The sequence below is a fragment of the Dysidea avara genome, chromosome 10, assembly GCF_963678975.1.
Source record: "Dysidea avara chromosome 10, odDysAvar1.4, whole genome shotgun sequence".
Classification (NCBI taxonomy): Eukaryota; Metazoa; Porifera; class Demospongiae; order Dictyoceratida; family Dysideidae; genus Dysidea; species Dysidea avara.
This window is the reverse complement of record NC_089281.1, coordinates 22113946-22249174: the sequence shown is the minus strand read 5'-3', so window position 1 is coordinate 22249174 and position 135229 is coordinate 22113946. Positions and strand designations below refer to the sequence as shown.

The window sequence follows — 135229 nt, the reverse complement described above, 5'->3', positions numbered from 1 at the left end:
ATGCCTTAACAACCCTCTTGGCAATTACAAATGTATTTCAGAGATGTATCTTTATAGTAGCTGCATTTTTTGCATGATGTGTGGGTATTAGGACATAAATGATAACATCATTCACTTTTCATTGCAACAGCATTCAAATTATAGTGTGCATGAACTGTGGCCATCCAGTTATAAAAGTTTCCCTGGTTGGATTTAACATATGATCAAAAACATTTTGAATACTAGTATATATCTATCTGGCCATACAGAGGTCTCCCTTTAGTCCATCAACGTTGAAATTGTCTGCATTAGAAATAAATCATGGCAAATAAAATTACAAATGGTGGGAAACTCTGACCAATAGCAATGAAACTTAGCCTTCCGGTAGTTTCAGCACCACCGTGTTTGGAAATTATAGATAGCCTCTGGAGGATGTTAGCACTTGGTCAAACGATTGGGCGGTGGTTTGGTAGGTGTAGTACCTAAAGTAAAAAACTAGGAGAAATTAATACTAAAATCATTTCTGCACTTCCTCATGAATTGCCCTAGGACAACTGATATCCATAAAGCTTGGTCAGCTGGAAGCTGTTTACCATAACTGAAATTACTAAGCTTGCCTTGTACTTAAGTGTGCCTTATCTTATGCCACTACAAAAGAAGCACGTACTGTGGTTTGTAAAAATATCATTAAATGTGAACATTCGCTTATAGGTAGCTAGCCCATATAGTTGTATATTCAAATTATAGAACTGAGTGTGTGCTTAGTCATGCACATTTGTGCATGAGAAGTGTTTTGTATATTATATATGTATATCTCCATTTAGCACTGATTGCAATTGTTTTCATAATAGATCTCGTGTAATACCTGTGGTTGTGTAAAGCAATAAAACTGGAAGGGATTCGCTGTACATTTATGGTTAAGCCAGAGCATAGTGGGTTTCATAAGGTTGTTCCCCTTTTGTCCAGGTGCATGTATGTAGTTACATACTGAAACTGCTTTGCTCAGTTCATTGCATTCTGTTGTTGATCATCCTTTGTGTTTCCAGATGCCGTTTGCCTCCCATAGTTAGGAATCCATGAAATCACATGAAAAGTTTTTTCTCTTTTTTCAGTTTGTAAACATGATAGCTGGGCTGTACACACATCTGCTATAGAGAAATGCAAACATGCATGCTTCATTAAGTGAGAGTCTATTGTCCATTTCTTTCTCTCTCTCTCTCTTTTTTTTTGAAAATCTACATATATTCTTCTGCATGCAGATTTTTGTCTTATTCTAATTGTATAGCTAGAGTTCCCCAATACTTTGAAATATATGATGGACCAGAATCGCATATAGGGATGTTCACATGTACAGTACACACATGAATGAGCACATTGAATCACACTTGGGTCGTACTGTCGTAGTGATGGAAATTTAAGAATGGAATGAACTATATGTATTCGGTATGAAGGATAACAATTAAGGTGTAAAGGAGAAAAAAAAGGAACTTAAAAATATTTAGATCTGCACATAGCACACGGATACATTTAATGTAGGCACAGTGGAATGAGATGGAGATATTCCAGCTGCAGCATAAATGTGAGAAGTGAAAAAGAACTACTTTAACTACCCAAATTTCTTCCATTGCAAGTTTGTGGGTTTTAGGTGTATACTAGATCATAATCACTTTTGAAACATCTAGCAAAGCAAGCGAACTTCTTCTGTAGTGAAAGACTTCTGATACTACACTGTAACTATTGTCCTATTCACAATGTATGCACTAAAGTGCTGGATGGACTCAACACTGCTGGTTTGAGGCATACAAGGATCATTGTCTAACAAAGGACTGAATACCAGGATATATTGCACATGTTTGTTAAAATGATGATGACTAAAATTATGTAATTATAAAAATGCTGACACATAATTTCACTTTACTAAATAGATAACAAGAAGCAGTATTAAGTGTTAGCTTAATACCATCACTGCATGTGACTAGCATGTGGTTGACATTCTTGGATAGGCTGCTAAAATGAATATGCACCCAAAAATATCTACACAGTAAATTAAATCATTTTACAGAGATGGCTGCCTATGTATCAGCAAGCAGATCAGACATTTGAAAAAATAACCTTAACAACAAGTGACACTAAAGACTTGATTATTGCATTTACTCTTGTTTGGTAATTTTCTTTGTTAGATTTCTTTAACTTGAAATGTCCAGATTCCTTGGTGGTAGATTTTGCTATTAAATAATCATTGAAATTAGAACTAGAGTTATGATGACAAACTTATTTGAGCCCTAGCATACAACTATTGCATATACAGCATTTGTCTGACATGTATAAAACTGAAACTATAGTATCACATGTGCATTTTTATGCATATGGGTGCATTGTTGCTTAGGTTATATATATAATATAGTTTAATTTAATTGCAAAATACTGTGTATAGCTAGTTAGATAGCTTCTTCCTTCTTCATATATATGAGTCAGACAATTAAGTTAGTAGAACCTTAGGTGATATGTTAAGTCCCTAGTACTGAATGCAGTGGTGCCATTGGAGTTACAGTGGAATACAACGGAATGCTGTAACTACCTAAAGTTAAAATATATTATTTTTACCTGGGCGTATTATACTATTATATAATTACAGTGTAATCCATAAATGTGCAGAGAATTTCTACAAATGATAATACTACTAAGTATACATGAAATTGCCAAGGAGAAAACATCCTGACCACCTGGCAGACTCCTGTAAGTGTTCGAGCGTTAATCGGATGGTTGCAGGTTCGAGGCTGCCTAGGTCCAATCATGGATTTTTTCTCCTTTCTCCACCTTTTCAAACACAGTTTCTGTAACAACGTTAAACAGGCTGTAGGACCAGGTGTCCTACAGACCTTCAGCACTTGTGCTGTAGAACCTTAATAAATAAATAAATAAATATGTCACTACAGGTGTGACAAAACAAATGATTCCCAGTTATGCAACAAAAGTGAACACTTGCATATCACTTATATAATCATATACAGTGCGATAGTACTGTATAGTAGGGACAGTGAAGGTTCACACTTCAGTTCCCATGAAAAGAATTGACCAAAAACCAGCCTCATGATACCTTTATGGCTCCTTGCCAGTATTTTTAGACATGATCAAACCCTAATTAGGTGATACAAAACACTTTCAGTAAGTTGTTATGAAATCTTAATTTTTTTATTGATAACTGACTTATGCCTTCAGACAAGCATAACACAATAAGGGTTAAGGTTGTGGGCTTGATTGCTTCAGGTGCTTTTTGGTACACTGCAGTATGTGTACAATGCACACACTACAGATACATTCTCTTCCTTTGTGACCCATTTCATTTTGCTTGCAGAGCGAAGATGTGATAGTCAATGGCTTTGTGTGTTGTCTATCCCATAAGAATAAATGGAAACTGTCCATAATTTGCACACCAAAGTTGAAGTTTTCAACACATATTGTACTTTGTGTCTAGGACAGTGTCTGACTGAATATAAATGAAACATCTACACTGTTGATTTGGAATTAGTATGAAGAGCATGCATGTTTTGTTCGCTGATATAGTCTTGTAGGTCTGGCACCATTGTTTCCTTTGATGCAGTGTTTAATAATGAATTATGTTATAAAAATGTAAGGAAAAAAGAAATCTTACAAACTAGTCCAGTGTGAACACAAAATAGCCCGCACAACTCAAGGCCTCTGCTACAATTTTCTCAGCACCCTAGTTCAGCTTTGTGACTACTGAATACACACATCAAACATCAGCTGATTGGCCCAGTGGTATACTACTGGTGGAGCAGTAGATGTCTGGGCTGGGCCAGTTTGGATCAGAGCTGAAATACTCATTAAAAACAATACATAATGTATTTTTTGAGGCTATGAATTGTTACAAAAAAAGCTAGTTATGATAACATGCACCTATTCTTTCCCTTGATGTACATATCACCTATTCTTTCCCACTATGAAGGCTTTAAGTAACAGTTGTATCATGGGCTTGAGTGATTTGCCTGATATGTACACCCAAGCTCGAGGGTTGTCAGGCCCGACAGCATGGGTTTACGTATCAGGCAAATCACAAGGGCACGTGATACAACTGATATGTGACATGCCAATTGCAGGCTAAGAGCTCTCGGGTGATTAATCACCCAAACCAATATGGGACCGACCACTGAATTTCCATCTAACAAAGCAAACCCTTTCTTCAGCTTCTGTTACAATACTATCACTGTTCTCTGTATTTCTCTGTTCACATTGTATGCTGGCACTGCACAGCTGGTCCATACTGAACAGTATACTTGTTTGTGGTATTGATTGCACAAGGATCATGGTCTTAACCTTGGAATTGATATACTACAACATGTTATACAATTGAAGAGTTACACTAGAAAGGACTAATTATAATAAGCCTTTGTAGTTATTGATAACTCTTCCAGTGTACCATTAAATACAGTCAGAACAAACCTTTTGATAAATTACAAGTGCATTTCAGATGCTTGGGCCAAATAGATGTATCTATATATAGTAGCTGCATTTCATGTGTGGTGTGCGGGTATGAGAACCTAAATGATAACATCATTCACTTTCCATTGCAACACCATCCAAATTACAGTGTGAGCTGTGACAATATAGTTATAATAGTTAATTTTACATGATATAAGAAATGGTAGGTAGAACCACCTGTACACCTACCAAACTGCTGCCCAACCATTTGACCAAGTACAAACATCCTCCAGAGACTACCTAATGTCCAAACACAGTGGTGCTGGAAAGCAAAAAAAAAAGGAGAAATTAATGTTAACAATTCATTTCTGCATTTTCTCCTTTGACAATTGAAGCTTAGTCAGCTGGAACAAATATATAACAAAATCAATTTGTTTACCATAACTAAAATCCTTGTACTTAAGTGTGCTGCCATTGTATACCATTACAAAGGAAGAAAATTCTATGATTTGTAAATATCACTATATGCAGGTGAACAGTCACCTAGAGCTAGCCCGTAACTGTATAATCAAATTATAAAACTGAATTCTATAAAGTGTGCTTAGTCATGTACAAATGTGCATGATAAGCGTATTTTATACTTTTGTATGTATATTACATGTGTATATTTCTCCATTTGGTACTGTTTTCATAATAGATCTTGTGTAATATTTGTGGTCGTGTACAGCAATAAAACTTGAAGGGATTCACTGTACATTTATGGTTAAGCCAGAGCACAGTGAGTTTCAAAAGGTTGTCCCCCTTTTCCCCAGATGCATGCATGTAGTTACATACTGAAACTGCTTTGCTCAGTTCATTGCATTCTGTGTTGACCATACTTTGTGTTAGCAGATGCCATTTACCTCCCGTAATATTATTTAGAATCACACGAAAAGTTTTTTTACAGTTTGTTAACATGATATGGCTGGGCCATACATGTATCTACTAGAGAAATCCAAGCATGTTTTTAACATGCTTCATCAAGTGTGAGTTCACTGATTTTGCATTTTCTTTTTAAAAAATCTATAAATTCTTCTGCAGATCTTTTGTCTTATTGTATAGCTAGAGTTCGATGTTTTCCACCAAATATTTTGTAATATATGAGAGAATTGCGTATAGGGATGTACACAGTACACACATGAATGAGTGCAATAAAGAGGGTTAGCTATCCTGACAAGCCACATGTAGCACATATCTTCAAGTGTCTCACAGTGCAATTAAAATAATATGACAGTGCATGCATGATGCAAGCAAGAAACTCTTATATTATTGTTGAGGTGTGCCACACAAAGTGCAATAGCCCCTTTATATTTATTTACCATTCCTGCATGGCTAGCACATTTTTTTTGTAATAACAATGCCACACACTGAATCATCACCAAGATCTACAAATAGTTTCAATTTCATAAACCTTACATGTTCTTGCACAACAAGTGTGATTAATTACAATGTCTAATACAAATAATGTTGATTCAGATGATAAACAGTGTACTACCATAATGATCAATACATAATTATAATCATGCTTACACCATTTTATTGTTCAAACTCAACGTACAAAGTGGGCCATGTATTAAAGCAATGATACAATATTGGACGGGAAAATGCATGTATTCTAAGGGAGCCAACTGTATTCATCTTAAATATTTCACTTTCCAATCCACTTCAAATAGCTTCAGATATTGAACATAGTCTAGTGTCAATTTGTCAAACACAACTTTTATGTAGATATTGTCCAAGCTTAGACTGGATTACAAACCTAGATAACAACAGAAATGATGTACTGCTGAAATTACTTATGAGGTAGCTATACAGTTACTTCTATTCTACACACTAATGCATTCCAGTGCATATAGTAAATGTGATGAGACAATATTCACAATTTGTATTGCAATTAGCCATATGATGGTTTGGGCACATGTGACTGATTGCTACTGATACAAATTTTTTTTCTGTGCATCAACTGTAATAGCCATTGAGCAGCAAATTAGCAAAAACAACAATTAATGTACAGTGAATTAGTGTTTCAGTGATTCTTTTACAAATTTGAATACTTCACATAAACAACCATGACAATGCCTCCAATTAAACTGCCAGAATGCTAATTTATTGATTAAAATCAATAAGAGTTTATTATTAATTTTGGCAAAAAATATTAAACTTTTAGTCTTCCACCTAAACACAATGCACATGTGCAATATTGTTTAAGGGAATTTTATGCAGACTTAGCTATACTATTGTTGCACATATTAGAGCACCCTAATAACACCAGAAGTGTATTTATAAGGTAATGCATATACCTGCAATGAGTGCACATGACCACTATACTATATTATGTATATTTATGAAATCTTGAGCTGTAACAGCTATCCTGTCATTCATCTGGTAAACACATGCTGGCAGTCAAAAAATGAACAGATCATTAACTATTCTTTTAAATAGGTCTTGTATTCCATTGAATGTGTGCTTTTCAAGGTAGCATTAGCCTGTTCTCTAGATATATTAGCTATGTAATATACTTGCTGTCTATACAATTAGTTCAAAGTAACATAATTACAAATCTGCTGCATGTGATATTACAAGTGAGAATATGTGCACTATGCTGTCAGCAAATTTTAAAATATATGCACATAACTTTGTATACCTATGCGTAATCTCAGAAAAATGTCTAATTTAATTACTTGGTGCCACAAATCTGTTTTGTTAGCAAATCTGTTGTGTTTTCATCGAGTTACAACGAATCTTAAAAACTTTGTCTGCATGCAGTAATGTAATCAGGTAGTAGCTATATATGTATGGCTCAGACACGTATGTATGGTCCAGACACATATGTATGGCTCAGACACATATGTATGGCTCAGACACATATGTATGGTTCAGACACATATGTATGGCTCAGACACAATTAGTTAGCTAGTGCCCTTATATAGGGATATAAAAGAACACCTTTATATAGCCAAGCATGTGACAGGCATATTGTGTGGCATGTAACTATATATATATATATATATATATATATATATATATATATATATATATATATATATTATTGTTTATAAATACAGTATAAGAACATGTGTATATACACTAAGCATACAGCATTGCCATACAGTTGCGCTTTTGAAATTTGGTGATGTACATATTTACTATAATTATAATTATCTCTATGGTAGATTTTATAATAGAATTGTGCTGACTAGACTTGACTAGCATATTATATAGTTGTGCTTGATTTGGTCAATCATTTGGTAGTGACAGTGTTGCTGGTTTTTTGATGTAGCTTAGCATTTCATTTATGGACTTTTAGTGGTACTCTTTTGGGTCCCAATCAAGTTTGCTTTTGTCTTTTCATCCCTTTCATCCATGGCTAAGGACTTAGAGCCATTCAAACCTTTCATCCTTCTAATGGCTTTACATGTTGTACATTAAATACTTGAGCTATAAGTGCAGACTAATTAACATTAATTTTTATAAACCCATTCATCAAATCTGTATAAATAACACGTGATATGTAGTACTATACAAACATCACCAATATTGGAGAGAGCAGTTTGAGGTGAAAATGCTTTGCTTTGCTTTGTGCATAGTTGCTATTACTTCTACTCAAGTCTGGGTAAACAAGATTCTGCCTGTCTGTGCAATAGTGAAATTTATTTATGTTGGTTTAATATTAGGGAGCACCTAGTCAAGAGCTGAGTACTAATTCAACAGCAAGTACCATAGATAGAGAAGCATTTCAGCAAAAGTATTCACTTGGTATGTAAGTTACTGTTGGTATAAATAAGTAAAATCATGCATCTCTTCAGATGATGAAGATGTGATCAGATATTTGACAGAGATTGAAAATGCAAACAAATCTGGTGCTGGTGTGACACAAGTTGGTGATTCATTTGTGCCAATTGGCTTCAAAAACTGTGAAGATGGTCCTGTGCCATCAATACATCAACAGCATGTCAGCATGCTCCACTGGCCTCCCTTTCATAAATATACTTGTAAAGGATTATCCTGCAATGATCCATGGTGTCTGGCAGTTAAAACAGCAACAATATGTGCATGGGCTCTACATTACACCATTGACTATTATGAAGATGGTGAGCCATACGCCAAGTTGCATGGAATTTGGCAGGTATGCTATGAGACACATCTTCAATGTGATTGCAGGAAATGTGAACACATCACAAGTTCCTCTGAATGTGTTCAAACTGAACCATGTCCAAATGGTGTTGTCCCAAATACAGGCTTTTGTTATTGGAGACAGCCATCTGTCATAAGTAGCGATCCATCTGATGTGATAGCTGCTGCTAATGGCAATGGACTAACAGGAGTAACAGGAGCTTGCAATTGCTGCCACCCAAAATCCTGTATCGAGCCACTGGAGTTTAATCCTGATACCTGTCAATGTGCATGCAAGCAGCTGTATTGTGAAATTTCACAAGTATTTAATGAAGCTACTTGCATGTGTGAATGTGACAACATCCAGCTTTGTGACAGTCTACACATTTGGAATCCCGATACATGTGAATGTGATTGCAAGTCAACATGCCTGCCACCCAAAACAGCACAAGATCTGGTCACATGCAAATGTGAATGTCCACCAATTGTTTGCACTGATCCTCCTCGTACAGTGCTAAATGATAATACATGTGAGTGTGAATGCCCACCAACACACTGTATAGATCCTTTAATATTAAATCCAACTACTTGTGAGTGTGAATGTCCTGACTGCCCCCCTGGTAGTACCCTAGACAGTGATACATGTGACTGTATTGGTGTCTGTAACCAGCAGCAGTACCATGGCTCTGATTATTGTGAAATGGTACACTGTATAGAAGACCCATCCAGAATGTGTGCCCTGACTGCTGGTGCAATATGTGAATGTCCTCCAGGTGAAAGCTCTAGATCTTGCAGAGAAATAACAGATCCTGGTGAATGTAACAACACTGCATGCCCAGACAACAACTCATTAAGATGCAAGTAAGTAGTATAAACGACTTATTATTATACCATAAGATTCTGTTAGGTTTTATCATTATCATAACCCATCTACTGGACAAGAAGGGTGTCAGTGTGATGATATCGATACTGCTACCAATACTGATGAAGATTGCTGCATTGAAAAACCATCTGCCCCATTAGGAGTGGACTGTAGTATCTATAATGCCCATGGATCTGATGACTGCAATAGTGTCTCAAATGGGGAGGCTTGTGAGTGGAAGTGTGATTGCTCTGAAATTGATGACCACGAAGCATGCATCAGAAGCACTTGTAAAGATTTCCCCACTGTTAGTTGTGAATATAGTCAAGTAACTGGCTGCTCTTGTCCAAGATGTTGTAGAGATCACCCAAACAAATCTGCTGTCTTTGATTGTTCTACACTTGACTCATTTGGCTCAGAAAGATGCAATCAAGTGTTAGGAGGGAATACCTGTCAGTGGACATGTCCTTGCAATGAGATAAACAGCCAAGATGCTTGTGACATGAGTACATGCATTGATGACCCAAACAGAAGGTGTCAATTTGATACTGCTGCAGGTGCATGTTTCTGCACATAAATCATTATTGTAAGCACCGAAACTGACTAAGCACATATATAATATTGCACACAAGCATTTTTATTCATGCCAGACTACTGTTTCACACTCGAAATAGTTTATATACACAACGATACACATATATTATTGATTGTGTATGGCATTAGGCCACTCCAAATAAATTCTCTGTTTCCCGTCCACCGCCCGCATCTGGTTACTGCCAGCTCTAAATATTCCATTATTCCGTATTCTTCCATTATTTCCCGGTTATTCTTGCATACTGATAGGCTCAATAAAAGCTATCTTGAAACAGTGTCAGCTCACGTGTCAGTAGTGCTATCAAGTCAGTGCAAACTCCATGTTTGTGTTATTTTTGCAACTTACAAAGGAAGGAACAAACTTAAGCATGCTATTATGCAACCTTTTTGGCAGTTCCAGGCAAATAATGGCTTGAAAAGCTAACCAATCTTATAATGAAATAATGGAAATGGACCACCCGCATACAAATATGCTTGAGTCCAGGATGGGAAACAGAGAATTTATTTGGAGTGGCCTTATATGAGCCATGGAAAATAGAAAGGGACCTTAGGGTGAAAAGTGGGAATTTACTACATCCCTAAAATATCTGAATAAGTGTAAAACTTTCACTGTTACAAAATACGTCATTACTCATGTTCTGTCCATTATATTCAAAAAATTTTTCAGTATATTGCTAATACATCAATGTATTTTTTAAAATTACAGGAGTGGATAGTTACATATTTTAAATAATTGTGGCATTCTAATTAATGCGCATTGTTTAAATGCTACATCCAACTTAAATAGTGCTGTTCATAGCTAGGGCTGCACCGATTCCACTTTTTACTGATATTTCAAATACCAAGTACTCAGCTGGGAAGTATCTGCCAGTACAAGTACCGATACCAAGTATCTTAAAGCAGCTACTTCTTAGTGTATGCATTTATTATATAGTGCATTTCATGGTATTCTTGTATACGTTTTCAGTATGGTTCATGTTTATAATGAAGTAGCCAATCAAGATTCACAAAGAAAAAAGTCACTGAAATGCATACCAGTGGATATTCCAGTATTCTTCTGGAGAAGTGTAGATAATATCATAATGGTGCTTACAAAAACATAAAATTAATATTCTAATACTGAAACAGTCACTTCTACCTGATTGCTCTATTAGAGTTATTGACTGTTCTATTAGAGTATATCGATCTTTTTCTCAGTAAAGCGTTTTCACACGAAGGTTTCAGCATAGACCAGTAATTTTGCTGGTAGTTAGCTATTAGTGTTATACTTGATGCTTTTAGGCATCCACTGTGATAGTAAAATAAGCAAGTACAAACGAACGTTATTTTATTCTCGCACGTGATAAGAATCGGTATCTGCAATGGCCGATTCCGATACTCCATGAAAATCGGCCCGATATCGATACTAGAATCGGTGCAGCCCTATTCATAGCCTTTACACATGACATAAATATCAAAACTATAATAATTAGATAGAGCGTCCATCGTAGTATTTAGCTAGCTAATTACTGAATAATTGAATTTTTTTGGAAGTCACCTTAAGGACCCTTTCTATTTTTCCATGGCTCATATGTATAAAATGGTGTAGTAACATATGCTACAAGTAAAACTTCAAGATGTGAGGATGCTGCATGCAACTGCACATGTATACACCAATACTTGTATGTCTACAATTATTATTATCATAAAACAAAAAAGATTATTTTGATGGCTGCAATTTTCAGGGCTGAATGGAATAGTATTACAAGAATGTAAATCACAGTTTTAACTCAGACAACATAGACATTGAAACTTATACCTAGCCTATACAGTAACTTAATAACAATGACCTTCTAACAATAGCTTTTGCTTTCAATTCTTTGATACATATCAGTATATTATAGCCCTGTCTCTCACTGCATGGAACCCTACACAACTTACCAAACAGCCATCATCATTAGATTGTGGTTTTCATCATGTGCATGGCAAATGGTAATTGTGTTATTATAATTGAGCATGACAACCAATCAAAAAATCACACCCAACAATTAAGATACTAAATTTGAAAGCTTTAGCATCTATATATGGTAACTAACATAAAGATGATTAATTTTATTAGTAAAATCCTCAGCCTAACCTCAGATACTGTACATTGTAATTCGTAACATATTAACACCTCAATAGGTTGTTTATAACTTTAATGTCTTAAGGAAAATAGTGAGTGTGAATTGGTTGTCAGTAGCAAGCTGCATATTTTTTTAGTTCAACTTTTAACAGTGTTCCAGTGTGTACAGCTGCAGGATGTTAGTTAGTTGTCTAAGCTGCAAATTCTGGCTTCCCTAATTGCAGGAGACTTAAAGGACCAATAGTAGCTGGGGGTTCTCAGAAGGTTACTCTGAAGTCACAAATATTTATATGGCCTACTTAGTTACCATGCAATAAAGAGGTCTTACAGTCCAATTTTCCCAGTAGCTACTTTCTGAACTCAAGATTAACTTGAGGTAGTTATATATATATATATATATCACTTTTATTTGTGCAAAGTAAGGCTTCCTCTTTATGTTGTAGTAGCAGGGACACCCAGAGAAATTAAGGGGCTCAGGGAAAAGAGTTAAAGTGGGGCCCAGGGGGAAGGAGGGTTCCACTCCGAATCATAACTTCAGCCTAGCTGTAAGTCAAAGACTGAAAAAAAAGGTCATTACTTCCTGACAATGACAATAGCTGCCCCTCACCAACTATATCTCCTTATTTATAAGCTTGCTACATTGCTCCTCTGAAGAATACTGTGATTGCTCTATTAGAGTATCTAGATCTTGACTGCTTTATTACAGTATATTGATCTTTAAACAGGTATTCAAAGGGCCCCAAAATGCCCCCCCCCCCCCCCCCCCCATGGGTAGCCCTGCGTAGTAGAGAGTTCACATGCATCCCTGGTTGTTACAAATGTGATATGCCACAGTGATCAGATATGTACACATATGTAATTAATTACAAGGTGCTGAAATGAAAAGGTACAGGCTGATCTCTTCTAGAATAATCATGAGAGGTGGTAGAAATAATATCTCAGGAGTGAGGCTGCTAAAAATGAAATACTCTAACAGAACACCCAAAACAATTTTATTACAGAAAAAAAATGAGGACTTCTTATTGACCCATGTATTGCTATCTTACTACCATCAAACATCCTGCTATTGGGGTTCACCTAAGCCCTTGTTTCTTGTTAACAACTCTTGCTTTGATACAAGCAATTATGAGGCTTTAGAAATATCACATACAATTTTAGCGTGGATGATTCAGGAGCACAAACATGTTTACAACATGCTGTTCCAGTATAAAACCATTGGGAGCGAGTATATGTCCACTTCTTTGATATTACTGTCTTTGGCGCAGGGGGTCAGGTAAAACATGAACCAACTACAACTACAACTACTCATGAGGGGCATTACACTGTAACAGGGTAAACGTAAAGTACAACACCAGTACTTCTTCCATGACAACAAAACCTCAAACCATTTCACAATTGAATCTCCAGTTGTTAACTACATATAAAATGTCACTTGTCTGCAGAATATAAATGATTCCCTCAGGGAGAGGCTGTACCTGTAGGATAGCATAGACCAGCCAAGTGCCACATCTGTAGAAGCCAACCTTGCACAACAGTTTCAATACTAAGTAAGGCCACTGATTCTGTCTAAAGTTTGTAAAAAGTAAAAAAAAATGCACACATAAATGAATCTATATACACACTATTGTAATACAAAAATAATTCACTATACTTGTTCTGCCCTCTATATAATATCTACAAGCAAAATAAACTAAACTACATACTAATCACTACTCTTTTTTGGTACTACCTAAAGGATAGTTTGCATAAGTGTCCCAGTTCCCTTTTAGCTTGGCTTTACCATAGTCTCCTGTTAGAAGACATTCTTTTGTTGATGGTGGAGCATCATTGCGTAGATCATCACCAAAGATCAGACAGGAAGTTGCTTTCCTGTAGCGAAGATATCTGGCACGCAACCTAAAAAATTCAATCTGGGCATCTGTAGATTGTTCCATAAATTTTTTGGAATCCATAGGAGGTTTTATTCCTGGAGTATTAGGATTGCTAAGTGAGGAAAATATTCAATTTTATACTGGACTAAGCAATTGTACCATCACACAGCACAACTAGTACATCATTACACCTTACCTTGATGGTACCTTGCAATCAGGATTTGGTGATGTTTCTGTTTTTGTACTTGAATGTCTTCTGATTGCTAACTGTAACCCTGAAGCATTAATGTTTATGGAAGTATCATCAAGGTGGATTTCTGTAAAATCACCTAAAGATTTACGTTGGCCAGAATTTGATTGACATCTTGATTTGCTTAAATGGCTTGTTGCTGTTGCAGTGGTCGTGCTTAGTTTGCTTAAATGGCTTGCTGCTGTTCCAGTAATACCATGTTTAGGGCTTGCACTGAGTAGGCTAGAAGTTGATTGGCATCTAGTTGGCTTGGTTGATTGGCTTGTTGCTATTGCATTGGTATTGTTACTGGTTTCTAGATGTGATCCAGCATTTTGTATATGGCTTGCACTGAGCAGGGCGGGTTCACCAGCTTCTAGGCATTTGGGACCACTTTGTTTTGCCTTTCTATTTGTCTGCTTTCCACCAGCCTTTTCTCTTTGCAATTTACTCAGCTAAGACAATAACATTACAATGAAGAATTAAAACTAGTTAGCAGTTGGCTTACTGTTAGTCTGTTTTTTCTAGCCATCTCCTAAAAGAATGGAAGAATTACATCAACACTGAGCTTACAACGAAACAGCACATACTGTATAATGAACTTACAATGAAACAGCACATACTGTATAATGAGCTTACAACGAAACAGCACATACTGTATAAATCCTTTTAGTCTCACTGCTTAGTTGTCTTTGCCATGTGTATGATATTACAGCAGCTCTTGAAGTCCATTCTAGAAACACCAAATACAATATTAATTTTATACTACGCTATACACTATATCACACCTGGGTATTTCTCCTTCAGATTGGTGAGACAGATGTTAGCATATAATACAGGACCCAGGGTAGCCTGAGCTCCTCGTTTCTCATCAATTTCCCACTTGTTGTTTCTACAGACTATCCTCTCACTATTACTAATTGGTCGGGGTTTATTCAATTTTGGCTCCTTAATATGCATGCCTGGATCGACTTGCAGTAGCGATTCTAATGCTAAAATGCTTGCTTGAATTTCTGTGTTCTCAGCAACATTGGGCTGGACTATTGCTTCCTGTTTCACTTCAACAGAACTGTCTTTGCAATGCTCTTCTTTGTTTGATTTCTCAGTTCCATTGAGGGTAGTTGAGTTCAGACTTGTTTGTTTCATTTGATCATTTTGATTTACAGAGAAGGATTTAGAACTAAGTAAACTAGCAGTCTGTGTCAGAGTTAATTCTTGTGATTTTGTAGAAACAGTGGTAACATTACAGCAGGGTTTAGTTTCATCCTTAGGAACCAGTGGTTGATCATGCCTTGATGACAAATCATCAGCACTTTCGTTGACTAACATGCTAACAGATTTCATTCCATCAGACTGCGAACTAAAGTGATTTAACAAAGAAAACCACAAAAATAAGTACTATTTTGTGTAATAATTGATTACTATATTATTGCAAACTTGCAAAACTTTTTTGTGGTCTATAAATTGAATTACCAGCTCCCTTATGTAACTAGGTAACTCGCTGAAATCATTTCACATTGTGGTTTCCACAGATAACACATTCCTTTCAAACAAAATCCTAGTTAAGTATAGTACATCTGAATGATTCAAATAAAAAGAGATTGATTCATTAGTGTTGGAAATGAATTGTGTGTACATATGTGGTAACATCACATTTCCGGTTGGTATAGCTAAAGAGTACTCCAAACTACATTTTAATAGCTGCATTAGGAAGAAGACAAGATATTTGTATGTGTCAGTAATGAATGAATGTGCTAAGGCAGAAAATCTGTGAACTGTGTAGCTGATTAGCTATTAAAATATCGACTGTGAAACCCTGAACAAAAACAACCATCTTGGTAGAGAGCAAATATTTATAAGCTTTTGTGAACATACAAATGCGGAAATATATACATCCTAACACACAATTAAAAAATGAACTAGGCAACACCCTTCAGTCTTTGCTGGTTTATAAAAAGGAATTAAGAAGTTCTTAGTTACATATTAGAATGTAGACTATGATATGGTCACAGACCTATAAAATTCTTTGTGATCCTTGAATAGTGAGGTCAACACTCAGCTTTTACCTAGGGTACTTTAAGGCACGTAAGCTATAAAGCAACTGAAGATAATTTTCTACATGTATTGTTTTTATTTATTATTACTTATTGGTTATTAAGGCTTTACAGCACAAGCGCTGAAGGTCTGTATGACACCTGGTCCTACAGCCTGTTTAGAGTTGTTTATAACATATTGGCTGAGTTCTATAGCAACCAATATAAACAAACAAATTGGTAACCAAGCAGTAATTAATTGGTAATGGGACTGAATTAAACTTCTGACTATTATTTAAATTGAAAGTTTCGACTGTTACTATAACAGCACCAGACAATGTGTCATCCACGTTCCCACCAAATCTTTCAATTTTATTCATCTCTTTCAGTTTTATTAATTCCCTAGAAAGAACAAGCCATACAGATTCATTCATCAAAATGTTTCCTACATTAACTCTTTGGAGTTACAGGAACAACAAAAGTCCATTGGCACTGCAACTACTGTATTTTACCCTTCTGTTCATTCAATACACCACGTTGAAGGCCAGGTCAGTATCATATCTAGATAGGTTTTTAAGGTTTCAGTTGAAATACTTTTTTTAAATTGACCTCAGCAGCAATGTTATTGCTGTGTTGGCAAATTTACATAGCAAACAAACCTATTTACCACTCATTTTGGTAGTATTAATGCATTTCATTATTTCATTATTTCAATAAAACAATCAAGATACTCTAATATAGCAGTCAAGTAACTACTCTAATAGGGCAATCAAAGATACCAGTTTAGGCTGGCTTTTGCCCTAATTCAAAGTTTGAAGCACTGGATTTACTGTATAAACTAAAAGTAGTCAATCTCAGTGTTTCTAAAACCTCATAGTCTTCTGGGAGTATGCTCCCATAGACCCCTCATATTTTTATTCCTTAGCTATAATACGTTCTATATGTGACCATCTCAGCGAAAACCCGTCTAGTTCACACAAGAATGTGTACTGAGAAAATTGTAATTTAAAAATAATTCGTAAAATTACACATGCTACAAGAAAAATATGCAAGTTTTTATCGGGCCAGTACTCGAAGAAGGAAGACTCAAATCAATTAAAACTATATACCATCTTATTTGCCTACTCATGGGGAGTTCGAAAATCTTTGTTTCGTTTTTGTAGCTTCAACAGTATGGGTGTCACGTGTGTTTGTTTACGATGCGGTAAACGTAAACAAGATCGTCATTGTTTCTTCTACCAAACCGCCTTCATACGCCTATGCGCAAGTGACTGCAAGGCTAATAAAACTATATCTTGGTTGATCTGCCAATCCGCGGTGAACATTGTAAGCCAAATTCCAACTTCACAGACTAATCCAAACGGAAGTTATGGCTGCGAATGCAAGCACCTGTAGTTTATTTTTAGTATAGTCACTGTACAAATCGATTTCATTGTTCTTCCTACTTTCTAGCACTGTAATTTCAAAACTACACACCACAGAAGGCTGAAATTTTGGTGATCCATTCTTTGGACACTGTAGATAATGGTGAGTGAATTAAAAAAAAATTAATTGTGCAAACAAGTCGGGTTTTTGCTGAGACGGTCACATATTTTACCATTAAATTTTCAGAAACTCCATCCTAGATCTGCACTGCAGGTGTAAAGAAAACTTGAGCTACATTCCAATGGAAACCACACACAAAGTGTTCAACTGGTAGAGCTCTTGTGTTTGAATACAGCTGGTAGTAAATTAACAGAATGGTATATTGAGCAGCCACCACCAAAGTCGTTTCTCTGTGGTTTAGACAGGTATGTAGCTCAACTATTCAGTGAGTCTTCCCTACACCAGTGCTTTCAATAAACAAACAGTTGATTTAAAGCAGGGGTTGATTTAAAGCAGGAGTTGATTTACAGCAATACTCAAGTTGCCAGATAATGAGCATTTAATACTGCTAAAATCTTATGTTGATACGTGGTTTGAATGACAAGTAACTATGAGTTAATAGTTGTAGCTCATAAAATAGCTGGACTAGTAGCTGCATCAAAACTATGAATTATTGCCATAAGAGCCACCCTGGGACAAAGAGCCAAGGCTTGCATTTGAATATGCTGATGGAAAGTGCTGATGAGGTATGTTTGAAACAGAAAACATGCAAAGGAGGTTGTTTTAAACCAGTTTCCTTCTTGAAAGTGTTTTTGAGAACCAAGAGGATATAAGTATTGAAGGATGGTAAACAAGGTCAGTCATTGATATCTGCATAAACAACCATGGTGGATTTCCACTCATGACACTCTACATTACAGAATTTAGTCAATAATACACTGTAATAACTAAAAAGACACATCAACTATTATATTATAACCTTGAGAAAGTATTATGCTATACCACAATCAGAAACTTACAATATTCGATACCTGTATACTAGCAAGAGTTTGTAGGGAAAGTATCGAACTTCACTATACCAAATGAAAAATGAGTCCATAAAGTAGCCCGCATACCTTTGTGTCCTAAATCTGACCGCTGTTGATTACCCAGATTTAACACCTTCTTAGTTTGTTTGGGTGGTCTGCATTGAATCCCTGTGGCTAAAACCCCATCTAAATGTGTCACTTTCACTATCAGTTTTGAGAATGGTGACCATGATGAAATCTTGTATTAAGACGTCATGCGTGAAGTTGATATTTACAGCTTTCCAGGATAGTTGGCTGTGTCTTTCTCTTTGTACTAAATTCTTCAGTGCATTGTGCCATACTTTTCTCAAGTACACTGTTCTTTCACTCTGTAGCTTCAGTCTCTCAATGTACATTCACGCGTCCACTGTACTTATAACTAGTCACCAATCAACACAAATCACCGAGTATGTCATAGGGCTTTACGGGCTCATTTTTCACAGGGTATAGTGTAGTTTGACACTCTCCCTACACCATTATAAACTCTTGATCTATAGAGTTATAAGCTCCTAATGCAGTTAATTCACACGGTACAGAAACTTGTAGAGTGATAACTTTTGCATGATACTGAGCTTTAAGCAGAGGTGGATATCAAAAAGCCATTAAAAGAGAAGCTTAAGTAGGTATACTTACTCAGTACTGACTGTTTAGTTGATGTACAAAGAACTATCCATTGTCATAGAGCATGGGATACACATTTTATTAATAACATTCATCTTCATATTTTGTCCAAGACTCACTATACATAGCTATACTTGTTGGAATGTACATTTATGTAGAATTTTGCATAATTAAAGCATAAGGCAGCTAATGGAGATATAAGAACTATATTTGCTGTTTTATTTGTCATATATAGTAGTAGGTGTACATCATTATGGTGGTTGGCGATTTGCAGCATCAGCATGTGATATCATACACACTTGTAAGGTTTTGGGGGCTATTTCTAGCCTATAAAAGCATTTCTGCACTGTTACTAGATACATACGACAAGATTTACAAAGAGCAAAAAGATGACTATCTTGACTTGTGGAATCTTGTGGTGGAGTACACTTATACTAGCAGTGGTAAGAGTAATCTTATGCTAGCTGTAAAGCATCAATACTTTTCACAGTATGGACAACTGCAAGAAGCTACCCTTCAACCAGTATGCAGGGACACAGGTTTGGGTAAGTCACCGAATCTTGCATATGCGTTCATAGTCTATTAAATGTACTGTTCTCATTGGTAAATTTAAAGATGTCTTGCATTTGCTTTAAGGCTTATCTATATAATGCATGCATAATAATATACATTGCAAGTGACAAATTGTATAGAATAAAAAGGTATTGTTCTGTTGTTTATGAAAATTTTAAACATGTATATGAATCTTCCTTACCATGAACGTGATAATTTTAGATTTGGATGATGATGCCATTTCTTCTCTCAGTCAACAAGTAGAGAGCACAATCAGCAGTGGACAAGATGTTCAGTCCATTGATGAATCAACACAAACAGTTACTGCAGCTGTTTATCGACCCACGGCATGCCATGATGGGCCAAGGAAAGTATACCACTATATTCCAAATGTCTATTACTATCCGCCCATATGGAAATTATCCTGTACTGGGCTAAGGTGCAACCAACCAGAATGTATCGCAACTAGAACCGAAATAAAACAAACATTTGCTATTGTTTACCGATACATTGGGGGAACATGGGTACCAAGATGTGAAAGAGTGGTGTATGAGAACCACCTCGATTGCGACTGTAAACAATGTAAACATATTCGAAGTCACACAGAATGTGTCAACACTACTACATGCCCAAACTGCCCCATCAGGAAGAGTCGCTCAAACTGTTACTGGAAGCCGATTTTGCAAGCAGAAGGAGAAAGTTCTGTTAGCCTTAGCTCCCAAATTCCTATTCCACTTGGCAGCTGTGATTGCTGCAACCACACCGGAAGATGTCCAAACCCAAGGCATGTCTTTCTTCCACACAGATGTGACTGTGAGTGTAGGGAATTTGTCAGTTGCCAACGTGGCTTTACATTTGACCCTGACTGCTGTACATGTAGGCCATTGAGATGTCCCGGAAACCAACAATGGGATAAATTACTTTGTAAGTGTAAATGCCCAATAGTACACAGATGTCCTCCTAACTATGTTTGGGATAACATACAGTGCAGGTGTGTTTGCAATGCGAGATGTCCTCCCTATTCTTACCTTGACAAACGTGCATGTAAATGCTTAGCATGTTGCCCTGAGGTGACTAGTCCTCGAACATGTCAAAGTGTATACTGCGCAACACAACCAAATGAGCTTTGTGAGTATGATGACAAGAGAGGAGGTTGCCATTGTCCAGATTGCTGTGTCGATCATCCTAAACAAGGAATAAATTATGATTGTTCCACTCTCAACCCGTTTGGACCTGACAGATGCAACCAAGTACGGGGAGGCAACACTTGCCAATGGAACTGCTAATAATCTACTCATCAGTCAGTTGTGAACTAAACTATTAACTTGTAGTTAACATATACATACACCTTTGTAGCAATTTATCAAACACCTTACTGTTGTACATGTGATATACATTTGTATAACTGCCCTATGTGCAGAAACATGTTACATGCTTTCATTGTCCACATAATTTTGTCTTGAGGTTAATGGCAGAATGTTGAATGCTTCATTTTGAGCTCGCAAAGGACTGATGACAATAGTTATGTTTAAAAGGTGTATACAACAACAAAAAAAAAGGCTATGCTAAGTTTGGGACTTGGATACACAACACTGCATGCAAGTCAGCTGTGAGCATTTCATGAATTGCATTGTTATGCACTAAGACTGAGAGAATTAGCAGTAATTAATTTTCAGCTTTATGCAAACAAATACCAACAGAAAAATCAGTGGTAAATGGGAAATCTTAATATTGTTATACAAAGAGAAAGCAATGGAAATTGTTGAGCCAGATTAAGTAAGAAGACACTGACCTTGAACTGACCTTTAAACTGAACTACAAACTGCACAGTCAGCATAACAGGTGGTATCTGAGATCAGTTAGAACAGCTTATTGATCAGTCACACTGAGAATGTCATTCACAGCAGTGAATGGAAGGAATGAAGCTGACAAGCTATAGTGGTTCAAGGTTCTATTAATCAGCAGAACTCCTCAGACAATTGCCAGAGACTCACTTGCTACTTTGACCTTGACCAGATTGTTGATTCACAGGTAGTGAAGCAAAGAAGGTTGTACTGCTTTAGACAGTGTTGTAGTTGCAGCCCTAGAGTTGGAGTACAATCAACTCAACGTATCCCAGAAACAATATGATGTACTCATCCTCCAAGACAGATACCATTGATGTTAACGGACCTATACAAAGACAATACTACACTGTGGAGCTACTGAAAGTTCTATTACAAGGCTGGATTGCAAATTCATAGTAGTACCCATACAATATATATATATATATATATGTAGCTCTGCTAGATTACCGGTTGTCACATTATACACCACTTTAGCATGGGCGTTCAAATGCACCACTCAGGGTTTAACTCGCATATTGCATCATGGGAAAGTGGTTTGCCAATGACTTTGATGTCCAGCCAGTTCAAAGAAATGATAATATTATGCTTTGACTCATTTTTGTAGTGGTTGCTAAACTGAGTATATTTGCAAAGATAGACTAGTTGGTTGTTAGTAAAGGATAATAAAGGCACAAAATAATTGTTTGGACCATCGTGGATGCATATTTCTACCCAACCTTTGAACAGACCATGGAACGGCAAAACTACTACTGCTATGCTGAAATAGGTTAGTAACTTAAAGTCCTAAGCACTTAACTTACTTACTGTCCCAATAGCGAAGTTAGCTGGCTTAGTACAAAAATGATAACAATATAAACTCCATCCCACAATCACCAGTTTTCTAACATTATGTGCTGAAGCATAGTAATGTATTAATGACGTTTTAACATATGGATAATGTGCTGTTTGGCTACTTGGTATTTGCTGATATATACACCCACAACCCTCGTGTTTTGGGTGTATATATCAGCTAGAGATGCAACAATATATCGATATATCGCATATTGCATTGTTATAAGACAATATTGCTGTATCAATACAAAGTCAAACCGTATTGATATATCAAGTATCGTGATATATCGAATAAAATATACCACTTAAGCGTGGGCGTTCAAAGGTGCCGCTCGGTGTTTAACTTGCATATTTCCCGGGGAATATCATGGGAAAGCGGTTTGCCAATGACTTCGATGCCCAGCCAGTTCAAAGAAACGATATGCTTTGACTCGTTATATTATAGAGTTTTGCATTGTGGGACTCGATTTTGTAGTGGTTGCTAAACTGAGTATATTCTCTAAGATGGACTAGTTGGTTGTTAGTAAAGGATAATGAAGACACAAAATAATTGTTTGGGCGATCGTGGATGCGTAATTCTACCCACCGCGTATCAGCCTTTGAACAGACCACAGAACGGAAAAACTACTACTGCTACGCTGAAATTTTGGTTAGTAACTTATAGTCCTAAGTACTTAACTTAATATAATAACTTACTTACTGTCCCAATAGCGAAGTTAATTGGCTTAATTTAGTACAAAAATGATAACAATATAAACTCAATCCCACAATCGCAAGTTTTCTAACATAGCGTGTTGAAGCATAGTAATGTATTAATGACATTTTAACATATGGACAATGTTTTGATGATTATTAGCCCACGCTTTTAAAACCATGATCGATTTTCAGATGCTATTGTATAAAACAAATGGAAAGAGTTCTCGTTAGTTCTTTCACCTATTAGGTGAATGCGCCCCAAGTGATATATATCACTTATACCACGGCTGCTTGGGATTTTGCTGACATATACACCCACAGCCCTCGGGCTTTGGGTGTATATATTAGCAAAATCCCTTGCAGCCGTGGTATAACTATTAATTGTGGCTTGTTAACATGGCTGACAATCAAATTATTGTACATTGGGGTTAAACTGAATAGTATTTAATGCTTCTCAAAGAAAAATAGCTCACTTATTTCCCTTAAAAACGACATAGACCATTGTTTAGACTCCACTTTGTATCATGCAATACATTGCTGTATCGTGATATACCAGAGGCAATATATCGATACATCTAAACACTGTATCATTGCAACTCTAATATCAGCAAATCCTTCACAGCTGTGGTATAACTATTACACACACTAACAGAGCACATATTGCCTAACAACCACAGCCTGCACTATCAACCCTACTAATAGAGGATTCATAGTACAAATAGTATAGCGGCGTAGCCCTCAAAATTGGCAATATTGTGCACTTTTTCATAAAACCATGAATTTTTCCACATAAATAGTACTCCTCATGACATGTAATTTTAGATATAGTGCCATCACTGAGTTGACTCTTGGTGACTTTTACGGCCATTTTTGTACAGAAAATTGATCGTTTTTGTCTTTAACTCCCTGAGGTAGTAATTAACTTTTTAAAACATGGTACCAAAATAACGCTCTTGCTGATAGAAACAACTTGGTTTTCATTTGAAGTGAATAGGTGATTTCAGTACAAAGTTATGATCATTTTTACTAGCTGCAAAATTTGATAAATTTACCTGCCCTTGAGGTGTGAATTACCTGTGGGCAGATAATTATGCATAAATTTATAAAAAATTAATTTATTAAAATTTTGCAGCTAATAAAAATACTCATAACTTAAGAATGAAATTACCTATTGACTTCAAATAAAAACCAAGTTGTTTCTATCAGCAAGATCGTTTGTTTGGTACCATGTTTTAACAAGTTAATTACTGCCTCAGGGAGTTAAAGACAAAAACGATCAATATTTTGTGCAAAAAATGGCAGTAAAGGTCACCAAAGGTCAAATCAGCGATGGCACTATATCTGAAAATACATGTATTGAGGACTACTATTTGTGTGGAAAGTTTCATGGCTAATGAAAAAGTGCACAATTTTTTGGTTGTGCCACTATACTAAAAAAGACTAAAATATACAAGCTATCATAGCAGCTTTAATCACTCACTGAACATGCAAAGACACTACACACCCACTTCTACACCTCCATCACCCACACATGGGCATGTAAGACAACAAACAATGGCAAGCTATGCAATCCATAGGAAGACATTTCAAACCACACATGGTGATGACACATCTGAGGGGGTAGCCACACACCAACAAAGGCTAATTGTTGGTGTCCTGCTACCCCCTCCTCTGATTAAATATTGAGGTATTGTTGTCCCACAACGAACGAAGTCATAATTGTGGCTAATGGGTTTACTACATATAGAAAGAGACAAAAAACTGGACTTCTAAAAACTTAGAAACCTTTTATAACACACTAGTGTATGTAATTTGCACTTTCTTGACTGCATCTCAATACTTGCAAAACATTCATAAATAGAAAGGGCCTATATACTAGGAACTAATGTCTTTAAGGTTACTATATAAAGTAAAGTACACTGGACTATAAGTTTCTGACCTGTTTTAAATGTAGCAATTTTGTTCTGTGGTCTGTTCAATCGCTAACATGTGATGCATAGAAATATGTATCCACAACACATTGCTCAAATGATATTTTAGTGATCATTCATCATAAAATAATATAGTTTAAAACCCACTCACCACCACAAATGCCATATGGCAGAATTGATTATAAATTCCTGCAGCATAACTTTCTATGTGTTCTGTAAGTTCTGTCAAACGTTTCAGTAGTTTCTACACTTATCCTGTAATGGTCATGCCCTTAAGTGAATGGCAATGGGGATAACTGGTTCCTTGCACACTATTGCATGTAAGATGACATTATCGCACACATTTTGGTGGTCGATAATAAGCACTGTAAATGATTCTTCACAGTGACAATGGCACTACTAATGAAGTGAAACAGTAAGGAGATGGATTATATAGGTTAGAATGGAGTGTTGCTATGCCTCCAATCAGTGGCCTTGTGTGTATGTGCCTATGTGCATTTGCTCAAACATCTGAAAACCAGACTTAAAGATAATTGCTTCAACTGTCAACCGGTTAGCAATATATTACAAACAGTACTACACTGTTTAGTAGTGATAATTGAATTCCTTGTTCTATATATATAGCTAGTAATTTATATATAGTTATATATATATATTATATTGTATGGTTTATAAGTTATAGAAGCAGCAGATTGGAGCCTTTACAAATTTGGTGGTAAGAGGGATAAATTATTAATACAACCAACCAACTGTATACATATGTTTACTAAATTTGTGTACTTGAGGCTTGTTTATTGTCACATCAATGTATTGAACCGAACTGGTAAACTGTACTGTGTTACTTCTACTATGACACATAATATCATGTAACACTTTTACACCTCAGATCAAAGGAGCTGCCCGGGCTACATTTCGTATGTAGCCCAGATAGCCAGGCTACACAGGCAATCAGACTGATACAGATGGGAAGTGCTACTTAACTGCAACATGGGCCATTTGGGCTTTGCCTGAAATATATGCCCTCCACCCTCAGACCTGTGGCCCTTGGGCAGTCAGGCATACATTTCAGGAAAAGCCCTCATGCTATTACATACACACTTCCATAACTGTTCCATTGCAACACATGCTTACAAATTCCACAAAGTAAAATGACGAGAACCTTAGCATGTGGTATCATTGGGTGGAGCACTTTAATGCTAGTAGTGGTGAGTGTAATAATAGCTGTAAAACATATATTATATTCTCTTGCAGTATGGGTAACAAAAAGAAGTCAGCTTACAAACAGTGTGCAACAGAGGTTTAGATAAACCACTAGAGAGTTCAATCCATGCACATACAATGTATATATGACAATACTTTTGCACACATATAGTGAACATTATAACAATTTAGATTTGGATGATGACACAGTTTCTTCTCTCAGTTGACAAGTAGGCCATACAATTAGCAGTAGACAAGATATCCACTCAAAAACAGGAGCTGTTACTGTAACTACTTATAAACTGCATGAATGCAGCAGGGGACCAAGGACATTATATTCCAAAAATCTATTACTATCCGCCCATATGAAATTGTCTTGCAATGGACTAAAGTGTAACCACTATATAGAATGTATAGCAACAAAGATGGAAAAGAGAGCAAGTAGTACATGTTCATGTTTATCAATACATTGGAGGAACATGAATATCGAGATGTGAAATAGTGGAATATAAAAATCAACTTGAATGCAAAGACATTTAAACCTACAAAGATCGTGTCAATACTACCCCATGTCCAAATTTCCCATATAATAAAACTCAGTCAAACTGCTATTGGAAGATAGAACGAGTGAAGGCACCAGGTCCCGAAAGCATTATTGAGTGAAGTGTATACCCAGCAGCCAGAGGGAGGTGTGATTGCTGTAACCACAATGGAGTGTGTGCCAACCTAAGACAAGCCATTGAAGTGTCCTGGGAATCAAGTTTGGGGCATACACTTTTCTTAGTGTAAATGTCCAACAGTTTATGAGTGTCCTGTTAAAGGTAGTGCAGGTGTGTTTGCAATACAAAATATCTTCTGTATTATTACCTTGACTAATGTGCATGTACATAAATGCTTAGCATGTTGCCCTGAGGTGAATAGTCCTCAAACATGTTAAAGTGTGTATTGTGCAACACAACCAAATGAGCTTAGTGAATATGATGACAAGAGAGGTTGTTATTGTCCAGATTGCTGTGGTGATTATCCTGAAAAAGTAATAAATTACAATTGCTCTACCCTCAACTCTAGATTCCACTTCTTTCTTTCCATAATTTCAAGCCCCAAAACCAGCCTATGGCTTCCTTTTAGATTAATTTTTTTTCTTTACTACAGGAATTGTCAAAGAGTCTGCTATTTGTGTGAATGTATGTATGCATTGTAAATTCGAAACTGAATAAAATGATTATCATGTAGCTATTAGGGTGACTTTTCACACAACTGAACTCTGTACAGGGTGTTATGCATGGTAAATTGATTGGAAAGGAATTAGAAGAAGATTAAAAAAGAAATATACAAAGTAAATTAGATGAACTTTGAAGGCTGTATCTCAGTGATGGCTGGGCAGATTTGACTCAAATTTGGATTGGGAGGTGCCCTACCCTGAGGAAGCTTTTCACAGCAAATATGGTTAAATACTGTTTAGGCACTATCAAGCTATATATGTGAAAACAGCATTTTCTTGGTTCTGTAAAAAATACACATTTGTCTGTCATGCACCTACACTGGCTGTACTTGAGCCGTACAACACACTACTGCATGTATGTCTTGATATAGCCTATTTTAATACTTTTGTGGTACTCTAACAGAGCACATATTTTTCTGAGCACTTCTAGTACAATGCACATAGAATGTTCTAGAAAACTTTTCTCCTTTCAGCAACTTTTCAAACACACCTTATGTAGCTGAAGTCTTTGAGCAGGCTGTAGGACCAGGTGTCCTACAGACCTTCAGCACTTGTGCTGTAAAGCGTTACAGTGGAACCTCCCTTAACGGTCACCTGAGCTGGGCGGTCACCTCAACATACGTAACAGCCACGTGACTACGGTCCCGACCGATTCCCAATCAGTTTGTACAGAAATAGTTTGCATTAAGTGGTCACCTCTATAACACGTATAACAGCCAGCTTTAGCAGTCCAAAACAGCACTTCACTACACAAAAGGCCTCTCACAAAACAGCCAGCTATAGCCATTACGGTCAGTAAACTAGCTGCACTACTTCATACTTCTGTAATACGGAAAAGTTATAAACTCACAGTATAGAAAAGCTTGTGGCCACTCCATGGCTTTGTCTCTTCGTGTGATTCTAATTAAAGCTCACCTCACAATCTTGATTCCTGGATTTGTAATTGTGTAGTTAACATTAACAGTTCACCGTCTTTAAGGAAGTCCCTGTTTTTACTTCACAGTCTTTGTAGCTAGGAATCATAATCAGCTCAATTGCTGTCTCCAAACTCAGTGTAGCTTCCGCAGGCTCTTTTTTGCTAATTTGTCTGCTATGTAAGTAGGCGGTGTACTGGAGTGTAGCCAAATGCATTTTTATGTAACTAAACCTGAGTTTTATAAGTCCCTGGAACCTTTGTATAAAGGCCAAACCTCAGTTTATGGCCTATGGCTGCTTTATGGAGGATATTGAGTTAGGCAGCCACCTCTCTATAAAGGCCAAATATTTCTGGCCCGAAGGTGACCACTTTAGACAGGTTCCACTGTAATAAATAAAAATAAAATGTTCAAGTTATTCCATCAAGCAGATTACCAGTTGGCATGACAACAAATTGCTTTTGCAATTTTCAAAATCACTCAAAACTCCTTTGTTCTTAAGTACAAAAACTGTACTGAAATGTGCTTCATTATGCTCTTACTTCCCTCCAAATTTGAAGTATATCAACTAAAGCATGCATGAGTTGTTGCAAAGTGTGCAGAAAGAAAAAGAATATGTAAGAAGATTAAGAAAAACAAAGAAAATTAGATGAACTTTGAGGGTGCATATCTCAGTGATTAAATTAAAATTAAAAATAGGAGGTGCCCTATATACCCAAGAAAGTTTCCATAACAAAACTGGTTAATTTTCGTTCAGGCACTATTGAGGTATGGATGTGTGAAAACGGCATTTTCTTGGTTCCTGTAAAATATGCACTTGTCTGTCATGTGTCTGTACCAGCAGTACTTGTCTGCATAACACACTGTTGTGTGTCCTAACCTTCATATCATAATTGAGATGTATCTTTGTAAGAAATACTGGTTTAAATTTTATTTATTTTTATTTTTCTTTATTAAGGCTTTACAGCACAAGTGCTGAAGATCTGTAGAACACCTGGTCCTACAGTCTGTTTAAAGTTGATACATAAAGTGTGTTTGAAAAGGTGGAGAAAGGAGAAAAAATTCATGACTGGACCTGGGCAGCCTCAAACCTGCAGCCATCCGATTAACGTTCAAATGCTTACAGGAGTCCGCCAGGCAGTCAGGATGTTCTCTTCTTGTCACTTTCAAGTATATATATCCATAGCAACTCCAGAGAGTGGCTTATTATCTCAAAGTATCCCTTGTGGAACCAAATGGACATTAGTTTATTTAATAAGGCTTTTCAGCACAAGTGCTGAAGGGTAGAATGGTTCTGACATAGTAAAGAGCAGTATAACCTTTCACGCAAGTTATACTATGAAACATATGCTCACAAGCATGTACATATACATACACTAATTCTTAAAAACAGCAAACTAGCATGGTGCACAGAGTACATAATCAAATCACACGGTTATATATTTATAACTGCAGCACTTTTTAAATGACTTACTATACTCTAATAGAACACACAGAGAGTTAGACAACGAATGTTTTGGTTACCTGAATTATGCACTATCAACTTTTACTACATAAGAAGGGTTCTGCTTAGAAATTCCTGAGTGGTGGCCTAAAGTTAACATGAACTGATATGCTGTGTGTTATGTTACGGTATATTGCACATGTATCAGTGATATATGTAAGAGTTGTACTGGTCGGATTTAAGAGGGTACTGGTCACTTTGAACCACTGCCAACCAGTGTGGGCAGAACCCTGCATAAGGTGGGTGGAAGTGACATATACGTGATATGATGTAACTAATATTTTGTGTTTACAAATTCTATTGGGTATTTGCTGGCCCACTTTGTGATAAAATCATCAAACAAACTCCAATAGTTTGTATATTTGCTTGTACAGTAAAAGCACACCTGTAGCCATTACTGTTGATTGGAATATTTGCTATATGTAAATTTACAGGCTATTATTATACCTCGACACACTAACACAGAAAATTGTAAGTCATAAAACAGTATGATTAGAAATGTTGCTTGTTGTCAGTCTAACCACAAATTTGATTTAATGATCCTTATATAGTCATGGTTTAGTACTTGTGATAATTAACTCATCAGCATAGCTGTGACAAAAAACCTATAAAATTAGAGTTACTCAAACAAGATAAGCTACTATATGGCAATGAACTAGGTGAACACTTGAGTCATCTGTGGCAAATTTGTAGACTTGTGCTAGAACTACATTGACACAATTTTAAAATTTCCAAAGCTTTATGAAAGTTATTCCATCTCAGTTTTTTAAAAAAAAAACATACACATCTAGGCTTCCAGTTGGCAAGAAATTCAAGTGACGTAACTATTCTAACACACATACTACAAGATTAGACAACACTCCTTTACAGCCAGTACCAACATCATCTCCTACATGATCACCCATGTGTCTAGATAGGACCAATGGGTACACTAATTGATGATTACACAAAATATTCATGAGGTATATATCACTTGGAGACCCTTAACCATAGGTCCTCACTTCATGACCACCTTGTATATAGTGATCATGTAACAAACAAAGCTGACGTGAACTGCGTGACATTATGGACGCTACTTTCTATACTTTTCCCAAACTAAAATCTGCCAAATAGTTTGTCCAATACAAATGTATTAGCTACTAACCAAACTTTTCTTGCCAAAGTCCTATCACGGCAAATTCGCCAAAGTTCCCTACCACCAAACTTTCTGGCTATACGGCATGTAGAGATTGCCAGGTTATGCACTCAATGTAACACATACTAAAGCATCTAGCACTGCAAGATTTCACTACTGAATCAGATCAACTGTGAAGATATTGTGAGTTTTACAACACAGTTATTAATGTTTAAGACATGTCAAAAAGCACTGTAAGACTTGGACATAATCAACTTCAACAATTAAACTCTGTAGGATGGCTTGAAGCAATAGATTGAATGTCAATTGATAGTAACAAATTGCCAATTTAACACATATAAATTAATGGTTAAGTATTAAGCATGAATATATTAACCATTAAACATATCAGTATGTGTTAAGTACAACCCAATACCCAAACAGTCAAAACAGTTGTACCACAATTTAGTCTATGCATTCCCAACAAGTGAACTTGTGCAATTAAACATCACTGGACAAGCATAATATTGTACTCAGTTATCTACTAACATAATCTTGAAACTATTGACTATATATGCTTCTAACAAAACCTACAGTAAAAGATGCTCATGTATACACTTTAACAGAAGAAAACACTGTATTCTTGGTCTAATACATACACATGCACACCTGGTGCAAAAAGCTTTGTTTTGCCTAAGTTTATTGATTTCAGATCCTTGCTTATTGATCCATGACGTTTTTAAGCACTGAAATTAATGTGGAGTCTAGAGAAAATTAAAGCGGTCTGAGTTTGCATTACCACTCACATATCGTAGAGGTGAAATTTTTTGAAGAACAGAATATTCATGAATTTTGCAAGTGATGACAGCTTTGTGAAAACAATGATCATTTTCTGGGATTTTGAAGAAAAAAGTACTTTTTTACACATTTATGTTAAAATTCTATCTATATGATGTATCGATTGGCAGACTGCTATATAATTTGCTAGCCTTAGAGTAATTTTGTGGGAGAATTTTTAAAATGCCTTTTGCATATTTCCTGTCTGACAGACGTACAACACAACTACACCCTAACAGTAATACAGTGAGGTCCACTGACTGATTAGTGTATGGTGGTTGGTAAACAACAGTCTGGCATTTACAGGATTTATGTCCAACAAAAAGAGACAGCATATAAGTCATACTTTAAAGTTACACTATGTTTGGTTGAGAAGTGGTTTGGAAAAGGCTCTCAAGTGATATCATGATTACTCTTTATAGTACTGAGAAAACTTGTATGGAACGTTAGTATGTACAAATGCTTTAGTATAACATACTGGATGGAGAGGAGTAAATGCATTTTGTCACTAGAAAGTACGTTGTTCAATGTTGTATTTTGAAAATTCTATAATTTCCCAAACATTAGCAAAAGCTCTAGTGATATGGTACCAACATTTTGACGGATGCAGTTTTGACAAAGTTTTAGTGGATTCAGTTTCATTTCAAGCAGATAGCCCTAGCACATAATAAATACTGCAAAACGTGAAGGAATATTTTTCTGACAGCCAAGCGATTTAGAACTTTAACATGCTAAGTTTGTGTTGCATAATTGCATGTTTAGGTAATATTAAAACAATTAATTATAATCCATTTACTACCACAAAAGGAAGCAATGGATATGGAAAACAACTTTAGGGTGGGACAAGCTGGAGTCATTTATTTATGTTTATATCCTTTTAAAAATTTGTAATAGACTTTAGTCTCCATACAGTAGACTTTAGTCTCCATACAGTACACAGTCCACATATCATTTTCACTTCAAATACAAGTACTAGTAAAGGTTGTGAAATCCATACGATACAAGAAAACTGACAACGTTAAACTGTATTTGTAATGCAGAGTTAGTATAATATATTGAGGCAAAGATGCATCCCAAAAAAAGTTCAGATGTACTAAAGATATACACAGAATGGTCTACAACCTCTATAATGGATAATTATGACAGAGAATCAGTAGTGCATGTATAGCAGTGTAAGTTGTGTTAATGAGAAAATGTTCTATTAACCGTGACAACTACCATCATGTATCATGAAGAGTCAGTTGTCTTACTTTGTCACCAGTGTCTTGGCTAGCAATATTTTCACCACCTTGTTTATTCCCATGGATCCTACAATCATTTCTTTTTAGACCTCCTATTTTTTTTGCACAAACTTTTGAGATACCATATCTTCCAAGTGACAAAGGTTAGCTTATACATTAGCCTTCCCTTGGTAACTCATAACTTCCCCTGCCTTTAATTAATCTAATTGAAACTTTACCACATTACTGTTGCTATGCAACGGCTTTAAGTTGATCATGTTTCAAGGTGGTACCTTATTTACAAGTTATAGTTGTCAAGTTGTGCTAAGTGGACTAGTTATCAGACTGGCTCACATATATACAGGAAATCAATAATGGCATGAAGAACCATACAACACCCTGGTGGTATGAATGTACGAAAATCACTTATGTATAGTTTGTGTACAAGTCGTGTGGCAGTGCTCCTGGTATCATGTAATCGAACCACTATCCTTCACCTTTACATAGCTATGTCTACTGTATGTTTACATTAGCGTATATCCTTAAATGTATAAAAAAAAACTTACTAACTACACATTATTACAAGAGATGGAGTGCTTTCAGTGGGTGTGGATAGGCCAGCACAAACACGTGCACATAGTCAAAACTCACCCAACTTGGACCCACCTATACTGTTGTTTGTATAATGTGGGATTATAGGATTATGCAATATACACAATATGCGTACAAAACACAATGTATATAGCAACAAAGACATTCACACACACATATACAAATTATGCATTGACAAAAAATTTTTAATGGTACTTAAAATTTTATTTGCTAAAATATGATTAAATTTTGCAACATTCCAACTGAAGTGAAATGACCACAGCAATGTGTGCACATATCAGTACTGTGTGTATCAAACACTGGTGTGGGTCCAGTGGTCACCCATGCAATCATACACAAATTATAACCTAATTGACCTGTAATAGAAACCTCACTAACAATCTAATAGCTATAATTATTTTCACTGTCACTGTTACCACACCCAATAGCATCATACCACTCCCTGTAAGCCACAGTAACTAGGAGTGAGATAAACATTAGCTTTATTGAATCACCAGGCAGTACTGAATATTATGGCATGTGGTGTATATCTTACCTGATTTCTTGCTCATTAGAATCAGATACATCTTGAGATGGCTTTGCATTTCTTTTTCTAGAGTAACGTACACAACAAGTGTAATTACCAATGGCAACAAACAGCAGTGATTGAAACAATTATGTACATAAATATTTATGTATTGACTTTCCGAATATTTTGTCATTAAGACAATACTGTAGTAACAATGGTAAATAAAGTATTCTAAGCAAAAACAAATCACTTAGAGTAGTATATATAGTTGCCACTATGATGTTCCTCTAAAGTATGATGTGCCTAGCAAAGATGAGAGCAACGTTGCTTGGAGTTCTCCTGATTTTCTTGTACATTATAGTGAGTATGTGTGTGTGAGAGTGTATGTGTGTGTGTACATGCATGTATATTATTACTTTTTTTATACATGCATAGAAAATGTAACAAAAAACGTTAATACTGAGGAATACACTATCCCAAGCACTTTGTGAACAAATACGCATATTACATACACATGTGCAGCAAATACAGTTCAAACGTATATGAAACACGTCTTTTTAGCTTGCATTGCATGCTTAACTATAGGACTTTGTAAGTTTAAGGCAACAGTTAACATCACATTGCTATCAGGTACAGTGATAAAACACCTTATGACAGTCAGTGTTCACTCAACAAGTAGGTATCATGTTAGTACAACTGTATAGGCATGAAACAATGGTGTTCTATTGTTTGCCATTACAAAACCAATTCAAGGGAGCATGCTAGTAGATGTAATGCTTTGTATTGTTTGTCGACAAATAACAGTTGAAAATTAGAAACCCTAAAAACTGCATCTCTGAACTGCAATTGAGCAATAACTAAAAAACAATGCTGACTTTTGACTTTCTAATATCACCTACAGTTTCCTGACACACAGTACATCAGAAATGTTCTGTGGTATGAAACACAGACAACGTTATGTCCAGGTGTGGTAAATGGTATAGACAAAAACTACACTTGTTTCTAATGATCTAATTGTAGTCTAAGAACAATGAGACTACAGTCTCAATGTTGAACATAGGGAAGCCTCACTTGATAACCATAGTATAACAATCATTGCTTTTATTCCAAGTCTGTCTTTTCTGCTACAGGTAACAGATGGCAAGATAGCAGGTGAAGCCGGACGTTGCTACTACAGAACATGCAGGGCACCACTTCGATTTGACCGCTGGAAATGCAAATGTGTATGTCCTTACTTACCATGCAGGGATGGAAAGGTGTTGGATGAAACACAGTGCAAGTGTGTCTGCCCAAAGAAGACATGCCCTAATAACTACTGGTATGACCCATGGAAATGTAACTGCCAATGCAAAACACAAGAATGCAGTCCTCCTAAGGTATTTGACAAAACTACATGTTCCTGCAGATGTCCAAACCGTGTGTGTCCAGAGGGAAGAAAACTAAACCCTTGGAACTGCAACTGTGAATGTGTACATAACAAATGTGTTCGACCAAAAGTGCTGGATGAAAAACAGTGTAAATGTGTCTGCCCAAAGAAAACATGTCACGATAACTACTGGCTTGATCCATGGACATGTGATTGTCAGTGCAAAACACAGAAATGCAGTCCTCATAAGATATTTGACAAAGGCACTTGTTCCTGCAGATGTCCAAACAGTGCATGCCCTCAGGGAAAAAAGCAAAACCCATGGAACTGCAAATGTGAATGTGTTAACAATAAATGTGCTGCACCTAAAGTCTTCAATCCAATTACCTGCTCCTGTAATTGTCCCTACATTTCTTGTCCACCAGGGAAAGTTCTTAACCAACAAACTTGTCACTGTGAATGTCCCAAGCACCTTAGATGTCCAGCTAACAAGATAGTTGATGATGACACATGTAAATGTGTGTGTCCACCAAAGGTGTGCCTTCCTAACAAAATACTTAATGAAAACTCTTGCAATTGTGAGTGTTCTGAAATCAAGAAATGTATTTATCCGTTTTCATTCAACCCTAATACATGTCAGTGCACTTGCTCCCATAGTGGGAAATGTAAGGAGCCTTACAAGTTTGATCCTCTCTCTTGTTCCTGCAAATGCCCAAGTAACAAGAGATGCCCTGAAGTACAATGGTTTAATCCAAACACGTGCAAGTGTGAATGTCGAGACAAGCCAGCCTGCCGTTATGGCCAGAAGTACAACGACTACTCCTGCAAATGTGAGTGTCCATACGTGTACTGTAGTCCAGCTCAGGTACTGAATCCTTACAACTGTCAATGTGACTGTCCACAAACCAAGAAGTGTCCACCATTCCAACGCTTGAATAAAGATAATTGCAACTGTGAATGTATTGATAAGCCAAAATGTAATCAACTACAGACCTTTAATCTGAAGACTTGCAAATGCGAATGCATCAAAAAGCCTACTTGCAGCAGAGCTCAGTATTACGATGAAAGTACGTGCAATTGTGCATGCCCACATCCACTACAGTGTTCACATCCTCAAGTGTTCAACAAGGCAACTTGCAAATGTGAATGCCCACATCAGCTGAAATGTTTGCAGCCTCAAGTGTTCAATGCAGATACTTGCAAATGTGAATGTCCATACATCCCAAAATGTCTTTATCCACAAAAATTTAATGAAAAGACTTGCAAATGTGAATGTCTGCACAAAGACAAGTGCTCCACTGATCAAACGTATAACGAAAAGACCTGTTATTGTGAGTGTAATAAAAAGTTGACCTGCACTCCAGCTCAAGTTTGGAATTCCAAAACATGCCGATGTGAGTGTCGTGCTGCACCTAAATGTAAAGTGGCTCAAGGATTCAACAAAGACACATGTAAGTGTGTGTGCCCATATCCTCTTAGATGTTCTCCAGGACAGAAATTTGATGAAGAAACCTGTCAGTGCAGATGTTTACACCAACCAAGATGTAGAAATGATCAGAAATTCAATCCACAGACTTGTAAATGTGAATGCATCAACAAGCCAAGATGTAGCTACTCTAAATACTTTAATGAAGGAAACTGCAAATGTGAGTGTCCGTACACAGCCAAATGTCAGTATCCACAGGTTGTGAATGGAGAGAGTTGTAAGTGTGAGTGTCCACACTCAATTAAATGTCCTGTTAACCGTATACTTAATGAGAAGACTTGCACTTGTGAATGTCCTACTAAACCATACTGCAGCTCAGAGCAGAAATACAATGAAAACACTTGTGCATGTGAATGCTCCGTCTCAGATGGCTACTGTAGATATCCTAAAGTATTCAACAAAGAGAAGTGTAGTTGTCAGTGTCCCACCACATACTCAGAATGTTCCACTAGACAGTACTACAATGCTGATAAATGCAAATGTGAATGCTCTAAAGAGTCGATACGGTGTCATTTGCCACAAAGAGTTAATCTAAAAACTTGCCAGTGTGAATGTCCAAATCTGCACTTGGTCAAATGTGGTCCTCATCAAATATTTGATCCTAAAATTTGCCGGTGTGTTTGCAAACCCATTGCTTGTAAATCACCTTATATATTTAACTCAGAAAAATGCCAGTGTGAATGTCCCCATACCAGCTGCAGAACATCTCAAGTTTTCAATCTTGATACCTGCCAATGTGAGTGTCCAACAACACTGGAATGCTCTGGGAACAGAGTATTTAATAAAAGAACCTGTCGGTGTGAATGTCCTGTAATTAAACAGTGTCCATATGGCAAAGTGTTTGATGATAACAACTGTGAATGTGGGTGTCCACCAGTGTGGTGTACTGACAAGCAAGTATTCAACCCGACTTCATGTCAATGCGAATGCCCTAACCAAAAAGAGTGTAAAGGCTCTCAATACTTCAATTCTGCATTGTGTGAATGTCAGTGTCCTAAAAGATTAATATGTGCAGACAAGAAGGTCTTCAATCCAGACACTTGCTCTTGTGAATGTCCACGACAGCCAATTTGCAGATATCCTTATGTTTTCAGCGAGACAGAATGTGACTGTGTATGCAGCATTGTTAAATGTCCAACCAGAAAGGTCTTAGACAAAGATTCTTGCTCATGTGTCTGTGATCATGTGAAAACTTGCGAACCAAATCAGTTTTTCAATGAGTCTACATGTCAGTGTGAATGCCCACGTAAAGTGTGTACATCAGCCCAAGAAATAAACAAGTGGACATGCAATTGCGACTGCAAGTACGTCAAACGTTGCACACAACCACAAGTACTAAACCCTGACAAGTGTGTCTGCGAATGTCCTAGCACCACGTCTTGTTCTGCCAACAAAGTACAAGACCCTTGGAAGTGTACTTGCAAATGTAAAGAAACTAAACAATGTAAGTCAGATGAGACTTTTGACAATGATAAATGCCAGTGTGTTTGCCGCACACAAAAATGTCCAGATGGTAAAATCTTAGATCGGGACAAGTGTGAATGCCGCTGTCCAAATGTGATTGACTGCCCTGCACCGAAAATGTTTGACCACAAGACTTGTGCATGTAAATGTCCCAAGAAATTATGGTGCCCAGCAAATCAGTTCTTTGACAAAGACACTACTTGCACTTGTAAATGCTTAAAGACAGAGCAGTGCACTGAACCTTACACTTTTAGTACAACTAATTGTGAATGCCAATGTCCACACACCAAGTACTGTCCACAGCCACAATATTTTGATGCAAACACTTGTCAATGCAAATGCAGCAGCAGAAGAAATTGTGAACCAGGACATGTATATAATCAAAACTCTTGCGAATGTGAATGCCCTAACAAGAAAGCATGTAAGGAAGGACAAGAATTCAATCCATGGAAATGCCAATGTGAATGTGTGCACAAGAAAACATGTTCAGGGAAACAGACATTTAATAAAGACACTTGCAAATGTGAATGCCCACATGGTAGCCAATGTTCATCAAATAAATTCTTCAATGATCGTACCTGCCAGTGTGAATGTAACCATATTCCTTGGTGTGATCATCCACTTGTATTTAATGAAGACACTTGCAGCTGTGAGTGTTTGTTCGATGTTAGCTGTCCAGGAAATCAAAAATTTAATGCCTACAAGTGTCAATGTGAGTGTCCAAATGAGCAAGAATGTTCAGAGATACATGTGTTTGATGACGAATTATGTGCTTGCAAATGCCCACGTGCTCTTGCATGCCCAGCATCTCAAGAATTTAATCCAGATACTTGCAAATGTGAATGTCCACGCCTAAGATGTCCTCCAAACCAGGTACTCAACAAATATAGATGTTTATGTGAATGTCCAAAACGTCAACTGTGCTATGATGCACAAAGATTTAACGAATTAACTTGTGCTTGCGAGTGTCCCAGACACTTGAAGTGTCCAGCAGGACAATTTTTCAACAATGATACATGCCAATGTGAATGTCTAAAAAAGCCTCACTGTTACAAACCACAAGTTTTCAATGAAGATACTTGCGAGTGTCAGTGTCCACCAACATCTTGTCCACAGAACTCCGAGTTTGATCCACACACTTGTACATGTAAGTGTATTGGGGAATTATACTGCTCTCCCAATTATGTATTTGACTACAAAACTTGTTCATGTGAATGTGCTGTACTACCTCAACACTGCGTACTGCCTCAAGTTTACAATTCTAAGTTGTGTAATTGTGAATGTCCTTACACTTTGAAATGTACTTACCCTCATGAATTTGATCAAAAGATATGCAAGTGTTCTTGTCCTGAAAAGAAACAATGCAATGGGTACAATGAATACTTCAATCAAGATACTTGTCAGTGTGAGTGCGGTACCAGGTTCCAATGTCAAGGAGCTCAGAGATTTGATGAAGATTCATGCACATGTAAATGTCAAGGAATATCCACTTGTCCACCTGGAAAATATTTAAATGAACACACGTGCAAGTGTGAGTGCCTGTACAAAACTGCTTGTGAGCCTGGTCAGATCTTTGATGAAGAAAATTGCAAATGTGACTGCCCGTCAGATATAACATGCAAAGATAATCAAGTCTTAGATCCATGGAGTTGTCAGTGCAATTGTAAAGATAAGCCTCATTGTGATGGACCACAAATATTTGACAAAGACTCCTGCTCATGCAATTGCCCTCACATACCATCTTGTTCAGATAACCAATACTTTAATCCTACAACATGTCAGTGTGAGTGCAAGTACAAACCTGACTGTACAGCATATCAAATATTTGACCAAAACTCTTGTAGCTGCAAGTGTCCAGATATTAAGTGTTCATCTGGAAAGCTGGTTAATCCTTACACTTGCAAGTGTGAGTGTTACGATTACAAATATTGCATTCCTCCACAAGTTTTCAACAACGACACTTGTGAGTGTGGATGTCCTACTGTTAGTGTTTGTGGAACATCAAAAATATGGAACAACGATCAATGCCAGTGTGTCTGTAACACAGGCCCTAATTCATGTGAGTATCCACTTTACTTGGACAGTGACACATGTCGATGTAAATGTGGCTTGGAATGTCCAGCTGGTTATGATCTGGATCCATTTACTTGTACTTGCAAAGGATTTTTGTGTGAACGAATACTGAATAAACAACAGTGTCGTTCATCACGTTGTAGAGAAAATCCCGAAATATACTGCAGGTGAGTATGTAAATAATACAATGGCCAGTATTGAATGCTTGTGGTTAGATATAATGGACTAAATAGAGTGAAGACATAAAACAAAAATATTTTGTGATGCCCTGAGTTGCCTTTAAAACAATTACATGTGCATTTATCTTGTTCCACAGCTATTCTGCAAACTTGGGATGCTTTTGTCCATGCTGTGAAGTAAAAGGACATGTTTCACACATCACAGATGCTGAGAAATGCTGGAACTATTCATCTGGTGGTAAAGACTTGTGTATTGATTCATATTTTGGCGGAGGTGATGACTGCTACTACCGATGTTAGAACAAGACTTATTACCACTTAACACTTGTACACATGTATTTATTAATTATTTTATCTTTTAAGTACATACATACATGTAGTGATGGTATAACTATTTATGAGAACAGTGTTGGTATTTTACCATAATGTGATTATTTGTGACTTTGTGCTTTCTTTGTGCTGGGGGTGGTGTCCATCAAACCTGGAAAATTTTTAAAATCTTGTTAAACTAATTGGTGCACCAGGAAAAAACGGTTTCCTCGACTAAAATTTATACCACTGGTATTCCAAAATTCCTAATCGTTTTCTATGCTTACGCGTTATAGTGTGTTGAACCCAAGATGAAAAAATGCAGTACTGATGGAATTGTTTACAATACATCTTAATAAACAACAGATCCACCCTAAAAACATTGTATAGCTAATATCAACAGTACTACTACCGTGATGTCTACCACAAAGATTGTAATGAGAGAGTCTTCTTCGGTTTTCCTTAGCAATGTATGAATAATTTGAAATGCTACACTTGAAATACCGTCGATCGGGAAATATTCGACAAAACACTTGAGGAATGAGTACGCTGTTGGAGAAGAAAGACTAATGGCCTAGTAAGTTAGCATACCACTGTAGCTGCAAATTAGCTGTTCTAAAGAGAAACTGGTCAAACACCATTGATGTGAGAGGCTAAAACTTCTGAAATACTATTCATAAATGGTTCAGACCACAATGGGGTTGCATGCTATTTTAGAATTGTATGCAGAAGGTGAAGTGTCTAGTGGTCAAGGCTGCCCTATAGCATAGATTCTACAGACTTGTAATGCCTATAGCTCTGTCACAGCCAGGCATCCATCATAATTGCATGTTCATTGTACAACAGGTATCTGTATATCAACTTTATAGTACCTTGTATGTTCATTTCTGGTGCATAAAACATGTAGCAACAACTACAGTGCTAGCTTCTAAACTTGACAGTGTGCCAACCTCAACTACAGCAACGAGGTGAATAGCTCCATGATTATTTGCTGTACAGTAAAATTCTTGGGCTGTCCGTGAAAATATAACACATCAAATTTATTTTATAAGTAAATTTTTTTTTTTTTAATGAAAATTTCCTGATTTACAGTAGAACATGTTGCACAGTAGAGATTTCATACAGTTCACAAATGAGGTATTTGTATACACTTTCAATGTGTCTCTATGAAAAGTTCGCAATGTAACTCTGCTTGTATACTGTAATCTGAAATTTGTTGAGTGCCATCTATCCTCTTCAATCACACATAAGACTTCACTCTGTATACAAGCAACTATTCTGTACCCAGCAATGTATATGTAAGTTTGTAAAGAAAGTTTTGGAGTATTGCATGATTACTGTCTCGATGAATTTGTTGATTATAAACTTCACCATCTACAATAACAACAAGTATCTCTCAGAATAATAATTCACCACTGTACAGGACTACAAAGTGTTTGCCATGGCATGGAACTTATATGTTTGTAAAATTTTTGTGCATCATATTCACATGGAAATAATTATTAGTGTTGAGGATTCCATCTCTTTTTTCAGTGTACAGATCTACTTTTTGGTGTTGGCTCAATTTTAGTGCTAAGATTGAGATATTCTTCAAGATAGGGAAAAAACAATATTTTATGTTAGTTGGCAAATAATACAACTTTGATACACTCATCCAAAATGAGTAAAGATGTTCGAAAAGGTCATCACAGGGTGGTATGTTACCCTTGTAATTCCTACCATTACTGTTAGTGTTGAACTTACTACTGGTGATAGGTGGAACTGAGGTTGCTGTATAGCTACACCAAGTTGCAAATTATCTGTACATGGTAGCTTTACTAACTGTGAAAACTGTAAAAATTAGGCACTGCAAAAATTTTCGTAATAGGTTTATTGTCACTGGCAAACCAAAATCAGTTGTGCTCACTTGTTCTGAAGAATTGACAGTAACATCTCACACACGGTTAAGCCACAGAACTACCCAAATGAACCTTGTTTGTATAGCTACTATACAAAGAAGGTGTAGCTGTATTTACTATTTAGAAGGTGTGACTCAAATAAAACACTCATTTAATATAGCCACATTACAGTCTGTTTAAGTAAACACTGTGGCTTGAGTTTAAACACATACTAAGTGGACAAGTGGGAAAGATAATCCAGGTAGTTACAGTAGTGAGTTTAGATTGCAGTTGAGAGGAACCAAGTAGAAGAAAAAGAAGCCACTCAAGAATCCTCTTTTACTGTGGACGCCATATTGTTAGGGATTATAAGCTGTGTATTCTAGCTACTGGAATATACCAATTCAGCACCATTCTGGACTTCTGGTATTTGTTTGTAAAAGTCATGTCCTTTTCACTGAATTTCAGCTAATCTGTACACAGGTACTTTGGTCATTGCTGCAGCACCTATTACAGAATTTCTGCTGTAATTGTGTCCTGTGTTTCAGAACAAGAAATTTTTGTAGTCAACAAAATGCCACACAGATTCTGCTTCCACCAGACACTGACCAACAAATTAAAAATAATTCTAGCAGATAACAGACTAATGTTGAGGGTGAATATCAAGACATAGTAAGAATGCAAAACACTGCAGTTAAATCACACATCATGTTCCACTACAAGACAGGCAATGACCAACTTGGTTGCCATGTTTGTGTCATTTTAAGTTACACTTAGCCTAATGCCTAATGCATGACAATAGTTGTAGTTGATTGGAGGATATTGATTTTTGCATTGCGGACCCTACCATAGGTCTATTTCTCTGTGTACTCCTAGTCACTGCATACCTTTAGCTATCTTTGTAAGACTCTTCAAATGTCATAAGACATGCACTTTAAAGATGCTTGTCTCCAACATATCCCTATAATGTTTTACTGCAGAAGTGAACCGTGCCTTATTGCCAAATATGGATAAATCACAGTTCAATCCACAAATACTTCCTTATAAGTTCTTGTTTACTATTGTAATACATCTGCAAATCTGGACACTAAGAATTCATTGTGTGCCACCTGCAGCTGGTACAATTGCCTTTGCTACATAATTAAGCCAGCAAAAACATTAAAACAAAATAATAAACAAGTTACACAGTTGTGCCTCACCACACCTAAACTGAAAGTCACAACTACAATGAACTATAGTAAACTACCAACAGTAAAGGTTAGCCCACAACATCTATGATTGTTGCTAAACAGAGGCGACTATTTCTGCAGTACTATGTCTACATCACACAGGATACAGTAAAAACTAGGCAAGTTAATTGATTAAGATGATTGATTAATTAACAGCCAATTTTGTGCAAATAATAGAAACCATTTAAAGTTGTTAAACAGACAGTGCAATATAACTTGAAGTTGTAACAGTGCTAACACATAGCACACTCAAATTTCCATGATGGGAGGTACATCTATGCAACTGGCATTTATAGCCACATCTACATTGCTGATGATTCTTGTTACAGTAAGCTAACTATATTAGCAAGATTGTTTGTGTAATTAATGATCAAATAGTACATGTAAATTAGTAGAACATACTAAACTTCTTACTAACTAGGTTAGCAATGCAAAAGATTTGGAAGAAATCAAAAGATGCTACAGTATACAACAGTCTTGCCACTTCCCAAAATTCTTCACCCCCAAAACTTGCAAGTGTACATGCCTTCCTCGCTACTGCCCACCCCAATGGGTACAAGATCCTGCTACTTGCAGGTGCAATTGCAAGAAAACCTGTCCAAATGGATACACCCTTGAGCCAAAAAAGTGTCAATGTGATTGCTCTAGAAAATGTCCAAGTGGATTTTCTCTAGATAAGAAAAAGTGTCAATGTACTTGCTCCAGAAAATGTCCATATGGATATTCACTTGATGGGAAAACATGCCAATGTGTGTGCTCTAGAAAGTGTCCAGATGGTTACTCCTTGTATTCTAAAAGATGTCGTTGTTTCTGTTCTCGAAAGTGCCCGGATGGATTTTCTTTAAATTCTAAAAAGTGCCAGTGTTTCTGCTCTCGAAAGTGCCCGAATGGATTTTCTTTAAATTCTAAAAAGTGCCAGTGTTTCTGCTCTCGAAAGTGCCCGGATGGATATTCTTTAAATTCTAAAAAGTGCCAGTGTTTCTGCTCTCGAAAGTGCCCGGATGGATATTCTTTGGATTCTAAAAAATGCCAGTGTTTCTGCTCTCGAAAGTGCCCAGGTGGATATTCTTTGGATTCTAAAAAGTGCCAGTGTTTCTGCTCTCGAAAGTGCCCGGATGGATATTCTTTGGATTCTAAAAAGTGCCAGTGTTTCTGCTCTCGAAAGTGCCCGGATGGATATTCTTTGGATTCTAAAAAGTGCCAGTGTTTCTGCTCTCGAAAGTGCCCGGATGGATATTCTCTGGATTCTAAAAAGTGCCAGTGTTTCTGCTCTCGAAAGTGCCCGGATGGATATTCTTTGGATTCCAAAAAGTGCCAGTGTTTCTGCTCTCGAAAGTGCCCAGATGGATATTCTCTGGATTCTAAAAAGTGCCAGTGTTTCTGCTCTCGAAAGTGCCCGGATGGATATTCTTTGGATTCTAAAAAGTGCCAGTGTTTCTGCTCTCGAAAGTGTCCATATGGATATTCTTTGGATTCTAAAAAGTGCCAGTGTTTCTGCTCTCGAAAGTGTCCATATGGATATTATTTGGATTCTAAAAAGTGCCAGTGTTTCTGCTCTCGAAAGTGCCCAGATGGATATTCTCTGGATTCTAAAAAGTGTCAATGTTTCTGTTCCAGAACATGCCCAGAGGGCTATTCCCTGGATCATAAATCATGTCAGTGCTTTTGCTCTAGAAAGTGTCCAAACGGATATTCCCTTGATGCTAACAAATGTCAGTGTTTCTGCTCTAGAAAATGTCTATATGGATATACTCTCAATTCAAAACTGTGTCAATGCTTCTGCTCAAAAAAATGCTCCAATGGATATTCCCTTAATCGCAAAACATGCCAATGTGTTTGCTATGAAAAGTGTTCAGATGGCTACTCCTTAGATTATAGAACATGTCAATGCTTCTGCTCTAGAAAGTGCCCAGATGGGTATTCTCTGGATACTAAGAAATGCCAGTGTACTTGCTCCAGAAAATGTCCAGACGGATATTCACTAGACCCTAAAAACTGTCAATGCTTCTGTTCCAGAACATGCCCAGAGGGGTATTCCCTGGATCGTAAATCATGTCAGTGCTTTTGCTCCAGAAAGTGTCCAGATGGGTACTCTATCAACTACAAAACATGTCAGTGTGTTTGTTCAAGAAAATGTGCATACGGATATTCTCTGGATAGCACAAGATGTCAGTGTAGCTGTTCTAAAAAATGTCAACAGGGTTACACCTTAGATCTGAATCGGTGTGACTGTTATTGTCTAAGATCATGTCCACCTGGATATAAACTTGACACCCATCATTGTACATGTGTTAGTGCAACTGGCACATGTGGAGAAACTTTATCTTATGAGAAGTGTCTACAAACATCATGTACCAGAACACAAATCAAATGTTGGTACGTAAGATGAACCAGTTAATGTATGATTAAATGTTTTAACAATGTCGTTTACAGGTGGGATAATGTGAGAGGCTGCCAGTGTCCTTGTTGTATACCATATAATTCTATTACAAGTGATGCTTCGTGTGGCGGTTACATGAATCCTTATCAGTGTGAAACAGATGGATGCTACTGGGACTGTTAAAACTTTCATTTGACATGTACACATGTTTGCTGTATATTTATTTAAGTCACACTATTTATTCCCAAATACAAGAAATATGTATGAATCTATGTGTGTACTTCACATAAAGATTTTATACGAAACACTACACGAATATCAGCAATTAAGATAGCGTGCTCCCTAACACAGATATAGATGCATTGACATTTATGGTCATGCAAGCACTTATATGGCATAAAGGCATAACAAATAAAGGAAATTGCATTACCTATGGTTATGTATCAAAGCACATAACAAACTGGGAGTGATACAGTATATGATAGCCAGTATCAACCTATCATACAGTACTTTAAATATTGAAAATCTTCTACAGTGAAAAATCTCTGTGCTGTTTTACCTTCACATGCATGCAAATGCTTTCACGGATTTCTTTAAATAAAAAATGCTTTCACGGATTTCTTTAAATAAAAGCATGACCATGCATTGTAAATTTTCATATCACGGGCATATAATCGTAACACCTATCAATACAAAATGCAAACATGACAAATTTGTATCTATCTTCAGTATAAAACGTGGACTATTGACTACAAATGATACTACTCAGTGAGTGAGAATTTGTATAAAGACAAGCTTACAACTGCTAAGCCATTCTAGACAGATAGCAATTTTATTACTAGCATTGTAATGTACATGTAGTAGTGAACTAGATAACGACCACCAATACCAAGTATGTACGTAAGTATTTTATCATCACTGAATTCTAAAAGTTGGAAGCATACGAAGCACAGCAGGGTAGATAATCATTACAACATTATTTACTTTCACTGGTTACAGTAGCATTGTCAAAGTACCTTTAAAGCCAAATAATTAGTACCCAAAACAACACTATCGTGCAAACCCACATGTTATCTTGACAACAGACAGGAGGTGACAAAGTGATCATGTGAAAAGTGTGATGGTTTAGTGAACAAGTGTGGGTGTTAGCAACTATACAGCACAATTCTCTGTATGAATAGCTAAATTTCATTAAGGTTAGCAGTATCAACTGAGGATACAAATAGGTAAGTGACTAAGTGTAAACCAATTAGTTGAGCATCACTGCTTAACTAATATTTAACAAAGACAAATAACAAACCCTTTGTTCATCGTATCTGGTAAGCAACAATAAAATATCATGCAGCACAAATCGAATACTGAGTAATTACGCCTAAATTCCATTATGTGGGTGCAAATTAGGGTTGGGTGGTACACTGGGTGTGATGGTAATAATATAATATACAATACTGCCTTGTTTTAAAAAAAGTTGCTACTTTTAATACTTTCAACAGTTTTCTTAACATTGCAGTTGCATGCACACTTGTCAAAAACAATATATTATTTTGTTTTAGCCTCCTTGTACTAGCAAACAAAACTCTCCCTGCTACAACGCTAAAATGCCACACTAATTTATTAGAATGGAGGTGATACAGTTTAGCAACCAATGGATGAACTATTGTAGTGTGGTCTTGAATTGAAGTACTAGCAAACTTATAAACTGTTGGTCATTCCGGGATGGTTTACACAGGCACAAATCTTCCTTTGCATTCTAATAGCTACCTTGGTCGTATATAGGTTAGGTTTCTCAATTTTTGGACTCCTTGAACTGGTTTACATTCACATTTACAAATGTGTTTCAATTATAAAATGAAGCTGTTTATCATTGCTGTGTGTGTGCAATATTTATTTACTACAATATCTACATATATAAAGCTGAAAAGCCGTCCGTCCGTCCATCTGTTCATCCGTCTGTCTACATTCCTTTGACGTCCAACAATTTTCTTGCCAGGTGATGCATGTATCGAAGCATTTTAAATGCCAAACAAAGCGCTCATTATCTAAGAATTGCCTCGCTTTAAATGAAGCTTCTAACTGTCATCAATTGTCATTTACAGCACAATTAGTGCAAGGGTGTAGACAAAATTTGCTTAAATCCTTTCTGTAAACTGCAAGTAAATACCAATATCAGTCAACATATACATGTCTTGCAAGGGAAAACTTTATTCTTTGATGCCATGCCACCATATGGCGGCAGTGGCCATTTTACAGTTAAGTAAAAATAAAAAAAAGCCTACAAGCAACATCAGCCAGTGCTCTACACAAAACATATTGTCATTTCTACCAAGTGAAAGACTGGGTACCTTCACTCTTATCACCTCCCTATAAATAGTGGATTTCTATGGACAAGAAATTCAAAATATCTCCCCACAATGACATCATGGCATCAGCATTTTTGCCTTCTGGTATAAGATTGAAGTTTTCAACCATGTTAAAGCCCAGGGATGGGTATGTGATTAGAACATTAAGGTGTAGAGCTTCAACAGTCTCAAAGGGATAGCTATAGTCTCCAACATTACAGTACAATGGGATATTGATTTAATAAACATGCCTCATATACAAAACAGTTACCAAGTTATGAACGTGCAACTAGTTTATGTGATGATTCATTATCGGTTGTTATGTGTCTATACAGTGTTGGTAAAATCTTATTTACAACCAGGTGTGGCTGTTTACACAGACTATTATCTACAGATGTTGTGTCTGTGTGATCCTTTTCGTGTTATATAAAAGGCCACTGCTTTGTAAAAATGCAAACATCGTCAATCTGCAACATGACAAGCGCACTACAAGCTACAGTGATTCTTTTCATTGTCTTGTGCTGCATCTGGGTGAGCTACTGCACTCCTTTTAGTGTGTATAATGAATCTACATATTTTAGCAGGTTTCAGAAGGCAGTAAATGTGCTTACAAGCATTGTAAGCATCCTTACCGTTATGATTGGGACCATTGCAAATGTGTATGTGCTCGCAAATGTCCATATGGATACTACCTGGATTACAACAACTGCTATTGTGTACCACAAAGGAAGTCTTGTGACTGTGTAGGAAAACACAAAATCTTCAACTGGAAGTGTGGCCTCTTAAGCAAGAAGAGGTATCTTTGTAGGAAACTGAGCCTCCTATGCTATTGGAAATGCTACTAAAGGAAACTGTGAACTGAACGGAACGGAACTGGTATATTTCTTGTTTGCATCACTACACAATACATATACACTGTATGTATACTATTGGGAGTGTAATGAGCACAATTTCATAAATGTGTAATTTGTATAGTTGAATAGACGTGTGAAATTGGGAGATCAACATTGCTACTAACAGTGAATGTCTTTGCGACTACACGGCTTTTAAGATTACATTATTTATTAATTTATTAATTTATCACCAAATCATGATAGAAAAAGATACGTAATATTAGTCCAATGCATATCCAGCTCTGACTTGAAGTCATTCAATGAGCGTGCCTCAATAATATGCTGCGGTAAACTGTTCCAAGAATTCACTACATGATGAGAAAAAAAGTTACCTCGTAGCAAACAAGAAGAATGGCACTTGTAAATTTTTATATGATGTCCTCTGGTAATTCCTGTGACTGCGTGAAAAAATCATGTATATTGATATCCACTACATTATTAAATATCTGATATAGAAGTATCATGTCACCACACTGACAACGATAATTAAGTGAAGGCAACCTTAATTCTGTGAGTCTTGTGCCATAGTCACTATCATGCAAATTGTTTATCGATTTTGTTGCTCTTCATTGAATTGTTTCAACTTTCTTTTGGTCTAATAGGTAGTGGGGTCCCCATATTACATTACCACACTCTAGTATAGGATGTACCATAGATCTGTAAAGACGAACCAACATGTCGGAGTCTAAATAGGAAAAATTTCTTTTAATCAACCCAAGTATGTGATTTGTTTTGTTGGTTACAAGTGAAGTGTGCTCATGAAACTTAAGATCTTGATCAATCATAACCCTGAGGTCCCTGACAGATTGTGCCGGTTGGATGGCAGTGCCGCAAAGGAAATAGGTGTAGTTTTCTTTAGTGCCAAGATGTAAGATATTACACTTGCTAACACTGAATTTTAGTTTCCACTTAAATGACCATTCAGAGAGGCAATTCAAATCTGATTGGAGCCGGATATAATCTTCGTGTGACTTAATGCATCTAAAGATCTTGATGTCATCAGCAAACAGAAGAATTGGACTATCAACAATATCAGGTATGTCATTCACATATATGTTGAAAAGTAAGGGCCATACTCAGTCAACCTCAGTGTGTATATAGAATGTATTGAATGTTGTGAATGGTAACTACTCTATAGAAAGCCTGGGGGAATGCCAACAGGAAAAAAATCACAGTTAGAAATACTATCTGGAGGAAACTTTGGGGTCTAATGTTTACAGTTACTGACCGACAGCTAGTGTTTGATGTTAAAGAGAAACTATGACACTTCTGTGTTACTCCTCAACTTTTAAACTTTACCATTTGAGTTCATTCATTAATAGAATATAAAGTGAAAGGAATTTTTATGAAGTAGCTATACTAAGCCAAATTGACTATAACAACAACTTTTTCAGAAGGATGAAAGTTAAGAGAGGTACCTAGTTAATTGCTTTGCTCTACTGATTGTTGTTACAAAACAAACGCTAAGTGTTTACTGCACATTCTCACTAAAGTAGTTTGTTTCAACAAATTTAGAAGGTTTATTTTGATTTTTAAAATTTAAGCCACAAGTGGTGAGTCTCTCACCACACCTACTTTGATTAGCTTGTTTTAATAGTCATCACACAGTCTTCATTTCTCACAAACTAGCTGATCACAAGATGGTAGCACACAAAGAGTATGTATCAGTGGCAAGTAGAGAATAGAAGATAGGAAATTGTGTAGCTCCATTTTCTGTCTATAAATGTACACGCATCAAATACTAGTTATACATTTTGTCATAAAAATTCTTGCTTTGCTCACAATTTACACCACATCTTTGATCTCAATAAGAACAGCATGTGGTTTCAACATGTACATAAAACAGAATTGCAACTACAACTAAGTGTGGCTTCAGTATACTGAGAATATTCTTACTTCCAAGAGTCACCCGTGAGTTCTATGAGCAATCTATATATATAAAGCTGAAAAACTGTCTGTCTATCTGACCATCCGTCTGTCATGCCACTTACTTACCAAACTCAGTGTGAACTGACACAATCAGTGCTGACAATGAAGTACTCATCATCCGACTGCTCTATGATTATTATCACAAGTTCACACATGCTTCCTCTCTACAGCACGTAGAAGGCCAAGGTGTAGAGAAAACTTGAGTTACATTCCTTTGAAAACCACAGCACAAACTGTTCAAGTGTTAGAATACCTGACTAGGTGTAGGAGGTTTGTGGGTTTGAATCCAAGTGTTGGCACATTTTTTCCTTCTAAACAGTACCTTTTTGTGCACACCTTTTAAAACTCTACTTTTAGCTCATAGTATCCTGGTGTATTGACATGGGATTTTAGCGAAATTAAATGTCCATTGTCTGGCAACTCAAGTGTTGTTGTAGCAAATCAACACATGCTTTTGTTTGTTCTTTATAGAGCAATGAAGGTACTGGGTATAGGAAGGGTTGAGCTACATTCTTGTAAAAACCACAGACAAACAACTGGGGAAATTTGCACACCTCCTTTAACCCGAAGTGATTACAACTAACCTGGGTTCGATCCCCGCCTAGGTCACAACCTTGTTTTCACTTTTGGGACCTTTTTGATGCACCTTTTGTTCTATCTGTTTCATGCAAACCTGAAATTGTGATGACTCTAAATTACTCATTTCTCTTTGTTGACAATAAGCTAAACTGTCATGTAGAAACTGAAACTGCTATGTGTACACCACCTGTCATGTAGGTATATATATACAATTGCCTTAGTTTGCACTAACCCTGCATGTTCATTATTTCACTATACATACAAAAAAGATGGCATAGGGATCATGCGTTTTAAAGCAGTATAAACATGCATGCTACACAGCAATATAGGATACTAATAGTATTTATGCTTGGTTCCCAATGTAATATTATGTCACATTAGTTGCCCTGCATGTATAGCAGCTAGGTATACCATTGCTTTTGTTTGTTTTTACAGCATGCTGAAGGCACTGGTAGGGAAGACTCACTGAAGCCACATTCATGTCAAAATCAAAGACAAACAATTATGGTGTTCTGCATCATTAAGTATACTTGCAAGATGACATAAGGAAACATCAATCACCATGCATGCTACATGGGTGATGTTGGTGTTTAATGCTTGGTCTCTGTTCCCGACAATTGAAACGCATAATGTGGAGATGGTCCTGCATGTTAGACAGGTACCAATGCTAGTACACTGTAAACTAGACAGATGTTAAAAGCATTGTGGGGCGAGCCTGATCTTGCTATTTAATGCAATCAACTGCATGAACACATAATGACAGTTAAAACTATTAAATGAAACATACTATGGTTGGCGGAAGCTGTATAAATTGAGGCGTGATGATCCACTGTGGAGCATATTCTTGTAGACGTGGCAGTTCTTGATTACTGGTAGAGTGCTGTACGAAGTTATCTTAAGCCACTGTTGTACGATAGCTATGCTGTGGGTGCAAAACGCCATCTTCCTCACCTTCTTCTGTCTCGCCAATCTGCCATAATTGTAATGGGAAAATTCAAAGCACTAGGTATTTGTATGTGCTTACAAACCTTGCTTGTCTTTCTTCATTAGTTTCCCGTTCTCTTCTACGTCTGTCACGCTGAGAAATATTGTAGTATCCATTATCATGATAATCTGCTTTATTATCGCAATAATGGTTTACCCATTATTGCACAAGCCCACATGTAGCACTTTAATTGTACCATGCATGCACAATACATGTTTAAATTTCTATAGTTTTTCACAGGTGCAGCCAAACTGAGCAAAGGTGCTATTTTTGTATTTCATTTTTTCATATTGAAACATATTGTACACAATACACTTCACAGTGATACACTCAACTGTACTATGTACACAATGTACAAAGCTTTAATATACAGCTTTATTAGGGTGAGCCTGAGCAAACCCCACACTGGCGGTAGTCGATTCGACTGTGGACCGTCACATAACATAAAGTTTACACAAAGAACACGGAAATCATCAAATGTGACATACGCAAAAGTGTGCATCGCACATTCTCATGCATGTGACACGTAGGCTGTCAGTACTTACTTTTAAGTCTCAAATTCATTATACATGTATAATTGTCACGTAGATGTGCTGATAGCCAAAAGTTTTCACCTTTCAAGATGAATAGTGGCTAAACCATACAGAACTGGGGCTTGGCCTTTTTCGTTCACTAAGGAAAGAGTTATTGAGCTGTGTATGCATGTGGAAAGCATGATGGGGAAATTGCAGGGATGCATTTTGACCATAACTTGCAGTATCCTTAGTCAAAAGAAAAAAAGCCAATTTTTTTAATACCATGGAACGTATCAATACCAGCTAGTTGCAACTATCTTGCAAAAAGTATTACTTTAAGAGCAAAAGAAACCACTTAACTTCCTGCCAGACAACTTGTATATAGAGTTGTTTCAGCACGTGATCCTGGTTATGTAATTCTTGTAAAAATCCACGCATCTGCCACATACGTAAGTGAATCAATAGAATCAGTACATTTGAAAGACATGTAGAAGCATGACATATAAGTACGCTGAAGGCTTGGAGAAGGATCTACAGAGAATCTTGCTGATAAACTGAAGGAATTGACCCGTTTTCCCAGCAAAGCTAAATATAATTCCTCTTGCAAGAGGGTCTATAAATACACAGCGCTTGATACACTGTTTATGTTTAAAAACTACATGCTGTTTTTATTGAGTGTTCGAGATCATTAATAGAAAGGAATAGTGTATACACCTGACATGATTTACTGTAATTACTTATCCCGTTATCATTTGTACTGAGACCATTGACCAACCCACTCCCATGGTAGTTTCCATGCCTGCATAGTCACTTTCATTTAGAACTGCTAGCCCCCTTTCACTGGCATGGCTTAACTATACTTCTACTGTTTGTACCAGGCAGGCACCTGGATGTGAAGAAGTAGAACAGCATCTTTCTATGCCTATGTGTTCTTTCATCTTTGTTCTTCTCTCACTATGTACACCCCTTTCAAGCAATCTTTGTTAGTGAATTTTACATCACATAATAGCAGCAAAGATAGCAATAGATAAACAGGGTAGGAAAGTACATTGATACCTATTAACCAATTCAATCAGTTTCAACACACATTAGGTCCAAGCATGTAGGGAAACACCAGTGTTATTAATTAAACAATAATTTTTAAAACACAAGTACACACAAAATAAGTGTTTTCTCAACTATTTTAAATGTTACAGTATCTAATCTTATGTGAATTCTTTAGCTGATTCCATTTCTGTAAGAAGCATTTTTTGCCACCAGTGATGGATGCCCACTGTTCCAAGTCTTCTTGTGAAGCTAACAGCAAGACTTTGCACTCTTAAAACACTCATACAGAACTTCCATTCAAAATTTTCAGCGACAGGTCTCACCCCTTCAAGAAATACAAGGAAAACAGCCTTCGTGGGAACTTAATACAGTTAGTCAATAGCCTTTATTCTACGAATAAAGACTTGTTTTTTTTTTGTCATGGGATTATGGCCAAACAGACACATTCAGTGGTATCAGCATAGAGTAGATATTAATACAACACACCCACATCTACTGTTGTTCCAACAAGCAAACTAAACAATAAAACAAAGCTCAAGCAGTTATAGCCATAACACATAAGACAGTACAAATACTTAAAGTAAAAACACAACTGTACTATGGCATTGTTCCTTGACAAAGACTGAAAAGCTGCAAAGATGCACAAAGTTGCATTCCTGATGTTTACTCTTTTTTGTATCAAGACTGTTATAGTAAGTATTCTCGTAAAACTTGTAAATTGTGTTTTCATTGTAATATCTAGATAAGTCTTAATATGGAAACTTTTAAAATAGATTAGTAATAATATAATATAACTTTAATGTAGTGTTTTGCTTAAAATAACCATATATCTATGTACGTATGTTTTAGGCACAAGGATCTGGTGAATGCAAAATCTGGTGTCCGCCATCAACTGAACTCAACGAAGAAACGTGTTCTTGTGAATGCACAACCAAAGACCAATGTTTGCCCCCAAGAATCTTCAAACCAAATCTTTGTGACTGTACATGCCCAAATAAGAAAACTTGTTATTTCCCTAAGTTTTTCAACAAGACCACCTGTGATTGTGATTGTTGGTTCAAGTTCTGCAGAAAGCCACAAGTTAAGAATCTTGAAACTTGTATGTGTGAATGTCCAGTCAAAGCAACATGCCCAGACCATCAGTTTCTTGATAAAGAGTGCGTCTGTAAATGTTCTAATTCTGGAAAGTGTTCACTTAAACAGTATTTCAACCACAACACTTGCCAGTGTCAGTGCAGAAGGATTGAGAACTGTGAGAGTAATCAATATTTCAATGAAACCAGCTGTGAATGTAAATGTAAAAGCATTCTACCTTGTCCAGATGGTAGAGTGTACAGTCCTGATACATGCAAATGTGAATGTGCAAATAAATGTGATCCAAAATTTAAACACAAAGAAGGCACATGTGAATGTATTCCCGATTCAAATTCTAGTTGCCAATCACTACGTAACCAAAAAGAATGCGAAAGATCTACATGTAATGCAGGAAACTGCCAGTAAGTATACGTGATTCTTCATGTGTCTTTCAACAGTGTCTTACAGGTGGCACCATTACAAGGGATGCTACTGTCCTTGCTGTACAGCAAAATCTACAGACTACATTCCATACTGCAACTACTATGGCTTAGCTGGGGGGATTAACAACTGTAAAAGGCATGGATGCATATGGAATTCTGAATGTACATAGAAGCACTAGATTCGCAGGAAACATTTGTAACATAAACAGTATGTTAAAGCAAAATACATACATTATTTATGAGCACACCCATGTACCTGTACGTTATGTCACGAACACTGAATTAGAAACACCTTGATTGATCACTTCTAAATAAACATATTTGTACACATGTTCACTGTAACGGCTAATTGTGCATATCTGGTACTGTTTGAATAGTAGTAAACATATTGAAGATTATGGCTCAGAATGAAACATTCACGTATCAAGATGTAGAAACTGAAGCTTGCAGAATGTGTGCAGCCAAAAATTCTGTGAAATGTAATAGTGGTGCTTACGTTTACAAGTGACAGCTGTACTACCATGTGATTCAGAATTTTTCATAGTACCGAGATCTCTAGATATATCACAAAAGATTATTACCTATATGGTGTTAAATTTCATGTTTACTATTAACTCTGTTATAAGACTGCACCTAACACAATTTACATTAGTATTAGAAACCCACATGTTAATTCTGTTAATTAACAAGAGGGTCTTTTCTGCAAATAAAATACAGCAAAAACATGCGTATTCTGTAGCTATATATCATGCTCTCCTCCTATGATAATTCTGTTAGACTGAATCTTACAATGCTATACACACCGAGCTAGTGAATATATACACACGTACACATACTGCATATACTTTGCCTTTAGAACAAATAGCACATATATGCCAGTATACTACCATTGTCATTTCTTTGTAGTAGTTGTCACAGAAACAGTTAGAACACCAAAGTGAATATATACAATATAAAAATCATGTCCAGGAACTATGATCAATAGATCAATATACAAAATGGCTTACACAACCACAGCTCAATATCAGGTAGTTACAGAATGGCACGTGAGTCAACCTGGACAATGTAGAACAAGTGGGCAACAAGACAGTCCACAGCCAGAAAAAGGTGCTATTGGATAAGCGCAACAAAGAATCTATTAAAATGAGACTACTTGGTAAGTTTCAAATTGTTTTGTATATGTTGTTATCCTTGAACTATTACATAAGGTGTAACATTCAACTTACAGTAATTAATTAACTTATGGGTGTATTCATTACATTGAATTAAGTCTGAACCAAAATATTTACCTGGTAGTAATACAGTATCATTAAATATGATTACTAATATCAATATAAACCACAATTATACCTATCACCATGCTTCTACCGTACTGATTGAAGCAAGAAATAGTTTGGGTGTGACAGAGCTTACATAAACTGTGTGCGAAATTGGTACTAATGCATTTACCAGAATTACTACTGTTAATATACATCAACCACAATTGAAAACAAAATACAAACACAGAACATGGATAACATCATAATTAGTGTACTAATGCAATTGCACAAATGAAGATCAATAATTGATTATGCTAAACTGAATAAGTCATACAGTGAGTATAATTCCAATACCATATACACCCCTGTAGATAGATAAGAGGATTTCATTCATAGGAACAAGTAGTTACATATATACAAAATCAGCTAAAATGTAACACTTGCAACCATGAGCTTCTCAAATATGCAAGAAAATAAAGCCTCCATGAAATAAAGAGAATTACAAACTTTTAGTTGAATATAATGCAAAGAAGATTTTTGTTGGGCATGATGTTTGCTAATTGAACTGAAAAATACTTGAAACATTTTTTCAAAGTAATTATACCGTATCGAATAGTATTGTATACATGCGTGCCAGGATATAGTATATCCTTATCATTAGCTAGAGCAGTACCACCATCTTGACTTGTCGCTGTAAAAACTATAATCAGCATAAGCTTTGATACAAGTTAGTAAAAGAACAGCAATGCCAGAAACTGACGTCATAGTACTCCATCAAGATAGTCGTGATCACATGACCAACTACCACATTATCTTACATTGCCACACCGTCATGTGAATTGAAGCTTTCTTGCAGTCAGGGTAGCATTGGACCAATGATAGTTTTGCAAATTTCTATGTGCAAAAGTCTCCACTTTGTGTGACTCAATATAGACAGTCTGAAAAATTTCCTCTCAACAATTTGGATGGTGACAATTTACAAAATTTTTTACCTTTCAAAAAACTGCACCTTAACCCTTAAACCTGTATGGTCCAGAAAACTGGATCTAAACTTAATAGATATGCCTGCTTTACAAAAAGTGCTGACAGCTATCAGTTGCAAATATGGTTAAAAGAAACACGTACACGTAAATAAACAAACATCTTACAACATTGTAAAACAAAAACAGTATTGGCTGCAGTACTTAGGACAGGTGTGACCATTTAGCAACCTTGTAGATGTGTGGCACGTTGTGAAGCCCATTCATTTTTATGCTTTATAAAAAGCCCAATTTTCATGACAATGCAAGCTTCACTAAACTGCAACATGGCAGGCACATTGCAAGCTACAGTGATTGTTATTGCCGTCTTATGCTGCATTTGGGTAAGTTGCTGCTTTCTCTTTAGCATTTATTGAACTTACATCTATCAGCAGGTTTCAAAGGCTACTACCAGCACTGGATATAGCCACACTGGATATGGTAACACTGGATATAGAAGAAAATGTCACTACAGTAGCTACTACAAGTGCAGAAGTCCATACTATTTTGATTGGAAAAGCTGCAAATGCATATGTGCTCGTAAGTGTCCTCAATACTACACCCTAGACCGATACAAGTGCCAGTGTGTCTGTGACTACAAGTGCCCTCCACATTACAAGCTTGACCCATACAAATGTCAATGCGTCTGTGACCACAAGTGCCCTCAATACCACTGGCTGGATAAAAGCAAATGTCAGTGCATCTGCAACAAAAAGTGTCCTCCATATTTCAAGTTGGATCCATACAAGTGCCAGTGTGTCTGCGACAAAAAGTGCTCTCCATATTTCAAGTTGGACCCATACAAATGTCAGTGTGTCTGCGACAAAAAGTGTCCTCCATATTTCAAGTTGGATCCATACAAGTGCCAGTGTGTCTGTGACAAAAAGTGTCCTCCATATTTCAAGTTGGACCCATACAAATGTCAGTGTGTCTGTGGCCACAAGTGTCCCTCTTACTACAAACTGGATCCCTACAAGTGTCAGTGTGTTTGTGATCGCAAATGTCCTTATGGCTCTTACCTGGATAAGAATAGATGCTATTGTGTAACGCATAAGAAGTCTTGCTGTACATCTTATCACAGTTACTACCACAACACGTGTAGCTCCTACAACAGCCAGTACAGCTGTAAGAGATACAGACAGTGTTATTGGAAGTGCTAAAAGAAACTGTGAGCCTAATGGAACCAATCTGATCTGGACTGTTTATTTCTTTTGATTGCATCACCATTCATCGCTCTGTATTTACATTCAAATATATATCACGTGTCCATTGTATATTGACATTTCATGCTTCAATAACAAGTAATTATCATGGCAAATATGTATGAATGTACGTACGTACGTATTAATGGTGTGTTTCAGCACTAGAGAGTAGGTAATGGTGGGATAGAATATATGAACACACACATGCACACACGTACGTACGCATGCACACACGTACGCATGCACACACGCACGCATGCATACACACACGCATGCACGCACACACAGATGAAGCACATGTGGAGACATGATGATATGGCTTGGCATACAAAACCACATATTAAAAAGTGTTTAATACTTTACAGAGTTTCAATGTGTATTGATCAGATAGTGCACTACTACATCTACATTGTGCAAAGTTGCTACTTTATGACTAATGACTATACACCAAGATGTTCTGCACCTACAATTATACAAGACACCTACTGTACCACACTCCACCAGAATAAGCTATACATCACTGATCACTCCGGTCAGTCAGTAAGAATGCATGTCCTACAACCAAAAATCTGAGATAGCCTGTGTAGGCATGGTAAAGAAATGTATTTTAAAAACAACAAAAAAAGAAACAGCTCAATAAAGTTCTGCGAGATATGTACCTTTTCATGCAGTATATTTGTCACAAAAACATTTTATAAGAGACCAGCAAATCTTCACGAGTCAAATGAAGAAGTAAGCTGAATTACCATACAGAGATAGATAAGACAAAAAATAAATTAAGTTATTTCTGTAGCAAGTTGAACTTGGCCAAACTAGTTACCAGTCTTAGCATTGATATTCACCTCAAATGTAGTGACTTGACCAGGCGCAAACATTAGTCATGACACTCAACAACACAATGCTGTTTTTTTTCTTCCTTTGCTTACTATACTAGTAATTTTTAGTAAAACTGCTGCGTTATTGAGCCCAACTTAGATGAGTGCTTTGTTTACTTGACATTCACCAGACGGACCACCAACAACTTACATGACCGGTATCTTACATTGGACAGAACAAAAATCTGGCAAAACATATTAGTATCACTCCAATTGTGCATATATGTTCACAACATATGGCAGGTGTGGTCATTTGGGATACCACGAATATGCTAATACTCTACACATAGCTCAAGTTTGTGGTAAATTACAGAAATTGCAAACAAAATCAAATTACTGCATACATAATATTCATTGTCACATAGTCTAACTTGAAATGTGTACAAACCAAAACTATTGAAACAAACAAATCGTTGCTTTTCTGCAACTATTAACCTCATAGTCTGTTACACTCTATCAAACACCAGCACAGTAGATATTACAACAAAGTGATCAACCCAAAACAATAAATGAGCATATGGGTGTATTTAATAAATCTGAACCACAACGTTTTACCTGGTAATAATATAATACCACTACATACAATTACCTAGTATATAGGTACTAGATAAAGCATTAGCCATGATTATACACCATGATTATACAACATGATTATACAACATGCCTATAACTGATCAAAGTCAGAAATAAAAATTAGGTGTGACAAAGTTTACATAATACTGAGTGTATGGAGGTGCATGCTCCCTTATCCATGGGATTCAATGCACACCTGGTAATAGTGCAGGCTACAGTAGTGCTATAACATGATTCAGCATTACCTGTATGATGGATAGCTGTAAAGGTTTTCTAATTACTTTAGTGAAACAAGAATTATGCAACAAGTCAAATTAATGTAGGGAGATACTTTTAATGAAACCATCTTTCTAAAAGTGGTACAATAATTAAGGAGTTGCCCTGATATAAGATCAGTTATAATAAGTTTTATAAACCACATGTATGCATAAAACAAACACTATGTACGCATAAAATAAACACCATGCTGCAATATTCCACAATAATGGCAGTACTGAATCTAAATTAGGACAAGGTGTGACTATTTAGCTACAGAATATTTCCTGTAGGTGTATGACACTCCATGAAGCCCCATCGTTTTTACACCCTATAAAAAGCAGCCTTTCTATGAATACACATGCATTGCTAAACTGCAACAATGGCAGGCACACTGCAAGCTACAGTTATTATTTTTGCTGTCTTATGCTGCATTTGGGTAAGCTATATCACTCTTGTTAGACTGTGTATTAAATTTACATCTTTTAGGAGGTTACTGAAGCTGATGGATATAAAAGAAAATGTCACTACAGTAGTTACTACAAGTGCCGAAGTCCATACTACTATGACTGGAAGAGCTGCAAATGCATTTGTGCTCGCAAATGCCCACAATACTACACCCTTGACTACGGAAAATGCTCATGCACTTGCAATCGCAAGTGTCCACCATACTACAGTCTAGACCGATACAAGTGTCAGTGTGTTTGTGACCGCAAGTGTCCCCAGTATTACTGGCTGGATCGAAGCAAATGCCAGTGCAACTGTGCCCGGAAATGTCCTCAATACTACTGGCTTGATAAAAGCAAGTGTCAATGTGTGTGTGATCGCAAGTGTCCCCAGAATTACTGGCTTGATCGAAGTAAATGTCAATGCGTCTGCAACCGCAAGTGCCCTCGATACTACTGGCTTGATAAAAGCAAGTGTCAATGTGTCTGCAACCGCAAGTGCCCTCGATACTACTGGTTGGATCGAAGCAAATGTCAGTGTGTTTGTGCTCGCAAGTGTCCCTCTTACTACAAACTGGATCCCTACAAGTGTCAGTGTGTTTGTGACCGCAAATGTTCTTATGGCTACTACCTGGATAAGAACAGATGCTATTGTGTAGCACAAAAAAAGTCTTGCTGTAAATCTTATCACAGTTATTACTACAACACGTGTAGGTCCTACAGCAGTCAGTATAGCTGTAAGAAATACAGACAGTGTTATTGGAAGTGCTAAAGAAACTGTGAACTGTTGATTTGATTTGGAACCGTTTCTATGTTTGCATCACCATTCATTGTACTGTACACGACACTCACATATATCTCATATGTTTATTATGCTACATGCTTTAACAAAAAGTATTCAATTTACAACATTAAAGTCATAACAACACTGAGCAGGTTATGGTGTATTCCTGGCTCACGTTATTGCATGTGGCATGTGAAACTACTGGTTTATAACCACTGACCACTAAAGTATAAGCATTATCATAGAGCAATGTAAACAAGGACACTGCACCCAAAATTACACAAGACACCTACACACCACACCAGACTTGTGTTATTCATCAACAAATACTCCACCAGTAAGATATCAGCACATGGTCATATTAACAGCTAGCCAAAACTTAGTAATTGCCACTTATTTCTAGCTGTGAAAATGTATTAACTATCAAAATAAAAAACTAGCTTGCTTGAAATGGGATACATTTTCATAAAAAACCAGTTATAGCGTCAATGAACAATGAATGTGTAAACTGTACCTTTTAGAGTAGTTGACTACATATGTTGTATGAATACTGACACATTATAGATAGCAATCATTCAGAGCTAATGTAATTACAGTATGTACATACATCCTGAGAAGTGTAGTGAAATGGAGTGTACACATACTAAGCCAATCACAGCCGGATACAAAATGATACTTTATTACACAATATTCCCCTTTCACAGTATGCACAAAAGAGATAATGCAATTTCTCAGCCAGAAATAAATTTTATCAGACAGTCTGCAGAAAAGGAACACAGAGACATAACATGTTCATATATCTTTTAATGTCTGACAATAAATTAAGTCAGTACCAACACATCATGAATAAGTTTTAACACATTCTTTATGGCTTGTAGGTCCTAACACTCCCTTACAAATCACTTGCTAGGCAGAGCATATTACAATCACATTACAATCAAAAACCAATAATGTTGTTAGTGGTAAGATAACAGTATAAATATAGCTACCCAAGAGATAGAACAACACACTGTTCTGTAGTGAGGAGGAGTGTATAGCATGGAAGGAAGAATACTGTTTTTTGCTACTGTTGTACTGTTGGGATGCATCTGGGTATGTTAGTATAGTTGTTACTGTATGAATATCTTGTTATAATGTGCAACTACAAATAGGTCACAGAAGCAACAGATTATAGCTGCTATTACTATTACCTGAGATGTTTTGCACCATACAAATTTGACTGGGATAAATGCAAGTGTGTCTGTGCTCGCAAGTGTCCTGATTCTTATAGTCTGGATAACGACAAATGTAGATGCAACTGTGATCGCCAGTGCCCTGATAACTACAAGCTAGATTCTGATAAGTGCAGATGTGTATGTGATCGTGAATGCCCAGAAAATTATGTTCTCGACCACAGGCAGTGCAAATGTGTCTGCAATCGCAAGTGCCCATTTTACTATAGGCTTGATACTGACAAATGTGAGTGTGTCTGCAACCGCCACTGTCCTGACAACTACAGGCTAGACACTGACAAATGTAGATGTGTATGTGATCGCACCTGTCCTGAACATTATAGACTAGATCCTTACAGGTGTCGGTGTGTCTGTGATCGCAACTGTCCTGATTACTACAGTTTTGACTACAGGCAATGTAAATGTCGCTGTAATCGCAGATGTCCATACTACTACAAACTTAACTACGACAATTGTGGTTGTGCTTGTAATCGCAAATGTCCTGATTATTATGCTCTGGATGCTGATAAATGCAGATGTGCTTGTGATCGAACGTGCCCTGAATATTACCAACTAAATCCAAACAAGTGTGAATGTGACTGCGATCGCACATGTCCTGACTACTACAGACTTGACTCTGACAAGTGTGAGTGCATCTGTGATCGCACGTGTCCTGATTATTACAGACTTGATTCTGACAAGTGTGAGTGTGTCTGTGATCGCACGTGTCCTGACTACTACAGACTTGATTCTGACAAGTGCGAGTGTGTCTGTGATCGCACATGCCCTGACTACTACAGACTTGATTCTGACAAGTGTGAGTGCGTCTGTGATCGCACGTGTCCTGATTATTACAGACTTGATTCTGACAAGTGTGAGTGCATCTGTGACCGCACGTGTCCTGATTATTACAGACTTGATTCTGACAAGTGTGAATGTGTCTGTGATCTCACGTGTCCTGACTACTACAGACTTGATTCTGACAAGTGTGAGTGCGTCTGTGATCGCACATGTCCTGATTATTACAGACTTGATTCTGACAAGTGTGAGTGTGTCTGTGATCGCACGTGTCCTGACTACTACAGACTTGATTCTGACAAGTGCGAATGCGTCTGTGATCGCACATGCCCTGACTACTACAGACTTGATTCTGACAAGTGCGAATGCGTCTGTGATCGCACGTGTCCTGACTACTACAGACTTGATTCTGACAAGTGCGAGTGTGCCTGTGACCGCAAGTGTCCTGATTATTATGGACTTGATGCTAGCAAATGCAAATGTGACTGCAACCGAAAGTGTCCCCAATATTACAATCTCGACTATGGAAAATGCTCATGTTCTTGTAATCGCAGATGTCTGTATGGAACCCTTGACAAAAGCAGATGTTACTGCATAGCCAAGCGAAACTGTTGTAGATCTTACTATGGTGTTTACCAAAATGTATGCAGCCGATATAGTAATACTTACAGTTGTCATGGAAACAGGGGATGTTACTGGAGATGCTAAACAACAAAAATATCCGACTGTGCAAGGGATTAACACTGTTATTACACACCACACACTAGTACACAAGTATCTAATCATAGTGACATTTTCAAATACATGTGTTCATAATTAGTTTGTAATTTGTTTTCAATGACTTGACAAGCATTCATTTAACCCAATTCAGTTTGAATACTACATTACCGAAACATATAAAGTGCTAATAGCATATGCTAACTTCAGCTGGAAACACCACAATGTCAAAACAAAATGTTTTCTTGATAACTATGTTATGTACTTATGTATACAAATCTTATAGTTACTAGTGAATGTTTAAACATTATTGTAATCGGTATTACCTAGCCCAAATACCAAGTTAAAAAAAATAAAAAAACCAACCAGGAATTCTTGAAATGATAGTCCCTACTTTTTTTCTTCATTTTGCTTTTTGGTCTCCTCTTTGCACACTTACACACATAAAATGTAAATGAGATTTCGCTGCTTAAAATTAAGCATAATCATATAAAAAGTAAACACAAATCTCAGTACCAATCCGATAAATTAGCAGAGTTATCGACATGTAACAGAGTACAATGCTTATGGAACTATCTCTGTACTGTATTTAAAGTCAAATAAATGCTAGGTCCTAAATGAAGGTCAGGTGTGCTACCTTATTGTAGGGGTGGGTATGAGATTACAATGGCTGAACAAGGCTTACTGCAACCAGGAGCTTATAAGCACCTTGCAGTGCTTATGAGCTCCTTCTGCAACTAAAGAAAACAGTGATGCAAGGATCAACAAGATGTTTCAGCTGGTTCACGAGTGGATTATAAGAAATAAATTCCAGGGCATCTATACAAACTGCTATTCCACCAGAACCCTGTGAAGTCTGTACATACAGGGAGACAGAATTTTGACATGAAAACTGAATACATATCCTAGACCCAGTGGTGAATCAATCCTCCAGAAACATGCAGTCTAAGAAAGTTGAAAACAATCTGTAAAAGATGTTAGTCGTCACAGCTAAAAGTTGTTGGTGGTTTGAAGAAGAAAAAAAAAGTAACAGCTATTGAGTTATAATGTAAAGCTCAAACACTAATATTTTGTCATGCCTACAGGATAAACTGTTCATGAGCACAAGTTGTACTATCTACCAATCACAAAACGATTTGTAACTGTGTGGATAAATATAACTAAAACAATGACGTGAAAAACACAAATGTGTGTGTTAGAAATGTGAGAATAAATGCTCTAATAGAACAGTCACACTGTAATAGAACAATGTACATCCAATAAGTATAAACACATTCTTTGCAATTTTAGTATACTTGTGAAAAAAGAGAAAAAGACAGGTACATCCACCAGGTTTAGGCTTATAATATAAGTGATATATTTGTGGGCCAGGGTGAAAAAATTGCAACATCATAGATACTGGCCAAGAAATGACTGCAATGACAACAGCTAGTATCATTATTGAGTTAACATCATTGCAGTCATTTAATAGCTATTGTCTTTGTCTTTACAATTTTTTTTTGTCTTGGCTTTTTTCTTTGTGTACAGGCTTATGCCTTTTGTGTGACCCCTGTCATTGACAAAAATTGATAATAAATAAATAAATTCTTTTACAAATTTCAATTCTCAGGGTTTACAGCTTTAAATGCACATCAAGAGCAGGCAATGCCAACCACATGAAATACTCTAATTAAATAGTCACATGTTTAACAGATACAAAGCCTATATACTTACTTTGCATGTTTGTGTGTGTGTACGTGTGCATGTGCCTACCCAGCAGTTTAAATAGGGGGACCTGGTGGCCTGGTGTTAACTGGGAAGCAGAAGTCCAACTGTCATGCTTAGCAGTGTTGGAGTCATTGTGAAACTTTGGGTTCCGTAGCCTCTCTCCGTTTGATCTGGACAGTCCTCCTGTGTATTACTAGTCCTGCCCCAAGATGATTTGCCTGTACAAGATTCAATGTCTGAGTGATACACAGACATTCCAGCGCTGGTTTGCTAGGTGGCAATAGCTGTGTTTTGCTTTGCATGGCAGCCAGAGAATTTGTGTATGTGTGTACACACGCTGTCAGCCTTCTCTTAGTGGGCTTGGTAACAAGACATTGCTGGTAGTGTGGCTAATGGAAAAATTCCTATTAGAGGAGTCAAGAATACAATACAATACAAGGAGGTAGGAGTTATAGAATACAAGAATATAGATACTAGAAAACAAGGAGTCAAGAAATACTCTAACAGAGGAGTCAAGAATACTATCTCACCAGGGACCTGTATTGAAAACCTGTGAAATGATGGGCTATCACAGCTGGCATAGATAACGTACATGAGACCCAGTCTGGGAAAACTGGTCTTATCGCCTATTTAAAAGTATCAAGAAATGCCGATAAAAGTATTTGTTGTGTTGTAGCTCACCAATGGTTTAAGCCATGTGTACCAAATTTTCACACGTTTTACATCAATTCCTTACCTTCCAGAGCATCCACTGTACAAGTAGCCAACAGCTAAGTTTCCTGCCATTTTAGATAGTTTTTAAAGCGAGGTTGACTGTATCAGGCAAGCTCCAAAAGAGGAGGGTGGTAGGGGCCTGGAAAGAGGGCAAAAGGCTGTGTAAAATTTTGATGTGGAAGGCGTAGGGATGAATTAGGCCAAGTTATGGGACATTCAAGTCTCAAAACTGGCTTGAATGAAAGGAAGTTTACAGCACAGGTCTTAATCAACACCACAGAGCTGTACAGTCACATACAGCCACCCCCAGGCTGACCAGAGCTCCATAAAAGCCATACACCGCATGTACGGATCACCACTGTGCTTGGGAAAAACAGCCAGCAAAAGCAGACCACTCCAATCTAGATGATTGTGAAATCTGATAGTTTATTCATGTAGCTTTGTGTTCCTGGTGAAAAATCAAATCTGCTGAAATGGGCAATAAGACCCATATCCAGTCACATGTACATTTAGGCCACAGCAAGGTGAAATACTCGGAAATACTCAAATTTCATTGGCTACTGACAGGTATCTAAATCCTGTAGATCCCTTGTTCATGTCTCAATAGATCCCCGTCTCTGGGGTGATACAAAACATGGCAATTACGTGCCTGTAACATTGGCAACGCATGGGTGTTTAACTGGATAGCAAGTGCCATAAAATGCGTAACAAGTTACAGGGAGGTGTATTGGGCTTGTAAAATGCTACATTTCTCATGTCACAAGCAGCTGTGAAGGAACAACAAGCAGCAGTGAAGGTATAACGATGAGCTGTGGTCTAAATTAGATATCGAAACACAGGGTTCTAGAAACCCTCGGGCCTTGTAGTAGCGCCCTCGCTTTGCTCGTGCACCACAACACAAAGCCTTTTAGGTTTCTAAATTCCGTAGAACCCTGTGTTCGATGTCTAACTATTATGTAGACTGGTGAAGTTATCAACACCCTACTCCACTGAAGCCATAAAAGATTCAACTAAACATGAACAGGCTATGCAGGGGATGCATAGTTGCTTCCAGACCAGTTTTTCAATGCCTGTAGCCTACCCAACCTTCAAGGCTCTCTTGACAGACCTAAATAAATGGCTTAAAAATAAATTACTCAGCATTCCTTGTTGTGTATATCTCCATTGGAGTGTTAGGGGACTCTAGGACAAGCAACGTGGAAGTATGTTGTGTGTGTGTTCTCTTGGTGGGTTTGGTTACATACCATTGTTGGTAGTGTGGCTAACCCAATGCAAGCCAACCAAGCACATACATCACGCTTTAATGCAGAGGATACTTTGTTGCTACCAGACTAGTTTGCTGATCCAGGTTAATAATGCTGCCTGTGGCCTACCATATAGCGGGTTATTTTTGAAGCAGAAAATTTTGGACAATAAGCAAAATCTCATTTTCAAAGGATTTCAATTTCGAAAAGTGCATATTTCAAAGTCCAGGTGGATTTCAAATAAATGGAAATTTGCATTACAATTATGAAGGTACATGAATATTAGCCAAAAACTGACTTAATGATGGAATAATCCCCATCCCTGTGCACTGGAGAGAAGCTGGGGGAGTCTCGAGTGGAGTAAACTCACTGGTTCTATCATAGCTAGCTATCTACCATAGATTCTAGAGCAGACGGCATCAATTCCCATTCTGGATCACCTGTTTTCTGGTTATTGGCACAGTAATGATACAGTTTATCCATTATCATTAGTAATACTAAGCTAAAGTTCGAAGATTACACAAGCGAATCACCGAAAGTTGGATTGTTGCTTTCACTTGTGGGAATATATTTTCAAAGAACAACCAGACATGGGAATTTATTTTCGAATAGAAGGGCTTCTTCGAAATATCCGAAAATAAAAACCCTTCGAAAATTACCAGCTATGCGGTATCCAGTCCTCTCAACTAGCCTACTGTGAATACACGACTTAAAATAAATTACTCAGCATTCCTTGGCTAGGTGCGGTGTATACCTCCTATGGAGTGTTGGGGTTGGATAAAAGATTCTAGGACAAGCAGTGAAGAATGCATGTACAGCACTCTAGTACCTGTCTATGCATTGGAGACCAAGGATTCCTTGGCTTTGCAAGTCACAACAGGCCATTCAATACGTACACCATGCACTCAATCAAGCATTGTTTGGCAGGAGGATGCAGACTAGGTCAATAACCCAAGCCCTGTGATTGTCCAACCTCCTGAATAAACACTCTTGCAAATCACTTACTCAACACCCCTTGACTACGTGGGTAACCTCCATGAGGAGTTGGGAGGGGGGGGGGAGAGACATTGTGGACAAGAAGTAAAGGTGTGTACATAGTGCCATGCACAAGTAGGGTACAATTTAAAACAAGATGGATAGTCTCCCATATACAGGAATACTCATAATGTCCCTTGCATATACCATGTACATTATTACTCTACCAATGCTTTTGGCCAGAAAAACTACAGCCAACCTCATACACTGAAGTATACCCTCATACACTGAAGTATACAGTAACTGTATTGCCCATTATCAGTAATGTTGTCATCATGATACAAGCCTGTATGGTTTGCTAGTCTTCCATTTTCCTGCACATAGACACACTGCTAGATGTAAAATAGTACAAAAGCAACTGCACAGGCAGGCAGGTAGGTATACAATCAAACATGGTATAAAGATGAGTCAACCTACGAACAGAATACCTGCCTCAACTTCTTAAAATTGTGCAATTTTGTATATTCTTACAAATTTTGTATTGGTAGTAGAAGAACACTATGAACAGTGTAATCTGCTATTATCACCAGGAATGTTCTCTACATCATTGATGACGTCGTCTAAAGCAGTGTAGTCTCTATTTAGTAATATCTGCACACCTCAATTAACCCCATGTTTTAGCTTATAAGTAGAAACACTGCACCAAATATGTACACAACATGATCTCCATAAAGAGATATTTTGATTAACTTTGATTAATTGTTCTACAGAAATCCATTCATGTTGCTGTGATACAAGACATACACAGATGAAGCATGTAGCAGATGCTACAAAACGGACAGAAAATACTGGTGTGCTAATTATAGTGAAGTAACAAATATGTCGCATAAGACTTCCTTGTCTGCAATAACAACATGCATATATGTACATGTATATCGACTCAACCATGAAACCAAGTATCATGAGGCACTACAACTTGGTGGCCATTTATAATAACTATTGACATGACAGAGTGACTACAACCCTACTTGTGCTAATCTTGGGTATAATGCAGAGCAACCCATTGTGTAGTTTGGCAATCATCACAGAGGTATGGCCAATAGTTTGTGCAAACACTGAGTACTTTTGGTGTTTTTGACTCATGTGGGTGTAGACAGATACGCAGACATGTAAACAAACAGTTTTCCAATTCTTTCTAAATTCTAATCAGCTAATACAATAGTCAAAAAAGTAAAAGCCTTCAAAATAAATTACGAGTGCCACGGAATACATAAGTGGTATAGGAAGAAGACAATCCAAAATTACTTCTTATGTACTCATTTGCTGTGTAGGTGAGATAAACCAATGCTGTGTGACATATGATAAGAGTCTGTAGTGATTCGGATTATAATATAATGCTATAACAGAGGCTGTAAATATTTTTATGCTATACATCAATAATGAAGCCATAATAGATTCTAATAGTGTATTATCCCACAGTCTGTGAGATCACTACATGTACATGACAACGAGGATGTTGGAATAATTTTTTGAGTGTGAGGGCCACAGCTGATCAGCCAAAACTAATTTTGAAGAGTACCAACTGAGATCCAAGCAAACAAAACTTACACTATACACTCCAGCCAGGACTGAACAAACTAAAATTACAGGCACAGTGAATGTTACAAGGAATTACCTAGCTGAATGTGCTTCCATGGTTTAATGCATACAAACAAGATCCTTCTTTTAACTAATATCTTTTATTGACTAGTTAGTCAATAGTGTGGAGCCCCTTGGCTCACCTGGTTGTGACACCTTTGCAAGACCGGCTTAAGGTTATGGAATAGTTTAAAATGCGTGGGCAGAACAAATTACAAAACCTGCTTTAAACCAAGCAGGGATAAATAATTTCAACATCTGTGTTGTGTTAGCAATACAACTAATTGTGCTTGTTTGTTTTTACTACAGAATAATGACTATTCTTGGGTGTGTGGTGTTTTATAAAAACGTTTCGCTGCCAAAAACCAGACTAACAGATTACTGAATCCTTATAATTTCAACACAAGTGGCTAAACAACTAAAATATCTAGGTCCTGTGGAAGTGATTTTTTAAGTTACTGGTTGTATAGACGTTTTATTAAACTTTTAGTAGCATTTTCGAGTGAAACAAGCTCTTTGAAGGCTTGTATCTGAGTCACTGGGAAGAAACACGCCAAAAACACTTCCACAGACCTAATAAATTTAATATACAGTATCACTATGCCCCAGAAAAGCCAATAGAGCCTACAGCTTTTGCAGCTGGAGCTGAGCAATGTACGCATGGGCTGGCTTACCTGTGTTACTACAACAAATTGTAGTGTTCCACCTGCCTCAACTACACTGTAGCTACATAAAAACATTAAATATGAAGGGCTTCACCTTCATTTAAAACTTTTCACGCTGCTAGACTGGTTTTATGGGCTTCTCAAAAAGTATCGATAGGCATTCAAAATTTTGAATGATTGCCCGTGACTATACTGTAACCTTAATGTAGGCACAAAAGAAACAGTAACAGTGGGTACAATGATAGCTGTTGTGATGAGATGTCATATGACAAATGACTGCTTCGTTTGCTCTTTGTGCCGTAGACATATTGCTTGGAAACATAAAATTTGCTGCTGGGGAAGGTTTGCCAGAACTAAGTGGTCTGTTTAGTAACTCTAGGTTTCCCAAGCTATCAAGCTACTAAGCTTGGCACACTCGAACTGTACAGTCAAGACAACACATGAGTGTTGTCATATCCATTATTCCAGAGATATGTATGACTAGTCTGATTCAAAGTTGTGGTTGATCACCACATAGTCTAGATAGCAAGTGGTAGTCATCCACATGTGTGCACACTGCGTATAGCAAAAAAGTAAAAAAAAAGAACAATAAAGTAACAGGCAGTAGTTTGCTAACAATTTTAGGTCTAAAAATTTTAGATGGTTTCAGATGAAGTGCTGGTCATGTTCTGATTATTAACATGGTACAAGGACAAAGGTGATTGTGTAGTGTTAATTATGCACAGCTGTTTCTCACCTTCCTTTTACAGAGGCAACACTACATACAAGGAATTATGTGATTATCCTGAGAATGAACTTAAAAGGCTTTAAAATGCAAATATCATACATATATAGGCACAGTGCTATTAATTTCCAATGCTGCCATATGGTAGCATGGCATCATAACTCACCCATAAAACAAAATTTTGCCTTGCTATAATATGTATCGCACATTCCATAGTGAGGTGCCTTAGTACTGAAATGGAAATGCCTGTAGGAGACTTGTCTCTAGGATAACCGGATCGTTCCTGAACTAGTGTGCATTTATAATGCAATTGTTTCCTTAGAGCTAAAATCATTCTTTGAGTTGAAAAGTATTATTTGATAATAAACAAAGCATTATGCATTGATGGTCGCTGATAATTTCGTGATTAATTGGTTAAGGCTCTAAGTTTCCAAACTGTAAAATGGATGGCAAAAGTCACCTGGCAGCTTCAGAGTTGTGCCCATTGATCCAAAAACTACAATTTGTCATTGAGACCATTAAGCATATGCTACTATAGTAGTGTTGTGCGATATAAAATATTTGTATATTGCCAATTACAATTATCGCACACTTATTTTATCACAATACGATAAATTGTCACGATATGTAAATCCGTGTGAAGTCCTGGTAATAAATTACAAATGTAGCATTTATACATACAGTATATAAAAAGTACAACACAATGTAGCCCCATCTAACCTACTGGCAGTCTCTATTACAGAAAATAAGTTTTGCAGTGCACGGCTGTCCTAAACATCATTTTTCAGCAAACTTTGTATACCATTATGTGCCACGATAATATCATGATACAAAATTTACTAGTTTTTGATTACCATATAGAAATTTATCACGATACACGACATTATCGATATACTGCACATCACAATAACTGTTTTGGCAACAAACTATTATATACTGTAAAAACTGATGTGCTATGGTGGCATCTAAAAGTGCTAAATTTTGACTGCTTCAGTCAAAAATAGCACCTAGAGGTGCTACCATAGCACTTCATTTTTAACAGTGTATTCAATATATATTTCACCGTCTTCTTCAGTTGTAAATCTGTCCTCGATAAACAAGAATTGTCATTAACTCACTTCACTTGTGAAGATGACAACAAGGGTACCGATATTAAGTAATTAACTGAAAATGATGCTGCTTGAACAGTACCACAGTGGACCATTTCAACTCGTAGATCGATAAACAAACTTTTCACACAATTAGAATTCACAGAGTTCACATACCTCAAGGATACAATCCTCTTTATTTAAAACATTCGTGAATTAATATATCCCATCGTAGCATTCTAAATTGCATGTCTGTGTGACCTTCCACATACAAATTATCAATTGATCGATTATCAATAGCCATTTTGGTTGCTTATGCGGATGCAGTATATGCATTTTATAATGCGGCTTCAGGGCTAAATGCACATCACCTCACAAGTAAAATAAGTAGGTTGTAGATCAGAAAATCAGCACACATTCAAACTACAGCAGGTACCATCTTCCTATCATTAATGGTTAAAACAACAACTTGACTTATAGTAGTCTCTTGATCATTATTACCTATTGTATTATTAGACTATTATCATTAAATGGTGCTGCTATCGCACACAAGAAAACAGTCAATAGTAAGCAGATTACTCATTGATAAAGCCTTCTAATTAGCCATGACACCTTTAAAAATACCTGCTGTAACAGCAATACACTGTAAGCCATCAATGTACCTATACAACATCTACTGCGTCTAGGTCTGTGTGTATTATTAGCTCATTCAGTCTAATCAGCCTAGTCATCACCCACCTGTTCAACAATTAATCATTTACACTTAAATGGAAATAATATTTTCCACTTCATGTGCAGCCATGATGTACATACAAACATAACCTACCCACACAGCAACATTTTTGAATGACTGAATGACCTGACCAACCTATAGGCTGGTCAGAAGATACATAACACTTTTAAACCAACTCTAATGTCTTCTCAACAGCCTACACCCTGCATTGTTGCTTGGCAACACAGCTGAGTTAAGCATACATAGAAGCCTAACAAAATAAAATTTTACATTATGATGCATTCGTTTGCTGGTATGATTCAGGCAGCACAAATGTAGATCCATATTTCAGTACTCCCTAAAGTATAAGAATTGCTGTGAAATAATCAATGTGTCCAAGAACCTTGAAGATTCTTGCCAACAATATTACTGGCAGAAGAATCATTAATAAAACATAAAAACATCCACAGAAATTGCTATATTGTAAACTTGTGCTAAGAGGAGATTCAAAACACATTACTACACAGGTTATGGGATACTGAAGTACTTCAAGGTAAACCACAGTTTTACAGACAATGCACTACATCAGACTTTAGCTGAAGTATGAAACAAACAGCCAAGAAATTATTGTGGTACAGAAGAATAGCTTGCATAAATTTCCCTTTCCAATTAACAAAGAAAACTAGCGACCATAGTAATTAAATGAGTGCATGGGAATTTAAATAGAACGAATCTTGTTCCATAACACATTATTATTATTATTATTATTATTATTGTAGTACAGGAATAATATAATAGGCACTAGACCTGTAATAGTCCTGATCCTAAGATTTATATACAACAGAAAATAAAACTTAGGTATCATATTTAATGTTTTGGTAAAAAGTGTCGCATCTTGTCTTAAATAATGATAAAGTTGGTGCTGTAATGGCTTCCTTTGGTAGATGGTTCCAACAGTTTATCACCCTTAATTTCTAAACAACCATTGGCACGTGCATTAGTTATTCAGCTATGTATCCAGCTTTTAAATTAGAAAACAAGTCTTTATGGGAGTGCAAAGGTGTTAACATCAATGCTACAGTATATTTTTGCTGCTATCGTGTATACAACAGACATGGGGCCAAGTACACGAGTACTTATACTTAAGTACACTTAAGTACAGATTTGAAAGTACTTGTACTTTACTTAAATACTTTCTTAAATTCCCCAATGTACTTGTACTTATACTCAAGTACTTTGCTAAGTACTTGTATGTACTTGAGTACTTAAAGTACTTGTAAGTACTGCAAACATTGTACATAGTTTGTACACAGTGGGTGTACAATGAGAATATCAAAATTGTATGAAGGTGCAGTTTACAACTTATTGCGATTCTTCTACTGCCTTCCCCAACCTTACTGTGTATCATGTTGCCACGATTAACAATGTCGCCAATGCTGTTGTTCAAGTCAGTGCGTTTTAAGAGTTTTAGAGAGAGAATAGTTGACAAAAACCAACCCCCCTAGGCACATTTACATACTACAATACACTGAATACAGCATATATTTTACTACAGCAAAATGTACTTGTACTTTACTTAAGTACTTCCAGCATGTACTTGTACTTTACTTAAGTACTCTCTTGATTGCTACTGGAGTACTTGTACTTGTACTTGGAAAATTCAAAAGTACTTGTACTTTACTTAAGTACTTTTAAATGTACTTGGCCCCATGTCTGGTATACAATATACAAACACAGCCTTTCCTATGTTTATTTTGAATCTGGAATATTTGCTGACTGCTGTAATGGCATAATCCTTGATCTCAACCACTTTTGTAAACTATTGTAGATTACTATGTATGGCATATCACTAAGGCCAGGTTTCCTGTGTGTAAAGCCATACAGGTATTGATGTCAGAAGGTATAAAAAGAGCTCTAGTTCAAGCTACTAATATTATCAAACTGAAAGGCACTATGGCAAGACTATTCCTCTTTGCTTCAGTTATCATCCTTGGATTTGTTTCGGTGAGGCAAAATGAAACACTTTCTACAATAGTATTATATGTACACATGTATTAGGTATCCGAAGCAAGGTTTGTTTCTTCTCACTACTATCGCTACTTTCAGTGCTATTACAATTATTATCGTTGCCAATCACCAAATGTCTACAATTGGGCAAGTTGTCACTGTCAACGTAATGACACAGTGTCTAATGGTAACTGCAATGGAACATGTCCAGTTTACTATACTCAGAATTCTGATTGTGAATGTGAGTGCGATCGTGAATGCCGTGCCCCTTTTGTGCTAGATACTGAACAATGCAAATGTGAATGTAATCGCACATGTCCTGAAGATTACAAGCTTAGCCCTTACAGGTGTCAGTGCTACTGCAGTCGAAGGTGTCCTAAAAATTACTGGCTCAACCATCGTGACTGTTCATGCTCTTGTAACCGCCGATGTCCAGCACATTACACACTTGACCCTGAAACATGTCGGTGTGTCTGTAATCGCACATGTCCAGAAAACTACAAACTGGATTCTAACTCTTGTAGGTGTGTCTGTGATCGTGATTGCCCCGAAAATTACAAACTTGATCGCTACCGATGTCAGTGCATAAGTAATAATGATACCTGCTGTAATGCTTATCATAGTGGCAATCAACATCGATGCAGACAATATGGACGGTATTTTTGTACAATCCGATACTGGCAAGGATATTGCTACTGGAGATGCTAGATGCTTCTCACCAGAAAGAACTGATTGTTGCAGAGTACATGTCTATACATTACATAACATTTTGAACAAACAATGTTTGTAAATCTTGTTAGTCTATTTAAGACTACACACATCTTACACAACTTTTATCTCACTATGTACACTGTACATATGCAACTTTGAAATTAAAATTGCTATAACACTATACAGTTAATTTATTGATTTTTTAGTAAGTCAGTACTGAACAAAAGTGTACCATGGAGTATAGGCCTACAAGCCCTTCAAGTATTTTCACCACATTTATGAATAGCTAACACTCTATTTGATGGCTTTCTTATGTCAGCATCATGACTGCTATGATGTGAATCCACTTAACTGTATGTACACATAGAATATATCAACCACTACAACTGTTTGATATGTGACATATCAGATTTTCGTGGCTGTTTTACACAATGCTTATAATTCGTAGTTATTGGATAACAGCTTCAAAATTTTCTGGTGGGTGAATTATGGATGAGTAGAAGCATATTCAGTGTATAGCTCTTGACCCAACAGAGCTCCACATTCTAACATGTATTATTTTTCTGGTTCGTGGCTTCCACCATGCACCTACCTATATACGTAACTTGTTATTTATTAAAATACATGTAATAATGTTAACACAATTTTCATACCATTAAACACCATAACATAATTTTCATAATATTAATATGATACCCTCCCAAGATAATAGAATTAAAAAATAAATTTTGTGGATAATAAATAAATTACAGCACTTTGTAGTAATTATTGAAATACTTATATTCATCACCCTGACCACCAAACAAGACCTGACATAGAGAGTAGAGTCAAGAGTTTATACTAGACAGATGATAAAGTGTGTTGGAGCAAACTTGAGTTGTCTGGCTTTATGACTCAGATATTGAATGTGATATTTAATTGGATTGTTGTACTTCACTGTAGCCACAGGAAGGAATGCAGCAGATAGGCACTGGAATACATGAAAATTGTGTATTCAATATAATAAAATGCATAAATATTAAAGAAGGGAGTACCTTGTAAAGTTACCATTAAACTGCTGCCAAAAGTACAGTGTCAGTACCTCATCACTTTCTTTAGAATACAGAGGCTTCACCGTATTCAACATCTATCGATGGTTTTCAATTAGTAGTACAAAGTCAACTTGTGGCAATGTAGAAATATACCATATGTCCACATATCATGAATGGCTATCGATACTAAGGTGCCTATAAAGTGTATATGTAAGTAACATTAGACTGTGATATAGTGGATCCACAGACTGTGATATAGTGGATCCACAGACTGTGATATAGTGGATCCACAGACTGTGATATAGTGGATCCACAGACTGTGATATAGTGGATCCACAGACTGTGATATAGTGGATCCACAGACTGTGATATAGTGGATCCACAGACTGTGATATAGTGGATCCACAGACTGTGATATAGTGGATCCACATTACATGCCGTGCAGTTTCATTTTGCATCATCACGCTAGTTCAAACTATCAGTGTCTACACGTAGCCAATCTACATGAAGTGATATTACATATACAACAACACTTTAATAAACATTACTCAATCAGTAGCTTTGAGAGGCGCTGAACTCACTCTTCCCCGCCATGCCCACTAACTGCTGTCAACAATGGAGGGTAAAACAAACCTTGCATCTCTTACTTCACGGGTTTCTCTTTCCCTCCACAACTGTTAATCTTTCACACTCTGTTCTTCTGTGCCCACGTTGCTATAGCAATCTATACACATGACCATAGGATTCCATTGTGCATTCAACAGATTGATGCAATGGTGGTACATACCATGCACTGGTACATGTTTGTTTGTCATCCGTATACAGAATGCTCATACATACCTTGGACTGCCACATTTTCGTTCGTCATCCATAAATTTGACGCTTGTACACACCATGATCACTGCATTTCATCGTTCACTATGTCCGTATACATGATGCTTGTACATGCTGCTTTTTTCCTAGTGTGGGGCTTCCAGTGTGGGGCTCACTCAGGCTAGCCCCCCCCCCCCCCCCTAGCTAGCATTTGCTTATTTCCTTGGAATCAACTTTGTACATCCATCTCCTTGGATGCTTTCCTCAACAGACTAAAGATTATCGGGAATGCCTTAGGATGCTTTCTGTTTCATCATTTATGGCAGTGCACAGAATTGTTAGAAACTATGGCTGTACTGGGTATTTATTAGGAACCCACTACTACCCTAGGTGACTAAAGGGGACCAAGCCTTTTATAAAAGACCAGCCGTATTTCTTAAGGGGCTACAGGATCTGTATTTCAGACTGATATAGCAGACATACTACAGACGTATGCAGTTCAATCATAAACACTTTCTTGGTACAAGCACAGATGAATTTATGTAGGTGATTGTGAAAACTGTTTCAGTGAATCAAATACTTTAATATTAACACCGCATCCATGTTATTCACACCTGCTGTTATTGACACTTGCTGCCATAACTAAAATGACTATTAAATCATATAACTACAAAGCTTAGTTTGTAACACAACTCCCTATATCACATGGTAGTCAGCAGATACAGTGCCTAGAAGCCTTATAACCTATGAAGCCAGATGTTGTTAATCCTTGTTGGAGGGGTATTTTACCTCAGTACAACCTCTTGTAAGATAGAAACCCCCACAGAACACTGTGTTGAACATGCCATTGTGAAATCCACATTGATTACGTAACTTGCACAATTGATTATGTGTTCTACCACTATACCTACTGAGCAGATTTTTTCCACAACAGCTCAAACGTAAACAGACTAAAATTTGAACACCAGTCGTTGCCTTGTATAATAACCATTGCGATACAGATAGGCATTATAACAGTAGGGCTTAGGGCTTAGTGTGAGTTTTGTACATTCTGTAGTGCCAATATTGGCAATAATATATAGGAACATTAACAGTGTTAAGAATCACTAGCTACCAAAGGGAGAATGATTGCAAATACCATTTTGAAATATAGTAGATTAAATAGTCTGCTTTAAGCGGCAGGAACATAGGTCCTGGTTGTTAGCTTTAGTAGATTCTGTATGGAGAGATATGAAGTTTTTAAAAATTAATAAACATGGACAATTACTTGACCTCCACCTTAAGTGGCACTAGCAAATACCACACAATGTCCTTATATAGCATTCACAGTGAATAGGTCAGTACAGAACATGTCACATGGTTTGGTCAGTGATCATAACTGAGTAGACAAACACAGATTACATAGAGCAATCTAGAGATGCACCTAAATGCCATGGCAACAAGGATATGACGTTATGTCATTATTATAGGTCATGTTGCCATATGGTTGCACAAGCAGGTCTTCATTGTTGCTGAAATTTAACCCACTTACTGCCACATATGGCGGTTTCGATATATAAATGCCTATAAGATCATATTCTAAGTGCTCTGTAACTTCAGTCGAACGTTTTAATAGCTCCTGCACTTATCCTGTAATGGCCACACCCTTAAGTGAACGGGAATAGGGATAACCAGTCTCTAACGCACTATCGCGCGGTTAGATGATGTAATTGCCTACTTTCGGGTTGTCAATAACAAGCTTTATAGACAATTTTTCGAAGTTAGTTTTATAGGATTATCTTGTATGGTTTGTAAGTTATAGCGGCTTAAAAGCAGTAGACTGGAGCCTGTACAAATATGGCGGTGAGGGGGTTAAGTGATGTATAATAACAAGAAGCATTAAATCATATTAATAATTCCCAAGTACTTTGATGTGGTACAGTAGCCATGTTCGATATGTATTCATGAAGCTCTTTACCTGACTCACATTTTTACTGACTTTTCCTCAGAAATTCAAAAGTGCTTAAATGTACACTATACAAACTGTCACGGCACTTGCATCTAGTCCAGACACTATTCCTCATGGTGACACCTAAGTAATAAATCTGTGTGAGGGAGCGAATTTGCCACCTAACAAGATTAAACATCACATGGCCATAAATATGCCCGGGAGAAAAACTTGCTAAACAGATATTTAGAGGTACAATAAGAAATGAACTGGTTTTTAATACACATATTTCTCTAAAGATTGTAAAAAATATCATGTTTGTCTATGCATTGCTTCACAACAGCAGTATTGACAGCCAGGCAGGTTCTAGTCAGCACTGGTCAACTTTATTGTTGTCTGGATGGTAAACACCACACTATATAGCCTTATAAATACATTCATGTTTCACTAAGCAATGGTTTGTGGTGACCACAAACTATATACCCTAGAAGGTTGAAAACCAGCACATTATCTTCATGACAGTTTAGCAGTATTGGTTAGGAATAACGCATCCAGCATAACCAGGGGTGGGAACGGGTGGGCATTTTCCCAACCATCACAAGTAGCTACCATAAAGCTACATTAAATTACAAACAACTCTACTCACATACCGCACTTGGTGAACCATGATTTCAATGGTACAATGCGGCCCAAGTTCACAGACAGATGTCATGTGATATATTTCGCTAAAAATCCCTTCCCTATAACACCTTCAGCAGACACACATGACATGCAGTCGGAGTTGAAGTAAGAATTGAAGTATCGTAGGCAGTTGGATTCAATGTTGACGGTAAAAGATTATTTCATTGGACATGTCAAGCATGCTTTAGCACATAAAGTGTTGTATACTGCCAAGAAGTCAAGTGGAAAAGGGGGAAACGTTCCTCTAGAAAAATGAAAAGGTTGATGGAACTGGGAATGGAAAAAAGGTAAAGTCATTATAAAGAGTCACACGCACCATATGCTATGACGTTTACCAGATCTGTGCAATGTGCGCATCTGTTATAGTTCAGTGTGGTCAAGCTTTCTTGCATAACTTAGCAGCTGATGTTTGGTCATGGGAAGTATACCATGCCACCATATGTCCTAGCCCAGTTAATAAATTAGCACCTCTGGCCCAGTGGCGGAGAAAGTAGTTAATGTGAGGAGGGCCTGACCAGAGTATAGAATCTCTGGCAGAAGGTCTGGGGGGCTGCACCCCCAAGAAGCTGTAGCCATTGTAGCTTTCGTAATGTCTCAAAATTCACCAGAATTAATTATATAGGTACAATTTGAAGCATTTCAACAAATTATTCAACCTCTTTTGGCTGTTGACTGCATGGTTAATAAACATACAGCATTTAAAAGCAGTACAAAACAGCCTTTTGGACAGCTGGAAATATTTGGTATAGTGGTAATGCACCAACTCTTGAAGTAAGAGGTCAGTGGTCCAATTCCTTCTTGTAGGCAATTTTGTTTTTTCTTCTATCTTCATTATAGACCACTTTTAGGAACAGGTTTTTGTGAAGTACTTTGACTGCTCTATTAGGGTATTTGAGCATTCTATTAGAGTATATCTATCTATTTCAGGGAAGGATAATTTCGGAAAGATATCATTCTGAGGGGGGGGGGGGGGAGAGGCCCCAAACCCCCCACCCACACCTCAGCCTTCATCCAGGGGCCCCCGAACAGGCATTGCATATCGTAGTGATCAGTGGTCCCCATAAGCCACCCCCAGCCGACCGAAGCCCGTAAGTATACAATGAATTGTTTGTATAGTTGGTTGTTGTGGTAGGTTCATTTTGATGTCACATGACGTTTAACTATAGCAATCGTCGATGGTTGACTAGAGGTATATTTCGTTTAAATGTTTGCATGTATGCAGGCACCTTGTATGCATACACTTTAGATATTTTTTTTTGATAATCTCATACAGCATGTTTCCTGTGTGCGAGAAAAAAGTTGATGTTTAATATACCTAGACCCATCAAAAATTGGCTTGTTATGCTCTTGCTCCTGAGCAATCACAAACACTTTCAACAAGTTTCTATGGAAATTTTTTATGAATTTTTTTACTATCTGACTATGGAGCTCAGTAGCTATAGTGAAACCTCCCTAACGGTCACCTGAGTTGGGTGGTCACCATAATGGCCACAGGACTACAGTCCTTGTACAGAAATAGTTTGCATTAAGCAATCACCTCTATATATAACACATATAACAGCCAACTTCAGCAGTCCCAAACAGCTTTTCGCTATACAAAAGGCCTCTCACAAGGTGGCCAGCTACAGCCATTACGGTGAGTAAACTAGCTATACTATTTCACAACAAAAAAAAGGTTATATTCTCACAATTTTATGGCCATTCCATGGCTTTGCTTTCACATGATTCTAATTAAAGCTCACCTCATGATTTGATTCCTGGATTTGCAATTGTGTAGTTACAATTTCACCATCTTTATGATTCAAAAGGAAATTCTATGGTATGAATCAGTGCTTTTCATTCACAAACTTTGTAGCCAGGAAGCCTAAGCTCAATCAACTTGCCAGCTCTTCGTTCTGCTTTGTTACGTAATTAAGTGGTGTACTGAAGTGTAGTTAACGTTAGGGCTGAGCGATACTACCGTTTTAGCGATATATCGCGATATTTTGAAAGTATCGATATCGCGATATTTTGTTATTAACTATCGTGATACCATGCTTGTACATTACTATCATTAAAAATCCATTTGTTATGCAGTAGTTGGCTAAGAATCCTTGTAAATGATAAAGACCACCCATCTGGTTTCCCCTGCAGAGAGGTGTAAACACCATAACAACCTCAAAGCATGTGTTACAATAACTGTTACTGTAAACAAGGATGATAGTGGCTAGTTTGCTATCACCTATAAGGACTTCCTGCAGGAATGCTAAGCAATACATTATGTGACACCAGCTGTGATTGACTTATTTGTAAGTATCATGAACTATTCAGTATCGTGAATAGTGGCTTTAGTATCGATCGTGATACTAAAATGGCAGTATCGCTCAGCCCTAGTTAACGTGCATGCGTTACTAAACCTGACTATATAAATCCCTGGAACCTTTGTATAAAGGTCAAATTTTGGTTTGTGGCCAGTGGCTGCTTTATGGAGAATGTTGAGTTAGGTATCTACAAAGGCCAAATATTTCTGGCCTGAAGGTGACCATTTTAGACAGGTTCCACTGTAATAGACCGATGCCTTCAGCCAAACATATCTTGACTATGGTTAATGCTATTGGCTTGATTTCTTGGGAGTACAGGTTGCCTCAATGTGTCACTTTTTTGTGAAGCTACTTAACAAAACTAAACACCTATGGTGCTTCACTGGATAAAAACGCTGTAGACAATTCACCGCAATCCTTTGCCTATAATCTCTAATTAATTGGTACCACTCTGGGTCCACATGAAAGACTTACATACACCATACACCCAACAAATTTTAAAGGGACCATATGCTTTCCACTTTGGCTCCAAGAAATATTCTATGCAAATAGCAAAACTGCTGGGCTGCTGCTGGCTCTCACCCAGTAGTAGTCTTAGAATGGTTTTCAAAATGGAGTCCAGTTACTTTTCCGATGCTAGGTTATATCCATGGTCAATCATTTCTTACACTTAGGTTAGCAGCTCTAATACATCCCATAGCTATATAAGGTGATACATCCATTATCAATGCCATTGAATAATGTTACTTATAAGGTCTCATAGCTACTTTCCATCTTGACTTTATATAGGTAATACTGGCACACAGAGCACACAAATTTCTAAAACAGCACAACCACTACCATTTTAGGTTTTTGTATACAATATCACTTGAAAATTTAAAGGTGCTTAATGTTAAATAGCTATGATCCCATAAGCAATTCTGAAACACACCTAGAACCATGCTTGTTCTCATTGCAGTCAACTGTTGAAGGTCTTTGTGCTGTTATAACTTGGCAGTTGTACAGTAGTACTGTATATTTGGGATCATGGAGGTTTGGGTTTTCTGACCAAAAATATCACCCAAAAACCAGCTTCACAATACCATCCTGGTGCCTTGGCAGTATTGATTAGGTATAACCAAGCCCAAAAGTGCATTCAGTACAACCCTAAATGCTTCCAATAAGTAGCTACAAATCCTTTAACAAAAAAAGTTATTCAATGAAATTTTCTACTGCCTGCCTGCCCACCTGATGCCTTCAGACAAGCGTAACTTGATAACAGCTAAGGCTACGGGCTTGATTTTGTCACTGTTCGACATCGCTTCAGCCATAAGTGTGCCTTTTGGCATACCCCGGTACGTAAATGCACACCATGGACTTACCTTTTCGTCCTTCTTTGTGCTGACAGTCCAAGATATCAAGTCGCAGTAGCACAATGCATGGCTTCCTATTTGTAAACGGGAATTGTCTGTATTGTCTGTGGTGACTGGATTGATTGCAGAGGCATCTTCGTTTGTAATGCTGTGTAATGTGCTGAAAATAGGTGAAAGCAAAGTGTAAAAGCCACTTCATGTTTGAGTAAGTAATTGATAGTCAGGGAATACGAATCATCCGTATTTTTCGTGGTGGCTGGATTGATTGCAGAGGCGCTTCTCCTGCTGTTCTTTGCTTGTAGCACTGTGTAACAGGCTGAACATAGCTGAAAGCGAAGCGTAATGGCCAATAATTGATAGCTGGAATGCGCGTTCAGACAAAAACATTAACTCTGGTTTTGATGTGGTACGCATAGGTTTACCAGTCATAATAATAGTAAACAAACAAGTATAAGGAAAAATTAGGAATTTTAAGTTCAATTAGGGATAATAGAAAAAAAAAGTAGGGAAACAAGGAAGGTCGCCTACATCTGCAGATATACTAGTGAACATTTAATCCCTAATTCAGTCTATACCCATAACTGAATTATAGTCATGGGTATAGTATTAGCCTTACCATACACAGAACTACTTAGTAACCATACGTCTAAATACTCGCTATGAAATAAGGAACTCAACTGTGTTTTTGTTTTTTTTACATAATACTAACCACAATGAAGTTATTACTCGGCAAAGTCCAAACATTAGTAAAAGCCAGCCCAAACAAACAATGGAATCCCAACTAACTATCTACAAAGGTGCCTTAGCCTGTTCTATACAGTTTACTTACAGTGCGATCCATTCCACAGCTGGTTTCTTCATGATTTATCCCATTTTTGCTGTTGCGCATGTGTATCTGCACTCGTGACCACCATGCCACATCCGGGATAAAGCAGCCAACTGTTGCTTTACCTGTCTCCATCGATGTATAACACTTTCTTTGTTATTAACAAGCTGTTTTCAACTCAAGGAACGATTTATTCGCTTATTATGAAAGGTTACATTTTACGTTATTACATAACAAATGCACACTAGTCTGGGAAGGATCCGGTTATCCAGAAACAGGACCCCTATGGGCGTGTCCACTTTAGGACTAGCGCATCTCACTATTACACACTAAACAGTTTATAGCAAAATTTCCTTTGTGATTTATAATGCCATGTCGCCATATGGCGGCTACTGCCGTTAATGGGTTAATAGATCACATTAGTAGCCAAAATACTCTAATTGAACAGTCACTGTTCATGTAATAAAAGCATTGGTACATGTGATTGGTAAATATGAGATTCTATATAAGAATCAATCTTAGAATAAGATAAGAGAAGTGGGATGGCTTTTCAACTGTCAAATAAGAGGTTTACCTATTACTATATCACAATATAACACTTCAAAGTAATTACGAGTAAGGCACTTAAAATACGCAAAAGTCTCAATGGCACAATAGAGAAATAATATGATTTTCATCCAACATCTACAGCCAATTCATGGTCATATGCTAGTTGTCTAATACGCTGAACCACAAAAATGTGTAAAATTCCACATCTCCTCACCTACACATGCTGGGATACCAAGTGATATACAAAGTAGTCTAACTCATGCCATCATGCTAATACTTATTGTGTATCTGTCATGACAGCATAACTCACAGCAAAACAACTAAACTAAATCCATGCTCCATGACGGTTTACATTCTTCACTATGACAAGTACAGACACAGCCATTCAATCACAGTACAGGATAGCCTATCACATGATGACACAGCTAGTTCACTTTTTAACATCACGTGATGCCACATGTTCAAATAAACATTATACTCATGAATATAATATGATTAATCAAAGAACATAGCAACTATAAAATTTAAAAAAGGGTCACCATGCCAGACTAATCTGTACCTTAGTTAACTTATTATAGCCTAGGTTCAGCATCTTCCCAGAATGCTCATAATTGTAGTGCACCTCTTTAACAGTCTTGAAAGCTTCACAGTAATCAAATAATGTAATCAAATATTTTTGAAATACCACATGGTATTCTTCAATAAGCGAAGACATACAGTAAATTAGTTTCTACTCCACCACAGCCAAACCCCAGACCACCTAGTCAATACAACCATGTACTTTGCTGTTAGTGTAAACAAACAATGCTACAGAATGTTTACTACAAAAGCAATACCAATTTTAAGCCAAACATTCCATGCAACACTTCTGCAAGTACGTACATAAGATACTCACATACCGTAATTTGCCTTATTTTTGCCCAAAAAAAGATTTGTGATAAACATTTTTGCGTAAAAGTATTTTCATATGATTTATGTGAATGACCTCTCTATTAGAATAGTTCGATCTTATGTAGAAATTTTTGTGTAAGAAATTTTCGTACAAGTTTAGCATACGAAAAGTATTTTACAGCAAAAAAGAAGCAAACTAACAAACTAACACATTGGCTATGCAATATACCCAAATAAATGGTTGCTGGTAATTAACAGGATGAATTTCTTAATAACAAAAGTTGCCCCTAGCAACCTGAATTTTATAATATTTGTAGGTAAATGTCTATAGTAACATCTCCACATTTTAAAAGGATAGCATATATGGTCATGAGATATAACATTTTAAAGTTTGTCGTTTTCCCATACATTGTCTATGAGAGGGGGCAACAGTTACCCCTTCTGGGCAATCACATAAATAATGTGTGGGAAAACAACAACTTCAATTAATGTCATTTCTCAATTTAACTTCTCCAAATTTTAAAACGATAGAGTATATAGATCATGAGATTTGAAATTTGTGGTTTCCCATAAATTATCCATATGATTGCCCAGAAGGGGCAACTGTTACCCCCTCCCATAGATAATGTATGGTAAAATTGCAAACTTTAAAATGTCATATCTCATGACCTATATATGCTATCCTTTTAAAAATTGGAGACGTTACTTTTGACATTCACACCTACAAAATAATGTAAAATTCAGGTTGATAGGGGCAACGGTTTAAAATTCCTTATTATGAAATTCATCTATTAACGTTGATGTTTTTTTATCTAAAGATAAATCCACAATAAAATGTTGAAGTTGGCTTTAGGGATCTCTCTACAAATTCCATACCACAATGGATTTTTTGATAGACAATACCTAAATTGGTCTGCAATATGTTAAACATCAGTGTGAGTATGACATACATACTTCACCTGAATAACAAATGAAATTGTAAATGCAATTACATTATTAACTTCTCATTGCTTTCACTTTAGCCGGGGGCCCATAATAAGCTCTGGTGTTGTAACTGACTATTAATTTTGTTTGGGTAGGCGTATACCACTGTATAGTACAAATACGTATCTCATCAAATAAGCTGTACACTTGGATGTGACTAGAGATACATGATTTATCTATGTATTGTTGCCAAGGGTGAGTCTATGAATTTTTAAAGGGTATTTCCAGAAGGTACAAAGGTCTTTAAGGACACATGACAAAACAAGAGGAATTTTTAACATATTATTAGTTAAATACTTTGCAATATATCTTTCCACCATTTTCTATTTTTACTGTGTGTCTCTAAAGCAACATTCCGGTGTAAACAGTAGTGCCATGTTAAAGCGGCTTTTAGACAGATGTGGTTCCTTGCCTTTGTAAGAAGAGTAAACGTAGACTGAATAGGACAGATTATTGACAGTAAATAAATGTACGTCCTATTTAAATAACATACTCTGTACAGTGACTCAACACATTTAAAAAGAAACTACACTGTATACAAGTAGTGTAAGTGGCCAATTATTGTCCGGCACCTATTACTGACTTACACGATACCAATTATTGACCATGCATTTGCAGAATTAATATGCCGTAATCCGTACTAGTGAGATGTAGTGTTCTGGTTGTTGCTACATTCTTTTAGTAGTCTTTTGTGGTTTTTTAAAATACAAAACCTGATGTTAGAACTACATTTTTCACAGGGTGAAGACACGGCATAGAAGGGACCCTCAGTGATGACCACAACGGATGACAACTCACACTCAACACTATCAATTGATACTCACTTGAAAACAAAGAAGTTTGCACTATTTGTTGTATTTGTGATCAGAAAGACTGACAATCAGTCCAACCACAAACAACTCTTGATAGGAAATTTACGCGATCACTACACTGTTACAACCTGTTACACAGCTGGCACAGCTATGACTGAATAGTAGTTGCTGTTGTAGACAAGTGTGATGAAACCACTTCTCATTGTTCTTGGTTTGGCACAGCTGGTTTTAGATCCATTATTTAATGGTTTTGCCGATAACTCATTCACAACATACGGAAAGGATGTGAAACTTGGTGGGTTATTGCACTACTAGCTGTTGAATATTATCATAACAAATAGCATAGGGCAGAGTTTTGTCATAGCCAGCAGTAGCCAGGTGGTCAATATTTTGCACAATTACAAAAGTATGGCTGGTTGATAATAGATGCCGGTGGTTGATAATAGATGCCGGTGGTCAATAAATGGAGTTTCACATGGTCTCAGTCTAGTGAGCAGAGGATGCAGTGGAATGGCTCAGACCAACTTTATGCAAGGGAAGACAAAGAAAATGGTGAAAACTGGAAGTTGATAGGACGTACCAACAAGGAGTTATGATTGGAAGGACCAAACTCGGTTGATAATTGGCTACTTATGCTACAATCCTACATAGGTAGCAGCCGAGATATGACATTGATGGCAACAAAGACAAGTTAGGCGTGTCATTATGTAAGGCATATTGTCATCTAACATTTCACTGCCATGTCGTGGCTATCACCTTTGATCTCTCATACATATTTTATCCTAAGCCACATCAGCCTTCTATAGTTGGGATTGTTTTGGGCATAGATAAATCTTCTTAGTCAAAGTACGCAAAAGTGTACAGTATGTATGAAATTCTAACATTCATAATTCCATTACAAACAAGATTCTTGGATTGCCCAATGTTCATACAATGATAGCCACTAATCAATTAAAACTAAGAAAAACATTCCTAGGTATTCCTACAACGATGCAATTCAAACTGTTTTCTTTAAGTGCAAACTCATAGTACAGCAATATAGATATTTGAATGAGGACATTAGAATATGCTGAATAAGTGATGAATATTTGAATCTGGAGCAAAGTGAAATTGATGAAGTAACCAGATGACATTGTATAAATGACTCTCCATATATCACGTGTTTTCTATTACACAAACGTAGGAAACAACATTGGGTCAAAATTGAATCACGAAACAGTGGTAATCTTTAAACAAATCTTGTCTACCCATATAAAGAAAGAATGAAGTGACCACTACAATTTAATGCATGCTATGACGACTCCTCTACAAATAAACAGGACATGATTCAATTTTAAGCTAATTTTATAATAAATAAATAAATAGTAAGGTCCAACAATTTATGAATGACTTAACATGGTGGCCAAACACCATGAAAATACACATACTTTCACAATCACAAGTCACGGTCTTTTCAGTACAAAACCAAAGACAACAATGCACGTACAAAGACCTATGGGGAAGACGTTTACGAAACTACTATACAACACAGAAGTTTGTGGGAATCCAAAACTATTCATTTCAGTTTGTACAATAACAGCACTTAGATTACATGAAAATAAATCTCATTGGCTTGTACACTCACACAGGCATCACTATCCCTAAACACACAGCTACAAAGAAGACTTGGGGAAAAACTACATTATAAATTGTTTTAATTAATTTATCCGCTGTCATATAATGCACTATATTAAAAATATATAAATGTTGTATTCACACAGTGAGAGTATTCAAGACATTATTTTATTACGTTATAGTAATATTTAACCATAATATTATTTGTTGACTAAGTTAACGAATGTGGATTGGGGTAACACTTCAACGGTCTCTTTTCAATCGGAATGTTATTTATTATACAATTAAATGTCAGATAAAATAATGTCTTCAGTACTGTCAGTGTGTGCACACAACATTTATATTTTTACGCAACAGTTTTATGTACGGTATTTTACAACTCAACGGATAATTCTTTTAAACTAATTTTTCTTTGAATCGTCTCTGTAGCTTGCATGGAATAGTAATTCCACATACCAAAAACATCTTATTTGTTAGTTTCCTGCAGACGACTGCATTATCATGTAGCAGTTTTGTCCATAAATATTGTTATTCAAAATGACTTATCGCAAACACATCCATTTCATGAAATGATTTAGCAGTAGTAGTTAATGTATAAGGCATAATCAAACCCAATAACAATCCCACCTTAAACACTTCCACTAATTATCCACTACGTAACTGACTGACTGACCAGCTAATGCATCGAGCCAAAAATGACGCAACTATGGTTGAGGCTTCACTGTCTGACATCACTTAGACCCAAGATGTGCCAGTCACCAACCCCAGCAGCTACAATACATGTATCACAGAATACCTTTGTCCTCTTTTTTGTGTCCTGTTACCTTCTCCACTACCACACAGGTTTGGATTTTTTGCAGTAGCATGTCATGGCTTCAGTGCCACCTACCATATCCCAAGAATTACTGCATGATTTTCACAGTGAGTGGATTGATAACAGAGGCACTTCTTGTATTGTTCTTTGTTTGCAACCCTGCATAATGGGTGGGATGTACATAGCTTCACTCTTCAGTATTTGATAGTCGAGGCACGCGCTTAGTCACATTATTAATCATTATAATTAAGTAATTTCCTTTGATACAGCATGTGCTGGTTTACTAGTCACAAACAACGTATGAGGAAAATAAGAAATTTTACATTTGAGTAGTGATCATAGAATAAAAAAGGGAGGTCATCTACTCCTCCCGCTATACTAGTGAACATTTAATCTTCATGGCCGCACTACAAATATATGGCTGAAGTAGTGTACTAGTACAGCTGCAGATGACCTCCCTTGTTTAGTTGCTTGTTATTCTATGATCCTAACTCAAATGTAAAATGTCCTAATTTTCCCTTGTCACATACACAGACATACGTAACGGAAATAGTGTAGACCACACAACATCAATTCTTAGACTATTTAATTGAGTTGTTTAAAAATACACCTGCCGTAAATCACTACCAATAATATATTATACTTTAATTCGACAGTCGATAATTACATTAGTACAAATTACATTGTAGACACTATAAAACATATTTAACCTACGACTTAATCAATCTCAAAAACAATGACACTGACCGATTCTTTCGTTCTAACAAATAATAAAACATCACATTATGCAATAGCATAAACAGATATAACAGTAGCCATCACACCATGACAGTGATACAATATAAAACAAGCCTAGGCTGGAAAGTCCACTTTATTGCTGGGAAAGCTACAACTGAAGATGTTACGAGCAATGCTAGTAGCACTGGTTGTTCTGGTAGTAGCCTTGGTGAGTTGGCAAGTATATATGTGCATATACATATCATATTAAACGACAGATAAATACATGCTTGATATGATAGGTATTTTTTTCTCATTATGCAGGTGGCTCAAGGTCAATCTTATCATGATCCACAACCCTATGATCACAAGGAACCCAGCTATGCTCACGGGGACACCTATGATCGCAGCTATGCTCATGGGGACACCCACTACAAGTGCAATAATTATGTAGATTGCTACCACCCATATGTATGGGATGAAAGAAGCTGCCAGTGTGTATGTGGAAAGCGTGATTGTCCTCCATACTTCAAGTTTGATCCTTACAAATGCAGCTGTGAGTGTGACCGCAAGTGTCCACCATACTACAAGCTTGACCCTCACAAATGTAAGTGTGAATGTGACCTCTCCTGTGATAAATATTTCACACTCGACCGTGAAAAGTGCAAATGTGTGTGTGATCGCAAGTGCTTGCCTCATTTCACTCTCGACCCTTACTCCTGCACGTGTAAATGTGATCGAAAGTGTCCTCCATACTACAAACTTGACTATAAGCAATGTAAGTGTGAATGTGACCTCAAATGTCCAGATTATTTCACTCTGGACAAAGAAAAATGCAAGTGTGTCTGTGATCGCAAGTGTAATCCCTATTTTGCTTTGGATGAAAAGGAATGCAAATGTGTCTGCAACCGCAAGTGTCCACCATATTTTAAACTTGATCCCAAACAGTGTAAGTGCATTTGTGACCTTGATTGTCCACCACATTTCATCTTGGATAGGCATAATTGTAAATGTGTTTGCGATCGTACCTGCCCACCATACTACAAACTAGATGAGAAAACATGCCAGTGCGTGTGCGACAAGAAATGCCCTCCATACTTTGCTCTAGATGACAAGAAATGTGACTGTGTATGCTACCGCAAGTGTCCACCTTACTTTACACTAGACTCTAAAACTTGCCATTGTGAATGTAAGCGCAAATGCCCACCATTCTTTAGGCTGGATGAGGCAACATGTCAATGTATATGCGATCGTCAATGTCCACCTCACTTCAAGCTTGATCCCAAAAGGTGCAAGTGTTTATGCTCCCGCAAGTGCCCCCCATATTTTACCTTGAATCCACACACGTGTAAATGTGAGTGCAACAAAAAGTGTCCACCTTATTACAAGCTGGATGAAAAGGCATGCAAATGCATCTGTGACCACAAATGTCCACCATACCTTACCTTGGACAAAAAAGAATGCAAATGCTTCTGTGACTATCTGTATCGTAAGTGCCCTCCTTACTACACCCTTGATAAGAAAGACTGTCATTGCAAATGTGATCTGAAATGTCCACCATATTTCACACTTAACAAGGAGAAATGTGAATGCGAGTGCAAACGACAGTGTCCTCCCAATCTTTGGCTGGATCCAGGACTGTGTCATTGTGTATGCGACAAAAAGTGTCCCTTCTATTACAAGCTAGATAAGAAGGTTTGCGAATGTGTTTGTGATCGTAAGTGCCCACCACCACTCATATTGGACCCTAAGAAATGCAAATGCGTCTGCGACCGCAAATGTCCACCATATTTCACTCTGAACAAAGGTGCATGCCATTGCGAGTGCAATGCTAAATGCCCTCCATATTTCCACCTTGACAAAAAGCAGTGTAAATGCGAGTGCTACCGTGACTGCCCACCATACCTCACCCTGGACAAAGAGAAGTGCGAATGCGTCTGCAAAAAAACCTGTCCACCATACTACAAACTGGATGAAAAGACATGTCACTGTGTCTGTGACCATCGCTGCCCCCCATACTACACATTGGATTATGACAAGTGCAAGTGTGTGTGCAAACGCAAATGTCCTCCCTACTTCACCCTGGATGATGATTGTCACTGTGTCTGCAAACGCAAATGTCCACCATATTACAAACTAGACAAGAATACATGTCAGTGCCTATGTGATCATAAATGCCCACCACATTTCAGCCTCGACCATTCAAAATGTAAGTGTGAGTGTAACCGCAAATGTCCATCTTACTTCAAACTCAATAAGGCGACATGTAAATGCGAATGTGATCGCAAGTGTCCCTATGGCATACTGAACAAAGAAGAGTGTCGCTGTATTTCACATAGTCCCTGCTGTAAATCTGACTATAGTATCTATCAGACAGTATGTGGAGCTTACTACGAGAGGGATAGTTGTTATGGCAGTAGCTACAACAAATGTTACTGGGGATGTCCTGATGTATATAAGAACTGAAGTCTTCATCAAAACAGGACTGGACTTTTTGTATAATATTAGAGAATCACATACAGTTTTTATGACAGTATGTACATCTGTAATTATTTGTGAACAAACAAAAGCTAATAAAACTATCATGTTTTAGTACACATACATATTCACTGCGCTTCATGTTTTTAATGCAAACAATACACACATATGCACACAAATCATACACACACATGCATACAAACACAAACCTTTTATTTTTCCCAGTCATTGTCTTCTTCATTATTTCCAGCTATGAATGTGGGCACAACAGTAAACATAGTAGGAACTCAACACAGAAAAAAAAAAAACAATCAGTTTTAGAAATGCGCATCAACAATGTCAGTTTAACACATACATGCACACACGTACACACACACACGTACACACACACACGTACACACACACGTACACACACACGTACACATGCACGCACACACACACCTACTGTCACTCAATCACTCAATCACTCACTCACTCACTCACTCACTCACTCACTCACTCACTCACTCACTCACTCACTCACTCACTCACTCACTCACTCACTCACTCACTCACTCACTCACTCACTCACTCACCCACTCACTCACCCACTCACATACAAAGCAAGCAAAGCCTTTGGCTACTACACTAGGTCATGCCTACCTTGTGCACTACTTAGGTGCTATGAGTTGGCGAAGGCACTAGAAACCCGCAGAAGGCTGTGCCATGTTTTCACAGGTACAGGCACGTGTGCACACACACAAACATAACTTGATGCCTTTAGCTTTGTGAACAAGTGATGATGCAGTGTATAAACCAACTGCCTTAACTCACCTTGGAACTTGTGTCACTGCCACCGTGTACAGCTTTGAAAAGATTGCCCATTAACCCTGGTGATGTTTTTGGTGGTAGCATTGACGCGTGCTCATTGGAATCATCTAACTTTCTCTTCCTTTTCATTTCCATGTTGCAATTACAAGTGCTGTAAGTAAATGTGATAAGGGGAACACTTAAAATAAAAATTATATGACTCCATATACAATGACATACACCAGGTTTATGATCACACTGAACAGATTGTGATGTACATGACATATGTATGGCAACTTTGATACCAATTAGTGGTTTATGAATGCTGTAAAAATGTAAAATATTTTTGGAGACAGCTAAATAAAGGTTGCTTGGCTATAATAATACAGTAGATATTTACTCTTTGTACATCTACCCTGACATTATTTTTGCAATGCAAGCAAGTACTGGTTTTAACGATGAAGTTTAACCTACTATATCAATTAGATGGTTCTGTGCCTTACAAAAATAGCTTCAGACTTTACACAGGTGACTTTTTTAACAACATAACAAAGGGGCCGAGTTCCATTTACTATAGGTAAACAAGTATATTCTCTTCCTTTTAAATAAGGAGATGTAGATGTGTGCCTCACAAAATCAGAAATCAAATTGTGTGTTTGTATGTTAAAGAGTTTATGTGAAGAACAGAGACTATGTACTGTATATATGTATTATTCTCGGGTAGATAAGCATTGCATAAGTTCTTTTCAATATTTCAAGGGAGTACAGTGAAACAAAGTATAGGGATTCCCACAAGCAGTATTTTACTAGTATAAAAAATTCTTGTAACTTATAACATTGTCCCATAAATGTGTACAGTGCAATCCAAATAGTACGGTAGTACTGTAAAATCAATGGTGCCTAGCAAAATGCCATCATAGAAATATCACATGCGACGAAAAGCACCTTTAAGGAAGAGTCTTAGTGCATCTAGCATAAAACCCAGTGTTAAAAACAAGAAAGCACTTACAAAAGCCAAATATTGGAATCACTAAAACCTTATTTTTGGTCTGCCTGCCTGTCAACCTGCCTGACCACAATCACAAGGCTAGAGGCCAAACAAGGCAGCGCACAGCCACCATTTCATGCCACAGTAACAAACTCATGTGTCTTTTTCTAATTTCAACAAGAGTCTGCCTTCTGCACTTTTCCTTTCCTTTCATCTTCAATTACATTGTCATCTTCGTCATGCAAGGAAACCAATAATTTTCTACATTGATACTTTCCTTAGAGGAGCACATTTAGATGCCACAAAACTTGTGACCAGCCCTTAAGGAATCAGAATACGCTATACTGTATAATTTTGGTGTAAACAAGGCATGAAAATTAATCTATTGCGTAGCTCAAGTAGTGAGACCAAGATACTCAAGGTACTCTAATAATGCAGTCACAGCCACACGTGTAAGCTATAACAAAAAAAGTAGTAAGAAGTAGTTTCAATGATAAAAACTAGTGAAACAATGATGAATGATGGTTTTGCAACATAACTATGTGGGAAAATCCCTACAATTTTAATTAACATGTAGGAGAAAAAATTTAAATTTGAGCAGTAATATGTAGAAAATAAAACATGATGAAATAAGGCAGATTGCCTATACCTGCAGCTATAACTAGTACATATTTTCAGAGCCTGAAATTATGGTCAAGACACCATTTCTGGCTATTGTCTGGACACTTTTAGAAAGTTTTTGTACAGTACTATTGAGTATGTCTGACTACATAACAGGATTTGTCAAATCAATTCTGCCTTTTTAAATACTTACTTCAGTCAAATACAACCCGTCAATAACATAACCATGACTGAAGTAGTATGCAGTACAGTTATGTAAGAAATGTCACGAAAACAACTCAGACAGCACAAATAATCACATGCATAATAGGGTTTTTGATAAGTATTTTGACTCTGAGCCAAACTGACCCAAACCAGACATCTACTGCTCCACCATTACTATACCACTGGGCCAATCAACTTATGTTTGATTGCACAAAGCTGAACTAGAGCTGGGAAAATTGGAGCAGAAGCCATGAGTTGTGTGGGTCATTTTGTTTTCACACTGGGCCAACAGAGCACCGTATTGCCTTATCAAATACCCTGATGTGTAAGTTGCTAAAAGTAGCCAAACTAGTTTGTTCTACAACTATAAATAGATAGAACACTTATTGATGGTCTGATTGCCAAAAATTGAAGCAGCTTGGGCACTCGAGATGAACACTCCAAGCAAGATGACCAGGAAGTACAATATAACACTTAAAACACTTGTGTGTACAAAAAATACAGCACTCAGGGGTGGGTGTCTCAAGGCCAATACAGCACTCGGCTTTGCTTCGTGCCTCTTGACACACTCCCTCACGCTGCATTTCCATACATACATGCAGCAGTGCTATAATTTATTTTACTTATTTGTTCACCTTTACATATGACTGGTGAACCAGTACATACCTCATTAAATAATGGAATGGCACCGGACATGTTGATTGCTTGACTGAACATGCACCCCAACCAACAATTAGTTGAAAACAACAAGTCATTTTGCTTCATTTCAGCTATCAAGCTATCCTCCTATGGATGATTCTCATAAGTCATTGACGTGCTACCCTTGAATTTCAGTAGAGGAGAAAGAATGGGACATAAAGGAAAATCCATGATGTATGCATTATAACTACTGCAGTAGGCGAAAAGGCATGTATTGTATGTTGAACAGTAAAGAAATTAAACCCACAGCGTTAACTGCTATTGAATTAAGCTGAAGGAATCAGTTAGTCAGTCAGTAGAAAATCTTAAAAATTCATAGAGACTTGAAAGAGTTGTGCTGAATGTACGTTATATATACTACCAAGTCGATATGAAGGAAATGTGAGGTTGGTTTTAGGTGGTATTATTTGGCAGAAAACTATATTATTCTATTATATTATTATCACTTTTATCCAAAGATGGAAAGGGTACACAAAAGGCTTATAGCCTGTACAAAGTGGTCCTCAAAACACATACAGTACAAAAAACAACACAGAAACATTGACTAACTACAAAAAGAAAACAAAGAAACAAAAACATCTATACAAAACGTAACAATGAGTAAGAGGTATCAATTAAACAAATAATAGGAGAGCCGTGATCTAAAAGAGTATGATGGTAAGGACAAAATTTCATATGGGATTGAGTTCCATACAAATGGTGTATTCACATAAATCTGAATGCATTGATGGAAGAAGATCGAGTCTGCAAAGTCAGTGGATGAGATCGTGTACTTTCGTGGTCCCTACCATACAGTACTACTACAGTATTTGATTTTCAAAGGCAGAAATTTACCAAAAAATCATGCTAAACAGCAGGTATTGCTGTACAATGCAAACTTACTGTGCTAACACACATTTCAATCACAACCACCAGAACTGCCTTTCACCTATTCTTCACAAGCAACACAGCATAATGCACTACTCCTGTACTGTTTTAATGTGGTACATACCAGGGCTGGGACGAATATTGAAATTTACCTTCGAATGTTTGCTAATAAAATGTTCGAATATTTGAAGCTTCGGTGTTAGCTTTCAAGTTGCAGGTTTTCTTGTATTTATGCACATCCTTCTTAGGTTTTACCTTTCTATACCTGTTTTAATAAGTTTGTAAGCATTTGGAAAGTGCATAGCAGCAGTACTGAATGACACGATCGATCGATCGATTGCAAATGGGCGTGTCCGCTATATTGCAATCATGCACAAGTAAACACCAAGTAATGGCTAAAAAGTATGCTTTCCATGCATTATCTATCACTTTATAAGGTGTTTTAAGGCTGCAACTATGGTAGCAAGCTGAACTGCGATGGTTTAAAATTGGGCGTGGCACACAAAGATCAATCGCGAAGAGACAAAAATTGATCACTCAAGAGGAATAGGCAGCTGCAATAAAGTAACGACGTTTATTTGTAATTCTTTCATAGACTATGAGTGCATTACGAAGCTTTGAAGGATACTTTTATAATTCGAACTTTACTTAACCTTCGAACCCACGAAACATTCGAAGCTTCGTCCCAGCCCTAGTACATACCTATAGAAATTGTCCACTTCAAAATGAGCAATTTGCTAATGTCACAGTTATATCATAAGCATACAGCTAAAATTAATCATGTAAACATCATCCAAGTTATGCCAAAAAAGTTCTGTAGGTGCCATTGATTGGTATGTTGTAAACCACAAAGGGTATCTATCCCACAGTACACTAGAAATTCCTTTGTAGTTACTTAACTTCAGCAATTTCAGTAAAGGACTTCAGACACCTCCTTTGGACACATCAGATCAAACATCTTTTCAAGAAGCATGCCATTATCTTTATGTAGGATGAACTGTTTCAATTGTAATTTACACATGCTTTGATCGATGCTTTGATGCAACACCCTAACAAAGGTTCACATCTTGGTCGTCTGCACTTCAAAGTAATGCTTTATAGGATGCAAAACAATTCTAGATTCTCAAAGGGAAGAAATGTTTTATACAGCTAAGCTATAGTCTCGTACCCAGACTGCTTTTTCCTTTTGGTGTTTGGGTGGGGAATACAAAAGGGAAAAAAGCGGTCTGGGTACGAGACTAGCTAAGCTATTTCTGCAAACAATATTTAATAGTTGAATAATTAGCATACTGACCACTATGATTCGGTGCATTTGTATGGTATGCACACAGCACTTTACCTACTACTTAACTGTCAATATCTGTTTCCTATCATATTTAAACAAGTGACACCGGTAGTTGTTTAACCGTACAGACACAAAACAAACACTGAAAGCAATCACTGAATACACGAAGAATTACGACACAACCTTACGTAAGATGATTGTATGGTGGTAATACTTTAAGGCTTACCGGTAGTTATACAAGAAGAAACCAATAGCAAGAAATGTACCAGACGTTGGAACTACAGCGGCGTGTAGCGAGACCTGGATACTATCCGTAAACAACTAAAGGGTGCGCATCAATTAGGAAATGTCGATCACGTGCTATCGCTTCATTCGATTCGTTTCGAGATTCGTTTATGTAGTATACAGTTCGTTGTTATCATTGACAAATTGTATATGGATGCAGAAAAAACCTGCAGCTTAGTTTTTAAGTCCGTATGCATGTTTCATATGACGTAATAAATGACACGCGTTTAATAGCTATCACGTGCCGTGGATAATGTAGCATGCTGTGCGATCCGCGCCCCTTTATAATCTCTGGTGCGATTCATTGTAATAGCTTGTCCTCTATCATGTTATTTTCCAGAAGTTAAAAATATGAACTCCTTGTGTACTCAAATCTAAGTTGTGAACCTTAAGGAAGTGTTTATGAATTAAAGCTATTAAATAGGTCATCTGTCAATATCTAAACGGCCCATAGTTAGGTACATATGATATGCAGAATTATAAGCTCTAGTAGAATCAGTTGCTGCATGCATGTAGATAAAGTGTGAGCTTATTGTTGGTTGCCAGGCCATGCCATATGCAGCTATTGGGATAATATACTATTTGATTAGAGTTACTAGACCACAATCCATTTCATCATTACCTAGCTGGGCAACTAAGCCTGGGGAACCAAATGAAAAACAAAAAGTACAGGAGACAAGAATTCACATATTCAGCCTTTAGCAAGCCACCTAGAGACAAAGGAGAGGTGCCTTATCCACTTATGGTGTATATAATTGTATTGTGTAATTGACAGGAGAGGCATAATATCATGTGACAATGCCATAATTCCAATGTGCTAGACACTACTTAGCCAGTATTTATCTACTAAATGTCTTTATGAGGTTAACACAACACCTGTCATAATACTGTGTGTACGTGACCAGGTAACCTCTGTCATCTTGTGTGAGGTCTAGATTATAGATAATTTGTGAACTGGACAATATATTGGAAAATAACCTGTATGGGTGCATTGGTGACATATTGCAAAACATAAAGGAGCTATTCACTGAGCATCTGCAATGGTGGCCGAGGTAATCCTAGCAGAGTTTCTTGCCATTTTATAGACAAGTGATTTTAAGTTCTGGCACAAGTATTGCTGCATTACAAGTCCTCACAAGGGGCAGAGAGTGAGGGATGTTGGGGAGGACAACCAAACGGAAATGGATAGTGAAGAATCCAGGCCACAAAACAGCCTGTCAATGAAAGGTTGAAATCTCACAAAATAAACTTATAAAACATATTCAGCACCCTCCTTGTTTGTCCAGGGTGTTTGAACTGAGCCTCTCCAGCATATCCGTGGTCTTTACACAGCTGTAGACATGTCTGGCTTAATATATGACCGCCATAAAGCCATGCATACATGTGTTGAAAGCATGCATGCATTGAAAGCAAACCTGACAAGTTGAACTAGGTAAATTTAGTGTAGCTAACAGTGTAGCAACTTTGTGCGGTTATTTCATTTTTAGGCTTTTGTGCCCCATATTATATGGTAGCATGTTCTGGAGGATATAAAATCATGCAGATAGCTATATACTGTGGGCATGGTATAATTGGTGATGAATTTAATTTGCCAAATTTATTTGGTGCAACTGCCAAGCCAAAATCCTATCAATACCTTTATGACTCCAATGTGTAGTCTATTCACTGAGCAGTCCACCGCCAATATGGCTTTTATGCAGTGAACCAATACCTGGTCAAGGGAACTGAATTAGAAACTTAGAGACACATATTCATGCTCTATAGCTAGGTATATGCATGTTTTTCATTATCATTCTTTTAATAACATTATTTTAGCACATTCAATGTGTTATAATGAACGATCAATACTGATCAAAAATTTTTTTCTCAAAAAGGTGAACAGTATAGTAGTATGCATGATAGCGGATTTAATTTATTTATTCATTTATTGTAGTGGACATTACAATAAACACAGTGAGTCCATAACCTTGTAAACCCATTTCAGTTCAATAGTTCAGTGTTATCAAGTTAAAAATCGTTGAGGTACAACATAGCTTGGGAGGTTGTTCCAACAATCAATAGTCAATTACACAATTTGAACAATACTTCTGTCTTGTTTACAGATCCAAACATTCAACACACCAGACCATTAAATGAAATAGAGCTCATGGTGAAAGGATGACTGGTCACAAGTAGGTGACAGATGGGTAATTATATTTAACAGACAATACTTGGGTGGGTACTGTCTAGCACATTGACATTATGGTTAACCTCAAGGCTAAGTATCCCATATTGTATAAGCAAAGATTTAAGGTAGATACAAATCCTTTAGCTAGTTAACTTGTGAGCATGTAATTCTTTTAGCAGAGTTTCTGTACACTCATGGTGTTTATACTAAGCATAGACTTACAGCCCACTTGTGGTCAGAGTGTTATGGTATATAATGTCATGTTATGCTGCAATCAAGGACTTACTATATACACAGCTGTGTATAACCCACCCATTGATTATGTTGTGCCCACCATGTAGTCTACAAATATTACAACAGAAATTGAATTCTTATAGAAGGTACTTGTGAGCACGATGAAATATTAATACAAGGCCTCATGTTTATGTAGATGTATACCTTAGAGGAAGTCCTGAGCTGCACCTGTTCTACTATAGTTATGTAATCACACATCAAGAGAGATCAAATGATCATGTAGGAGACACTAAACTTGATAGCTACTCTAAACTCATTAGGCACACAATGTGCCCACAACAGAAAAAATGATCCAATTTTCTGTTAAACTTGTTAGCTAGAAACAAAGCCTATATAACCTTCTACAATGCCTTATTTCTCACTTGAGAGGGTATATAAGCTGTAGCTACAGACCCTAGTCAAGAACGAAGCTTATTTCAAGTTGCTGGATTCTGAAGAAAGATGCAGAGCTTCACAGTTGCTATTTTGGCCTTTGTATGCCTCTTCTGGGTAAGACTATGCTTTGTATGTTAATTTTACAGTAATCTAAATATAATTGCTACATTTCAGGTAACTGCAGCATGCCCCTATGGATGGGACAACTGCAAAAATGAGCACTACAAACCAGACCCCAGGGTGTGTGGATGTGTCTGCATCCGCAAGTGCCCTAATTACTACACGTTGAACAAGCACCGATGTGAATGCTTCTGCAGTAGGAAGTGCCCTCGTGATTACAAGCTTGATCGCAAGGAATGTGAATGTGTCTGTGCCAAGAGATGCCCTCGCTACTACGAACTAGATGTTAAGAAGTGTGAATGTGTCTGCAACCGAAAGTGCCCTGATGGATACAAGCTTGACAGTAATAAGTGCCAGTGTGTTTGTGACAGGCAGTGCCCTCCTGATTACAAGCTTGACACCAGGAGATGTCGGTGCATCTGTAACAAGGAATGCCCCAAAGGCTACAGGCTTGATAGCAGGAAATGTGAATGCATCTGTGCCAAGAGATGTCCTCGCTATTACGAACTAGATGTTAAGAAGTGTGAATGTGTCTGCAACCGAAAGTGCCCTGATGGATACAAGCTTGACAGTGATAAGTGCCAGTGTATCTGTGCAAAGACTTGCCCACCTAACTACAAACTAGACACCAGGAAATGTGAATGCGTCTGTGCTAGGACCTGCCCACCAGGCTACAAGCTTGATGCTAAAAAGTGTGTGTGCGTGTGTGCCAAGACATGTCCACCAGATTATGTCCTCGCAAGCGACAAATGTCAATGTATCTGCAACAAGAAATGCCCTCCTGGTTACAAGCTTGACACCAGGAAATGTGAATGCTTCTGTGCAAAGACTTGCCCACGTTACTACAAACTTGATACAAAGAAATGTGAATGTGTCTGTGATAGGAGATGTTCAAAAGGTTACAAACTGAACAAAGATGCATGTATCTGTGAGAAAGTATGTTGTCTTCCCCGCAAGTATGGATATGATACGTGTTACGGCTACGATGATCCTTATTCTTGCTACATAGACAGATCATGCCAGTGGGATTGCCTGTAACTTCTTATATAAAGAACACTACAGTGGCCTGACCTTATTTGGACTGAAACTACATATTTTAGTGTGTAGCTTTTGTGTGTGTACAAGAAAATTAATAAAAGTTGAATATTTGCAAATAATAAGTCTCATAGATATATCTTAATACACATGCATGGCTCACCGTATAGTATACAAAGCAGTGGTTATTGTCTTATGGTAACTGTAGTGACATACAGAGTACAAATTATTCGGTTTTCACAAATTTAGTCTTATAATATCTTAGTACCTCACTCACAGATTCCCTAATACTACTATCATCAGGATTCTGACGTGTTGTAACATTACTACTTGTACTCTTGTCTGGATCTCTCTGTTCTGTCATGTTCCCTTCATTGCCAACATTTTCGCTGAAAAAATGTGCAGTTGCTGGAGGAGGGAACGGATAGGCAAACAAAGGTGGGAGCTGGAAAGGTGGATGGGAGTCACTTGGTTGACTACTTGCAGAAACATCTGCTGAGTCACACATCAAATCATCATTAACTGTATCATTAGACAAATGGTCTGATTCCACATAAGATTTCTGTCTATCTGATTTGTAGTATGAAGCTGGAGGAGCAAATTCTGGTAATCTCTCATCTTCAAGTTCTTGCTTTCGCCTTTTAATAGGATCAACAACTATTAGGATCACATGGTAAATATGGGTGTGTATGACCACCATTTACTTACTCTTTCCTCTATCCCATGGTCTCAGATGCTTTGTACGCTTTAAGGTTGCCTCCATTTCATTCAGTTTAGTAGTGACTTCTTGCTCTTGTTTATCTACCTCTTCTTCCTTTACTTCTTGTGATGGCTCACTTGGTGTCTCTTCCAATGCAGCAACTTCTTCCTCATTCAATCCCAACTTCCTTGCTTTGATCTTTCTTAATCTAGTTTCTGCTATTGCCTTCCGTTTCTCTTTCAACTTCTCCCGCCTTTTCCTTTGTTCAATTGTCTGCAAAAAGTGCTGGTAACATTTATAACAACAAGTGACTGGATAATACCTGATCACGGAGCTTGTTAAGAGCTGCTAACTGCTCTTTCCTTTTCTCTTCATCAGTTGCAAACTGATAGTAGGCTACGCCATGAGTCCTGATCTCTGTTGAGTGTAAAGAAAACTTTGTTACTATAACTACAGTATTGTGCTCATAGTTACAATACCAAAATTACATTACTAATTGAGTGGTGTCTGGTTCATTGTACACATTACAACCAAAGAAGTCATCACATCCTTGAGATCATCACAGCGTAAACATGTGTGTTACCAAACTATTGAAGAAGTAAATCATAATATCTAACAAAGAGACTTTGACCAGTAAAAAAGAAAACTAACAGCAAATGTGATATCATTCAACCTATGACTTTTCGTAAAACCACGAGTACAGGCTATACTAAGAGTAGAACTTGACTGTAAACAAATGAAGCATCGGACATTTCTTACCAGTAAAATTTTGCTTAAAAGCTTGATAAAATCAAATAACTTCTTGGTGGATATTCTGGGAGTTTTGGTCAAAGAAAAACCTTAAATAGTCCAAACAACAGCAATATAAAAGTAAGCATTATTATCAAGGATTTTAAGTTACCCAGTGAAATACTCAAACACCCAGGGCTTACCATAAGATAAATAGTGCAGGTTTAGGCATATACAAAGATTTAGTAAGGAAATTTGAACAATTCAAACATTTTGTCCTAGCACTAACCTAATGATCCCTCATTGTAAACTCTTGTGATGTGTTCACATAACTATTATATATCCACCAATACAGTCAGCAGTACTCTTCTATAGTGGCCATTGATGTACTGAATGCCTTCAGCTTTACGTAAATTTTCATGAAAGAAAATATTCATAAGTTGAGCATTGAAAGTTAGTTACATCACAAGAAGATGTTTGCAAACTGTAGATTATTGTCTTTTTATATGAACAAAAGTACTCATACTTATGAAAGCTAAGCAAAGAAACATCCAATCTTTTCTTTCATAAAAATTCCCAATTTACTCTTGGTATAAGATAGCCCAGCGAGGTAGAACAGACTCTAATAGAACAGACGTCTCAACATCATGTAGATAACCAAAAGATGATGTCACGAATACAGTCTGTATGCAGTAAACCATTAATCATAGCAGTTGGCTTAACAATACTGGTTGCAAGTCAGTACAATATCAATAATGCACAATATTGCCGTTTCCTTTACAATATCACACCTATTAATTAATGGAGGGAGCAAAACTCAGTTCACCTCATAGACACTTAATGGTACAAACCTTTTCACCAATTTGATGAGTGCGTTGAGTGCATGATGAATATTAACTGGCATAAGCACATCAGCTACAGTTGAACATAAAATCCACAGTACACACATATACAAACCATTATGTTGGACATCTTGGTAATGTAATGGACCAGTTTCTTCACTAAGTTCCTCAAGTGCTTCCTCTTCCCATTTCTGTCTCTCCCGATCTCTCATCATATCTTCTGACATCAAGTCTGGTAGTGGAGATCTTAGGAGTAACTGGACTAATGTCACAATATACGTCAATATCTTTACCTGTCTCTACTACTAATCACTTGGTGGTCACTTTCTTTGTGTTCGGCAAAGTCTTTTCTAAGACACTTTCTTGTTCGTCCAAATGAATCAGTATACTCTACCCTATTATTACATTGCATCACAAGAAGAACTACATGATAGGAATTCATTGTTACATTTGTTATTACTAATCCACACTATACTAACAATGTCACAGTGTTTGCCGTACTCCTATGTAAACACATATATACACAAATATGTACATGTTGAGAAGCTCTGGACTGTATTTTTTTTGTCAAGTTTTCCTACACAAATTCTTTGGCATAACTACTAAAACTGCTCTTTCATTTAAAAAAGTGCATATTAGGTCACCACCACACAAGTTTCCTTTCAACACAAAAGTGTTCTATATATCATGCAGCAACAACACTCGAAGTGTTCAGCAACTTTATACGATCACTAATCGTACTGGTTTATACAAACAAACTACAGCTTTAAAAAGTATGCCCATGTACCTATAGTCCTGTATGTAAAAACATAATACACTGTCTTATACTGCGATCAACCATTATACATAAAAATTGTAATTGTAACAGTAAATTCATGCTCATACATACATGTATCACTTTTCTAAAGAAACCAGGTGTCTAGCTGGCTGATTTCAATTACACATTTAAATGCAAATACTCTTCCCACTACACATACCAGTCATTATCACTACTACTCTCCTGGGCTACATCATCATTAGAATGTGTAGTTGCCATGTTAGAGTCAGCCTCCATATTATGTTGATGGGTTTTGTCTATGTACTTCTGTTGGAAGTCAACCAGGTAAGGGACATCATCTTCCTCTTCTGCAAAGTAACGGTGTGTGGACATTCGCATTAGTTACAAACTACTAAACAACCACTTAATCAGTTATGCATAGCATAAATACAAATTAGAAATAGGAAGAAGTCTTTACATAATCCACTTTGTCTGTGTCCCTTATCCCTTGTAAGCCACTGATGTAACGTTGCCTTGCACTGTACACCTCTTAACACACTTACCCAGTGAACCCCCCATCACATTACTAGATAATGATCCATATACAAAATGCAAAGCTTTAGCTAATGTTACTACAAAAAAATAAAGTTGATATTACTATACACCACCATGCACTATATTATGTGATGACTCCTTGTCAGAGGAAAGCTGACACAATTTAGGTGCTGTTAGGTCATACCTATTTGAAAAGTTGTTGCTTGGATTTATTTTACAACAAACTGGGTCGGTCAGTAAGCAAGCAAAGCAAAAAAAAAAACAAAAAAAAAAACAAAAAAAAAAACACAGCTAGCTAATATATAAGTTGGATAAAATATTTATAGCTACTGCATTGTCTGCAGACATGTCAAATACTTTCTAGTTATACAAAAGGGAAATAAATGTAGCTACATGCATATAGCTCAATGAGACATCGATGGCACTGAAATATATACCTAGCTATATATGTGTTAGGTTTTCTTAGCCACTAAGTATAGGTAGCTACACTGGTTTTAAGCGAGGGAACTACGCCCATATATATAGACTCTGACTGTTCTATTAGAGTATCTTGATCATTTTACACTGAATTCTAGGTGTCATGTGATCTTTTCTTAAATAACATTTGTGCAAATTGGGTCAGTCAGGTCCGAACAACAACTTTTCAAATGGGTATGACCCTAAAATAGTAGTCATACATAATAGGAATCACTCATGGTTATTCGAAAAAATTTTTAATAGAATAGAGACCAAAAAAAAAAAAAACAGACTGGCAGACAAAATAATAGTGCTTCTATGAATTTTTTCCACAAAGCTTCAAGGAACAAAGTACATAATTATTATGTGCATAAATTTTGGAGACCAGATATGTACATACGTCACAGAAACAAAAGTTCATCACAACACATCTACCTGGTAAATTTTCCTTCTTCATTAATTTGTTATACAAAGCAGCTTTAGCCTCCAGTGCAGCACTGAAAACATTCAACTAGTATCAGCTTCAATCACCACCACCTTACCGTGACCGTGCCAACTGATTCTCTTCTTCCTGTGTAAGGGAAGGCACTTCAGCTGCCTTAGTTAGTGGTTTACCTTTACTGACTTTATTGTGCTTGTGTTTAAGCCATATTGAGGCAGTCTAGGGTTAAAAAACTTTGACTAATTGACATCACACAACAGTACACATCTCACCTTCTCTGACACAGGCTTTGATGTGAATGTAGTACTACTGCCTCCTCTCTCTCGTTTAAATTGTTCTTTCCTTTTAAACAATTCTGCCTTTAGATCTACAAGCTACAAATAACAATAACATTTGGTCATGGTGGGAATTGTGAGTGACTAAATGTAGCGATTTCCAACCTACCAATTTTTCACACATATTTTTGCTACTTAAATTATACACCTTCAATAAACATTTCACAAGCTGCCGTTCCAGTAAATGGTAGCCAATGCTTCGTACTTTGTATTGCACTTTACTGGATTAAAATCCATGCGGTATTTATTGAAATACAGCAAATCAAAGTTTGAGAAATAAAAATCCCCATAGGAAGCCCATACAAATAATTGCGTACGTAATTCTAATTGGAAGAATGTGGCACCTGTGATAGCCGAAGTTTCCGAGTGTTTCCGCGTGAATCTGCTGCTGATGAGGACAAAGAAAGTGGTTCTGGGCAAACCGTATATGCTGATTTCGATTTTTCCATGTGTTTTTTGATTGGAGGACGATTGATGTTGGATTACGATGGAAATATGGCCCTTTTAAAGGTAAATCACCATCTAACACTGCTCAGAATTCAGCATTACAATCATCCTGGGCTTCAAGGCATCCCCCTGCATCGATGCAAGTATAGTTTGAAGGTGAGCAGTTTGTTGTCTTGCGCGGAATTGCAAATAAGGTTCAAGGTTGAACATAATCTTTTCAAAAGTGGAGACTGGCATGTGATACCAACCTTACATGGCTTCACACTTACCTGATGTTATATTCTGGTGTGTTTACTGCTGTTTTGATCCATTTTATAGCAGCTTCAGTGATTGTAATTTTGATCAGAAACTATTTATAATTTCTCTTTGTAGTACAGTGATGTCATTGTGTTATATAATAGTTATCATCCTTAGTGCTTACAATGTGATAAATAAAGCTGAGCAGTGTCCAAACAAATCTATTTTAAAAATAATGTTGCTCTTACAGTGTGTTATCTGATTGTCATGTTTCCGAAGTACGTGTTAATTGCGACTTGTGATGCCAGTACTTGCCATTTATAAAATATTACCGATTTTTCTAGTTAGTTATCCTTGAAAATGCATTAAGTACCTGTGTATATATATTTAGTATTACATAATACAGTTTTATTTATGCATCACTTGCTTTATTCATGTAATATTCTGAGTGGTCAGTCTACAAAGAAGTGGTCACTTTTGAGAGGTTTTACTTACTTCATATGCTGTTCTTCATAAAATAGATATGTGGTGAAAATTTCATGTCGTTATTAGTTTCCTATCTAGATTTATGACACTTTGTATATTGTGTTTGGTGCCATGCAATATACATAAAAAGCATTGAAATGCTGTACACAAAAATCATCACACTGTCAACTTCTTTTCCTTATATCTTTTGATAGGAACCACTGATTGAGGTGGGGTTTGCACTAAAATGACTCTGACAAAATGCACAATATTGTTCATACCAATGAATGTATGGAATGTTAATTATTTAATTTAGTTGGAAATCTCTACTAAATGTACCACAGTATACAAGTTAACTTACAGAAGCCGCATTGACGTTTATCTTCTTTCCCATATTCTTTTCCATGCTTCACGAGGTGGACTAGAACTTCGACTAAAACTATAATTTTATAGCGCGCTACAAAAATTTGCTCCATATAATATGCGCTTCGTGAGCAGGCAACTCACGTGCAATGTAGAAACATAGATATTAGACATAGTGCGTAAGAAAATGAGCCTTCTTCCGCGTTCAACCACTGAATTTCAGAGGAAAGAATACTGGGAGAAGTTCTTTACTAAAAGAAGTGCACCTTTTGAGTGGTATGGAGAGTACACCGACCTGTGTCACGTGCTACACAAATATATCAAGCGTAGCAATAAAGTGTTGATGGCTGGATGTGGTAATTCACGTCTGAGCGAGGACCTGTATGATGCTGGCTTCAATAGCATTGAGAATGTGGACATTTCTGCAGTTGTAATACGACAGATGACTGATCGTAACAAGTCAAAGCGGCCAAATATGCATTTTCTACAAATGGATTTACTTAAGATGAGCTATACAGATAACACATTTGACAGTGTGATAGATAAGGGCACTCTGGATGCTATAATGACCGACGATAGTTCAGAAACTGCTGGGAAGGTTGCTACAATGGTAGCAGAAATCAGACGTGTTTTAAAGAATAGTGGGCGTTATATTTGCATCAGCCTTGCTCAGGGGCACATTGTAGACTTCATTTTGAAGCAGTTTGCAGATGGATGGCTGGTTCGTCTTCACCAGGTCAAACTTGGTGACTCAGAAAAACAAACAGAAGGAGGAATTGGAAAAGCGTTGCCGGTTTTCGTATTTATCATGACTAAAGTGATGCCAATTGAAGGGAGACCATCACTAAAGGTAATACCATGCATGCATGTCAGCATGTGTGTAACGTTTACTCTTATCTTAGTTGTATGAGGTTGCATATGGATCTGATGAAAAGTTTGTCCGTCTGGATTCCATTGATCAAATAAAGAGTCACATTGAAGATGCCCAACAAACTGCCATTGTTGAACAACACTTGAGGAGGTCTGTTGTGTTCCCATTGTTGTTTACTGTTTCAAGTTTCCCACCAGCGTACATCCAGGAGAGAGTACACAGATTGACTTATGGACCACAGAAAGCAAAGAACCAAAATATACATTAACTGTAGTTGACCAACCCAAAGGAAAAGTTAAAAACGGACAATTTGCCATATTTATTGTTCCACATGGCAGGTAGGAAAATGTTGTATTGTTCCAGAGTAATTGTGACGTATTTGTATGATGGTACATGCATTCAGCAGTGTGCATGTTGTAGTCTTGTATTGTTTGGTCTATATAGTTTATTTATGGTTGTGTATTATTCTGTAGAGAGATTGACTGGCTATTTTCCTCCTATAATGGCAGACGACAGTTAGCAGAATCAGCTGGTAAGTAATATAAGAGTGATATTCTAATATTTATGATTACACATTTTGTACGTATGTTCTGTTAGAGTATTCTAAGCAGTATTTAAGTATTAATAGCTAGGTACTTGTGTGCTTATGCACTGCCACTTAAGTAGAACCTGTTGTAATGTGGACACTCAATTATACTAAGAGCACCTGTGTAGTGCACGTACTTTTAGTTAAGTTCTCAAGGTGCATGAGCTGAATTGGAAAATCAGGATGACACTTTGTGTTATGCAGGTTCCATTGATGCGTACATATTTATTTTGGTAGAATCAGTCTCTTTGTTGTGTACCTGGTTTTAGGTTATGAGAGACTTGTGGTTGTTACACTTCACCGATGGCATCAGTATATGAGTCTTGATGCTGTGAAGGAGGAGGTGTCCAGTAAAGCTGCTGAGTTTGTCCAAACTACTGCCACCAACACGAAGAAGGTAAGTCCCTTTAGCTAAGGCGATTTGTAGGATAATTCAGACTGTCAACTGATATCGTAGTTTCAATTGTGGTTAACATACACAGATATATTTTTTGTATTACCTGCCAGCAGTAGTAAATAAAAATATAAACCCAATCGCCCACAACATAGGAGTATCTAAAATCTTTTTTCCTCCTATAGTAGTTACGACCTGACTGAATATTTTATTCCTGTCAGTACATTACATACAAAATACACATTGGTAACCAATATCAGAATCTTATTCCTTTAATGTTGTGAACTCTTGTAACTGGTCATAACTCCTAAGCCATTCATTGCATTTTTGTTTTATTGTAGCAATGGCCAGTGCTGTCACTAGGTGATGGCCTCGGCAACAGAGAAATTGTTTTTGAAGGTAATTCTGACTGCACTGGAGCATTTGTGGTTGAAGAAGTGGTTGATGAAGATGGTCACTTGCTGCGACGACTAGTATTCTTGAGTACACCACACATGGCCCAATCTGAAGTCAAGGTCACACAAGGTACGTTGTTGTAGTTTATCAGTGACGTTATTGTAGTGTACATATTTTGATAACATAGTCAAGAAAAACAAAAAGATAAAGAAGGAATTGGACCACTCAAGCCTTGCCTTTTCATTCCACTCAGCCATGCTAACTGGCTTGATTTTTATTCAGGATTTGATTACAGAATATGGTAATTCTTTATGCATAATTCCATAATGTCTTGATTCTAAGTTCACTGCAGTAGTACTATATCACCTTCAGTTTGTGTGTAGCTATGAACAGCCAATTACTTATGGTAAATCAAGTTTTGGCCCATTTACCAATATCCTTTACTGTAATTTACTGGACGTGTTATATACACAGCTACACAGAAAATGGAGAATATCCTGTTGGTTGGATTGGGTGGAGGACTATTGCCAACCTTCCTTCACTGTGCAATACAGTCAGTAAGCTATACAGTGTTGGTCCTAAGCCCACTGTATAATATGTTATGTGTGCAGGCCAGATTGTGTGTGGTTGAGCTGGATCCTATGATGAAGGAAGTGGCTAGTAAATGGTTTGGATTTACTGTTGATGACAGAATGGCTGTACATATTGGAGATGGGCTTGAGTTTGTACATCAACAAACAGCTGGCATGAAAACACCAGGTGATATATACTATGTATTATTTTATATGTGTTGTTACGTGAAATTATGAAATGGTTCTTATATGTTACGCCTTAACTATTTATTGTACTCTACATTTTCTTAAAGGTTGGCCAGTGGTGATATTGGATGTGGATTCCAAGCAGTCTGAAAGTGCTTTGAGAGGACCACCCCCATCATTTGTCACTCAGGATTTTCTTAAAGCACTGAGCTCTATAGTCCATCCCAAAGGTATGCATCACAACACATTGTGTTAGCTGGCTATAGGCCAACTGTACATGTGTCCTGAATTTTTTTGAGTCTGTGTATGTGTACAGTATTTGTCTGTCCATACCAATGTGAACAAAAGGTTTATGCTGAAAGCAGCCAGTGTATGAGAAATAAAGCTTGTATAGAGCCTATATTGAATTTCTACACAGGTAAACTGTGTCTGTTCAAAATACTGGTGTAGTAGGTTTCTGCCTTTCCCAACCAGTTACTAAATGACCGAAAAAAACAAACAATGTGGCTCTCCTCATAGCCTACCAGGAATTCTTTTTGATTTGAAAGAGACGTGTGTCGTTTGTGCTTGTACAAAAATGAAGAACAGACTTGAGACTTTGCCTAAAGAAATTTCATAAGATGACACTATTACCAAATTGTAATAAAGCACTTATAGCGAAGAATGCATTTGTGTAATATTTTTGCTTACATTTGTGTAAAAAAAATTGCTTTTGTTTCCATTTCCATAGGAACAGCTTGAAATAGATGAGTATGCAAATAATCTTGTGATAAATGCTTAATATTCATATTAATTGCCTACTTAGCATTTATAGGATACCTTTTTTAGAAGTTGCGCGACATTAACTTTCACAGTTACAATCATCTACCAAGAATTTTATGTAGAAGTTTCTTACTTTAGTGTGTTAGCAGTGTGAAGGTGTGGTTCTAGGTTGGGGGGGAGGGGGGTCACTAGTTACTGTAATCTGTTAAGGTTTTTTTTTTTTTTGTGAAAATTTTAATGAAGCGTACTTTAATAGAATGGTCATCAACTACTCTAATAGAACAACCATGGGCATTCAGAATTGGTTGTGGAATCATAGTAATTGAGTGCTAATAACCCTTTAGTTATATTTTTATATCAACATATGAGATGTAATTCTCTGTGTTTAAAATGGCGGTAATACTTTGTGACAAGTTTGTCTGCATGTTTGATGCTAGGATGTTTACCTGTATATAGTTGAGATGGAAAAATTAGCTACAAGACATTAGTATAAGTTGGTATCAAGAGTTAACTGAAACATGAGAGAAGATCAGTTAGACAGAAACGAGTGAGAACAAACAACTGTTGTTAGAATTTTTATTTGATGACGGAAATTATTGCTGTGCTGTGGCAGGAAATTATGGCAACAATTATGACAGACCCAGTTGTGCTAAGCACCACTGCAGTATGCCTATTCATTTGATGTCTTCAGAGTCTGCCTAGCAAAGAAAGGAAATATCAGAGTTATATAATTGTTTCTCAGCATACATGTGCATGCTGTTCACACATGATGGTCAGTTACTTACCACAATCAATAGCTACATTAGGCCAGGCAAAGTAGATTGTTATATCTCATCAGCCACTTCTCAATTTTAATGTGGGCAGGCAGTTGTTTTTCATTATTCATTATGGAGGAAGCCATCCAATATCACAGCAGCTGTCATTGCAAGGATTATCAAAACCATCTTTAAGTTTATGCTTATACTTTACCACCTTTCTGGAACAAGAAGAAATGTTTTCTTAGCTGAAAATGATAGCTAGTTTGTCTAAACATCGAAACGCTAGCACATGTGATCTATTGTAGCAGTAATGAATTTAGAGGCAGCAGGGTGGAAGGTGATACGAGCGGGTAATGAGAAACTATGAATCAACTTTGCCTGGCCTTGCAACAATGTAACAACAAACTGCAATCACATATACAGAGAATTTAATGCCGATGAATATTTATGTATTATAATTTTCAAATTACAATTTAAATACTTTTCTGTTATGTATTTTGCAAAAACCTGAAAACTACGTTAATGATGTTGCACACACTAAATGTGCAGAGTAGCAGGGAACTACATAGGCATGTTTTTAAACCAGGCGCACGGCCAAAGGCCGGCTGTGGGCGAGCGCCTGGTTTACTGAAATTGTTTTCATAAAACGTGTGTGTGTACCTACCTACCTATGTTTGTTTGTAATTTGAAGTTTAAAGTGGTTTGTTATAGTTACGTTTCCTTAGCAGTGCATAGCAACGTAATTACTGAATTGCAAAATAATTCATGAATTACGAAATACGCTAAATTACAGTATTTACAAATCTATTTATCTAGCTGAATTAATAATAACTATAGCATGAATATAAGTATACATGGTTGATTAATTACCTGTTTAGTTAGAATGAAATAGTATTAATTGCATGGGTGCCTGGTTTTTAGAAGTAGCATAACATCTACTTGTTCAGTAACATTGATAATAAATTTAAATTCATGACCCTCCACAGAATTGGGATGAATTGTTGGAAAGTTGGGTGGGACCTTGCATGGGTAAAGCAACTGCTCTTCTACTTTGATTGTCTAGAACGGCCCCGGGTAGTATGTGTTGGGTCACATTTTGTGCACACATAAATGTGTCCATATTTCTTAACTGCATAGACCTTAACAAGTGTTACATACAGACCACACACATGGAATTTACATGTATGGCATTGTCTTGAGAGGGTGGTCATATTTGCCCAAGTACCCATTGTACATATGTAGCACACCACTCAAGCATGTGCCAGGAATTGTGTTACTGCTACTATATTGTTGTAGGAATCCTGATACTCAATCTAGTGTGTAGAGATGAAGAACTAAAGCAGTCTGTAATACAACAGTTTTGTGCTTTATTTGAAGTTGTATTTTCTGTTGACATTCCAGCTAGTGTCAATGAAGTCTTAGTGTGTTCAGTGAAAAAGTCTTCTTTAATTTGTGATTGTTTCTTTGCAACTGACAAGAAACAAAATAGTTCCCAGAATTCCATAGCTGTTAGTTCACTTAAGAAAGTTTCGATCTGTGATAGTGTTTGTGAGAGCCTTGTGACTGATTTCTGTTCTAGACTTGTGGAAGAGAAACAAAGACGTTATGTCAAGGAAGAAATTCTTGATCACTTAAGCCATGTAAATGTTCACCAGCTTTAATATAGTTGCATGACCAATAATGAAATTTAAATTGTAGAGTAGAAGTAGGGATTTTTATGTATAATTATATAATAATGTTATACAATAGCTTGTAGTATCACTAGTGCTTGTATTAAACAATTAACTACATCTGTATATAATAGACTTTCAAAAGCATATGCATCCTTGTGGATATATAAACATAGTTTTTCTACTTAGTATGTATATATAAAAACCGTGTAGTTACTCTGCTGCAAGGTGTGTGTGTTGGTCTAGTTGTCATTAATACTTTTCCTTTCATTGTTTAACTTATTTGTCAGTTTGTGGGTTAATGACAGTTATGTAATCATGTATTGTTTCATAATTATTCAAATATTATTATGATATTTGGCAATGCTTACATCACTCACATCAGAATGTGTCCATTATTAGATGTTGTGCAATGATTATGTTGTTATGGACTTATGCAATGATTATGTTATGTTGGTTAGCACTGCTATGGCTTTGACCACAATATAATTTGGTGCACACCAAGTTATTTCATAATTAACCATCTGCAACTTTGTATGTGTGGTTTGCTTGTTAATGCATTATGGCCTCTAACAACTATTGAAATATTCACATGAAAAGATGAGGGAGTACCTAAGCTTATTTATATGCCAAACAGTTATCAGATACGTACATAACTAATATTAATAAATCATGAAAAATATCCAACATTAAGGCTTTCAAAAGTACCAAAACTTTTGAGCCATCAATACCATATGTTGCAGGTATGAATTGCAATAGAGGTTGACGAATGTGACCTAGTCTGGAAAACTGGTCTTATCACTTATTTAAAAGTAATGAGAATTGGCGGTTTGAAGTATTTAGTATGTTGTACTGCACTGTGGTTAAAGCAAATTTTCACACCTTTGCACCAATTCCTTACCTTCCAGAGCATCTACTGTATAAGTAACCAACAGCTAAGTTTCTCACCATTTTAGATAGTTTAACTGTATCAGGCGAGCTTCAATAAGGGTGGTAGGGAGGGCAAGAGGTTGTTTATAGAATGATAGAGGAACATTTAGGGATGAATAAGACAAAATAATCAGCCATTCAGGTCTCAAACTAGATAAAATGAAAGGAAATTTACAGCACAGGTCTTTATTCAATACCACGGAGCATCTCCAGGTTGGCCAGAGCTCCATTAAGGCCCCAGACTACTTCACTGAGCTTGGGAAAAGCAGACCACTCAAGCCCAGCTGATTTTGATTGTGAAATTTTATAGTTAATTCATGTAGCTTTGTGTTCTTGGTGAAATATCAAATCTTCTGTCATGGGCAATAAGACCAGTTTCCCAGATCCAGTCACAAACAGATTACAATGTGCCAAGCATATTGTTATGTATATAGTTTGCACACCTAAGAAAACAATCTTTTCTATAGCTTCTGCACCACACAGTGTATTCTGTTTGTGCTATATATATTGATTTTGTAGCTCCCAAAATCATGTATGTAATTAGATCTTGGACATTCCTGTCAACTGCATGATGATCTAGTACTGCATGACAATTTGTCATCACACTCTGCAATAATAAAACCATTAATGACCATGGTTGAGTTTGAATAATATGATTGCTGCACTGAATGTACTCTGTACAACAGGCTCTATACAGCCTTTGTTTCTCACACACAGGCTGCTTTTAGTATAGAACATTTACTCCTGTGGATCTATGTCATTATAAGTAATTCAAAGCAACATTGGGAGAGGCGTATATTTGTCCCAAAGACAATCAAAATTAATACAAACACATGCATGCTGTATGGAAATATTTTCAGGAACTAGGTGTGATCCCATAGCTGGCCTGCTACTGGTTGTAGGCACACAGCTGAAATATCTAAGTGCAGTCCATACACTATAGCAAAGATGCATGTAGTATATTTCATGTTGCTTAATATGCCAGTATTGATCTTAGTGAAATGGTTGTATTAACTATGTATGCAGTAGCTTTCCATATTCATTGTTTGATTAGTACTTATCGTACAATTATAAATGATAAGCAGAGCTTGATGGTTAAATATTTGATGGTGTACATAATAAATGAATAGTATATACAAATATGAAAAGAGTTCATGTTCAGTCCGGATCCAATCATTTTCAGTTTAATAAGAGCATCCCCAATAGCATCCCTTGTAGTTGTTGCAATAGTATTTGCTAGTGTATCGATAGCAATAGTTGTAGGAAGAGTAGCCATATCGGCTCCTGCAGCAAGATTTGCTGCTATGTCTACGGCGGCACCAGCATCGACTGTAATCCAGATAGTAACCAGAAGAACATCTCTTGTTACATGATCGTCGAATGCATTTACATGCACTCAGATAGTAACCAGAGTTGCATGTAGTTGGGCAACACCTGCAGTACCTGTAGTCGTACTTGTATGGATGATAACACTTGCGATATTTGTATGAAGAGCAGCTGTAGCTGGCTTCAGCAATCTGTCAGTAATAATAACGATATAATATATAGTAACTTGCTAGCGTATGTGTCTATTGCAACTTACCCAAAGTGTTACCACCAGAAGAATGAGGGCAATATATAGCAACTTCATTGTGACGGCAGCACACAGTGCTCTACAGCAATCAAACAAGGAGTCTGATTTGGCTGTATTGTAGCATATGTGTGTGTTTGAAAACTAGCTGCCTTTTATATAACCTGTTTCCTTAAACCATTTAAGTAATGTTTACTGGGTGGTCACACTTGTGACTACATGTGTTTATGTTTCAGTAATATAATTCCTGCTGTTAATTTGCCTCAAGTGGTATCTACTGTTGTATACCTAGTACAACTTGACCTTATCCGTCACAACAAACTCATTTGTATCATACATTAGTTTGCAGGTGTGGAAAGGAAATTGACACTTTATACTGAAGTTGTCTACTTATAATTAAAATTTTTACCAGCCCAATTCTTATATGGAATAAATTAATTCATAGGGTGTGCATATAATACACCTGACAACAACAAGCTGCATATTGAATTTTGGCAGCCCAAGCATTATGTTACGCAATATGCAAATTCACCTTGGTTGCATGCAATGCACTGGTACATAGATATACATAACTACAATGTTTGTAGGGAGATACCATACTTTAGAGTACCAGAGATTTATCTACTCACTGTTTAAGGCCAACATTTACAAAGAAATCCTTGCATTTTTGTTTAAATTTTGCAGTCAGGATTTTTATAATTAAATGGGTCAAAGAATATTTTTTTGGCCTAGGAATTCTGAGAGCTGGAGGAGGTACTACACAAGATAAGTGGTTAACTCAAAAACTGACACCCATCCAGAATGGCTTTTAAGGGTATCTTAGATACTTTGTCATCAATAGTATTATTATCAATGGCAATGCATGAGAACTTAGTTTGCATTTGCTATAACAAATCGCAATTGTCATCCCATATTTGTGAAGCATTGTTTGAGAACAGTCAGACACAGAGTATAGGGCTTCAGTTGTTTTTTTCAAGTGTTTTGTTGACCAAAATCCTGATTTTTTACAGCAAAACAATATCTTCAACAATATCTTCAATCTAATAATAAAAGGACTGAGAAACCCCAGGGGGGGGTACCTTAAGCAGCTAGTAGCAGAGAGCTTAGTTACAAAATACGTTATCTCTGGAAAAGAACATAATATAAACAGTGAAATAATTGATTCACTTTCCACGCAACTCTGTGATTCAGACATGTTATAATTTTTGGGGTTGATAATCTCTAGGCTACTAGCAGACAGTTGTGTTTGGGTTTCATCCATATTTTAGGCTTGGAAACAGCTCATTTTTTAGAGAGTATTCTAAGCTACATGTCATACTGATGACAAGATATGGGAGGAAACTGTAGATGAAGCATTGAGATTTATGATGTGGCAAGATAAGTGAAGTTTGATAGTGGCCTGAATTGCTCTCAAGAATTGTACTGTTGTCTGGACAACCTGTAAATGACTCAGTCATGTGCATGGGGAAGGGAAAGTATGTGTTGGGACTAACAGTTGCGGTGTAGACATAGAGAAAAGGCTTCTCTATGTCTGCTGTAACAGCTACTGAATGCCAGTGGAATGATTCAGAATGTCAGAATCAAGTTGAAGGGTTTGGCTTAGTCTTCAGACAGTCGTCAAGTGAAACAGCATCCCTGGTAGACTCATTATACACAATTCTGACTTTGCTGTTTGCTTGTCATGTCTTGTTACACTGGCTAAGACAGTGCACTGATTGATTCAAATTCACTGGAACATTACATAACTTTAGGCAGGGTGACTGTACAGTGAGAGTACAGTCAATGAGTGAGTGCTCCACTGGCTCAATAAGTATTGTTTTGACTACTTGGTCAGAGTGCATCTTTTGGACTTGAATTGCTTCAATTACATAAGTATCTTAATGTACATATGTGGTCATTGGGGAATAACAATTATATAGGAGTACAGTGTACTTTAGTTAGTTTTTGCACTTCAAAATGTGACCAGCTGATGTTTATATACATCAGTAGTGCCACTGATACATTTAGTTCTTCATAATATGTATATACCAATGCACACATCAAAATGAAATACACTGTAGAGTGATACATATACATTGCTAACCAGTTGTTGTCATACAACGCATTACTACTTAGGGTAACATCAATCTTGTGTTGTTATCTGATTACAGCAATAATTCCTAATAAGGTACAGTTGTGAAGCACTATGTCCACATGTGCAACAAAAAAGGTGTGATAATTTGTTGTGTTGTTAATCACAAGCTTACTTATCATGTAAGCATGTCTCTTACAACTGTGGATTAGATAGCCAGTAATTAAATAACTATGTAGTGGTGTACATGAATGTTGAACTACCCATTGACATATAAATGCATGGGTGTTGTAAACAAATAATTATTATTTGCTACGCCCTAATTTGAGATGGGTAGCTATCTGTATCAGATAATAAATATAGCAACAATGAATTTCAGTAGTGTAGAGCTGACATGTAGATTTTTTTGGTTACCACAAACTACATGCACATTAATTGCTTGGTTAGTGGAATCCTCAACTAGTTATACTTTGTACCAACAAAATTTCTGAAGAGCAAAAGTAGCCACGTGCTTGAGACTCCAATCAAGCATTGTGTGTGTGTGTGTGTGTGTGTGTGTGTTTTGCATTTGAACTTATTGATGTGTTTGCTTGTTTATCTGCATATTCACATTGTGGTGCAATGTTTTAAGTGACAATATTAATTATGACGATTGTTGACAAATATCTGAGCTGATTATGATGGTAAATGGTATTCAGAAGTAGTAGTGGTGGCAATAATGTAATGCTGTAGTAATCAATAATTTACAATACAATAGTACAAAGTTGTTTAACAGCACATTCATATACCCATGCAATGGATGCACAGTGAAATCCCTTTTTAATAATATAATATAATCATTGTCAACATATACATGTGTACTTCTTGTTATGTAACAGTAGTGATTTTACTAACAGGCTGTATGATTTGACTGCTACTCCATACAGAATAGATTCTGTGTGGTGACACAACCAAGGATGACAAACATAAGTGATGGTCAATAATGGTTAAAAAATAAGAAGGTGCTTAATCTATTTGTGTTTAAATGTAATGCTATCCTGTAGCATGTGATGGTGCTGGGCGGTATTGAAAAATAGCAAACGGTATACCTTCCATAAAAAGTATCACAGTATTACTAAATATCGCTGTATTAATGTAAAAGCCATTAGTATTAAAGTAACTGCCATTTACCTCAACAAAAGTACCAAATAACCATGGTAGCTCAGCAAACCTCACGTACAAATTTGCACAAACAAACTTGTTTACATAGTTTAGTTAGCTGACAACATCAGTACCTGCCTACAAACATTGTCACATGTCTGGTTACCTTCTAAATATGGGATGAAGCAAGCCCACAGGGAGGCCATAGTGCCCAGATGGTATGGCAGTATTAAAAAAAAACAGGCAGTATCAAAACTGGTATGACTTAATATCACAGATTACTAACAATACTGTATATCACCCAGCTCTAGCATGTGATGCAAGAATGCAGCTTGCTCAGCAACAAAACTAAAACATTATATACGTAGACTAATTATTTTCAAAGCCCACAAGCAGCGAGTACACTACAACTCCTTATATGTAATGTTAAACAGTTAAAGTAATCTTGTAGCTAATTAAGCATGTATCTGACTAAACACACCTTTGTTACTTACAAAAAGACGCCCATAATGTTGGGGTACACTAATTACATGACATACATGTCCTTTGTATATAAAATGACTGTATCATTTCGAAATGTGCTAGTGCTACCTACAGCAAATAAGAATTGATCAAGTAACAAGCCCAAGAACTCATCTATTCAACAAGGATTAGAAGAATTCTTCAAGTAAAAGGACGAAAATATGAATAAGCTCATCTTGCTTGCAACATTACTGGTGATTGTCATTGCTGTAAGTATCCTGTATTTGAATGTAGCACTTGCAACATGTATCTCTGCTATTTACAGATAACAGAAGCTGCTCCTTCAGGTAGCTATGGCCGCAAGTATGGTGGATATTATGGAAGCCGATCTGGATATTATGGCAACAGATATGGTTATGGAAAAGGCTATGGCTATGGATATGGCAAAGGATATGGTTATGGCCGAGGATATGGTTATGGCAGCAGAGGATATGGTTATGGCAAAGGATATGGCTATGGTGGGAAAAGCTATGGATACAAGGGCTATGGGTATGGAGGAGGATACAAAGGCTAGAATGGAAGCTATGGCAAAGGGCTGTTGAAGAACATGAACCAACTTTATATTTGTTTACTGTTTATATGTACATAACTGTGACTCTAAGTATATATAAAGTCATATATTATTAAAGTAGATCTTGGCTATCACAAAGGCGGCTTCATCTGTATCACAAGTTGCTTAATTGTATGGACACCTTGATGCCAGTTACATTATATTATTGTCTTGCAGCATATCATGTTCGACATGTTGTAGCTAGTTGTTATGCAATTATAATACTTTAACTAGTGAAAAAGCAGGTAAATGTGTAGTAGTATATATATTTAGTGAAATGATTTCAATACTTCATTGGTGCTCATTAATGTACAACACGCAACTATGATTGATTGATGTAGATACAGTACCAACAATAAAATGCTGATATCGTACAGGGTCTGCATGGATCAAGTTAGGGATATTCCTTTGGAAGGGACTTGTGCACAGGTAGTTCTGAATCAGTGTGTTGAGGCTGTGCTGTAGGATCAGTTTCTCCCAGTTTTGTGCAGCCATTATTACAAGGAGCTAGAGCATCATCACAGACTAAAATAGGAAGTACTTAGCTGCCCACATTCCTAACCATCCAGATTGAAATAACCTGTCAGTTCGTCCTTTTGCAAGTAATGATACATAAGCATCTTACATGAAAAGAAGTATTCGTCAAAGAGCAACTATAAAGTAGGGAAAAAAGTTATGCTACTAGTTTTGGTAGCTAGGTTGGAAAATGGCATATCGCATTGATTTTACTATTGATACCAAGAGTAGAAAGGCAAAAAGGGTGTTCATAGTGCATAGGATCAAACATTGTACAATATTTGAAGTGTCGTGGAATTATGAAAGTCACTTATTCATTCAAGCAGAGTCTTATTTAATTACTTAAATAGATGCACACTTGTTAACAAGATACTTTAATTGAGCAACCGCTCAGTTTTGACATGCATTTTAGCCAATTGATGCTCAGATAACCATCTCTTCACTTCATCTAATTTATAAATGTAGGTATGTAGTAGTTCTAGTAATTATAGTGTAAAAATTTATCTTTGTACTGTACATTATTATTTATGTTCTCAGATGTCGATTAATTTGTGATATGTACACGCTGTATGTCAGTATAATGAGTCTAAATGTTGTGAATACATAATTATTCTATCAATCATAAGGTTATACATGCTAACATTCTTCATTTCTTTGCTGTGTACAGGGAAGTATGCAACTGTGAAACCTGTACACTTATTCGTATATGGCTTTGTCCTTTGCTTGATTTTATCTCAATCATCTGTACTTGACAGTTAATTTATGCTTGGACCTCTTGTGATTATGTTATGCTTACACTGTAGGAGTTTCTCCCTGTTGCATTCATCCATAAATAGAAGCATAAAACTGTCCACTGGTAATATTCAAAAATCTTGACCTCACCCTGCCCAAGGGTTATCAAGTCATTGTTTCCTTGATTTTTTTATTTATTTTTATTATTATTATTATTATTAGCACTTTACAGTGACCAGCACTGAAGGTCTGACAGCAACATGTGCTACAGCCTTAGGATTACCTAACCTAATTTCAGGGACTTAGACCTAATGACTTGACTTACTGACTGACCGATAAGGTGTAACAGAAAAGGGGCCAAAGTAAGGAAAAAAATCCCTCCAACCCCAGGATTTGAACTGCAGGTCACCCAATGTCTAGTCGGGGCCACACTCAGTCTTCCTCCAGGAGGGATGGATTTTCTTCCTTAAACCTAAAGTATTTATTATTAGCACTTTACAGTGACTAGCACTGAAGGTCTGACAGCAACATGTGCTACAGCCTTAGGATTACCTAACCTAATTTCAGGGACTTAGACCTAATGACTTGACTTACTGACTGACCGATAAGGTGTAACAGAAAAGGGGCCAAAAGGTGTAACAGAAAAGGGATTTCAGTAAAGGTCTAGCACTTCCCAACATTTAGTTATAGGGTGTGCTGGTATCCCAGGGAAATATATGGTAAAAGTTTGCCTGATCTGGCTTCCAGTTTAATTTTAAAAGTGAATCATGATGTCTAGGAAGAGTCTGAACCCTCTGTATATGAAAAACATTCTGGGTGACAGATGGACTATGCATGAGCGTATATTAAAGATGCAAGTTCTTGGAGGTGTTTACATCATTAAATTTCTTCATCATTTATGTTTTGATTGCCTCAGATCAATCTGCTATACCATAGGCTGCTAAGTTTTATAGGCATGTGACTGAAAAACATAGAGAACAGAGCTCATATAATGTGGAACATTGAATTTCATCCTTTTATTTCTCTGGGAAGATAGCTATATCACTCCTTACTATTATAAGAATTTTACCCACTAAAGCAGAGGTGAGGAGGGATGCACACATTCATTTGACACTCCACAGGGTAGGTATGCTAACAAAGTTTATGCATAGACTGCTCACTGAATAAAACAGGATGGGCATTTCCAGGTACCCAGGTTTACTCTTCCATTTAATTGAACACAAGTGCTATATTGTATACAAATACATATTATATTTACAGTCAATGAAACATGGTGCCAAATATCAAAACTATGAGAAACAAACAACATGAAGTAGAAAATTTTACACAATTTCTTTGGTCACTACCTATTAAAAGAGCAAACTTGTACATGCTAAAAAGGAGAGTTAGCTGTATGTGAACATCTGAAATGGCTGTTCAATTAGAGTATATTGTTGTCAACCGGAGGGAATACATATGTTCTGTTTAAGTAAATAATACAATTTAAGGATTTCTACATAGCTAGTACCTTCACTTATTTGATTGAGTTCTGCTTGATAAGTTTGATTGAGCAGTCAAGCATGTATATCCTTAATGACTGGCTCTTGTGATATTACATTAATAGTTCATTTATTTTTGCCTGTAGTTGTTACTCCAATTTCTTTTCAACCACAAATATTTGAGCTGTGATGTTTGACCTATCTACAGGATGATTTCAACTTGTTTTCATAAGTGGCTTATGGAAAATGTAAGTCTCATGTTACTATATTGTTGCAACTTGTAATGCACGTACTCATTGTGCTGCTAAGCTTAATAGCTGTGTTTCTGTTTTTGCTAAGTTTAGATGTCTAAGCTCAGTTTCTTGGCCACAATTGGCTCAGGGAAAACAGATTTGAGATAGGGGTACAAATTTTACAGTTGGGTTGTCAATGAAATTTATTTGACTTTTGTAAAGTAATTTCTTTATCTCTGCAGTATTTGCATTTTACTGTGCTGATATTTAAATTCCGGACAACTACAAAACAGGAGACATGATTGTTGAGAAATAAACGCATTATTGCATCATTTTACATAAAAAGTGTGACATCATTATGGCAAGACCTGCAAAAAATTGGTTTGAATTTAATTGTCTAGAAGTTGTGTACTTGATAGACATTCACAGAGTCTACGGTTGCCTCAGTCCTCAAAAAAAAGAATCAATGCCTGTTTGGTGTCTGGCTGAATGTAATGAAATTTTATTACAAAATTATGTTACCAGTGCATCACTGTATGGACATAATATTGGCAGGTAAATTTTGAAACTAGTTAATAAAACATAGGATAACCCCTGTTGTCTTAGCTTTTTCATTCACCTGTCATCATAATGTAGGTTTAACTCCATTAAGGTGCTTATTGTTTGTAAAGCTAAATGTATTAACGGTAAAACGGGTCAACATTTCGCAGTTGTATTCACCTTACACTGTACTGTGGACCATATGGCTAGAAATTGTCATTGAAGAATTTTTATTTGTTTTTTGTTTTACTAAATGTGCGATTATTTCTGTGCCCATAAGTGTTTTGAAGTGTTATAATTATGTGTCCATCCTTCTGTAATTATTACTTTTCAGTCAAAATCACAATCAAAATTTTCGCCCATCAAATTTTAGCCATACAGAATTAGGCATGTAGCATTGGATTTGACAACTTATACATATATGGTTCTATTGGGTGCCTTTACTGAGTGGCTTGCTTGAGTGGTTGAATCATCACCCATTTATGGGTTTTGGATTTGTGTACAACAAAAGCCAGACTACAAGAAAGCATTGTGTTTTTTCAAAACTCCTCCATTTATTTATGTTTGTTTTGTATTATGATAAGTGCTATGCCTTGGCTAAATACTTACTGCTTCTGTTAATGCAATATTGTAACATATGTAGTACAGCATTAAAAACAATAGTATTTAATGCCATGGGAGCAATGTTATACTCAGTGTATATCTATAGATTTGTCCAACAATGCCTTACACATGATAACATGTTTCCTTACATGCCACAACAGAGCTTCTATCATCACACCACTGCACCATGCCACAAGCCCATACTTTTTGTCAACACATTGCCATCTTCCACTGTATACCAACTCTTTTATTATATGCTCTCCCACATCTGAAGCCATATCAGCCAGTTAGTTGACTGGTGAAATGCTATAGAGTTACCAAAGGTGAAATCTTGTGTAAAGTAAGCGTAGGTACATCTAGACATTCCTTTCCCTTGTATTCTGGAACCACATGCATGTAGAGCATAATTGCTGTGATTCAATTTTGTTTGTTTGTGACCATTAATAAAGGTACATTTAATGTGATTCAATGGTTATAAGCAAATACCGTATTGTCTCGAACAGTGGCCAGGGCGTTTATTTATTTCGAGCAACTTTCACCCAGACCCAGTGGCCTGGGTGAAAAGCTACTTCATTGAAATAAACGTGTAGGCAACTTTTTACCCGGGCCATGCATTATTCGAGACCAGGCCACTATTTGAAGCAATATGGCATGTACTTAATCATGCAGCATAATAGCACTGTATTGTAGGGATCATGAAGGCTTGGATTTTCCTGCTCAAAATATCACCAAAACTTTTCTTTCACAGCAACTTGGTAGTATACATTAGTTATGCATAATACCCAACCTAAAAAATGCCTTTAGAGCAACCACAAGCCCTTTCAACTAGTTTCTATTTGACTAACTGACTGCCTGATTGACTGATGCCTTCAGTAAAGCATAAAGTTAAAGCTACAGACTTGATTACTTTACTGTTTGACATTACTTTGGCCCAAGACATGTCTGTATTATGGACTTACTTTTGTTTCATAGTAACACATAGTAAATACAGAGCTGCTTCTCATATTGTTCTTCTTGTAACATTGTATAACGGTTGCAACGAAGCTGAAAAAAAAGCAGAATGACCACTTCGCAATTGATAGTCAGGAGCATGTTTAATTGTGCAATTAACTTTTGTAATGGATCTGGCACCATTCTTATTTTGATATGGCATGCACTGGTTCACTAGTAATGAATTATGCTATTACAAAAAGTTGGAAAACGATTATAAGGAGAAATTTTACGATTGAGTAGTAGTCGTAATAAAAACAATGAAACAAGTAGTGTCATCTATACCTGCATCTGTACTAGCGGACATTAATTCCTATTTCAGTCATGGATATGCTATTGACAGGCTGCATATGAAGTTGATTACCTCCCTTGTTTTATTGCTTTTTATTTCTATCATACGTAAATTTTCTGATTTTTCCTTATGCTTGTTTAAGCCACTTCTGTAGGGATAATTTATGACTAAACTTCAAAATCACAAAATTGGTTGATCAGCATCCATTGACATACGTAGTCATGTGGATGCAAGCTATCATCATTCAAATTACAGCTTGGAGAAGCCACCTAAGCACACACTAGACAACAACAATATCATTGCCTGCTTGAAGGCGGGATAGTAAAATAAAGGATTCATTTTACAAAGCAATAATAAAAGAGACATGGTTATTATAGGTGTGTGTGAACAATTAGTAGACACCAACAACGATTATCAGTTGTAGTGTGATGACGGATGTACTGTATGTGTGATGGCTTGTGCAGCTAACTGCTACATTCCATCTCAGTAAACAGATAAAGGATGTTTCGTATGTAGGAGATGATGGCTTGGTCTAGTAGAAATGTTATTTAGCTATTGTGTAGGAGTGAGAACGCTACAACATCAAACACATTTAGCAGTCAGTACAATAAAATATTACTGTTATTATTCAATGTACGTATAGTTGTGAATCTTTGTACATGCTCTTTGGAAGTTACTATATTAATGGAGGATAACTAAATACCATTTAAGAGCTGTAGTATTTTGGAAGAGGTTATTGACTGATGCTAATATTCATATTTGATACTAGAGCATGTCAACTTTGATATGTATGTAATTGTTTCACGGGCCCAGCCAACCCATTTTTTTTCATAGATTGAAAAATGTTTTTATAAGTGGAAAATTGAAGGTAAAATATCATAGAAAACTCTGAGCACAAGCTTGTATGCATTTACTACAGTTTACCTGCAAATATCTCCAGCATAGAAATTATACAGAAACATGCATCATAGCTGCAAATGAGTTCCTGTTTCATTGAGACCACACACCTTATATTGATTTTGCTATTTTTATACATCTTTTGTCCAAATCTGAATTCTGTTTTATTTATATGCTGACCTACCAACTCTATACTTTTGAGACTTTTGATCTAATCAAACTGAAATGGCCTGGTGAGTGATAATGATTGTTTCTTTGCTACTGTATAGATAAATATGTTTCTAAGCATATGCCAGTAAAGTATAAGTACCACTAGACACACTTATTCACTCTTGTATTGCATGTACTGAGCTTGGATACTGACTTGCATAATATCATCTGCAAAAAATGACTGTGTAGTTATAATGTAATGTTACTTATTGTAAATCTCAACAATGATTCCACGTATGTTTCATGCCTACCCCGTGTACAGTTTATTGGGCTTAAGATTATAAACAATTCATTAAAGGCATATTCATACAAGCAACATTCCTACATGCTATAACTTTAGGAACCAACAATGCTTAATTAATTGATTAATGATTAACATAGCTACCTGTATTCATAAAAATTATGTAATTACATCAAAGATATATGAATCACAATACAGTCACACTACATATTCTTTGCTTCTATATATCTATATAATTAGTTTGGAGCTGATGAGTTGAGTAGTCTAGTCTAGTTCAGTGATTAAAAAGAGCAGGAGAAACAATCTCCTGATAACATTTATAAACTGTGAAATTAAAGACACATGTTGCAGTATACAGTAATAATAACAAGTAAGTAACTGAATGGCTTCTGTTACAATATGGAAGTCAGTGATAATGTATAGCATTAGTGAACAGGTCAAGTATTAAACAAACTAAATCTAATACATAACCTACAAATAGTGCAGGTTACTACATAGTTAGCGCCATGTGTTTTCTAAGTGTGCGTGCATGTAGTGTGTGCATTACTATTGATCTGTGGCAATCATGCTGCTTCAAGCTATTCACTCCTATAGCTTTTGACCTCCTCATCATCAGACATTATTTTGGTGCTGTGACATGGCTAATGTTAAACTCAGCTGTGAAAAGTGTTTTGCAGCTAATTATATCCACACAAAAACAGCCAAGCTGTGAAAAAATGGTGCAGCCTTAAAAAGTCTGGGTGAAAAAAGTTGTGAAATCAAAGGTGGCAGCCAAGAAATGGCTGCAATGATGTTAATGCTAATGAACTTTAACAATGCACACAGCCATTATTAATTAATTTTTTTTATCAGTGGACAGCACTATAAAAACTTATACACACCTTGCTTGCAACTTTACTAATTGTCAAGGTCAGTAGAGCAGGCTGAATTAAGGGTAAGGGTGGGCATCTCTGAATTAGCAATGAAGGTTACACAGTTTATTCAAGCATACAGCAGATACGCATGTTATTCTGCAGGTAAGGGACATGCCCCCAAAATTTAAGATAGTCCTTTGGGCTATTTCACTCTGTTGTTACAGGTATGGAAAGTGTGACAAAAATGGAGAGGGAGATAATCTCACAGCTACATGCACACCTCTTTTGTACTATTACCTATGCTGATTATCAATGCTTTAGGTTGAATAACACACTAATTAACATAAAGAACTTGTGTACAGATATCAGGAGTGACTCAAGTTGTGACAGCAAGTATGACTAGATACTACAGAAACTGATTTGGACATTATGGCAACAAATAATGGCTATGGATGAAAAGGTATGGAACTATATCACACAGAAAGCTTAAATTGTTTTATTTATATGTGTATGTACGTGGAGCGTCTATACAAAACCACATTTTAAAAGTATAATTGTAATGATTGACATTAAGTGTGTTTAATAGTGCAGTTAATATAAACATCTTAGGCCTTTATAAGGCCTTCTGGTATACAGGCTCTGCCTTTACCAGGTACTTTAATCATAATAATAGCTTTAAATTCATGGCTACCGTTACAGCCCGATCTAAATACATCTTATTAGTTATATAACGGAGCATCATTACCTTGCAGCAAATTTGAGCTGAGAGCATGCTATTATACATATCTGAGTCATGAAATCTAGTTAATGTATAAGCAAAGCTTACAATTTTGCTTGTAGTACTCAAGCTATTGCAGTGGTGTTAAGAATAGCAACTAGACGATGTGGTTCTTTGCCAACCAATACACAAAATGAATTCTCTACTGTGTCATGACCATTTTATGTTATGATTGAATATATCTTTCAACATTGTGTATTATTGTAAAAGTAATTTGTGTATTTACTTGAAGATTTTGATTTTGCATGAACTAAAGTCATCAGTTGACCAATGCAAACCCATCTCCATACATTAGTTATATTGTGGTGTTGTTATCTGGTAGGTGAATTGCAAGTTGACCACCATATAGATACAGTCAATATTGCTACTGTCTGGCATACAATTTTAGTAATCATGTATCAAGTGTAATATAATTCAAAAGTTGTAACTGTTCAGACCTTTTGCACAATAATATGTAGTATAATAATATTATGTATGTAATAAATGTTCCAAAGTTAATAGCCTCAATATCTTCTGTATCCACCATAACCTCCATAGCCATCTCCTCCATTTCCGCCATCACCTCCTCGTCCTCCATAGCCATTTCCTCCATCTCCTCCGTGTCCTCCATAGCCATAGCCTCCATAACCATTGCCTCCATCTCCACCATCACCTCCTCGTCCTCCATAACCATAGCCATCTCCTCCATCACCACCATTACCTCCACGTCCCCCATAGCCTCCTCCTCTTCCATAGCCTCCATAACCATCTCCTCCATCACCACCGTCACCTCCTCGTCCTCCATAGCCATTTCCTCCATCACCACCATCACCTCCACGTCCTCCATAGCCATAGCCTCCATAACCATTGCCTCCATTTCCGCCGTCACCTCCTCGTCCTCCATAACCATAGCCATCTCCTCCATCACCACCATTACCTCCTCGTCCTCCATAGCCATCTCCTCCATCACCACCGTCACCTCCTCGTCCCCCATAGCCTCCTCGTCTTCCATAGCCTCCATAGCCATCTCCTCCATCACCACCATCACCTCCTCGTCCTCCATAACCATTTCCTCCATCACCACCATCACCTCCTCTTCCCTCATAGCCTCCTCGTCTTCCATAGCCTCCATAGCCATCTCCTCCATCACCACCATCACCTCCTCGTCCTCCATAGCCATTTCCTCCATCACCGCCATCACCCCCACGTCCTTCATAGCCATAGCCTCCATAACCATTGCCTCCATCTCCGCCATCACCTCCTCGTCCTCCATAACCATCTCCTCCATCACCACCATCACCTCCTCGTCCTCCATAGCCTAGTTCACGCCCTCCATATCTGTATCCTCCATAGTTACCACCACCACCACCAAATGGTGCGGCTAGTGTAATCTGAGTATACAAAGAGAACACAATTGCATATGCTATATACCAAGCAGCTATAGTGCACACAAGAAAACTACATGTAGTTGCATATATCAATAATCATGTTACTTACACTAAGGCTGACAACTAGAATGGTTGCAATCAATATAAGCTTCTTCATATTGCTTGATGAATTCTTCTTATGTTTGTTGCTTAAATATTTCTTGCACTTGTTCTTCACTGATGAATTATTTTGACACTTGTCACTTCTTACACTGCACTGTGTGTACTACATACCTTTCACTAAGTTGCTGTGCTTTTATATGCATGGAAGTATGTTTGTTATGTTATTATTGTATTTCAATATCGCAGGTGTATGTACAAGGTGTGTCTAATCATATGAAGTTAGTGCAAACAATAATTAAATGGCTTTAGTCTGAGACCTTATTAGGCATGGTAGCTAGCTGATGGCTCACTAAACAAGAGCTTGCTTGTACATAACCTAGAAAAGAAGTAGGTACATGTTAGTATATGAGAGTAAATGTCTAACTCTAGCTATCATCTTTGTAGTACAATGAAGACAACTGATAACAAGCAACAGCACTGACAAGGAACTGTCATGATGAAATTTGGACATTAGTCAATTATTAAAACAATTCATAGTGCCATTCATATTTGAAAGGTTTATGGCTCTTAATTTGTCATATAGTTTGTCACCTCTAGATTACCACTCCCCAGTTTCCTTAAGGATACCTGCCAGTTTAGAGTATAGAAAAGCACTTCCTGTTCTGACTCCTCTACGGGAACAATGTTCTGTAAACTTAATAATGAACCACTGGCATGGATCATTCAGCCAAAGTAATGAACAGGTTTGGCAACGACTTTCAACTCACAAGCAACCA

At 36.9% G+C, this 135229-nt stretch overlaps 13 protein-coding genes and 4 long non-coding RNA genes across 17 annotated transcripts; 13 read left to right on the top strand and 4 right to left on the bottom strand.

Annotated features, from left to right (window-relative positions):
* The first annotated feature begins 7995 nt into the window (after positions 1–7995).
* LOC136268309 (balbiani ring protein 3-like) lies at positions 7996–10120 on the top strand. The gene is made up of 4 exons (XM_066063611.1): positions 7996–8071; positions 8133–8214; positions 8265–9432; positions 9479–10120. The coding sequence occupies exons 1-4, from the start codon at positions 8021–8023 to the stop codon at positions 10008–10010; spliced, it is 1833 nt and encodes a 610-aa protein (XP_065919683.1). The 5' UTR covers positions 7996–8020; the 3' UTR covers positions 10011–10120.
* A 3596-nt stretch (positions 10121–13716) lies between these two features.
* LOC136237300 (serine-rich adhesin for platelets-like) lies at positions 13717–101392 on the bottom strand. The gene is made up of 9 exons (XM_066027650.1): positions 101265–101392; positions 96399–96546; positions 95795–95835; positions 34333–34389; positions 15020–15591; positions 14888–14964; positions 14740–14766; positions 14199–14686; positions 13717–14114 (listed from the first exon to the last, which is right to left on the bottom strand). The coding sequence occupies exons 2-9, from the start codon at positions 96528–96530 to the stop codon at positions 13841–13843; spliced, it is 1668 nt and encodes a 555-aa protein (XP_065883722.1). The 5' UTR covers positions 96531–96546; positions 101265–101392; the 3' UTR covers positions 13717–13840.
* Positions 19687–21353, top strand: LOC136237302 (balbiani ring protein 3-like). Its single transcript, XM_066027651.1, has 3 exons — positions 19687–19760; positions 19808–19862; positions 20092–21353. Exons 1-3 carry the CDS (start codon positions 19707–19709, stop codon positions 21153–21155), a joined length of 1173 nt encoding a protein of 390 aa, XP_065883723.1. The 5' UTR covers positions 19687–19706; the 3' UTR covers positions 21156–21353.
* Positions 34450–41299, top strand: LOC136237298 (balbiani ring protein 3-like). Its single transcript, XM_066027648.1, has 3 exons — positions 34450–34665; positions 35436–40861; positions 41011–41299. The coding sequence occupies exons 1-3, from the start codon at positions 34600–34602 to the stop codon at positions 41171–41173; spliced, it is 5655 nt and encodes a 1884-aa protein (XP_065883720.1). The 5' UTR covers positions 34450–34599; the 3' UTR covers positions 41174–41299.
* LOC136236297 (balbiani ring protein 3-like) lies at positions 44520–46978 on the top strand. The gene is made up of 3 exons (XM_066026434.1): positions 44520–44616; positions 44710–46664; positions 46722–46978. Exons 1-3 carry the CDS (start codon positions 44548–44550, stop codon positions 46849–46851), a joined length of 2154 nt encoding a protein of 717 aa, XP_065882506.1. The 5' UTR covers positions 44520–44547; the 3' UTR covers positions 46852–46978.
* Positions 49465–49987, top strand: LOC136268884 (uncharacterized). Its single transcript, XR_010707142.1, has 2 exons — positions 49465–49538; positions 49589–49987. It is a non-coding gene; the product is annotated as an uncharacterized lncRNA (long non-coding RNA).
* On the top strand, positions 55417–60063 carry LOC136268718 (balbiani ring protein 3-like). The gene is made up of 5 exons (XM_066064161.1): positions 55417–55647; positions 55805–56451; positions 56498–56639; positions 58939–59094; positions 59143–60063. Exons 1-5 carry the CDS (start codon positions 55594–55596, stop codon positions 59908–59910), a joined length of 1767 nt encoding a protein of 588 aa, XP_065920233.1. The 5' UTR covers positions 55417–55593; the 3' UTR covers positions 59911–60063.
* On the top strand, positions 62025–63017 carry LOC136268319 (uncharacterized). The gene is made up of 2 exons (XR_010706978.1): positions 62025–62094; positions 62145–63017. It is a non-coding gene; the product is annotated as an uncharacterized lncRNA (long non-coding RNA).
* LOC136236350 (balbiani ring protein 3-like) lies at positions 63857–65760 on the top strand. Its single transcript, XM_066026494.1, has 2 exons — positions 63857–63977; positions 64037–65760. Exons 1-2 carry the CDS (start codon positions 63924–63926, stop codon positions 65600–65602), a joined length of 1620 nt encoding a protein of 539 aa, XP_065882566.1. The 5' UTR covers positions 63857–63923; the 3' UTR covers positions 65603–65760.
* On the top strand, positions 76960–77977 carry LOC136268420 (uncharacterized). The gene is made up of 2 exons (XR_010707000.1): positions 76960–77082; positions 77137–77977. It is a non-coding gene; the product is annotated as an uncharacterized lncRNA (long non-coding RNA).
* Positions 93231–95689, top strand: LOC136237299 (balbiani ring protein 3-like). Its single transcript, XM_066027649.1, has 2 exons — positions 93231–93336; positions 93432–95689. Exons 1-2 carry the CDS (start codon positions 93289–93291, stop codon positions 95571–95573), a joined length of 2190 nt encoding a protein of 729 aa, XP_065883721.1. The 5' UTR covers positions 93231–93288; the 3' UTR covers positions 95574–95689.
* Positions 101393–104122: 2730 nt separating the features above from the next.
* Positions 104123–105449, top strand: LOC136268061 (antistasin-like). The gene is made up of 2 exons (XM_066063291.1): positions 104123–104273; positions 104334–105449. Exons 1-2 carry the CDS (start codon positions 104226–104228, stop codon positions 105315–105317), a joined length of 1032 nt encoding a protein of 343 aa, XP_065919363.1. The 5' UTR covers positions 104123–104225; the 3' UTR covers positions 105318–105449.
* Positions 105450–105481: 32 nt separating this feature from the next.
* Positions 105482–111764, bottom strand: LOC136268060 (coiled-coil domain-containing protein 174-like). The gene is made up of 10 exons (XM_066063290.1): positions 111641–111764; positions 110068–110169; positions 109896–110014; positions 109789–109850; positions 108563–108710; positions 107879–107980; positions 107701–107831; positions 106337–106431; positions 106023–106287; positions 105482–105971 (listed from the first exon to the last, which is right to left on the bottom strand). Exons 1-10 carry the CDS (start codon positions 111683–111685, stop codon positions 105541–105543), a joined length of 1500 nt encoding a protein of 499 aa, XP_065919362.1. The 5' UTR covers positions 111686–111764; the 3' UTR covers positions 105482–105540.
* On the top strand, positions 111760–118113 carry LOC136268059 (eEF1A lysine and N-terminal methyltransferase-like). Its single transcript, XM_066063288.1, has 11 exons — positions 111760–112492; positions 112545–112663; positions 112711–112851; positions 112987–113045; positions 113369–113496; positions 113835–114018; positions 114077–114190; positions 114364–114446; positions 114501–114648; positions 114755–114877; positions 117464–118113. Exons 1-11 carry the CDS (start codon positions 111830–111832, stop codon positions 117826–117828), a joined length of 2127 nt encoding a protein of 708 aa, XP_065919360.1. The 5' UTR covers positions 111760–111829; the 3' UTR covers positions 117829–118113.
* A 1696-nt stretch (positions 118114–119809) lies between these two features.
* On the bottom strand, positions 119810–121019 carry LOC136268058 (uncharacterized). The gene is made up of 2 exons (XR_010706860.1): positions 120350–121019; positions 119810–120284 (listed from the first exon to the last, which is right to left on the bottom strand). It is a non-coding gene; the product is annotated as an uncharacterized lncRNA (long non-coding RNA).
* A 3100-nt stretch (positions 121020–124119) lies between these two features.
* Positions 124120–124701, top strand: LOC136268057 (keratin-associated protein 19-2-like). The gene is made up of 2 exons (XM_066063287.1): positions 124120–124279; positions 124336–124701. Exons 1-2 carry the CDS (start codon positions 124232–124234, stop codon positions 124582–124584), a joined length of 297 nt encoding a protein of 98 aa, XP_065919359.1. The 5' UTR covers positions 124120–124231; the 3' UTR covers positions 124585–124701.
* Positions 124702–133343: 8642 nt separating this feature from the next.
* On the bottom strand, positions 133344–134613 carry LOC136269256 (uncharacterized). The gene is made up of 2 exons (XM_066064783.1): positions 134461–134613; positions 133344–134354 (listed from the first exon to the last, which is right to left on the bottom strand). Exons 1-2 carry the CDS (start codon positions 134506–134508, stop codon positions 133488–133490), a joined length of 915 nt encoding a protein of 304 aa, XP_065920855.1. The 5' UTR covers positions 134509–134613; the 3' UTR covers positions 133344–133487.
* Positions 134614–135229: the final 616 nt, after the last annotated feature.

What these genes read in the sequence shown, in the direction of transcription:
- LOC136268061 (XM_066063291.1), top strand. Translation starts at nt 104,226, where the DNA reads ATGCAGAGCTTCACAGTTGCTATTTTGGCCTTTGTATGCCTCTTCTGG. An exon ending in CCTTTGTATGCCTCTTCTGG is followed by an intron (nt 104,274 to 104,333) that starts GTAAGACTATGC and finishes GCTACATTTCAG; the next exon opens with GTAACTGCAGCATGCCCCTA.
- LOC136237302 (XM_066027651.1), top strand. Translation starts at nt 19,707, where the DNA reads ATGACTATCTTGACTTGTGGAATCTTGTGGTGGAGTACACTTATACTA. An exon ending in GTACACTTATACTAGCAGTG is followed by an intron (nt 19,761 to 19,807) that starts GTAAGAGTAATC and finishes TACTTTTCACAG; the next exon opens with TATGGACAACTGCAAGAAGC. An exon ending in ATGCAGGGACACAGGTTTGG is followed by an intron (nt 19,863 to 20,091) that starts GTAAGTCACCGA and finishes TGATAATTTTAG; the next exon opens with ATTTGGATGATGATGCCATT.
- LOC136268057 (XM_066063287.1), top strand. Translation starts at nt 124,232, where the DNA reads ATGAATAAGCTCATCTTGCTTGCAACATTACTGGTGATTGTCATTGCT. An exon ending in TACTGGTGATTGTCATTGCT is followed by an intron (nt 124,280 to 124,335) that starts GTAAGTATCCTG and finishes TGCTATTTACAG; the next exon opens with ATAACAGAAGCTGCTCCTTC.
- LOC136237299 (XM_066027649.1), top strand. Translation starts at nt 93,289, where the DNA reads ATGTTACGAGCAATGCTAGTAGCACTGGTTGTTCTGGTAGTAGCCTTG. An exon ending in TTGTTCTGGTAGTAGCCTTG is followed by an intron (nt 93,337 to 93,431) that starts GTGAGTTGGCAA and finishes CTCATTATGCAG; the next exon opens with GTGGCTCAAGGTCAATCTTA.
- LOC136237300 (XM_066027650.1), bottom strand. Translation starts at nt 96,530, where the DNA reads ATGGAAATGAAAAGGAAGAGAAAGTTAGATGATTCCAATGAGCACGCG. An exon ending in ATGACTGGGAAAAATAAAAG is followed by an intron (nt 34,390 to 95,794) that starts GTTTGTGTTTGT and finishes ACGTTACTCTAG; the next exon opens with AAAAAGAAATGCAAAGCCAT. An exon ending in GATTGCAAGGTACCATCAAG is followed by an intron (nt 14,115 to 14,198) that starts GTAAGGTGTAAT and finishes TTCCTCACTTAG; the next exon opens with CAATCCTAATACTCCAGGAA.
- LOC136268060 (XM_066063290.1), bottom strand. Translation starts at nt 111,685, where the DNA reads ATGGAAAAGAATATGGGAAAGAAGATAAACGTCAATGCGGCTTCT. An exon ending in GTGATTAGTAGTAGAGACAG is followed by an intron (nt 107,832 to 107,878) that starts GTAAAGATATTG and finishes GTTACTCCTAAG; the next exon opens with ATCTCCACTACCAGACTTGA. An exon ending in ACCATGGGATAGAGGAAAGA is followed by an intron (nt 105,972 to 106,022) that starts GTAAGTAAATGG and finishes TGATCCTAATAG; the next exon opens with TTGTTGATCCTATTAAAAGG.
- LOC136268718 (XM_066064161.1), top strand. Translation starts at nt 55,594, where the DNA reads ATGCACAAAGTTGCATTCCTGATGTTTACTCTTTTTTGTATCAAGACT. An exon ending in TTTGTATCAAGACTGTTATA is followed by an intron (nt 55,648 to 55,804) that starts GTAAGTATTCTC and finishes CGTATGTTTTAG; the next exon opens with GCACAAGGATCTGGTGAATG. An exon ending in CCGTCTTATGCTGCATTTGG is followed by an intron (nt 59,095 to 59,142) that starts GTAAGTTGCTGC and finishes TACATCTATCAG; the next exon opens with CAGGTTTCAAAGGCTACTAC.
- LOC136236350 (XM_066026494.1), top strand. Translation starts at nt 63,924, where the DNA reads ATGGAAGGAAGAATACTGTTTTTTGCTACTGTTGTACTGTTGGGATGC. An exon ending in TACTGTTGGGATGCATCTGG is followed by an intron (nt 63,978 to 64,036) that starts GTATGTTAGTAT and finishes AACTACAAATAG; the next exon opens with GTCACAGAAGCAACAGATTA.
- LOC136269256 (XM_066064783.1), bottom strand. Translation starts at nt 134,508, where the DNA reads ATGAAGAAGCTTATATTGATTGCAACCATTCTAGTTGTCAGCCTTAGT. An exon ending in TTCTAGTTGTCAGCCTTAGT is followed by an intron (nt 134,355 to 134,460) that starts GTAAGTAACATG and finishes TTGTATACTCAG; the next exon opens with ATTACACTAGCCGCACCATT.
- LOC136237298 (XM_066027648.1), top strand. Translation starts at nt 34,600, where the DNA reads ATGATGTGCCTAGCAAAGATGAGAGCAACGTTGCTTGGAGTTCTCCTG. An exon ending in TGATTTTCTTGTACATTATA is followed by an intron (nt 34,666 to 35,435) that starts GTGAGTATGTGT and finishes TTTCTGCTACAG; the next exon opens with GTAACAGATGGCAAGATAGC. An exon ending in AATCCCGAAATATACTGCAG is followed by an intron (nt 40,862 to 41,010) that starts GTGAGTATGTAA and finishes CTTGTTCCACAG; the next exon opens with CTATTCTGCAAACTTGGGAT.
- LOC136268309 (XM_066063611.1), top strand. Translation starts at nt 8,021, where the DNA reads ATGCTTTGCTTTGCTTTGTGCATAGTTGCTATTACTTCTACTCAAGTC. An exon ending in TCAGCAAAAGTATTCACTTG is followed by an intron (nt 8,215 to 8,264) that starts GTATGTAAGTTA and finishes GCATCTCTTCAG; the next exon opens with ATGATGAAGATGTGATCAGA. An exon ending in AACAACTCATTAAGATGCAA is followed by an intron (nt 9,433 to 9,478) that starts GTAAGTAGTATA and finishes AGATTCTGTTAG; the next exon opens with GTTTTATCATTATCATAACC.
- LOC136268059 (XM_066063288.1), top strand. Translation starts at nt 111,830, where the DNA reads ATGAGCCTTCTTCCGCGTTCAACCACTGAATTTCAGAGGAAAGAATAC. An exon ending in CTGCCACCAACACGAAGAAG is followed by an intron (nt 113,497 to 113,834) that starts GTAAGTCCCTTT and finishes GTTTTATTGTAG; the next exon opens with CAATGGCCAGTGCTGTCACT. An exon ending in TGAAGTCAAGGTCACACAAG is followed by an intron (nt 114,019 to 114,076) that starts GTACGTTGTTGT and finishes TTGATAACATAG; the next exon opens with TCAAGAAAAACAAAAAGATA.
- LOC136236297 (XM_066026434.1), top strand. Translation starts at nt 44,548, where the DNA reads ATGATGGGAGGTACATCTATGCAACTGGCATTTATAGCCACATCTACA. An exon ending in TGCTGATGATTCTTGTTACA is followed by an intron (nt 44,617 to 44,709) that starts GTAAGCTAACTA and finishes CTTACTAACTAG; the next exon opens with GTTAGCAATGCAAAAGATTT. An exon ending in AGAACACAAATCAAATGTTG is followed by an intron (nt 46,665 to 46,721) that starts GTACGTAAGATG and finishes TGTCGTTTACAG; the next exon opens with GTGGGATAATGTGAGAGGCT.